The sequence below is a fragment of the Thamnophis elegans genome, chromosome 4 (genome assembly GCF_009769535.1).
Source record: "Thamnophis elegans isolate rThaEle1 chromosome 4, rThaEle1.pri, whole genome shotgun sequence".
Lineage (NCBI taxonomy): Eukaryota > Metazoa > Chordata > Lepidosauria > Squamata > Colubridae > Thamnophis > Thamnophis elegans.
In genome coordinates, this window is record NC_045544.1 from 62,016,282 (window position 1) to 62,160,460 (window position 144,179).

Genomic DNA, 144,179 nt, shown 5'->3' on the forward strand with positions numbered 1-144,179 from the left:
AAAAGCATGATTTAATTGGTTAATATGAAAGAATGATGAGGTGATGAGAGCTTCTGAATGAGGTGCAGACCTTTTATATGGGGGTTGTTTTTATGTATAGAATCAAATGTGCATCTTGAGAAAGGAATGATGTGGGAAAGATGCTGCACTTGACATAAAAAAGAGACCAATTGACATCTCAATAATTAAAAATGATATACAAATAACCAACCAGGAGAGTTGTGGATAATTTTCGGTAGTATATTTACAAAAGAAGCCTGTTTAAAGCTCTGATTAATTTGTAAGGAGGGAGAAAGAAAATAAAATGAAAGAAAATCAAATTCTAGTGCAGGGCTGTCAAAATCATGGCCCACGGGCTGGACACATCACGCACTGGTCACACCCATGCCCAGTTTAGAAAAGGGGGGGAAGTCCTGATATATGATGCTGCCATGATGACGTGAGTTCGACACCCCTGTTCTAGAGCATTATTTGAAGGGACCTAAAGATCAAGATTGATAAACTAAAAGAACAAATATAAAATTGATCCAGGGTAAAATAAATATATTGTTATCTCTTGTAACCCTTACTGGATTTTTGCTGACCAGGGCTGTACAATGAAGCTTTAAGGATTTGTTTAGATAAGAGATTATGGGAAGAAGAAGAGACCATTTGTAGCATTTTAAGAAAGATGTTAAGTTACTAAAACTGTTTTTACTTGTTGCAAGAAAAGGGAAAGTTACTTTTTTATATAATTCTTTTCTTTTCGTTATTATATTTTATATTTCTCCTTTTTCTCCTTTCTTTCTACATATTCTATTTTTCTTTTATTGGGTTATTTTTAGTTTGTATTCATTTTTTACCATTGTAAATGAATCATTCCATAGTGCTTTACAACACTCTCTGAGTAGTTTTTACAAATGTCAACATTGCCCCCAACCATCTGAGTACTCATTTTATCAACCTCATCCTACTGACCTGGACATTTGGAAGGCTGAGTCAGGATTGAACTCCAGGTGGTGGCAAGAATTAGCTTGAAATACTGCATTCTAGCCACTGCGCCACCAGGTTCCTACTGCACAACTACAAAATCTGCTCACCGGCTATTTAAACAACCCCACTGAATTTGATATAGCTTAAGAAGGAAAAGTTGTCCCATGCATTTCACAGCTGGAAAGTGATAAAGTTTATTTATTTCTAAGAAGATTGTTACAAGTGTGTAACTGGTAGCGAATCTCTTGGAACAACAAATTAGGCACATTTCTTGACTGCAAAAATAATATTATGTGATATGTAAAGATCTTAGAAGGACCTATTTTGAAAAAATCAATTTCAAAATTCTGGCTGCTCATTTTCCCAATAGCATATAAATATTCCACTTTACACAACTCACTCTTCATTCTTGCTAAAGCCAATTTGCTTTTCTGCACAAGGTCCTGTATTGTCTGTCTGCTCTCTTCTATTTCATGAGTCATCACCATTCTTTTCTTCATGCCTTTGACTTGCTCTTGCAAGGTCTATTTTGTTACACCCCCCCCCCCACAAAAAAAGAAAGAAACCAAATGAAACATTTAAATCATAAAGAAAGATAATACCTATAGCAAAGCTAGCTTATGCATTTTTCTTCTTTCTTGGACATCTTGCAAATCTGTATTTCCCACCAAGTATTAAGATTTAGTTTACAACCAGGTTGGGGAATCTATAGATTAACACTATAGATAATGCTGATGTTCAGTCCTTACCTTTAGCCTGTAAAGTCAATAAGGAAGAATCCTGGGATTTACCCCTCAAGGACATCTTGATTACTACTTCCCAACACCATAGTACCACTATCTTTCATTTTGATGTAAGAATGTAAATCAATAATATTAGGTACAATGGTTATACAAAGCTATCATGTTAAAAACATATCAAAAACATATTCCAAGATATGCCCATTATCATGCATCTCCTAACACTCAGACATAAGTTCTAATCATTTGATGTGGAAAACAATATTGTTTACATATATTTTCACACAGGTAGAATAGGTTCTTATTTGTTGTACATCATTTGAGTGCTGAATATACTTCACTACAAAATAAATGAAAAATAACGAATTGAAAAATATAATGTCTGCAATGATGTGTGATGATTTGAAAGGACTCTCAAGTCTGAATTAAGGAGCATTTCCCCCTTATATGGAAACTTGCACATAGTCATGACACAAAGCATCAAGAGGGGTTTTCTTAACAGAAGGTGTAGAAGGTGTACAAGAGCCTTCAAGAAAGATAGTCTTATACCTGTGATTATTTATAGAGACAAAAACATTAGGTGTGCAGGGGGTGGGCTTCAAAAATTTTAGCAAGGGGTTCTCTGCCCGGTTGCTGGGTGGTCATGGCCATGGTGGGCATGGCCTAGTTGGCCTCCTGCACCATGGTAGGGGGTGTTTTTGCCTTCCCCAGGCTCTGGAGGCCAGAAACAGTCCCATTTCCGGCCTTCCTGAACTTCCGGCAGGCCAGTTTTTCGCCTTTCCTGAGCCTCCATGCGCGCCCTGCACTTGCCTGCATCCAAAACGGGCCGTGTGGTGACTTCTGGGAGGGGCAGGATGGGGTGGGCGGAGCCAGCCAGGAGTGGGATTTGGGAGTTCTCCAAGTGCACAGAATCTTAGCTAGAGGTTCTCAGAACCCCTGCAAACACCCAGCAGCCCACCACTGTAGCTGTGTTGTGTTTGTGTCTGGTGCATGAGGAGGGAGGGAGAGAGAGAGAGAGAGAGAAAGATGCTGCACATTTTTCAAGATGAGTTACAAATTCAGACCACCTTGAAATTCAACACAGGAAGATATAGACTAAACTGAAAGATGAAGCAGATGAGAGGAGTGTTTCCTTATGCAGTGAGGAGGAATGTTTTAGTGTTCTCCACTTTAGTGATTTTCCAGGAAGAAGTCTAAAGAATTAGCCTGTTGTGTTATATTTGCATTTAGGTGTCCATCTAAAGAGAGGAGTTCCAAAAAACTGATTCCCTCACTAATGATAGTCTAAATTTGTGCAAACTGTTCAGCCCCTTCAGTTGGACACTGTAAGACAAATGTACTAAACAGTGCATTCCATTAACAATGCTTTCTATTAGAGATAGAAAGAAATCCCAGATCAAGATGAAAATAAAATAAGAAATACTTGGGTGATATGGTCTCGGAAGCCAGGGACATCGAGAACATGATTGCAACAATAAGGTATCCATTACATATCACCACAAAATAATAAAAACAAAAGAGTTCTGGCAGTAGGCATTAATTTAGATCAAAAGAAATAGTGTTACTCTGTATTGCATTGCAGGCAAAGAATCCAGCAGGATCACCATGTAGAGCTCATATTCATTCTGTAGAAAGAGCCAAAAAAAAAAGAACAAGTCGGAAAGAGTTTGCCAGACAGTTAAACAAAATCCAAGTTTAGTGTAAGACACACTGGAAACAAACTGTGATTAAATTATCACTATTCTAAATAAATTTGCCCACTGAATTGTTTAAACATTGTATATTTCTGCCTTTAAATTAACTGATGATAAATTAATTGATTGGAACTTATGCATGTTTTACAGAAGTAACTACTACTGTATAAACTCCTTTCAGTATTTACAGGATTTTTGCTTCATTTTTGTAATTATTTGTGTATTAGCAAAATAGTTTGTCAGAAATTATGATACTATTTAACCATGGTACATTAAGGATAAAATCTCATCTGTTTAGACACAGGTTCCTTCCAGACTGCAATAACATGCCAAAATCTGCAATAACATACCAAAAGCAAATTACATTCCAACAGTATTTCAAAAGATCTATGGTGGAAATACATACATTCACACCTCTTCCATCATCTGTCTAATGCAGGGGTGTCAAACACAAGGCCCGCAGCTTAAATCTGGCCTACAGGGCCACCCTGGAAACAATGAAGAACTGGCTCATGTTACTTCTGCATGCAGCCCTCCCGAGCTCCATTTTCACGGGCAGAGGGTTGCAGGAGTCCAGTGCAACTGAAATTGGAGCCTGTTTTCACTGGCGGAGTGCTTGGGCCACCACAAGTGTCCCAGACATGAATGATGTCAAGCTGGCCACGCCCACCCTGCCATACCCACTGTGGGCACCCTGAGGTCAAACACAACCCTGATGTGGCCCTCAATGAAATCAAGTTTGACAACCCCTGGTCTAATGCATTCCAAGCTACAAATCAGACCCTAAATATGTCAAGAAGCTGTAAAGACTTTCTCCTTTCTCCTTCTTTTCTTCCCATTGAAGAACATCTAATTTCAGTCCTGACATTGCAGAACTTTTCCTCTCTCCGCCCTGCATCCATCCATCCATCCATCCATCTATCTATTTATCTATCTATCATCCCTATCCATGTCTATCATTTCTGTATCTATCATCTCTATCTATTCTGGTGTTATTATTTGTATAAATAAAACAGCAAACATGCCTAATATTCCTCCCTTTTCCTCCTTTACCCACAACAATTGTATAAGGTGAGTTGGGCTGAGAAAGATTGAGTTACTCAAGTTACTCAGCGGCCTAAGGCAAGACCAGAATTCATAGTCCCCCTGGTTTCTCACCCAGTGCCTTAACCAGTAGAGCCAATTAGGCCTTTTATAGAACATTTTATATTTTTAGAAATGTTATAGAATATTGTTTTATAGAAGATAACCTTTTATTAATCTTTGCATCGAGTTGGCTGAGTTACCTAAGACATTTTAAAACACTAGGCACAACACCTACTTTCACTTCCTTCAATATGTCACCAAATATCAAGGAACTATTACAGATATCTTCAAACACTTGACCAATAGCCTGTAATCGATAGAAATGTGGACGTCTGCAATCACAGATATTCTGAAGTGCCTGAAAGACAATCCATTTACAGGTTTACTTTCGTTGTTTTGGCTTGATTCTACATGCAGTCTATGAAGCAAATCAAAAAATTATTATGACCAATTATTTATCAGCACAAATATAACATATAACATAAATATAAATATAACACACACACACACACACACACACACACACACACACACACACACACACACACATATATATATATATATATATATATATATATATATATATATATATATATATATATATAGTCTTCTTCAGCTGGAATTTCACTCCTTATGATTTCCAATATACATCAGCAATGTTTCTTGGCAACAGTTCAGAACAGTTTGTCATTGTGGTACATTTTGTTTGATTGCAGTCTAGAAACCAGGTGACTTTCTGGTGCTATCCCCATGTGGTATTGAGATGTATACAATACAATACAATAGCAGAGTTGGAAGGGACCTTGGAGGTCTTCTAGTCCAACCCCCTGCCTAGGCAGGAAACCCTATACCATTTCAGACAAATGGCTATCCAACATCTTCTTAAAGACTTCCAGCATTGGGGCATTCACAACTTCTGGAGGCAAGCTGTTCCACTGATTAATTGTTCTAACTAACTATTAATTGTTCTATCTATTGGCCTCACAAAAATTGTCTTGGGAGATCCCACAAGATTTCATTCTCTCCTTTTTTTACTATCCATAGAAAGTCTTTGGGAAGGATCCTACCTGGATTTGAAGTCACTTTCTAACTTTTCTTATCCTTGCTGGAAGCTCAGAGCTGAAGATTGCAAGATGTTTTGCCTAACTGCACATTGTAAAATGTGGTAGACATGGGAGGCAGGTTTGACTTCTAAGATCTGGAACCTCCTGGCAACTGACCCATCAAGAGCAATTAGGGATTTCCATTCATTTAGGTGGGAGGATCATTTAAGGTCAGAGGGATAGATGTTTTCTTTTATCACTTTTTAGTAATTACACACACACAAAGAAGGAACAATTTGCATCTATGTTTGAACACAGACATAATTTGTCTTTAAAATTTAGTCCACTTTTAAAATATTTAACGGAACACCGAAGGCCAATAAGAATGATTTTGAGCCATCAACTCTACTTACTGATGCTGAAAATTACACTTCATGCATTTGGACTGAACTCAGCATAGAAATAAAACAACTGGGATAAAGCGTGGCTTATTGTGACTTTTCACATGTCAATGCACAAACATTATCATTCCGTTGGACCCACTGACTTACCTGAGCCAACTTTTTTCATGGTGCTCTGTTGACTTGCTCCCAATGAAATCATTCTCCAACAAATCTTGCTTGGCAATATACTCCTTCTCAACTTGCATGAACTTGTTATATTGGTCCTTTTTAGTCACACCAGCCAGATAGGAAGGTAAGAACAGGTATTCGTCTTTAAACTCCTTGTGACACAAAGCCTGCTGTTCTTGAGTCGTCTGCATTTCAACAATCTCATTTCTGGAATGTCCAGCTCCTCTCGTATAAGTTGCCTTGGAAATGTGCTGGCTTCCTCTTCAGGTTTCTCAGGAGCCTCTTTCTTCTGTTGTTTGAAAGCAGTGATATTGAGTGACATGCTTACTGGTGCTCTAAAGCTGGCTGGGTGGACTGGGGACTGATAACCCAATGGGAAAGCAGATTTGGCACGGATAGGCACTGGAGGAGCATCTTTGCTGGCTGCTAATTTTTTCCAGCATTCCATAGGGTCCTCCTAGGGCATCCTCTTTGGCAGACAGTAAGGTGGGTTTTTTGGAACTCACCCAATAGTTGTATTTTGCAGATTTATGGGGCTTGAAGAGCTTATTATGGTTTAGGTGGCCTGACACATAGAGCCGAATGTCAGATTGTGAGCCTTTTCCACATCATCTAAAAGCTCAGTCAGATGGGATTTTTGCTTGCTTTCTGCCATATGAAATGTTAGTTTCTGTACACACAAAGAAAATCATCAGCAAGCACCAAAAGGAAAAACGCATTTCAACATCTTTCATTTTCACCTAGACCAGTGATGGTGAACCTTTTGGACACCGAGTGCCCAAACTGCATGTGCACGCATGGCCAAACTAAAAGGTGGTGCGTGCATGCAACGAGCATGCATGAACGTGTGCTTGCATGAATGTGTGCAGTGCAGATATGCATGGTCATGCAAGGACATGCACAGACATGCGCGCATGCACAGCAGAGACCCAAACACCAGCTGGCAGGTGGCAACCAAGGCATCTCAACACCAGCAAGAGGTAAGATTTTTTTCTTTTTGTGAGCTTCTGTTTCGTCATTTGCAGGTTATAATAAGTACACATCATAATAAAATTATATATGGATTCAAGTGTTCATTTGAGGAGATATAATTATATTCTTAGAAAATATTCTCCATTCATAGTGGGAATTTTAAGCTCCCTACTTTAAAAAAAATTAACGTGAATTTAATTTTTCAAAACTAACAACCCTCTGCCACTACAAAACCATTATTCTATTGTATGAGGCTTCTATCAGCTAATCACATTCATTTTGTCAGCATGAATAACCCTTGCTGTTTTGGGTAATGTGTGTCCTAAAAGTTGTTATATGTCTCTGTAGGCATATCTTCAATTTTGAAATCCTAGATGAATATGCCATCAGACTTTCAAGAGTATGTTCTTTTTCCCAAAAGAGACTCTTCAAGATTTCCTGGGATAATAGCAGTTTTGAGTAATTGGGGGGGGGGGGAGCTCAAGAGCTCCTTTGAAACCTGTGATCAGAACTTAAGTCCCTTTATCATCTACAAACATATCTGGAAATCAAGAAAAAAATATTCTGCAGAGACTTGCCAATGGACTTACCTTAATCTGCAGGGATAGGTAGTGTATATTCATAAGCATTTATATCACTTTCCTTGATATTAAGCAACTAAACGAACCACCAGAAATGCTTTTTTTGAAGTAAATGTTGATGTGGACTTCTGAGTGGCATGTACCACCTGCATTCTAAAAGTGAACAGGACCAGGATTTAAATTAATTTGAGTTTGGTTAATATGATAATCTGGTTTATTCTGTATTTAGCTTTGCTTTCCTGTTCTGTCACATTAGATTACTGTTCACAGCAATTTCCGAAGTCTCTCTGGGATTCATACCCAAGACTTTGGAGTAGGTGATGCATGTGATTCTGAAATCACAGATTATATAGTTTTATGGTAAGTCCTTCTAAGAGCCTACTATTCTGCTTGCTGCAATTCTCTAGGCAACCAACTTTAAAAACACTGACTTGGAATAACCAGAATTCTTCAGTTGCTGCTAAATCAGCTTGTAGTTGTAAGCAGAGGAATTGACTGAATGAGATCAGCTCATTCAGTCATTGAAATATCCAGACACCTTGACAAGAAGCAGCCATCTAAAAATGTCCCTGCTGGTTTAATATTTATGTCATTTTCAAATTATCTCCATCATCCTTGACTATTAACCACCCTGGTTGATGCTCATGGGATTTGGATGCCATGGTTATATACAGGCTTCCTAGTGCTGCTTCAATCAACTTGTCAACAGTTTCCGCATGCTTTTAGGCATGTCACTTCATAAAAAGTGTATGTGTATGTGTGTGGTGTATGTGTGTGTGTGTTAGCAGCCCAGGTTGAATCCCAGCAAGGCTAGTTGATGAGAGCTAAATAGCTTGAAATAGATCTATACTAGTCTCCCTTCATTTCTTTATCAGAAATACACACACATACACACACAATATGCATGCATACACACACACACACACACACACATAAATGAAGAGACAGACATTGCAATATCTTGAACTTAAAATATATTACCCACTTAGCTTTTGTTAGCCTCTGCTAACATCGTCAGAGTGTAAACACACACACACACACACACACGGAGGGAGGAGAGAATATCATCAGTGTTCAACTACTACAATAAATAACAATGTACAACACTGAGAGGTGGGGGTTGCTTTATTTGTGAATGTGTAGAAATAAGGTTTAAAAAAGTTGCATGCCTCATCAAGCCTTGACACAATATAGCTTATTTTTTCCTAAACATGATTTCCAAAATGAAACAATATGATTTAGAAGAGTACTTCCCAGAATCTAGGAAACCTGTCTCAACGGAATTTTTGGTTTGGATTATTGGTTTTTCCATTGTATCAGTCATTGCTCTAAGCAGCTAGGTAAAATCTCAAAAATAAAGCGAAGCAAAGCAATGTGAAGAGAGATGGGCCAACCCCATCATGAATGGGAACGATAGAGCCTTAACACAACAATCATATCATTTCTTTATTAACATTTAGAAAACGATAAATATGAAAACATGTCTATATATTTAATTTCTCTGTTTTATATAAATTCTAGAGCTGGGCCAAAAAACTGAATTTGGTTTTCAACCACTACAATTCACTTCAAAATAACAAATTCAATTCTTGCTAACAGTTTTAGTTACAAGGAAACAGTAAAATTACAGTTGTTTTGTAGCTTCAGCTTTCATGCATTGATCCTACTGGTCCTGAAAAAATACTCATCCATTCCCTCCCCTCAAGATAATCTACAAAAACTACATAAATTAACACTGAGATTCATTTAAACTGAGCCCTAACTTACATTTCACAAGCTCCATAAAGTCTCTGGCATATCTGTTGTTAGCTTGGTATGTAGGCAAGGAAACCAGTCAAACATTCCGAGTTCTGCTTTGTGGCTGTTAAGCAATAGTGCAGGACAGAAACATCTGATTAAATAAACAAAGCTTTCCTAAATATCATGTTTCTGCATGGTAACTTTTCTTCCTAGAGGCATTGCATTTGAAAAATGCAACTTATTTTGTTGCTTGATCATATGACTAAAACAAATTACTTCACTCAACATGTGATGATGTGTGCATCAGGCAAGGTGAATGACATAAAGAACCAGCCATAGAAATGATTTTAAAAGCAATGATAAAATTGAAGCCTATAGAAACCCCCAAGTTATCTACTACATCACTTGGTTAGCAAAAAAATAACCAACAAAGCATTTGTGAGACATCAAAAATACTTGTTGCTATTATTGATCCAGAGTACAATTTTCTATTTTGGCAAAAATGGATAAATGTGAGTTCTCCTATGACAGTACCTGATCCCAAGAAAATGTAACAAAATATAAAACTTGTGTAGGCATACTCAGCACATAATTACTTCACACATATTATCATAAATGGAGAGGATTATATAAATGGAGAGATTATACACATTTTAGTATCGTTTCCCAAGCTGTATAATGTGTAAACTCAACTTCCAGAATTAACCAACTAGTGTGCATCAGTTTAAAGAAATCTGCACTTGTGTGCACAGGTGTGAAAACCTTACAAATGTGCATTTTACTGTATGTTTTATACATTCTGTGAAAGTGTTTCTGATAGAAAGTTTAGAACGCTTGTATTCACACATCTTCCTCTGTTTATCAGGTTACTATAGGGTAGTTTTCATATAACATTTTGAAAACCTTGGTTAGTGATAACATCTTGACTGATCTTGTAAGCTAAGCAGTCTGGGTAAGTATTTGCATGGAGAACTATCTGGGAATTAAAAATACTAGGTTAAAAAAAAAACAATCCCAAAGCAAAACATTAGCAAGCCATTTCTGTACTTATGATAAAACTTCATGGACTCAGTGAATGAATAATATTTGTAAAGGGTAGGTTAAAGATTTAATGCAATGAGGCCACCCAGGGGAGAGGCTGTCAAACCATTGTCTGATATCCCATGTTATTTCCCACGAATGAAGGCAAATATATGTATCCTGGTCAGTCATCAGGATCCGAGTTTTTGTCTTTTAAGCTTTCAAACTTGGCTATGCTAGAGAAAAGTTCCCTGAAGATAGGCTTCAGCACGACTCCAAATGCTCAAAAGACAAAAACTCTGGTCCTGCTGACTGACCCAGATTGGATCCTGCATGTTATTTAACTTTCTACATTCTACTGATGACTATAGGATGCAGGTTCCCAAAAATCTCTGGGAAAACTACAGAGACTACAGCAGAGGCCTAACTGAAAATAAGAAGCTAGTGGCAGAGGGAGATAGAGGGACTAATAACTGAAAGACACAGAACAGAGCCAAGGTAAAAGGAGGTTTTAAAAATCCCCAAACCATTGGTAGAATCTGCACCAGGGAAATTATGTTGGAACAATTGAGATGGGAAAGGTAGCTGACCAAATTATCTAATATTCTGTGTGTTTGTTTACTACTTTGTTTTTCTTTTCCTCCTGCCCTAAACTCATAATAGGCATAATAGATGAAGACCAGCTTGGTAGCCACAATATTAGCTAAGCTCTGATCTTACTCAAACAAAAGGCATATGCTTTTCCTATTGGCCACATGTATCTGCTTCCCAAAGCTGTTCTTTTTTGCCCTGCATGTAGATCAACACACGTGCAGATTATATGTGATCATATTTGAGAGCCCAACATTTTCTCCCTTGCCCTCCCTGCAGAAGCCGATGCTTGTATTAAGCATCAGAAACAATAAATAACAATAAGGAAAACTATGAAAGGGTTTTCTTTTAAAAAAAATCTGTATTCCATAATATTCACAACATTTTATCTATATTTATATATAGATAAGTATTGAATTAAAATTATGAACAGCTCTAAGTATTTTATATATCATACATATATTTATAATTACATATCCACAGAAGATACCTTGCTGCACTACAGCCAGCTGTTAAAGCAGAAATAAATTTCATCCTTGGCTCTCCAGATATGCATATATTCTGACTGTTGGGGTTTTATTCTTTTTTTGCAAATGTATTTACAGTTTACTTAGATCATAATAAATGGTGGTATGCTCTATTATATAAACATAATAAAGATTTGGGTTTGTTTAAAATACAAAGACTGCAAATGAATACATGAAAAAATACATACCAGGTACATTATTTATAATTTATAAATGCAAAGTTAAGACCTCTTAAAATTATTGCACTTGAGTATTTCTTTTTACAGATTTCTCAGCAATCATTCGTATATGTACACTTACATCAACACACACATACACACATCCCACTCTTCCCAACTCCTTGGATATAGTGGACATTGTTGCCTTGAAGTTGAATGTTCCCTGTATAACTTGGATATACACAGATCAAATTTACCACAGACTAATTATGAATGCTTTGAGTGCATGCATTGAGTATACCCTCATATTATAACTGAGCACAGTTTTTGGTCAGCAAGCATAACATTTAGAAGAAAATTATTGTGATGTGTTTTTGTTAGATTGGACTATAAAATTATAATGCAAAATTCTACATAACAGTTAAAGGAATTCATGTTCTCTGAACAAATGTAGTCATCTTATACATGTGACACAATGTGAGAATTACATCGTAATTTCAAATTTCTGCAGAATGATGGAAACTGCATGATTTTGTGCAGGCCTGCTGCATTTTTTCAAAAGAAAAAGTCATACCTATTATTTATAGTTTTAGTGCTGGCTGAACAAACGACTCATACATACTAATACTATTCAGAAAAAAGAAATGTTTCTGGTTATCTATGTAGAATCGTTGTTCCCGAGCTCCACACCACATGCCTTGTGCCAACTGATTTGTATATTTTGCATCCCTTATTTAAAAATTATAGTAGTGTACTCTTCTAGCAGTTCTAGAGTACAAACTAGACAATAATTACAGTGGAATATTGCTGCCCACTTAAAAGTTTTAACACACCTGTGCAATTTCCACCAAGCAAAATATTTGACATGTTATGTATATTATGTTTTATAAAGGTACCACAGTCAAACATTTCTATAATATGCTTTAAGTTGCTTTACCCCCGATAAGGTAAATATGTGCAACAGTGAAATAAATGCCCAATATGGACATGTTATTTAGAACTTTATCACATTTTACTCAACTTCTGGGAATCCATTAAAATGAAATTTTGTATGATTGCACTAATCTTGGTGTTCATTTCTAGCAATAACCAAATGGTGGGAAAGTGTCTAGGTTAAACACCTTCTCCCAAACTGTGTATAGGATCTTAAGGACAAATAATTCATGAATAGTTTCTTAGAAAATTGTTCTCATTTTGCGAAAGAAATATAAAAATAGAATTCAACAATTTTTCTCTATATTCTTACTGAAAGTATCAAATTATAAGGAGTTCTGATCCAGAGAATGAAGGGAAAAAAAGAAGTTTCTTTACCAAGAAAATTGTGATAGTATTTTAAAAAATATTAAGATTTTCTTTTCTCACATCTGTTACAGCTTGTTGAAGATTGTATAGCAGAAAATAATTTATTTTGTTGTTCAACACCAACATTAATACTTGTAATTTACATAGTTGTTATATTACCTCTATAAATCATAACCAGCATATAGAACTCATTACCTGAAAAGATCCAGGTAATTTAATAAATAAAGATGCAGAAGTATCCTAAGTTGTAGTTTAAACTGAGAATATGACTTGGAACAGCAAATATATTTTCATATAACAAAGTCCCAATTAAAAAGTTATACCTAAGGGTATAACTTCACTAGATATGCAACACATTCGTAAATTTATTCCTGGCAGTATTGTATCTTTGACATACTTTCATATTTTAGTTCTGATGAAGCAGACTATGGGCTGGAGCAATAAACAAATATTAAAGATAATTGAAGCTAAAATCCTATGACCCTAGGAACTGACCCTGGGATGACAGCATTGATGGTTAAGTGTAGAAAATATCCAAAGGGGGTTAACAGGTGCTGAAGAAAATCAATATAGTAAATTAATGTTAGTTCACATTTTGAAAAACAAATATTTGTAGGGGACCGTTGCTGATTGCTTGATGGCTGGCCAGCCTTTTTTCATGATTGTTACAATATACCGCAATCACATGTGCAATGCCTGGGAATAGGGACTATACATGCTACATAACCTATAGGATATGTAGAGTGGGGTAGGCTGAATCAACCAGACCAATCTATCATATGACAAGCTAACGTCCCCAAGTTAAAACTTTTCCTTAGTGCTTTTTTAATACTCTGTTAGCTAATTCTTATATTGTGTTATCCAACAAACACACATATTGTCTATGTGCATTGTGTATTCATACACACAGTTATTCAGATGAACCAAATACATTAATATTTTGTGTATGCTTGCGTTAATACTTTCTTGGTTGTGCCACACAGTAATATCTGCACAATGATGAAAGTGAGCAAGCTTAATACCATGAAGTTTAGGCAAGAGAAAGCTTTTCCCCCCCACAAGAACCTATACCTTTCAAAATACCTGTTAGGGCACAAAAATAAAACCTACAAATTAGGCATATGCTAAAAGCCCTAGTGTTTTTGTGCAATTATATTTCTAACCAGATTGTGCATATTTATAAATAACAATATTCCGACTAACCATTCCCAACCTCCCATGCTACTAATCTCTTACTCTCATCATTCATCACCATGAGCAACCTTAGCCAGGGCAGCTGGGAGCTATTGTTCAACAAGATCTGGAAGGGTATAGGTTTTCCCATCTCTATTATATGTGCTCAGTTGTAACCCAGGTTCTTTGGATCCTCACCAATAAAATAATTAAAATGACATCGAACTGGCACAGTCTAACTTGTATAATATCATTCATAATTAATCAGCTAAAAATACAATTATATTCCAGAGAGGTAGCCATGGTAATCTTATGCATGAAAAGCAGAAAAGGAACAAACAGTTATTTGTCGACAATCCATTATAGGATCCATATCTCAGTTTATAAAATCAACTACCGTATTTTCGGACTGTAAGACGTATTGGTCTATAAGACGCACCAAGACTTTGAAGAGCTAAGTCAGAAAAAAAAAAGTTTTTGTTCTCCCCAGCCCCAGGAGCACTCTGCAGGCTTCAGCAGGGCTGTGGGAAGGGAAAAATGACCTGGGTTTTTTTGCCAAAATGGGGACATTTTTTCCATTCAGCCCAGCTGAAACCTGCAGAGTGCTTCTGGGGAGTGGGGAAAGGTAAAAATGGCTTGGTTTTTCACTAAAACGGGGTCATTTTTTTCCCTTCCCCAGCCCTGCTGAAGCCTGCAGAGTGCTTGTGGGGAGCAGAGGAAGGCAAAAATGCCCCCATTTTTCACCCGTTTTTCACCAAAATTGTATGTGGGGGTGCGGCTTTGGGAGGCCAAAAACAGCTGTATTCGGGGTATAAGACACACCAACATTTCCATGCTCTTTTAAGGGGGAAGGTGCATCTTATATTCCGAAAAATACAATATTTGCTTTCCATTTCATTTGATTCTTTCAGCATTTGATAGTTATCTTCTGACCATTGTCACATGGTGCCTGAAAGCTTATCGATCCAGTAAATATCTGCATTTGAATAGAATGTTGGAATGGGGAATACAATGGTGATGTGTTGTGTATGTATTGTATGTAAGATTTTGCCAAGAAGGCCTATATGATAGGCCCATTTAAATGCTATATCAAGTATACGAATGAAGCCTACTTCAGCAGGAAGACGCTCCTACCGAGATAGAGAGAAACAAAGAAAGGCAGAGAAAGAGATAGAGAGGGAGAGATTTCCATTCAAGTCAATAGAGGTGTTCACACTGAGGTCAGTGGTGCTAGGATTAAACCTCATGGCTTATTGTTACATTGTCTACAACTAGATTAAGGTTAACATATTTGCAAATATAGTTCTGCAAAGAGGTATAGACATTAGGACTGTACATGCTTCAAACCTAATTTGGAAGAAGTTTTTTGGGGCCTCCTAGGAACACAGCTCCTCTCTGCTATCCATTAAAATAACTTTTTTCAAGGTTTTGTGTGAGCCTGGGAGAAAAAAAGGCATTGCCCATTTAAAGGAACCAATTTCTTAACCTTAATGCAGCCACAACCTGTTTCAAGTTCCCAAGGAAACCTGAAAAGGAACTATTCTAATTAGTATCAGAGATGCTGTTGCTCATCTAAGGTTTATAACACTTTTTTTTTCAATTTCTTTCTCTCTACTTCACATTTTCAAGGTGTGTATACAGCCTAACGCATATGGAAATATATCACATAATGAAATTTTGTGCAGAATTGGGGCCAATATCAACACAGACTTCACAGTATGTAAGAGCAATGGTTTAACGTATCTGCTTTCTTGTTCCACAGGCAACAGGTTACAAGACTAGACAATTTGTTTTAAAGGTTTTTGAGTAAATGGAGATTTAAAGTGAAAGGTAGAACAGAGCCCAACTGGTGCTAATGAGCAACACAGAAGCTACTAAGAATATGTAAGTACCATTATGATTTCTGAAGATTATAACTATGTCCGGAAGGTCCTATTTTTTGTGAACTAGCTGGGATTTGAAGGCATCCATCTGTAATATTTGTTTACACAATGACTAGCTTTTCCTGACAGATTTACACTACTACATTTGAAATTCAACCCATTACTCTTACTAGGGTTGAAACGATGGGTTTTCAGGTACCTAATGTGATACTTACAACCAGAGGTAAATATTCTGTTTCCAGGGTAGAAATGGACATTTCCCCTAAATTACAAAATCACTAAAGAAACACTGATATATTTTTCCCAATGTCTAATGGGTGCAATAAAGTAGTTGCTTCATGATGCTTTAGGAGACTAGTATCTGGAAATTAAACCTCCCATTTGAAGCAAGATAAATTCAAGTACTGTAAACTCAGTGATAGTTTCTGCCCCAGAGATTTTCTTCTGGAGTTCAAAGCTCAAACAAAAACATTTACCATATCAGTGTGGAAATGTCCTATTACAGTCTAGACTTCCCCAGGTGAACCTGGTATTTAAGCCAATCACAGTATTGTGTAATAGTATGCAAAAGTGCCAGTGAAACCTCCTTACCACAAAGACACAATTTAAAACCAAGCCTAGGTTAGCCTTCCCAGCCCAATCATTTTGAAATTAAGGCCTCAGCAAAATAGCCTATTAAAAAGCCAGTCTTTTATATTTACAAGCCGACTTTTGCTTGAATAGTTGGATCTTGTGTTCACATTGTATCACCGAGGAAAAGAAATTTGCACTCAGTCTTCCCACTTTGTATTTGCAGAGTTTATCCTTTTAAAAGGCTAGAAATTGTGGAATAAAAAGCCTTAAATGTGGATCAGTCAACAATCTTCACAGGGAAAGTGTCTGAGTCAGAACTAGTAGTTTGGGAGGGTATCCATCCGTAAGCTTCTTCCCCTCGTATCACCTTTTCCCATTGTTTGAGATTTTCCCTGGAGAGAAAGGAAAAATTACTCACTTTTCACATATTTTACTGATGTATCAGTATACAAGAAACATTTATAAAAAGGGATGTCGTGATTTCATCTGATATAAGCTCCTCCTTCACAGAGACAGATTGTGACCATTGAGCTCTCATATCTGGGCTTTCAATTTGGAGAGAATGGCAACTGTATCATTAATTAAAAGCAAAGGTTCCCCTCGCACATATGTGCTAGTCATTCCTGACTCTAAGGGGCGGTGCTCATCTCCATTTCAACACCAAAGAGCCAGCGCTGTCTGAAGACATCTCCGTGGTCATGTGGCCGGCATGACTAAATGCCGAAGGTGAATGGAATGCTGTTACCTTCCCACCAAAGGTGGTTCCTATTTTTCTACTTGCATTTTTGCTAGGTGGGCAGAAGCTGGGACAAGTAACGGGAGCTCACTATCTTACATGGTGCTAGGGATTCGAACCGCCAAACTGCCAACCTTTCTGATCGACAAGCTCAGCATCTAAGCCACTGAGCCACTGTGTCCTATTCCGTAACATCTATTCAGTAATTACTGAATGCTCAATATCAAATTGAGAAAGTGTGCTTTTATTCCCCTGGTTGTAGTAATCTCATTACCATGGCCACAAAATATAATCAGCATTGCTTTGTGATTAATCTACTAATGTTGCATACATTTAAGTTTCTTTGCCTTGTGTTTCCCTTTCATGCATTAATGTCTGCAACCTCTAAACAGAACTGTGAAGGTAGATTAATGCATTCACTACCATTTTTGATTTAGAAATGGTAGAACAAGAAGAGCAATCAGGATTCCAAAGGGGCAGATGCTGGCTGAAACATAGCGATTATGGTGATTGATTGTTTGCTTGCAGACATTTTGTTACAGAATAACAAGAGTTGGAAGGGACCTTGGAGGTCTTGTAATTTGTAATTTAATTTTGTAATTTTAATAGATTTGTATGCCGCCCAATCCCGTAGTCCAACTCCCTGCTCAAGCAGGAAAGGTTATCCCATTTCAGACAAATGGCTGTCCAATCTCTTCTTAAAAACTTCCGGTGTTGGAGCACCCACAACCTCTGAAGGCAAATTGTTGATCGATTAATTGTTCTAACTGATAACTGAAATTTAAGAATTTTCAGTTGACTGTTCAAGTCAAATTTATATTTACCTGCAGGCTCGATGGAGTGGTGATGTGGGAGGGAGGATCTGTGCAAGTGTACTATAGCAGGGCAAAGCTACAGCATTATAGAACCCAATCTTGAAAAAAAATCAAAACACTATTAGTCAAATATTATTCAACTCAAAATGTGCAACAGTTCCTTTGCTAACAGATTATCATATATCCTCACTATATTTTACAAATAGCAATAGCACTAAGACTTATATACAGCTTCACAGTGCTTTACAGCCTTCTTTAAGGGGTTTACACACTCAGCATATTGCTCCCAACAATCTGGGTCTTCATTTTTACTGACCTCGGAAGGCTGGAAGGCTGAGCCAACCTTGAGCCCGATGAGAGTTGAACTGCCAAATTGCAGGCAGCCAGCAATTGGCAGAATGCAGCAGTACTGCATTCTATCCACTGCACTACCACAACTCTTACATGTTTGTTAAATCCTTTTTTCCCCCTTTCGGTTACAAATCTGAAAGAAGCTAATAAGCTATCAATGTTCTTTTTTTATAGCTCTGGATTTGTGGAATGAATATTATTCACTGCCAAATCAATAACCAACGTTGCATTTTACAAGGGATCATATTAGAATTCCAGATATGCCTAGTTGTTCATAATTAATAAATATAGGCTTTTCTTTTACTTTCACTATTTTTAAGGATCAGTAATTTGGATCATTTAATTGTTTAATAGTATCACCAAATCAACAGATTAATGCTGAAAAAGTGTTGCCTTATTGGGGAGATAGGTGGCATAAAAATTAATAAATAAAATGATGTTTAGTCTATTGAGAATTATGAAGTTTATTACATTATTCTGGTTGTTTTTTTTAAAAAAAGAATGAAAATCAGTCAAAAAGCAAACATAGCAATATTTAAGTAATGGCTACATATACCCAAATTAAATCTATTCAAAACCTATTTTAGACTTACCTGACCCTGAGGAACTTCATCTTTTTTCTCTCTGTCCATCATAGGTATAGGTTGAATACCTAACTTCTTCATTTCATCACCCTGAAAGAAAAATAAATTCATTTATTTCTTAATTATTCAGCTCCCAATAATAAAAATTAAAGATATTAAATATATAATGGAGGAAAAAAGGCAGAACATTAAGTTCTTATGAGAGACACTTGGTGTCTATGAACTGTTTCTTAATTTTTTTTATTGTTCCTACTTTTAAAATACAAGCTGCTCAGAGTTGTTTGGAGCCAGGTGGCCTCTTAATTACAAACAAACTAATACACAAATAACATCAATAGTTCCAATAATCCAATCAATCTTAATTTTCTGTTCAAGTGTCTACTGATAGATATGGAAATGAATGATGAAATGCACAAACCTCAGCCCAAAACTCTGCGTAGATATCATTGGCTGTGAGTCTGGTAACATGCCATAATTTTGTCACAGAACACAAGTCGCAAGATGTCATCATCAAGCCAATCACACGATCCCTGGAATATAACAACTTGTGTAGCTGAAACAATTATTTGCCTTTTCAAATATATCCTATAAGTAATAATTGATATTGGAAAAAATCTTGATTCAAAGGTAAAACAGATCAGTTCAAGTAAAAACACAAAAAATAAACAATAGCATACTCAGTGCTAAGGATAATCAATACTATTAAAACCATCCAAGAACCTAACATTTCACAAAATAAAAGCATCTGGGAAATGTAGTTTAAGTGACCGTGCATTATTGGAATTCAACATTATGCAAACACAAGTAGTAGAACAAAGTGAAAGTAGAGTCTTGGACTTTAAGAGAGCTAATTTCAATAACTTAGAAGAGCTTGGGAAAAATTCCATGGATGAGAATTCTCAAGGCGAAAACAACTCAAGAAGCTTGGGAAATTTTGAAAAATGAGATTACAAAAGCCCAGTCTAGCACAATACCAATGAAGAAGAAAAGTAACAGCTCCCAAAAGAAACCAGCATGACTACATAAAGAACTCTCTGACAAATTGAAACACAAAAAAGATAAGTAATTAAAGTGGAAAGGAGGGAACATAACAAATAGCCCGAGCGTGTAAAGATGAAGTGAGGAAAGCTAAGGCTCACAATGAAGAAAGGCTTGCCACAAAAGTAAAAAATAACAAAAAAAAGCTTCTTCCAACATATTCAAGACAAGAAAAAAGTTAAGGAAACAATTGGTCCATTGCTGGGAGAAAGTGGCAAGAAGGTGACAAGCAACAGGGAGAAAGCAGAACTATTTAACTCATGTTTTGCATCTGTCTTTACACAAAGGGATAAAACAGTCCAACCACAAACAGTACCACAAAAATCAGATTAGGAACACAAGTTGAAACAGGGAAGAAAATGGTAAGTGAGCATCTGTCTACCCTAGATGAGTTCAAATCACTAGGACCAGATGGATTACACCCCAGGATTCTGAAGGAACTGGCAGATGAGATCTCAGAACCATTGAACTATATCTTTCAGAGATCCTGGAGAACCGGGCAACTGCCAGGGGACTGGAAAAGAGATAATGTGGTTCCCATCTTCAAAAAGGGAGAGAAAACAGATCCAGGAAACTACAGACCTATCAGCCTGACCTCAATACCAGGAAAGATTCTGGAAAAGAAAATCAAGCAACGAATTAGTGAACACCTAGAAGTAAACAAAGAAATAGCCAAAAGCCAACATGGGTTTGTCAAAAACAGATCATGCCAGACTAATTTTATTGCATTCTCTGATAATGTGACAAAATTAGTGGACCGGAGAAATGCCATCAATATAGTTTACTTGGACTTCAGTAGGCATTTGATAAGGTAGACCATAAGCTACTACTAGATGAAGTAGAAGAATGTGGGTTAGACAGCATCACCACCAGATGGATTTGTAACTGGCTGACCAATCACACTCAACGTGTCATCCTCAATGGAACTGCATCTTCATGGAGGGAAGTATGCAGTGGCGTATCCCAAGGCTCTGTTTTGGGCCCAGTACTCTTCAACATCTTCATCAATGATTTGGATGAGGGTATAAATGGGGAACTCATCAAATTTGCAGATGACACCAAGCTGGCAGAAATAGCCAACACTCCAGAAGATAGACTAAAGATACAGAAGGATCTTGACAAACTTGAACATTGGACACTATTTAATAAAATGAAATTTAATGGTGAAAAGAGTAAGGTTCTACATTTAGGCAACAAAAATGAAATGCACAGGTACAGTATAGGTGGTACCTTGCTCAACAGTAGTAACTGTGAAAGGGATATTGGAGTCCTAGTGGACAACCATTTAAATATGAGCCAGCAGTGTGCAGCAGCTGCCAAAAAAGCCAACACAGTTCTAGGCTGCATAAACAGAGGGATAGAATCAAGATCACGTGAAGTGTTAATACCACTTTATAATGCCTTGGTAAGGCCGCACTTGGAATACTGCATTCAGTTTCGGTCACCACGGTTTAGAAAAGATGTGGAGACTCTAGAAAGAGTACAGAAAAGAGCAACAAAGATGATTAGAGGACTGGAGACTAAAACATATGAAGAACGGTTGCAGGAACTGGGTATGTCTAGTTTAATAGAAAGAAGGACTAGGAGAGACATGATAGGAGTGTTCCAATATCTCAGGGGTTGCCACAAAGAAGAGGGAGTCGAACTATTCTCCAAAGCAGCTGAGGGTAGAACAAGAAGCAATGGGTGGAAATTAATCAAGGAGAGAAGCAACTTAGAACTGAGGAGAAATTTCCTGACAGTTAGAACAATTAATCACTGGAACAGCTTGTCCCCAGAAGTTTGAATGCCCCAACACTGGAAGTCTTTAAGAAGATGTTGGATAGCCATTTGTCTGAAACGGTATAGGGTTTCCTGCCTAGGCAGGGGGTTGGACTAGAAGACCGCCAAGGTCCCTTCCAACTCTGCTATTGTATTGTATTGTATTATAGTTTGGAAAAAATACAGCCACAAAGGAATACATTCCACCAAAAAGACTCTAGTCATTAGCTGCTGACAGGGAAGATAAAAATGCAACAAAATTGGTTACTGCAGCTTCATACCAACTCAAATATATTATAGCATAACATTGCCCAAGCAGTACGAAACAGTGTTAAATAAGAGAAAAATGATTGTGTGATAAAACGTCCTTGAATCTTGGATTCATATTCACCTCTACGGTGTTTTATTGACATTGACAGATTTTTGTTAATCTGATGTTGTATAGCTATAGATCTCTGTAGATCTTAAAAATTGCATTCTTATTGTAGATTTAATTTATTATGCAAAATACTTTATTATATTAATAGTCTCTAAAAATAATTTCCCATAAAATCCATGTTATATGCGAAGCAAAGGGTCTAGGGTTCAATTTTATATAAAATTTGATCTTAAATCTTACACACATCTCAGCACTGTAAATAGCAATAGCACTTAGATATTTTACAGTGCTTTACAGCCCTCTCTAAGCGGTTTACAGAGTCAGCCTATTGCCCCCAACAATCTGGGCCCTCATTTTACTGACCTTGGAAGGATGGAAGGCTGAGTCAACCTTGAGCCAGTCAGGATCGAACTCCTGGCAGTGGAATGCAGAATTAGCCACAAAATTGCATTCTAACCATAGCACAACCATACTCCAAATTCAAAATTATCAGAACGTTCCAGAATGCACTTCTCAATAGATACCAACAGTAAAATAACTCTTGATTGATTCCTTTACGAGGGTTTAGGACACATTCCTCAGAACGTTTTATATAATAGACTAGTTGTATAGCCAAATACAGGAAGCTAAATATTTAGCCTTCAAAACAAGGAAATATGATTGAGATTTCAAACCATAAATATTCATTTGTATTTTACCTATGTGGCTGGATTTTAAGATTCAGTGATCTTGTTTGTTGTAACTCTTCCAATTGCTTTCGGTTTCCAAAATACAGAGCAAGGTCTGTAGCAATAATGGCTTTGCGGATAATTTCCAAGACCTGTTCATATTCATTGGAGTTCAAATTAGAGAAAATATTGTGGCCTTCCAGCTAGAAAAAAGTAAAGCATATAAGAATATTGCTGTGAATAATTTAAACCTTGTTTTAAGTCTATATTGGGCCCGGTAGCTCTTAAAACAAGACATTGGATTTATCTATATGCATTCAAAGAAACAATTACCATATACTTATTAACCTTTAAAGACCTAGGACATTTTAAAGTGGTAAACAGATTTGGAATTTGGTCTGTTGTAAGTTTTGAGTGTAAGCCAAAAACCCAAAACAACAGTTCCTACTTATTTGTATTATTATCACAATAAAATGAAGATAGAAGGTAAATCAACACTTCCCATTGGGTATAGTTTATCATCTCTGGTAGACTTGTGACAAAGTGAAAAAATATTGGGACAGATTTTGGTCTCAATTTAGAAGATTATTAAATCAAATATAAAATTGAAAACTGATATTTTCCTTTAAGGACTGTTTGATAAAGAATTTGAAAGAAAATCTTGAACTTTGTTATTATACGTATATGCACAAAAATGGAAAGATTCCCACCATAGAAGAAAGGATGAAAAATGTAATGGAGTGGGCAGAGATGACAAAATTAATTGGAGAAGCAAAGTTGACAGAGATGGCAAAATTAACTGAAGAGAGGACCTTATTCAGAAGACCTTGTTTCCACCTGAAAATTACTTTTGGACTTTGTTCCCCCCAAAAAATGATCTTAGGTTTTGATGACTAGAGTAACTGTTGCTATAGAAATGGTTTGTATCCAATAGGAGGCTAAAGCAAAATGTTGAGTGGCAACTAACTGTATTTTGTATTCTACTGCATCAAGAGACAGAAGTCACTCTTTTTTTCTTTTACTCCTTTCCCCTTTCATTTCTGATTTGCATTTAACACAATAAACCTGAAGAAAAGCTTTAAAATGTTTTCTACCAAATTGTTTTTTCTGTTTTTAGCTTCAATTATCTCAGTTCATTTTAAGGCCTGTTATCTTTCAGTCTAAGATCACTTTCTGGGGAATATTCTAAATCAACATCTTCAACAGCTGCCAAATGTGCAGATAGGGAATATGCCCTCAGCTGCTTTGCTAGCAACTGAGTTCCTTAATAAATTTTCCTTTCTGTTTTTACTCTTCCTGACAACATAACTGATCTCTCCTTCTCCATAATTTATTTTTCTTGTATCAATCCTGGGCCACTATCTGGAATTTGGTGTGGAAATAAGCTACCCAGTCACTTTGAGCTTCTCTTTCCCCTCAGTCTGGTAACCTAGGGATTCCCATTCATCCCTGTATTTCTGTTCCTTCTTTTGCAGGTGGTAATTTACTACCATTGGGTTGAATCTGTGCATACAAACTAGTCGCCTTGGGGTCATGAGCCAACCTTAACCCTGCGGCAAATTTCACCAATGGATAAAAATATACCTGTGCTCAGGTTTCTACTAGAGGGATGTTCTACTTTTAGCTATGCAATTTGGGATAAACACCCTTTGAATGGTGTGGGAATGGATTTCCAGAGGGGGGGAAATGCAGACTACAGGAACTAGGAGCACTACTCAGGTGACCCCAAGGACACAGATAAACCTCCAAGTGCTTCAACAGACTCTAAAAGGATGCAGATTATCAGCTGCCTGCAAGGAATCCTTCCATTCCCCACTATCCTATCAGAGCTGAAGAAGCTTCTTGGATGAGAAGCAAAAATCTTCAAAGAAAAAACAAGAAAGTCCAGTTGCCTCCAGAAAAAGAAACTTTGGGACTACTAGGAAGTTGTTATCATTTGTCACACTCTTGTTTGCCATTAGTTCCTAGATGCTCCCAACAGGATCATTCTTGGGGTAAACTGGTGATCAGCAGGCTCTGACTTTAATTATTCCCTGACTCCGATAGGAGTAATAGGTGTTCTCCAGCTGAATCTTCTAGTCAATCCCAGCTGGAGTCTGGTAATTCTCCAGGTGGAACCTCTCTGGGACTCTGGACCAAGCTAATCAGATGTTTCTATCATCAAATCCATTATTCAACAGCACAATAATAAATTTGGTACTACCAGTCAATTCTAATCTTTACAAAATTTTGTGACATTTTACCTTTACTCTAGATTTTTTATTAGATGGCACATAATTAATTGCTTCTTCCAATCATTCAATTTTGTCCTCAACTCATATTGGGATCATTTGAAACCAACAACTAAACCTTGATAAAATATTCATTTTTGCTGTGGTGTTTCTTCCAATCTAGGAAAATTTCAACTTTTTCCATCTAATGCTGTCTACTTACTACACTTTTTCATTTTATACAAGCTTGAAAGGAAAATGAAGGCAAACTTTCTTTTCTACTGAAGAAAGGCAAACTTTCTTTTCTACCAATCTTCGGAAGACGAAGAAAAAATCTTCGTCTTCTGAAGATTGCTTTACAAATTTAATAAATCACATATTCAATTCAATAAATCTTGACCCTTAAATGGACATTTTTCTCTGTGTTTCAAACTTTGATTTCTGCACTTTTACTTATTTTAGAAAAAACATATCCTACTCTTAATTGTGAAATAAATAGACTATTTTAAAAGCAGAACAGATATGCCATATTAAAAAAGGAAATGTCCACATAGAGAATCTAAACAAACTTCCTGCAGTTAAATTTGCTACTTCTAGTTTTCTAAATCTTAGCCATAAAAAATGGAGTGAAATGAATTACCTGCAGTATAGACACTGTCTGAGAAAAATGATGCTGTTCCATGGTTGAAGTGGAATAAAGTGCTGCCAATGGATGATCAAATTTCTGAAGATAGCTGTTGCTATAACCCCTGTGATCCAAGTCATGGCATAAACAGGCAACGAGAAGACCCTTTCGCTAGAAAAATAAGTAGACAGGAAGTTAATCTTCAAGTCAAATTTATACCACTAGATGTCACTCTCTACTAGGCCAGACACTTTATGAGTTCCATTAATACATAAAATACATGATTCAGAAATGCGTTTGCTGTACCTGGAATGATTGACGGTGCTAGAATTATGAATAATCAGTATTGATAAAAAATATGTTTAGGTTTTCTTATTATTCTTTTTTCCCCTAAAGATTATATTTTCTGATTTGGTACCATATTATTCTATTTTCTTTTTGTTTGTGAGCAACTGGAGACAGGATGACTTCAAAACCTACATAATAAATATCAATAATTCCCAGCCATTACCCTTAAGTGTTACATTCTGCCACTAAATATGTTGAGTTCATAAGAGATAGTTTATTCTATTTTATATTAAGATAAAAACTTTTAATAAAATATATTTTAAATTTTTTTAAAAAAATAGGAGGTAGTTTATTATACTCAGCCAGATCATCAGTTGCATCAGACAAAATAATATACAAGATAATGATTTAATTCATATAGCCCCCCCCCCCCATGTCACCAGAAGTAATTATGGGGACTGCACAACAATGAGATAAAACATGATGGTGATGATGACGATTCCCAATTCAGGAAGTTCTTGAAAGCCCTCAAAATAATTCCCAGGTTAGCTACTGGGAGAAGTCATGGACTAACGATGTAATGTTCTGTTTATTTTGCAAGTACTCTAAAACTAAGGTCCAGACCTTCACCAGGTGTTTAAAGCTATATTTGTATCTTAGTTTAATAATACAAGGAACACATGACTATTTCCCTGCCAGCATTTTATCCGTCATTGAACACCTGGATCTTCCCTTGAGCCAAGGGTCTGGAGGTTAAGTGAGCCTGTCACTAGGATTTCATGCATTTTATTACTGGAGTTGGCTTGTCTTTGGTCATTATTTCATCATGTTTATGTTTTAGCTTGGTTTTAATCCAATGTGCGCTGCTCCAATTTTGCAATTGTGAGAGCGCTGTAAAGGTAAAGGTAAACAATTGTTTAACCATGATAACTGGGACTAGAATTTCCATTCCTAAACAATGCAGTCAAAAAGCATCGCTTAGCAATGGCAATCCTGGCAGTCCCCATTTGCCATCATTAAGTGAGGATCACAGGCAGCTGCCAGTTTGCACCAGTTCACGTGAACAGGTAGTTAAGATTCTGCACAGTTTGGTGAATCAGCAAATTCCACCATTGGCTGGCGCTGCCCCCACTCATTTTGGGGGCTGTTTTCTGGGCCATTTTGCCCCCCAAAACAGCCCAGAAAATGGCCTTAAAACAGCAAAAAAAATGGCCTGAAAACAGCAAAAAAAATGCCCCCAAAACAGGCTGAAAAAAGGGTGCGGGTGAAGCTAGCCAGTGGGATTAGCCCTAACCAGGTGACTCCTACCTCTGCCTTTCAATCGAGTGGCTAGGAGGCAGGCCTGGGTGTGATATATGACATCACTCACCCAGTCACATGATCAACGAGTCATGCCTACCCAGCCAGAGAACCAGTTGTTAAGTTATTCAAGTCCCACCATTGATCACAGGTCATTAAGTGAGAACCTCCTCACAACTCCTCCTGGCTTGGGGTAGACCTCCAGAGGGTCTTCAGAGCCTGGCGGGGGGAGTTTTCACCCTCCCAGAGGCTTGAGGGAAGCCTCCAAAGCCTGAAGAAGGTGAAAATGCCCCTCCCCCACTGCAGTGGAGGCCGACTAGGCCATGCCCACCATGGCTACACCCATCCAGCAACAGGGCAGAGAACCCATTGCTGAAATTTTTGAAGCCCACCCCTGTGTTAACCTCAGTTCTCCATTTCAACAGCAACTATAAACTAAAGTTCATTGGATACTTTGAGGATTAGCACTGATATGCCAGAAAGGAATGAGCAAAAACTGCATGAATGCAGTTTCCTGTGCTCCATCTCAAATAACTGGCTGTTGCTGAGAACAAAAGATCTTCTAATGGGACAAGTGAAGTCCTGTAATATAATCTGCAATTCTACTCTGAGAACTGTGCTAATTCAGTGTAGTACTAAAACATAACATTTAATTATTATTATTTCTTCTGAAGGTAGCTGAATTATTTCCTTTTCATTAAAGCCATTTAGTCGGTCTCTCGGGTGAATAAAATAGAGTAGCTGTCCAATGAAGCATGTCCTTCACCAGCACCAGGTTTTTTTTTTCTGAAAAGACAAATGAAGCACTCCAATCCCTGAAAATCTGGCATTGGCTGCTGGGATTCTTAAATCAACCAACCCATTTTCTCTATGCAATCCAGAGAAAATGTGTGGGGAAAAACAGACTACAAATGTAAATATTGCAAAAACAAAGCATATTTCCAAAAACACAGAATATAGGAAAAACTCATAACATTTTGTCAAGGAGAAGAGACAGAGAATGATTATAAGAGAAAGTAGGCACAAGATTCTGACCTATGGCAAACAACCTGGTATCCTGAATAAATAATAAACAAAGTCTACTTTCACTTTGCACAAAGATTAGGGAGGAAAAAATATAATGAATTATGTCTAGGTCTAGGAAATATGATGTATAATATCCTTCATCAGATGCATGAAATTCTTAACAATATCTCCCACTACAAACACTCTTACATCATTATCTATTTCATATAAGTTTCTCCCGGTGGATGAATACAGAAGTGCAGTTAATATTCTAAGATTGACATCTGAAACTAGGAGAGTTTATACTTCATATGATTTCCTCCATTTCCAAAGGATACTACTTCAAAACTGTTAGGGTATTTTCCATATTGTTTTGAAATATAATTAGAAACAAGGCCATACCCTGTCTTTCTTGGTTAATAGTCACACTTCATTAATACTGATGATGTTACCTAGTTTGGTAATGAAATGCCTGCAAGAAAGCCACCAAGCATAGAGAGCACCAAGGACCCCACAATTATATATCAGTCTTTTATAGAACTGAGTTCATTTTTAAAATTCAATTTTATAATTGTTACTCTTGTAAAAAAAAAAAAAAGGTTGGTTTCAACTGTTAATCTTAATTTTGTGCTGCTATTCTTTATTATCCCAAGTCATTCTTTCTACACATTTCTTAATCATTTATCTATTTGAGTGTATATACTGTATATATGATATTTATTTGTTACAAAGATATCCAAACATCTGGACTCTTTTTTCTATTTCACTATAGCAATAGTATTTAGACTTATATACCACCCCATAATGTGTTACAGCGCTCTCTAAGTGGTTTACAGAGTCACCATATTGTTTCCAATGATCTGGGTCTTAATATTACTGACCTCAGAAGAATGGAAGACTGAGTCAACCTTGAGCCAGTCAGAATCGAATCCTGGCTGTGGGCAGAGCACTGCAATTCTAATCACTGCGCCACCACGGCTCAGTCTCATTTATATCTGAAATGTGTCAACATTTCTATAAAGCCCAGATGAAATGGGTTGCTTTGGAGTATTACAGTGTTACTCTGAAACAAAATAGACTAATCTGTAAAACAGATCTGGTTTATAAGGACAATTGTCTGACTTGGACAATTGTCACAGAAGAAAAAATGAAAGCCACACTGCCCCAAAAGCAAGTCTGCAGATTGCCCTACATGAGGAAACATTGCCCTAAAAGGCCTTGATGGGTAAACTATTTCTGTTTATTTGCATAGTGGGGGGAAAGCTGCACTCCAAGAGCAAAAAAAAATTTTTTTGGAGAAATTGTGATGGGGATTCTTCTACAGCAAGATTGTGTAAAAAGCAGATGTGGCCTGAAACAAAACTGTCCTGTTTTCAGAGTAGTTAATGCATCCCTTACTTCTGCTTTGTATTTGATATGGGATGGGGGGGGGGTTTCTACACTTACTTCTAAGTCTGTGAAAGTCCTGTGGTTGTGCTGAAGAATAACATACATGCAATGTGCAACTGTGATGGCGTGTTTCCAGTTGTGATAGGGCACTCGACGGTAGTTCTTCTTTACAGACATCGTGAAACGACATAGTTTTTCCATATCAAAACTTGAAAGAAAAAAAAAGGAATCTGATAAAGCATTCAGAAAGAAAAGAATAGTTCCAATCAAAATTCTACTTACTTCATTAAAAATATATTTCAGTATAACTTTACAAAAAAATGATTTTTAATGGATTTATTTTCTCAGCAGTTGAACCAATTAAGTTCCATTGTATTGCAAGCACAAGGCAAGAAGTTATACTGAAAGAAGTAGAGGCATATTCAAGCATAAATTCAGAAGTTTCCACCCAAACCACAGTAATAAATATACAGATAAATTTTCTTGTATTCTTCATTTGGCTGAAAACAATTATGGCAGATTTCTCTTAAAATGCCACTATTTATAGCAGAGATTAGGCCATGCTGAGTAATGCCTAACTAGCAAGCAAATCATAAGGAGACATTGGAAGCTATATTTTAAAAAAGGCAAGGAAATAAACTTGCACCTCCGTTATTTTGTTTGTCTAATGATAATAGGCTGGTTGTTATACCTTTGTAGGAGATGGACCAGTGAAAGACAACGGAAGTTTTGAGAACGTATGCTTTACTTTGCCATCTGTATCTACTAGAAATGTTCCTGTGTATGCTTGCTCTAGTTTTCCAAAGAAGCAAACATATACTTTTTACTGGCAAATAATTTCAGTGCACATGTGTGAGAGATGTGGAAATAAAGACAAACCAGTTTTTTTTTCTTGTTACACGAAATAATATTTTGCACATGCCACTGAAATATTTTGAGAATGGAGCAGCAGAACTGCATGCCCATGTCAGAGTCCCACAGAGCTTTCAATTATAACCCTGGAATTTGAACCCTGGAAAAGAAAGTAACTCCAAGTAATAATGCTAGATTGAGCCCTACTTTTCAAGAATTTGGTTCCTACAGCCAATCTTATTTTCACATCCCCCCCACATCCAGCCACCCACAGACACATGTATACACACATACTGTATCTCTTCAAAGCTGTGTCCAGGCTAAAAGCTCTAATTACCCTTCCTCCATAATATCAGATTCCATATAAAGGCTCAATGCTGACATCATAGCACTGCCATCTTCTCTCTTGTTAGCCTTTCGACTTCTGTTCATCCTGCATGTGCAAAATGGGGCAGACTTACATCGCAGGAAAGAGAACTGCCTTGCCACTATGCTTATAATTCAAACTAAGAATTAAACTGTTGAACACACTTTAAAAATCAAAGCTAAACTATGTTTGGTTAATCTTTTCAAATAATTTTAAGTGTGTGGTAATGTTACTGCTATTTATATAGCTAATGCCTCAATTAAATGCATTTAGACAACTTCTGATGTCACTGGAATTTATTTCCAAGGATTCATTTCTTACATTAACTAACAGAGGTTACTTTAATGTTCAATTAAATCAAAGCTTAAATTTTTAACCAAATCAGAGTAAGCAAAAATTAGAATTATACCTTTGAATCTATAGCCCTTTGGTCAAATTATAGGTCTTTCTGACAGTAAAAGTCACATTGTTTTTAAAAATGTATACTGATTTAAAGTACAGAAAATTAAAGTGCAGAAACTAAATGCCTGCATTAAAAAAAGCAAAATTCCCACATAAATGTCATTAAATATTTACATAAATGTATTCAAGGAGAAAGTGAGCTTTTACTATGGATATATAGGCTAAAATGATAATCCTCTGAGTATCTGTCTTTTCAAAAGGGGTTATTTATCAATTCATTCTAATATGGTATATTGAAAAAACATCTGAATATTTTCAATGAAGTTAATTTCTTTGAAGACATTCATAAGTAGAGCCCTGCGGCTTGCCAAAATAAACAAGAAAAGGATTTCAAGTGTGTGATTATTTCCTGATAGACAGTTTTACTGATGGTAATAATTTCAAAAATTAGACGGATTGGGGTAGTATAATACCTCCTCTTCCAGTTCAGAAATTCATAGACCATCGCTAAAGCTTTCAAAATCAGGGGACTTCAATGGGGGATCCCAGCTTTCTCAAAACAAGATGTGAATTAATCATTTCATCAGTTCTTATATAAGTATAGGTTTCCTAAAGTTTCTACAGAAAACTTTAAAAAAAAAAAACTAACTGCATGATCAAGTGATACAGATCAGAATTCTATTTCAAATATTGTTTGTTCTTGGATAGCAAATTAGGGGGTGAAAGTTTGTGTAATGTGGCTACAGGAACAAATCTGGGCTACAGAAGAATCTTTTTCTCTCTGCATCTCCGTATATTTGGTAAACTACTGTAGTTGGTTCTTAACATTTCTTTTAAAGTCCCATACGTATGTATAATAGGTTCCTGCCCTATTGAGACATTAATTCTCAATATCCTCAGTTTAATTAAAAATGCTAATGCAAAAACATTTCTACTTGCAGAAATAATTTAATCTATGCAACCTATTTATAGATTCTGTCCCAATGGGCTCTATTTAGACAGAAACCCTTGATAATTACATGCCTCTCAGAGACTACATCAGGTTTCTGTCAGGTAAAGTAAGATTTATGCAAAAAAATCACCCCTTATATTTTTCTGATTATAAGCACTGAAGAGATATTAATAGAAGTTTATATGTGTATAGCCATACTATCAAAAAAAATATATGGGGGAGCTGAAGACCCTTTAAAATAACTCTCTCAATCAAAAGCTCTGCAGGGCTCTGAAGCACACATGGAGATCTGCACAAGCTGGAATTGTTCCATTCACTTCATTTCTCCTGATTCTGAATAAATGGAGCAGTTCTTGCTCATACTAGAGATATGAAAGTCTGGGGGAAAACATGGAGGGGTGGGGAGGGCAGAATATTCTTGACTTCTTTTTTTCCCCATTTTCCTATTTTAAAAAAATGGAAATTTGGAGATTTTTTTTACAAATATTTTCAATATAAAAGCCCATTTTAAGGCAATATTTTAGCATTTTGTTTTAAATTTGGTTATTCCTTTAAAGGGCCTTTGAAATTTAAGTCACTATTTAAGAATATCTAGTATTTATTAATAAGCATTGCATATATGTGAATGTGTAATTAATATATATGATAGGTAGGTAGAGGTAGAGATGATAGAGATAGAGACAGATATAGATATATAGATATAGATACAATCTCCTTCAGGCTCTGCTATTTCTCCAGCTTCTCATACTCTTTCCTGTAGTTGCTGTTACTTGGCACAATTACCTCAATCAATATCATTATCCCCTGGTCTTTATCTACTACTAAAATGTCTGATTGATTAGCCTATCCCTCTGCCTGTCCCTCTGAATCTGTCAAGTTCCACAGAATCTTAGTCCTATTATTCTCCATGACTTTTTGTGGAATCTCCCATCAGGATTTCGGAGGGTCTAGCCTCACTGACACACTGTGCAGATGTTCCTGTGCACAATGCTGGCTACTTTATTGTGTCATTTAATATGTATTCATCTTACACCCTACCACTATTCACTGCATTGTTGCTGAGGCCTCTCTGTAAAGTCTACACCTTAGGTCAGGGGTGTCAAACCCGATTGCATCGTGGCCGTATCGTGACATATCAGGATTGTTTTTGTACTTGCAGAGTTGGGATGGGTGTGACCTATGCGGGCCATATCCAGCCCATGGGCCACATATTTGACAACCCTGCCTTAGGCCCTACCCAGTATGAAAAACACCTGCTTTATCCTGGGCTTAGTGCCTTTTCTTGTGCTGTTATAACTGGTGCTTCAATGCTGTCTTGAACTAAGTTCCAGTGTTGTCTTCTATGGTCCCACTAAGTTCTTGAGGAAAGTTCTTAGTATCCTATTGATTTTGCATAGTATATGGCATAGTATGTGTGGCATTGAATCATAGACTTTCTTGTAGTGAATTCAAACTGTGCTTAGATTAGTCTATGTAGATCTTGAGTATTGAGCAACTGTTCTATCTATGAGCTATTGGTGTTCTTCACCAATGTGTGATACAGGTCACATGTTTAGTAGTTGGATTTGAAGCAGGAAAAATTCTTTGGATCTGATGTGGGCACATGATCAGCAACACATGATACCAATACAGTAACAGAGATCCAGCACTGGGTCAAGAACATAAAGGTTCTCACCTGAACTGGCTAACAAAAGGAAGGACAGTATTGAGCATAACCCCCGCTCCCCAAATAAAGAGCACAGTTCAACCGCAAGCCAATAAGCAGCATCTCCATAACATGGAAAGTCCTATCAAGCATCCTAACTGACAAGCTACAGATCCCTATGAACCAATATGTGAGCACAGCTCATAGGATGGAGAGTTACCATGTGGAACCAAGAAAATATGGTTGTTTTTTTTTAAAGGTGCCACTGACAAGTACTGTGAATGTGTACACACCAGATCCAATGTACCTTTCTCTCCTGGGATCAGAATGCCTGCACATCATGCTTACCAGAGATGGGGTAGGCATGAAGTAGAAATGGAAGCACAGATCAACCATAGGCAACATCTGATTTGTTTGGAAAATCCAGGTAAGAAAATTATACGTAAAACAATATCTTGGCTAAGGTGAACACCTGCATGTTATTACATACAATTCTACTTTATCTTTTTGGGGAGAAAAAGATCACTTTATAATAAGCTATAGTGATCATTAAAAACATTTATAATAAAAAGATAAAGTCAAAGCAGAAAGAATTGGCTCCACAGCGAATATGCTAGCGTTCAAACCGAACAGAATCTCTGATCAAAAATATGGTGTTTTCTTTTATTTTTCTTTGCTTTGTTTTTTCTTTAATTTTATATAGTTTTTACTTTGTAAAATACCTCTTTAATAAAAATAATAATTTTAAAAAAAGAAATATGTTAGTCCGCATTCAAAATGAAGTTTTGAATTTAAAAAATGTTGTTTTCAATTCTATTTGAATTTGAAAATGTTGTTTTCAATTCTAAGAACACATTCCCCATTCAAGACTGGGAAGCTTCATTGATATAGCAATGGAACTCAAAAGGAACTGGTAAACAACAGTAAATCCTATGGACATGCATTGTGTGAAAACATCTCTCTGGGCATATGAAAACAGAGCTCAGCTCCAGGATGTCATGGATATCTGTGTAGGAATAGGACATCTGGAAATGTTATGTACAGAAATAGTGAAGAAGAACCAGCTGTAAACTTATGTTTTCAGAAGAGTTTTTGACCCAGGAAGTGCCTTCATTAATTGAAGAGAAAGGGAATATAGTAATTTCAGCTGGTTTCTTCTTTCTCCATTGACCCCTGTGCTACATTAGAATCTGCTTCAACAGATTGGGAGAACATTCAGATCATCATGGAATAAAGACAATTGGGGATCTGAATGGAGAAGGTCTAATCTATGAAAAACGCTTTCGTTCTACTAACAACGATATCTACCAGGTTGAAAATGCTTCTGCAAGAAGAAAGTCAATTTTTAATTCATGAAAAGATATCACTTCATACGCCCACTGCTTTGGGCTATAGAAATATGTATCTTTAAATGTCAGATACAATAAAATGATGGTTTAATGTGCTAATATAGACAAATGCATTTCATTTCTTAGAGAAATAAACTTAGAATATAATTAATAGATCTTCAAAGATTTCTGTTTTTCTCCAAATCATCAGGGGGAAATGTAACTTTTCTCTGCAGCCTCTTCAAACACTTTAGAAGCATTTTTACACCTCTAGTTCAGAAATCCATCCATGTGTGTATCAGAGTTCCCATACATGATCTTGAACTGCTGGATCATCTCTAATGTGTTTAAATGTAGAACATTTAGGGTAAAGTTGATTGCATGCTTTGCAATCTATTAATTGGCTCTTATGTATATAAAATCACTATGACAAGTTATTTTTATAGTGACATTTCAGTGCTGCAGCTTTACTGCTCTGCCTATAAATACCCAATACTTTGAACATACACAGCATCTATTGGGAAAATCAAGCATGAGCCCAACCCTATCACTAAGAGTCCAACTGAATATCTCTGAATTTGTAAGTGCATTTTTTCTGACCTTGACGTTTGTCTTTATTTTTCCAACTTTGAGAAAAATAGAGAAAAGATAGTTTCCTCCACTTTCAATATAACGTATCATTGAGAACCTCAGCAGTAGAACTGTTTTCCTTTTTTCAAAAGGCCCTAGTTTTATTATTTATTAGCCTCTAGAGCCCATAGGCTACTTTTCTCACTCATGTTTGTCAATCCAAAGAAGTGTCTCCTTGTTAAACTTAATTATTCTTCATCCATGTTCTAGATGACAGAATTCTGACCATAAACCTTCCAGTTGCCAATGTCGGTAGCACAATGGGACACACAAGAACAGAGACATTCTGCAGCCCAAGGGGGGAAGTTAATCAAAACTTCCAACATATTTACATCCCAGTTGACTTTGCTACACTACCTGACTTTCCCAAAATTAAGTCTTTCAGAGGTTTTGAACCAGAGATTTCATCAGCCAAAAACACCATGGCCATCAGCTTGGCAATTAAAGACATGTAGTGATGGAATGCACAAGCAATGTAGTCCCCCCCCCCCAAAAAAAAGTAATTCAAACTAATTTAATCCTTCAACTACACAAGAAGCTATACATAACTCAAGTAATCTTATCTAATATAATTTAGTCATTGCCTCTACATGAAAATAATTATTAATTAAGTCACTCCTGTGAACTAAAAATGATACAAGATTTTTTCAGAACTGAAGATAACTGTTTTCTGAGAGAAAAACCGAATTCACTCTTTTATAGAATAGGAATGATAAAGTGCAACTGGAAAAAGGATTTTCTGATCCCTTATGCCCAAATCAAATAACATTAGAACTCCAAAAGTTAATACAAATATTTCTATTAAAATATTTTAAAAGTGTAAGTTTAAAAAAGTGATCATACCAGCCTGCTCCACAACTTTGATGAATCATATAGATAAAAATTGCTGGCCAAAACTCTTCATAAGGACTAATGTCAAAATGGAATCTGTTAAAATAAGAAATATAAAATTAGGAGAAATAAAATTACTTGTATATTTGTGAAAAGTATAAATATACAAAGGTGATTTCATTGATCAGAGTTTCTTCTTTTCAACATTAAAAAAGTCCCTTCTTTCAAGTGGAAATAATGAATATTTGATTCATACTGGCTTCTAACAGAAATATACCAAAATATGTTAACATCTCATGCATTAATGAATTTAGTTCTTTATAAAACAAAACAAAAATGGATTGCTAGAACTTAATGAATGAGACTATTTGTGTGGGAAAAGAAAATATTGGCATTTCAAAGAGGGGCCCTTCCATAGCATCTATCCCCAATCTCCCAAATAATTTATGTACTATTTTCATACTATGAATGGAAGGGATGAAGAAGTCCACTTCCATCAGGCACATTATCAATGTGTCTTGGGTCCAATTAAATATATGTAAGTGCCCTGTTTATTGAAAGACTGATTCAAAAATAAAGCCTATTTAAACATATTTCTAAATTCTTTGGCTGAATAGAGAAGAATGTATTCTTTACAACACATAAAGAATTAAAGAACCATCTACTAGGTAAAGGTTCCCCTTGCACATATGTGCTAGTCGTTCCTGACTCTAAGGGCAGTAGTCATCTCCATTTAAAAGCCAAAGAGACAGTGGCGTCCAAAGGTGTCTCCTCATGTGGCCGGCATGACTAAATGCCAAAGGCACTGGAATGCTGTTACCTTCCCACCAAAGGTGGTTCCTATTTTTCTATTTGCATTTTTACATGCTTTCAAACTGCTAAGTTGGCAGAAGCTGGGACAAGAAGCTCACTCCATTACGTGGCGCTAAGGATTCGAACCGCTGAACTGCCAACCTTTCTAATCGACAAGCTCAGCATCTTAGCCACTGAGCCACCGTGTCCCTCTATCTACTACCCACAAGGAAAACTCATTATGGAGTATCCCAACAAAAAATTGTAAAGCAAGTTTTGAAAAACAAAAACAAAAACTACATTAAAGTATGATGAATAAATATCAGAATTAAATCAGAATATTTAATTAGAATAAATTATGGTAATAATAATGAATAATTATAATAAATCATTATCTTGATTATAATGAATAATCAAGAAAACAATTATCAAGCAAGTTAATCCAGAGTTTTCAGTTAAAGTGCAAATACTTTTTTCCTTTGAAGAAGTCTTTTACATGGGAAAGGTGGGAAAAAAAAGAAAATGAACTCAGTTACAGTAGTAATGTGTGCGTTGTCTGAAATCCAGAAGGACAAAGTTGGAGACAGATCATCCTGGACAATGTCTATCTAGATGGTCACTAAGGATTGACACTGACTTAATTATTCATAATCAATTATAATAAAATATATTTTTGATTATATCAAATGTGTACCATATTTAGGGGCAACAAATAGTAAATATGTCATAAACAATGTAAAATGAAATAATATAATCCAAACATTCCACATTAAATTTTATCTTGCTATTGAGTTACATTTTGTAATCTCAATATCCATAACCTCACATTAAGGATCAGCACGATAGAGCTGCCAAGTGTGTGGATACTGTTTATCCCTGCATTGTTCTTGTGTACAGCAGATGTTCTATTCCCATTGCCTGAAATTAATAATAATACCCGGGTGTATTGGAAACATAATAATGTGCAGCAGAGATCTAAAATCAGCTGTTCTGTTTACACAAATGATTAACATACCACGGTTATTATGGAACCATGGGATACTCCCAGCATACCTGAGCATCTGCATATTTATCAGGACATACACTTGAGGCATTATCTGCCAATCATAACAATAATCAACAAAGTACTTATCAACAGTTTCCTTGCCATTAATTTCCTAGTGAGATACAGACTTAAAGGAAATTTCAATACTGAAAAAGAAGCTAGACAGATGAAACTGATATTTATAGAATATTTCAACCCATTTTAAATAATAATAGGACAATTGTGTGTCTGTGTTGTCTGTGTGTTCATGTGTGAGAAGGAATAGTCCTTAGGAAAAAATTTGAGGAAAGGATTAAATTGCCCCACAATGATCCAATCTCCTTCCCTAATTGATTGCAGCTATCTATTGCAAGACATCCACATTAAAATATTTGGGCCTTTAACAATAACATCTACTACATTCACAACTTTTATCAAGGTTTACTTCAATATCAATAATATACTATAAAAACATACAGTTCAATCTCTCTGCAGAGTTGTGATGGCAGTTTACAATCCATTAGATTTTTCCACTCTTCTGCTGTACAAACACTGTGATATGAAAGCTTCTCCATTGTTACCCGATATATACATTCTGAATGGTGAATTCTGTGATACATCTGCAATAATGGTTTAATGAAAGTAATTTGTATTTTCCCCTTATTTGAACAAAATTCCTTAAGGGTTTCAAACTAAAAAAGTTATTCTTGTTAGTTACACCTATCCAAACATGCAATTTCTGAAAAGCAATCAGACATAATTTAACAGAAAATAATTTGTTCTATTCTTTCTTCCCTTTCACAGCCTCCTGGGCTGCTTCATCATGACTAAATGATCCCAGGAGTATCTACCAAAAGGATATAATTCCAGCATGGTCAACCAAGGTGTTAAGATCTTTCCAGCTGCCCAATATAGGAAGATGTTGGAAGTGGATGATCACTTAATGAGAATTGCCAAGGGACCATTTCATACCACATAGGAAAAGGCATTGTAAACCACTCCATTATTCTCCAAATAAAGTCACATGATTAGAAAATATAAAGTGACTGAAGATGTAGTGTTAGTAGATAGACCTCTCTGGTTGGATAATATTCAACTTGTTACTGAGAAAGAGCTGAGAATATTGCATGATTATGACATGGCTAGATTAAAGCATTTGGGAGCCTAGTACTTGATGTTACCATGAAGGAAAATAAAAACTGAAATTGTAAAGTAAATTTATAATGGATTCATGGAATGCAACAAGCATAAACAATGGAAAAGGTCAACACAGTGAAAGATTAAATGAATCAACAACTCCTTGACATACTGAAGTGGACATAAATTGGATCCATTCAGTCAGAAGATCATACTGTTCATCATTCAATAGACAATATCAAAGAAGGAATGGCACTGCTTTTATAGTCAGGAAAGATGTAGCATAAAAAGGGCGTAGCATAGGAAGGACACATTAGGAATAATACTTGGCTATAATACAATCAATGACCAAATAATATTAATTAGACTTTTTAGGCAGTTAATATAATTATTATCCAAGTTTATGCTCCAACCACTAATGCAAAAGAAGAAAAGGTTGACTTTTTTACAGTTAAAAGTCAATCTGAAGCCAATAGAATATGAAATGTGTTCTTTGTGATTGAAGACTGCAGCATCAAAGTTGGAAATATTGCAGAGAAAATTATGGCCTAGAAACATGAAATGAAGTAGGGTATGATTTACCAATTTCTGTTAATCCAATGATTTCTTAATTTCTAGTTGTAACAACATAGTCTTCCAGCAACCAAAACATTACCAGAATGGAGAACACAGAAATCAAATTGACTGTATTATTGGTACAAGGAGATGGGAGAGCTCAATTATTGCAAAGAAATGGCTAAGGGATGATTGTGGAACAGATTATGTGCAAAGTGCAAGCCAAACTAAAGCAGAGGAACAAAGCCAAACAGTTTTTGCAATATGATCTTGACTATCAACCCCCCATTTGCACGAAGAAATCAGGAATTAGTGTGAAGTCCTGGATCTCATTTATAGGAATGTACTAGTGGAATGAAATCAAAATGTTGCTAAAAACCAAGAAAGCTGAATGTCAGATCAAATGATGGAAATTGCGAAGAAGAAATCATAGCCAAGGAAGGCAAACATCTGAGAAAGGAACTTTACAAAGAGATTACAACATTAATTGATATACAAAAAGATGTAAATGTGCAGATAGTAACTAAAGAAGATCAGACAAAGATGAAAGGTGCATCCTGACATTAAGTTGAAATCCAAGAAAGTACTGAAGATATTCCCAAATTATAAGAATCTGTAAAACTAGAAGATAGCATTAGATCAGCATTTTGTCATTACCAGGCTGAATCGATACAATACTTGCAGAAATATGGCAAGACTAAAAGGAAAATCTGAAAACTTCTAACCAAAGTATATCAGTGAATCTGACCAGCAGATGGGAAGACATGAGTTTACTTAGGAGGTTTAACAGAGTGTGCGAAGTATCATAAAATATTATTAATTTTCCATGACTGTAAAATAATGCTTAGGATCATCATCCAATTCAGACTGCCTTTTAGGACCAACTATTAACAGTAAATGAAGTAATGGTTAAGAAAGAAATATGCTGTAGTCTATGCTGGAGGTTAAATATATTTGAAAAGTGGTTGCAGGAATTGGATGTGTCTAGTTTAATGAAAAGAAGGGCTTGGGGTGATAGCAATGTTGCAAAATCTAAGGGGCTGCTGCAAAGAAGAAGGGGTCAACTGATTCTCCAAAACTCCAGAAGGTAAGATGAGACAAAATGGATGGAAACTGATAAAGGAGAAAGGAAAATTTCCTGATAGTTAGAAGAATTAATAGTGGAATGACTTGCTTCCAGAAGTTGTGGGTTTCCAACACTAGAGATTTTTAAGAAGAGATTGGGCCCCTATTTGTCTGAAATAGTATAGGATATCCTGCTAGAGCAGAAGCTTGGACTAGAAGACCTCCAAAGTCCCTTCTGTAATTCTATTATTCTGTACAGATAGTCCTTGACTAACAACTTTGTTTTGTGACCATTAGAAATTACAACGCACTGAAAAAAGTGACATGACCATTTTTCACACTTACAATTGTTGCAACATTTCCAAGATCATGTGATAAAAATTGAGATGCTTGGCAATTGACTCATATTTATGATGATTGCAGTGTCCTGGGGTCATGTGGTCACCTTTTGCAATCTTCTGACAAAGTCAATGGGGAAGCTAGATTCATTTAACTGTGTTACTAACTTAACTGCAGTGATTCCCTCAACTGTGGCAAGAAAAGTCATAAAATGGGGCAAAACTCACTTAACAACTGTTTCACTTATCAACATAAATTTTGGGGTCAATTGTGTCGTAAGTCGAGGACTTTCTGTACACCCTTAGTAGGATAGTTATGAAGGCCTTGGAAAAGATATTAAGATGCGGGAATGTCTTCATCTACAAAGATCAGAATTGGGCTTTTCCCTGTGACACTCTATGAAGTTGGACTTTGGAGAATGTAGGAGGCTTGCTGTTTTTGAACTTTGGTTTGGAGAAGACTCCTGAGAAAACTATGGATAATCAAAAATAGACAAACAAATGGGTAATTGAAAAAATCAACCCAGAGTTCCCACTTGAGGCACAAATAATCAAAATCCAATTATCATACTTTGTGTAGTTTATGTGAAAACCTAACTCCCCATAGAAGTCTATAATGGTTAAGAGATGGAAGGAAAGAGAAGAGAATGATAATCAGCAAGATGGAAGGACTCTATTAAAGCAATGATGGGTGCAGTGTTGGAAGACCTAAAGGTTTGAGGTAAATCATCCTGAAAAAAAAAGATTGATAACTAAGAGTCAACACTATCTCATTGGCACATCATCATTATCCTCATCAAAGAAATAAAATTGTTTAAATATTTTAAATCAAGAACTTAATACAAACAATTTCACAATATCAGAATCAGTTTAGTGCTTGTAATCACTCAATGTAATAATTAATAGTGGTCCATATATTATATTCAAAATAATATTATTTTGGTTCACCTTGTTATTTTTCTAGAACAAAACTTACATTAGCACAGTGTAATGCCAAAGCACAAAAGACCGCAAACATTTTAAAATTGTTCTCATCGGTTTTAGAAAAGGCACTTCCAGTTAGTTTGTTCACCATCTGCACAACACCTATGACACTTCCTCGACTCACAATAGGCATGCATAAAATGTTCCTTGTTGTATAGCCTGTGTAGAGATCTACCTCCCTAGAAAATAAAAAGGGAGGAAAGAATAAGAAAAGGAACCAGTCATTCATTTCATAGTAAGGCATTCATTTTATTATCAATAGTACTGAACATTTTTTTAGTGAGTAATCCAATGTCCCCTTGGGAAGTCACATAGATGTGTATGTGCAGTCAACCTTCCTTCACAAAAGGAAGGTTGACCTTAGAGGCCAGCATAAATCTTTATCACCAGTTGCTACTCCAGTGGATCTAACACCCCACTCCTTACTTTTCACCATAATATCTCTTTTCAAAAGTCAGTTTCAAGGTTTATTGTCATTTGTATGCCGCCCACTCCCTAGGGACTCTGGGCAAAGTAAAGGAGGCTGGCCCTGGTAGCAGTATTTTCTCAGTTGCAGGAAAACAAAGAGAATTGAAAAAAACATGTGAAGCAAACAAAAAAACCCACCATTTCATAACTCATGTTTGTTAGGATTACTCTGTTCCTATTCAAACTACTTTATATACAGTATATCACAGAAGTGAGTACACTCCCTCACATTTTGTAAATATTTAAGTATATCTTTTCATGTGACAACACTGAAGAAGTGGCACTTGGCTACAATGTAAAGTAGTGAGTATACAGCTTATATAATTGTAAATGTGCTGTGCCCTGAAAATAACGCAACACATAGCCATTAATGTCTAAACTGCTGGCAACAAAAATGTGAGGAGGTGTACTCACTTCTTGATTTGTTAAAATACACACAACAATCTTGCAAAGTCACAACACTTGTTTCTGTCCTTCAAACAGGGGTTAAAGTGGGAGACAATATCTAAAGTCACTCTGACTTTATTACCAGCTTTGATTTGATCCAAAAATATTCTAATGTATACTCACCACAGAAATTTTCCATTATAAATAATTCCAATAGTGTATGAGTTATACATATTAAGTTGTCTCTGGTGCTTAGGGATGCAGTTGACTTGAAGAAGTTTTTGGGAAAAATAATAATATAACTCATTAAGTCAAAGCAGAGGTGTAAATAAGTGGTTTATCCTAATGAGAAACTGCATTCTGTGCAATTTTATGAATCTATTAGACGTGTAACATGCATATGACAAATTGACAAGCTTAAGCAGATATTAATTGTAGTATACCTCAAGATTTCAAAGCCTATGATTTAACCATCTCATTAACTGTATATTTTGAATATGTTTTTCTTTTACAAATGTATGAGCTTTTAAAAAAAAAACCAATTAATTAGCATTCATTCTTCTGATAAACAATACTTTAAAGGGACAATATAATTCCCATATTAATTCATAAAGAAAACAGTCTTCAGCAAACATATATCAGTTTTAATGCAAAATGATAAATATATTTTATTTTTAATTGGTAGCTGGAGATTATTTACATTAAAGGAAACAGCTGTTTCTTTTAAACAATCTATGTCTTAAAATGATATTTATGAACACTTCCTGTTCTTAGGTAAATATGCTCTCTAACTTTGACCAGGATTCCAATTTTATATCCAGTGTTGGAAAAAAGAAATTCTTACCTGGAAATGTTGCTCTTGTGGGAGGGCATTTAGTTCAGAAAAAGTCCAGCCTCTGATGCTGAATAGGCAAGGCTAGGAAGCATTTCCTAAGGAGGTAGGACTTCTTTAGCTCTCCAAGTTAATGCCAAGGTAGGAGATTATAATAGGCAAATCAACAAAAAAAATTTTTTTAAGTTGCTTGCTAAAATAGAAGAACTGACCACCTCGATCAATATTATCAATGGTTGGAGAAGATCAGAATTGTCTCACAGTGGGCAAAATGATTTCCTTCCTATGAAAAGAACTGAGGTTCAGTACATAAGAATTTCTTTTTCTCCCCTTATAGGCATGAGGACATTCACCTCAGGGATGTCAAAAAAAACCAACAAGATAATACAGCACATGTTTAATTACTTTCAAGATGTCTGAAGGAATAAGCCATGATTTCCTTTAGAAGTTGATGAAATATTGTGTATTCTAATTCCCAAAGAACTATGACTATGGTTTATTTGTTTTTCAGGGTTCCAGAGAAAAATGAGAACACTTTATTTAAAGGTTTTGTTTAGAGTTTGAGTCCCTTCTATATAGAATTCCTTTTTCGGAGTTGTTCTATGTAAAAGAAGACAAGACTACTGTTGATGAACTGATGGAAAACAAGTGGCAGATCACTGAAAGGTAAGTTTCTGTCAAGCTATGCATCACATTATTGACGTTCATCCGAGATCTGTATTATTGACTTTCTTCAATATGTAAAGGTTTCTGCAAACTGTGTTCTTCACATGTTGATGAAATAGATAAAAGCTTAAGAGTTGAAATTTGCCACCAATTGTCATCAGAATTTAGGTGAGGAATTTCTTCATAGCATTATGACAAGCTAACAAAACATTGTCTTATTGTTATGACTCAGAAATGAAGGATTGGTCCATGAAATATCATCACAAAGTTTCATTTTCAAAAATTCAAAACTCAGATTTGGTAAGTAAAAATCTATGGATATAGTTTTTGGGACATAGATGTGTTATTCACATAGATATTTTGAACCTGGCATTGCTATCAGTGCTACACTTGCAATGCTCAAAACTTTGACACAATGATTAAGCACAGTTCAGAAGCATGAAGGGCATTTTGCTGCAGAATGATTAAGACTTGGTGTCTAGTTCTTAAGTCTCTAGAAATAACAGAATATTGATTTTGAAGAAAAATAATACAATAACCAGATAAAGAGGAATTCTGTGGAAAAAAACCTATGGCTTTTTTCTTTCTATTATTCCTTAATGCTGAGGTGGGTAAAAAGAATGTTCTCCTGCCTTCTAGATCATTATCAAATGCTGCTCCATGTGTCTACAATCTCAATTGTTGCTATGAATGAACTCTTCATTAAATATTAAAGAAGGATTCTGTTCAAGAAATGCTTCCTCTGACACAAAAACCACATGATTTTTACTTGTGTGGGCCTCCAAACAAGGACAGAGAAGATGAAATGGTTTGTAGGAACTTAAGTCTCTTGGCCAGTTGGAATTCAAATCCAGCATTTCCCAACATTAGGGAGAGATGAAATGGGCCAAATCAATAATGCTCCACAGCATGAAAAATGGAATGGAAATTATGGTGGTTAAACATGAATGTTAAAATGTTTCTCTCCACTTACTTTTATTTTTACTTCTGGTTTGTACGCATGTTCTTTCTTTAATATATTTCCCTCAGCTTCTTTCAAGAGCTCCAAACTTTCTTCTCTTGATTAAAGAAGGAAAGCTCAGGGTGTCTAGAAATAAAGCTTGCTTCCAAATGTAGCCCTTGTTAGCCTTTTCCATCTAATCCTATAAAGGGACTTTTCAGAACTGAATGCGCTCACACTTATGAGGGGAGAAAGCTATAAACATTGCTATCAGACGGGGGGGGTGGGGGGGGACCTAACCTTCCAGCATGAAAAACAGAATTGTTAGTCCTTGGTTTGAGCCACATTTCTTCGGAAACTGGATACACTGGAAATAGTGGAAACATTCTTACCATAAATTTTTGTTCTGTATAGAAGACATTCTTAACCTTGGGATGGTTTAAAAAAAAAGTTTCTCTAGATAAATGGCTGATTTGTTCTCCTAGAGCAAACATCCCTTTAGCCCTGGCCTGAAACAGAACAAAACTACATATCTATGCCACAGAGTCCCAAAAGTGCTTTCAAAAGACAACTGGATTGCCTTGGGTTTTTTTTTTCTTGAAAACATTTCACTTCTCTTTTTTTTTTAAAAAAAACAACTTTATTTTGTTTATACAAACTTCACATCTTTGCAACACATTACACTTCTTTTACATATCTGTTGTGATTCTTTTATCTGTACAAATGAGTCTTTTATAACTATAACTTTATATATATATATGTGTGTGTGCTTTATATTATTCATACATCTTTTTTCTTCATTCTATATATAACATTCTATATATTCTATATAACAACCTTTATTACATTTGAGTCATTTTGTATCCATTTCCTATTATTTATTTGCTACAGTCTATTTCATATTTATATCTTTTAATCATTTTCCAGTTTGTAGTTGTTTATTAATTTGTTGATCTTTCTTCCTTTTTTGCTTTCCTGTTTTTTTCCCCCTTTCCTCTAGCCAATTATACCTTAAATCCCATATGAGTAATATTGGATTCTTCTTTCTCTTTAAATCTTCCGTGAGCCTATCCATCTCTGCAAATTCCATATTTTTTATTACATTTATTAAATAATTACTCACCAACAGAAGAAAATGTTTTAAAAAAAACATTTCACTTCTCATTCAAGAAATTTCTTTGCTTCTGAGAATGAAGAACTAAAGAAGCTTCTTGGATGAGAAGCAAAATATTTTCAAAACCAAGAAGATCCACTTGCCTTTTGAAAAGCCCCATTGGGACAATCATGACCTGGATGATTGAGAATCTCCATAGACATTTATGCCATTGAGACTAACATATGTAAACATGAGCATGTCAGAGCATGTTTAACTTGACTTACCATCCCAAAACTAAGAAATGCCTCTGAGAGACAATTTGTCTTACTTAAAGAACTAAAAAAGTTAATGGCATAAAAATGCATCAAACATATCAAACGTGTGCTGAAAGCCAATGAATTCCTCCTACCTGTTAAAACGTGGATCTGCATAGGCATCAGGTATGTTGAGGACTTCACAGTTCTTGCTACCTGACCAGCTATTCCTTTTTCAATGAAAATCTGCATAGATTTAAAGAGATGTGTCCTATTAAAGCAATATGCTGATATGAAACAGTAACACTTGTAACTGATAAATGTCATTCATCACTAGATAGTATCTCACCAGCTGGGACAAAAGGCAAAGTTAGAGCTATTTCCTAAGAGGTGAAGTATCCTATACACAATTAATAAAGTCAAGAGCTAAGCAATAATATCATTAATATCTCCCTGTAACAGGATCTGCTCCAGAGTATTTTTATAGTAATGAAGATATTTTAAGAATACTGTTTTCCCTGAGTCAGGTGCCCTCATGAGTCACCTCATTCCTGAAAGATTTCCTGGAAAATATTCCTGCACAATGTAATATCATTGATGTTATGCTAAATTGTGACGCCTTGTGAAATGACCAAATACTCACATGGGAACCAATAGGTTTTTGTCCTCCCTGAAGTGATTCCACAGATTATATTTAGATTAAAAATCAGTATTTTGTTAAAATAGTAGGTAGGGATATCACTTTTCCCTAGACCCTGGAGTGGAAAGCCTTAAATAAGTCCCTAGGTTTCCTAAGAGGATTGACACGGTCAATGCACATTTTCCGTGTAGAATTTAAGGGGGGGGTCTCAAAAATATAACATTAATTTGATCCCCCAGGAAAATACAAAGGGTTTGCTCTTAAATTGAACTGAGTCTTAAACAAGAGGAAATTCAAAAAGTAATACCAAGCTTTTCAAGAGAGACTTTGGAATAACTTAAATAAAATTTGGTGGAAGATGATGCCACGTTATGAAATTAAGGAAGCAGTTATGAAAAATGCATTGCTTATTCAGAGAATGGGAGAAATTGTTTTCTACACCACCAGTAACATTACAGTACACAATTGCCTTTTCAATCACACAGAACCAATCTCTCTTACCAAACAACTGTTTCCCATCTCCATCTAAATTCCTAAAGTCTCTGGAAATGCTTTAAATTTATTCGTTAAATTGACAGAACATAGAATCATAGGACTGGAAGGCACCTTAGACGTCTTCTAGTCCAATCCCTTGCTCAAGACAAGAAAGCTTATACCATCCCAGTCAAATCATTGCCCATTTTTGAAAAACTCCAATGATGGACTACCCACAACTCTGGGGGGGGGGGGACTATTTCAGTGATTAATTGTTTTCATTGTCAGAACATTTCTTGGTCAACCAATTGTGAATTCACTGGTGGTGGTACTATCTATCCCACCTTTTTTATCTTAGCAAGAAGTCTGATGTGGTCTACTTTGTCAAATTCCTTACTGAAATCCAAGTATACTGTGCCCATAGCATTTCTCTGGTCTTTATCAAAGAAGGCAACATATTGTCTGATATGATATGTTTTAATAAATCCATGCTGGCTTCTAGTAATCACCTTGTTCATTTCTAGGTGCTTACAAATCCTCCACTAACTTCAATGAGAACAAAATCATAAAATGATAAAAACTGTCACAGTATCTGTAAATACAGACGGAAGTTGAATTAAAGTATGAAACTTGTAAAAACAAACTCCTCCTCCTACCTTATTTCTTTGGTCTTCCTGAAGACAGGCTTCCCTTCATGTACTTCTCCAATATCAAACAAGTCTGAATACAACTCATTGTTCTTCTGATCTACCTGGAAGAGTGCACAGCGATCTGCATTCACCAGGTTTTTTGCATATATCTACAAAGAGCAAAGCTGGATTAACCAAAGTGAGTATGGGACAGGGCCAGAATTGTGTTATACTAATATACTAAGAGTAATTAACCTCAAAACATATACAATTTCTGTCTTGTTTATGGAGCTAGGTAGATGGTTATATACTGTAGACATGTTCTACTTATCTGTGATTTCATGTTGAGAGACCCACTATTAAACTATTTTCTCCAAGATCAGGCTTCACCAGTCTGCAATCATGGAAGATGAGGTTCTAAAGAAACCCAATCTTCACAAATATGGTACATAAAAACTTCAGAGGTTGTGAATTTTAATCTAACTAAAATGTTTGATGATTGATGATTCAAATGGCAAATGCAAACTATTTTTTCCTCATGATAATGTTTAAGTCACTGCATTATAGTAAATAATAGTAAACTAAATAGTACACTAATAAATAATATAACAATTTGAATTAAAAGGATCTTTAAACAACATCTGTATATTTATATATAATACAGACTACAATACTGATAATCTTTTTGCCAAAAGCATGGTGCAGATAAAAACACATGTTTAGTTCCAATTAGATTTCTTTCCCAATAATGAAAAATTTATTTATATAATGAAAAAGCAAGCTGAAAGAAAGTAATTTATCACCGTATTTATATAATGTACTTAAGGAAATAGTCAAGCAAGTTACTATTAAGAGAATAAATAAAAGGTTCAGTTCAACATGTAACTTTGAGTCTCTACCATTTAAGCATTTAAAGATCTCTAGAGACACATTTCTATTGGTAGACTTTTAATTATTGAATTTAATACTAATTTTACATTACATATTGAAGTTTTGTATTTTGCTTCTTTTTAATATTGTCCCCTGCTGAGAGTTTATTTAAGTAAATGGAAGGATATAAATATTATAAACATTTAATAATCAAAAGCTCTTCTTCATGTTTTGTTAATTCTCCTTTTCTCCTAGGCCATATCTGTGAAGTTCTAAAGAGACCTCCAACTCACTAGAGTTTATCTGCTGATGGGACAAGGGTTTTACTAAGGAAATAAAGAATTTGCACAAAAACTTTTTTTCTGAGGCAGGAAGAATTCATGAACATATAGGGCTGCTCAAATAGCTACTGTTGGCAAGTACTTGTTGCTATAGAGTAAGTTATTCCAAAGTGTGTCAGATTCGTTTTGAAGCATATAAAATAATTTTAGGGACAAATGTTATTTTACTTTGAATCTCACCATGCTCTCGCTACCACTATTTATAGCACTGTCATCATTTTTTCAGGTCACATCAAAAGTTAGATATCAGTTCCACAATCACATTGTTAAAAAGCACCAAGCTGCTCTTCCCACCTTGAATTAGTTAAAACATTTTAAAGTTTTTATTATAAATATTCAAAACAGCTTGCAAAGGACATACATGTAAAAACCTAGCATTAATATATGAAAATAACATAGTGAAATTTTAGGAATTTGCCTGTGTTACTACTTGGGATTAACCTTTCAGATGGTTCTTACTGGTTTCAGAAAAATTCTAGAACCCAATACTAATCACCAAACCCTGGTTTGCATAGAATTGCAGCACTGTGGACTTTCACTGTGCCTGACAGCTATTGAGGTCTGGATTGGGGATAACAGGCTTTAGCTGAACCTTGGTACAATTCAGTGGCTATGGGTGCAAGGAACCTCAGGATCCAGTTGTTTATCATTTTCAGTTCTGGATGGGGATGCACTGGTTCTGAGGGTTCTCCTAAATCCATGACTTTTGCTCAAAGGGCAGGTGACGGTCATGGCTAGGAAGGCCTTAGTGCAATTTCATGTTGTGCACCAGTTGCACCTTAACTGGATCAGGAGGCTTTGCATACAGGCAGTCATGCCTTGGTCATCTTTCAGTTGGATTACTGTAGTGGGATCTATACCCTTTAAGAGTATTCTGTACCTACAGTTGGTGCAGAACACAATAGTGGGGACAATTCTGGAGGCTCCTAGAGTGGTGCACATAACATCACTGTTGTGCAAGCTGAATTGATTACCAGTCTGCTTTCATGTCCAATTCAAGGTGTTGGTCATTACCTTTAAAACATTTTAGAATGTGGGTACAGGGTATATGAGAAGCTAATTCACCTGAATTGGATTTGCCCATCCTATTTGATCCAGCAGAAAGGAATTGTAACAGACCTAATCTGTTAAGGAATTTCACTTGGTGGGACCAAGGAGAAGACCCTTTTCCACTATGACCCTTCCTTTACGGAACATTCTATCACCAGAGGTGAGATCCGAACCAACCTTCCTGACCTTCCAAAAGGGTTAGGGTTAATGGAGGCATTCTTTGTTGGAAGTGGTTGATGGGGTAAGAAGACGACTTCAACCCCATGCTGCTCATCCTCTTGGTTCTATTTTTAAAACAATTTTATTATTAAAGGCTCTTCTCCTACCTTTGCTCACCAGAATTCCTTAGCGGATGGGGTCCATAGCAGGCCACTTCCACTGGTGTGAGTGGGATGGACTAGTCCAATTGGGATGAGACGGTTCCTCAAATACCCTGGACTCATGCCATATAGGGCTTTAAAAATAATGATCAACACAAACGGTAACCAACTAGATCCCACAACAGTAGTGTTATATATGCCACTCTAAGGGTTCCCACAACTGCCCATACTACTGTATCCTGCAAAACCTGTACATATGTTTTATATTGTTTGTTAAAACTTTAAATTCTGAAATAATAATTACTGTATGAAGGAGAGATGTATTTAGGTCAGAAATAACCACATTTCAAAGATTCTGTGGCCTGAATGATACTAAAATTTAAGTAAAAGTTATCTTACCATTATATTTTCAAGTAGAGAATCTATTGCAACTATGTTATCAAAGTAGGTTCTGTAGAAGAAGAAAAAAACCAAATTTCTTATTGTAATGAAATTCTTTTTACACTTCAGCATGATCAGTTCATTTTAAATTTACCAATTTAAAAGATATTTTTACCTATTTCAGAAAGCTTACATTATAAGTTTTCTTACTGAAATAATTTTATAGGTACTGGGTTCCAAAAGTTATGTCTAACAATGAAAGGAGTTATGAGTCTATAAGATTGGTACATCAAAGGCAACTACTAATCCCTATGAGTTTCCAGTGGGAATTTTGGATTTCTCCCAAGGATCTGATCAAAGTTCCATCATCTTGACAGCACTTGTCCAACTTTGAGAGCAATTTTATCAGCAGATGCCTAGAATATTCCTTATAGAGGTTATCTGGGTGATCCGGCTTGTGGGAATGGCTTGTGGGAATGACCTTGGGAGACCGGGAAAGAGATGCTGCCTAGGGAACAATCAGTTAAGAGGGAGTACAGTCCATAGCTGCATAGTTGACAGAACAAGAGGCTCAGGAGAGACCATCCCTAAATTATCAATTTATTTCCTAGTCAAGAAAATTGGGCAGGTTTTAAATCAGTATCTGATATAATTAATAACTGGATGCAGGAAAAAAAAACTAAATAAAACAAATGTAGATCTGTCAATCCAAATACAGATTAAGGAAAAAAATAAATGCATAAACTTTCTTCAGTTCTTGAATCTAGAGTACCTGGTTTGGAATGGTGTCTGTGTCACTGGTTCTCTGTTAAACCAGAGTTGGGTTTCTTTCGGTATGGTACACCAGGAGAGGTAATGAAAAGATTCTGGCGTACCTGATAGGACCGGTAGCAATGGTGGCCTGGCGACACCCCCGTACCGGCAAAAGAAACAGACGAGGAAGGAAGAGGAGCAGATGCCTCGGCTGTTGGAAGAAGCGCCCACGCTTCATTCTCTTTGAGAGCTGCCTAGCTTGTCGTGGGAAGAAATCAGGGGGAGAGAGAGAGGAGAAAGCCGAGCTTCTGGAGGAGGACTGGAGGAGGAATTCTGGGAGTTGAAGTCCACAAGTCTTAAAGCTGTTAAGTTTGAACTCCCCTGGGGGGAGGGTTTATAAAGGGTTAGGGTGCAAGGTTCTTGTAACTTGACAGCTTTAAGACTTGCACACTTCAAATGCCAGAGTTTCTGAGGCAACATTTTGGTTGCTAAGCAAGAGAATTGTTAAGTGAGTTTCACCACATTTTACAAGTTGGCCTTGACCACCTGGTCATATGACCACCAAGCCATGCCCACAAAATAGGCCACGCCCACTGAATAGGTAGGGGAAAAAATGAAACCCACCCCTGTATTAAACCATACCAAATTAGATTAACCCAGACTCAAGAGAGACACAAAGCACTGAACCCTGGACCAAGTGGTTTCTTTATATCTCCCTATTAGGGGTGGGGATGGAGTGGACTTTTTATTTTGAAAAATAACATATTCTATAAAGGTGATGTTCAGATTTTGTGTGCGTTCGCACATGTGCATGCATGGACCATTTCCTCTAATCCCTATCCTATACTTTTACAATTAATATTACAATATTTCCTCTACATTATACTATTACAGTAACTATTACTATGCCCTATAGTATTGACTATGCAATTGACTATATATCAAAGTTTTCTTCTTACAAAACCTGTCCAGTCTTTTTTCTTCTCTGCAATCCTATCTATTTCTTTCCTCCCTCTGTTAATGGCCCATTTGTAGAAGACTTGAACCTTTTCTGGTTGTGTTTCAGCTTGCTGGGACTTTATACTTGATTCTTATCTGGACTGTCCATTTCCTCTGAAGGAAAAGCATCTTCTTTCTTTTGGCTGCTGCATCTTGCAATTTACTGGTGGCTGCAGAACTCCAAAGAGAAATGTGATATTGTGTCGCACCCTAACCCTCTATTCCCATCCTGTACTGTCCCCTCTCCTCCCTCACCTGTGTCAAGGTTCCAACTTTATTGCAGACTGTATTATAAAATAGTATTTTAGTGGAGACTGCCTATTATAAAATAATGATCATATGGACCTGTTCCTAGTTATAATTTATGAGTATATAGGTGGTCCTCATTTAGTGACCATAATTAAGATGGGCAACTTGATCATTAACCAAAGCTATGGGAAACCATGGCCATGTTTATGACCTTATTTTAGCTTTATTTTGCTTTACAGGGATGCAAAGGTTGGAAATGTGGGGACTGGTTGCAAAATTACTTTTTCAACATCATCATAACTATAAACAATCACTATATGAGGCAGCCACTAAATGAGGACTACCTGTAATAACCTCTCATTATTCATATCGTACGAAACTGCACAACTGAACCAATTTTCAGAGCAATGAATAACCTACAATAAATATATCTATATTAATTATTTAAAAATATTCATAATATGACTGTAGAGACTCACTTTCAGGTCACTTACTTTGATACATCAAGCAGGAAGTCATTCAGTTCAGTCTGTTTGGCCAAACCCCTGGATACCTGATGCAAATGTAGGGAACACTATTGCTTATTTAAGCAGAAGAACAGAATCAGAATGAACTTACAAACATAGCTATTACCTGTCCAGAATTTGCTAAGAAGAAATAAAGCAAGGAAATACATATATAAAATTCAAGCTTCATATATGTCGTACTTTAATTTGAGGTTAATTGTTGACATATGTATGCTAATAACTCTAATCATACATTGAAAAATGGCACTGACCTTAAATAGCAATAACACTTAGACTTATAGCACTTAGACTTATATATTGCTTCATAGTGCGTTTATAGTCCCCTCTAAGCGGTTTACAAAGTCAGCATTTTGCTGTCAAACAATCTGGGTCCTCATTTTACTGACCTCTGAAGGATAGAAGGCTGAGTCGACCTTGAGCTGGTGAGATTTGAACTACTGAACTCAGTGGTGGATTGCTAACCAGTTTACTACCGGTTAGCTCATGGTTGCGTGCATGCACGCAACATTTCTACGCATGCACAGAAGTGTCTGGGCTGGTGGCTGGACCCACCCACCACTGCCACCACCAATTCGGCCAAACCGTGCCAAATCGGGAGCAACTCACCTCTGGCTGAACTGCAGCTACCAGTCAGCTGAAGTAGCCTGCAGTACTGCACTCTCACCACTCCGCCACCTCAGCTTTTTAAAACTACACCCTACCTTCTCTTTTCAGAAAAGTGGAGTGTTAGCTCAAAATGCAAACCCAGTCTGGACTGATCCCAAATTAGAAGGAATTATTAGAAATACACAAATGATTAAAAAAAGGCCTTCAGCTTAATGTCCATTTTTTGCAATATCCAAATATTACAGAACAAACTAATAATATTTTATATCCTTAGAATTAAGTTATTATTCTTAGGAAAATTAACATTTAATCCAGAGATTTACCTCTACTTGATGCATTGCTATTGAGACCCACGAAAGGTTTGCTACTGCAACCTGGAAGAAAACCACAAACTTTTGTTTATTTGGAAGACAACGAAATTTGTCTTGTTTTGAAAATTCTAGCAACGTTTACCCATATTTGGGTTATGTAAAATAATGAAAGGTATGCATCTAGTAAAAAGGTTTATCAGTTTAAATGACATCTAGGTAATTGGGTTACATTATTTATGCTATTTATTTTTCCATTAAATATTACATTTTTATTATCTATTTGATAAATACACTACTCAAGTTATCTAGCAGAAAATTAAAATAAGAACATGAATTAAAGCAATAATGTTAAAATATCATTATATAAAAGACTATAGAAGTATGCAAAATCTTTGGGAGTCATCTTGTCTGAAATATCCCCTACAACAGGGATGGGCAACTATGGCCCCTTTACAACCCATGGCTGACTCAGGAATTCTGGGAGTTGAAGTCCACAGATCGTAAAGAGACCATAGTTTCCCACTCCTGCCTTACCACCTTTCTGAAAGTGTTCTGATTCTCTTCTACTTATATCAAAAATGTTCCAGATTCAAAACAGGCAATGCCTGTAGTAGGGTTGGAAATGTAAATGAAATGCTTTCATTGAATATAGTTGATTTCATTTAATACAATATAATAGCTGCTCCCACCCCCAGTCTTCATATCTTTGTGTAAAGATAGCAGTACTTAATCATAATGTCCATGGAGAGCTCAGGGAAACTGTCTCTAAAATGCCAAGTTAACCAAAGTCAAGAGTAAAAAATGATATGGAAACAAAAAGAAAAAAAACTTGGTTTAACCCTATCCTACTTTATTTGAAATGCAACTCAGATGCTACCACCACAATATCCCAAAAAAGATCTACAGTGTTATCTATGCCTATAACTAGTTATGAGTCCAAGACACTCATCACCAAACTCTGACTATTTGGAATATTACAAATAAATGTTTTGCAATAGATTCTATGCAACCTTCCATTATTAATATGAGAAGTAGGATAGAAGGGAGTGAGATATTGGATAGAAGGAAGGGAGATACTGGATAAAGAAGTTCTCCCTAAGGAATCCCATCTTGTTCTGTGCCTTGCTACAATGTAGCTTGTATTATACACCTATGTATCTGGCAAAGACATCTACAAGTAAAATGGCAAAGAGGATATAAACAGGATACTTAAAGTCAGTTTGGTGTAATGACTAAGAATTAGTTTTCATGATGGAATGTAGTCCAGATTCCCAGGAGGGAGAGAATACATTCTAGAGAAGTAAGAGACAACTCAGTTCATATAGTTGGTGTGTGGGAGAAAAGAGGTGAATACAGCTCCTCCCTAACTGTTCCCAGAGTATATTCATCACTTGCTTTGGTTTGGCAAGATTCTGTCCATAGATGTGCAACCATTAAAAAAAATCTGCTTCAAAGAGTCAAGTATCTTTCTTGCTTTTGTAGCCTGACATCAGGATAGAAACCAGGAAACCATGAGATCTAGTCTTGCCTTAGGCATAAAGCTGGCTGGCAGACTTAGGGCTAGTTATTCTCTCTCAGCTCAACCCAATTCATAGGATTGTTGTTCTGAGGAAAATAGAAAGAGGTAGGAATATTAGGCATGTTTGTTGCCTTAAGTTCTTTACAAAAAAATAATGAAGGTAGGATTTAAAAAATCAAATAAATAAATAGAAGAAGGACAAAAGGGCAGTGCCCTGATATTAGTCTTGTGCTCCTTCTTCAGACTGAATCCAGAAGTGTACCAAATGTATCACTCCAATTCCCTTATGGAATATTGTGGGGCTGCCAGTCATCCTGTACAGAACACATAGTCCCAAAGTCTCTGCGCTGGGCATAAGAGGTTTCCTCTGGTTTTTTCATGTATTAAACATACACCTGACAGTGAAATGGGCAGTCATCCACTTCTAAAGAGAAAACAAGGTTGGCCATTGATAAAATCTGCCCAGAGGAAGAAATATAACCAAACAGAACAATGTTAACACTCATTGCCATGTGTAAGATTTTGCCACATTAGGACATTATTTGAGGCAAGGAGACAACTGGATCTCAATTGGTGATGGTTCAAGTCAGCATCACTGGCATTATCTGACCCTTTGCTTCTATTTAATAACCTTGGCATGGCCATCAGGAAAACTGTTTCTTCTGATTGCAACACTGACACAACTGCTAAAGCCAATTAGAATGATTGTGCAAAAAGTGCTAAGGTCAATATCAACTGTGTGGCCAAATGAAGGATGTTTAAACTATTACCCTAGGCTCATCATGCCACTGTATAAAACTTTACTTCTCATCTAATGTATCTTGGTAGTCTCATTTAGCAATTGAATATCCTCAATATAATTTCCAGCCACAGAACTACATGTTAGCTGCATGGAATTATATATGAATATGCTCACTGCTACATTTAAGATTTACCTCTTGGTGACTGAGATGGAAAGTTTCATTACCCCATTTTCGATAAAGCTCCAGGATACCAATTAGATCTCCAAGTACGGTCACAATTGGCAAACAAAGTACAGACTTGATACGAGTCCCTGATTCCAGCCCAGTTCCTTTGGGAAACCGTTCATCCTGGAAAGGCAAGTGCTGTTTTATATTAATGATATAATATTTAGTTCATTTATAATGGAACAGTTTTATTAATAACTAGGATAGCTATATATTTAAGCAAAAATCCACGGATTCTCTCACAGAGATTCTGTCCAATGCTGAAAAGCAGAACTTAGAATAACTTTACTGTCACTTTAAATGTGCACTAATCGGCATACATTAAAATTAAATTTTGTTGCATACAGTTCTCCCAAGGGTCACCACTTCAAATGTACACTACATAAACATGATAACAAATAAAAAAAATATGCATGCAATCTAAATAATTATAATTATTATAATTTAATGTAAAAACATGTGATACTAAATTGTGGCTTTAATGGCTTGATAAGATGCGTAGAGAAGTATATGGACCTTTCCTGTTCTATTATTTATCTATTAAATTAAATTATCTGCATTGAACAGTGATTTTTCTTCAGCACTTTTCTTATGCATAAATAAGAATGAGGAAAATTCTACGTTTATCTAAATTTGTATTTATTTATCACATTTTCTAAATCACCCTAAGTGACCATGTTTGCAATGGACTTGATTGGTTATAGTGAATTTATCTTCTTTCATAGTCTGACAGTAGCCCTTAGTTTTTACATCTATGTAATTTTATTTACTGAATGATACTCTTGAATATGCAGCATACATATTTATCAGATAATGCTTGCACTTTAGTCCCATGCTGATAAAACAGCAATTTGCTACCAAACTTTCAGTAAAGTTATGAAAAGGGGAGTTGCAGCATAAATGCAAAGGAAATGTTTCTGGAATTTAGGTACTGTAACTGATATTACTAAATTGTTTTTCTAAAACATCGTATCTTGAAGGTAATAATTCTTGACCTGCAAATGTTTTGAATTCCTGACATCTCCATACAGCTTAGAAAATACATTTCTTTATGAATCCCTGGCTGAGCATATACAACCATTGTATTTTTCTACTAGTGAGTTGCACCTAAGAAAAATTAAAGGCACAGAGATTGAGAATGCAAATGTAAACTGAGGAATTTAAATACAGGTAGCCATTGTTAAGTTATTGCATTATTTAGTGACCATTTGCAATTATGACAACGATGAAAAAGTAACTTTGTGATCAATTCTCACCTGTAAAACCTTCACAGCTCTGTAAAGCAAAGAAAAGCCTATATAGATCATAAGCACAGTTGCTGTTTCACTTAGCAACTGATTCACTAACAACTGAATTACCAGACCTAATTGCAGTTGTTAAATGAGGACTACTTGAATAGGCAAACTGAAATAGGTAAATTGATTCTGGGCATATTTAGAATTTTGAGAACATAATCTCACAAAATAGTTGCTGTGGTGGGATCACCCAAATTCTGCAGAAGAATTCAAGAAGCTTCTTCTGCAGAACTGGAGAAGCTTCTTGGCTGAGAAGCAAAACATCTTCAAGGAAAAACAAAGTCCAGTAGCCTTTTGAAAAAAACATCTTTGGGATGACTGACAATCTCCATAGACATTGTGCACAGATCAGTTTTTAGACATCCATTAGCCAAAAATTAATAATTCTAGTTTGAAGCCCTTGATTTTCTGAAGACATATTTAGAACCTTCATAGTAGACGTGTTTCTCCTCCCATTCCCAACATTCGCCTTCAAAAGTTTCTTTGAAAAGTTCCTTTCTACCAATACCAAAAGTCACTTCATCTGACTCCAATATTATTTTTAAGGAAGATAACTATTTACCCCCAAAATATCTTCTATTAACAGTGTTTTCTTAGATTTGGCTACATGAGCAGATATTGTGGTGCCGTATTTAACTGGTCCTACAGGAACAAGTACTGGTTGTCCATCCTTCACTCTTGGTGGTGTGAACATGCAAAGACTCTGAATAACAAAATGGGGGGGGGGAGGGAGAAAGTCCAATTAAATTCTTTGCACAATAAATCATTAAACATACATGAAATCAAAATCTAACAGCTCACATTCAATGTTTGTGCTGCTAGAAATATGACAAAAATTATTGTTTTGTTTCAAGTAGATCTCATGCAGCCCGATCAACAATAACAGATTGCCTATGTGAGTCAATCCATTATTACATAGATTTCAATTCATAATTAATATTCTATGTGCCATAACAATCATCTGAAAGCTCACAGCTTGTACCTACCTCATCATCAAACTCATTACAATATCATTTGAATTTAAATATGAAACTATGGAGAAGAAAGTAAAAAAGAACATAAAATATAAATAAGCTACACTGCATAGAATACATAGAAAATTAACAGCAGAAAAAAGATCCAGTGGTCCACCCAGTCTGTCCTTTAAAGTTTTTAATTTTATTTTCTATTTATGTATTTATTTATTTAAAAAATTATTTTTTTTGGCAGATGATAGACAAGTGTTTATCCCAAGCATGTTTAAACTCAGTTGCTGATGGAAGTTGGTTCCAAGCTTTCACTACTCCTTCTACAAAGTAATACTTTCTAATTCCATTGCCATCTATCAGTTCCCTTCCCTGCACTAGGATGCCTTGTAGAATTCTGTACACTCAAAAATAATTCCAGTTACCTCTGGGACAAATTGTCTCTATGACTTCTGCTTGACAATGTCACAGCAAATCACTATAACTTTGTGGGACCTTCTCAAATAATAGCATCTGCTCTTATGCAACTGCATGCCCTGAGATTCATCTGATCCTGATCTTTTAGAGCTTCCATAACTCCCTTTTTCGTAATCCCTTAATTTTGGATAGAGTCAGGGTGACTGGATGGAGCTGAGCATTTACCAGCCAAATGCTCTTCCTGATGCCAAACAGAGTTCTCAGTAGATATTTGAAGAGCCGAGGTGGCGCAGTGGTTAGAGTGCAGTACTGCAGCCACTTCAGCTGACTGTTAGCTGCAGTTCAGCGGTTCAAATCTCACCAGGCTCAAGGTTGACTCAGCCTTCCATCCTTCCGAGGTGGGTGAAATGAGGACCCAGACTGTGTGGGCGATATGCTGACTCTGTAAACCACTTAGAGAGGGCTGAAAGCCCTATGAAGCGGTATATAAGTCTAACTGCTATTGCTATTGCTATTGCTATTTTTTTCTTTGCACCTTAGGAGAGAATCATCTGCTGTTACCTAGGCTTGAGTGGTCAATCTTCTGAGTGGGAGGCGAGCATCTTCAACACTAGGCCACCATGCCGCTTACTTTTAAACCTTCCATAATAAAAACTCTAGGATAGGAAAAATTGGCTTGCTCCACATTAGTAATCTAGTGGAAAATATGTTTGTACAGATAGTCCTAGACTTATGGGATCAGAACCTCCATTGCTACACAAAGCAGCTGCCACACTTGATTTTAAAAGATTTTTGCCTTGGCTGTTAAGTGAATCAGTGTAATTATTAAGTGAATCATGCAGTTCTTAAGCAAATCCAGTGTCCCCCATTGGTTTTGCTTATAAGAGATTGATTGGGAACATCACAAGCAATGATCTCATGACCCCAGAACACTGTAACCATTGTAAATGGCACATACCATTTGCCAAGTGCCAAGATTTGGAAGATGTGATCATGGGGATGGTGCAATGGTAGTAAGTGCAACGACCAGTCATAACTCACTTTTTTTCCAGTGCCATTATAACTTCAAATAAATGCTAAACAAATGGTTGTAAGTCAAGGACTACCTGAACTCTTATTCTCTCCCCACCTCCCCCTGTGTAGGCCAATGTATTCTTTAAGTGACTATTCGTTTGGTGTTCATGTTTTTTACTTGGTATTTTGTAAACTACCTACTCTATAAACTACCAAACTACTTCGTGATTGAAGTGGCCCACAATCAACAAAGACAATAAAGAAATGAAATATGAAAGTGCATGTGTCTAAATGTCTTACAGTGCTCTTATAATTAAGAAGCCTGGCTTGTTGCTTGTTTATAATCACTTTGCCTGAATGATCTTGATTTTTACAAAGTTACAAAACACTGCAATAGTAGCAGTATTTTTTGAGTTACTAGCAGTGATAATTCTTTAAGCCTCATATGAAAGGAGGGGGAGGGGAAAATCTCAAATATTTATATTCATTTATATCATCACAGACATTGTAAATAAGATCTTTCTCTACAATATTGAGGATCAACACCTGAACACTAGCAAATATGCTTTGGGTGATTAATACTTGTGTCGATCAATTTCAAAGCCTCACTGTTGAGTATTCAATTAATACCTGTAGGAAGATCAGTATTCATAATCTCTTATTCCCTTTATATCCTTCACTACTTCTCTCAGCATTTCATCTTGAGCAAACAAATCAAGCATGCAATTCAGATTTATATTATTTCTTTATCATGTATATGCACTGGTAGACTGACGAACCTAGTGTAAAAAAACCAGACTTTTTTCTAAGCAGATACTGAACAGTCGCTATTATGATTCAATTTTAACACATTTTTTCTGTACTTTTCCTTCTCATTTTCTACCATTCCAGTCTCATTACTTCCATTCATCATTGTCATCTAACTGAATATTTTTCCTGAATCATATTTATATTTATACATTTCTTCAGAATAGGAATAGGAATAGGAAAGTTTATTTATAGGCTGCCCTTTTCCCTGGGGGGACTCAGGGCGGCTTACAATCCATGGGGGGGGGGGAACACAAACAGTAAAAGATATAACAATACATAATTAAAAATAAAACACAACATTCATTCATTCGGGTGGGGACGGATTACAATCTAACCCCAGGCCTGACGGGATAGCCAGATCTTAAGGGCTGTGCGGAAGGTCAGGAGGGTGGTGAGGGTACGGATCTCCACGGGGAGATCGTTCCACAGGGTCGGAGCTACTACAGAGAAGGCTCTCCTCCGCGTAGTCGCCAGTCGACACTGACTGGCAGATGGGATTCGGAGGAGGCCTAATCTGTGTGATCGAATTGGTCGCGAGGAGGTAATTGGCAGGAGGCGGTCTCTCAAGTACCCAGATCCACTACCATGAAGGGCTTTATGGGTGGTAAGTAGCACCTTGAAGCGCACCCGGAGATCAACAGGTAGCCAGCGCAGCTCGCGGAGGATAGGTGTTATGTGGGTGAACCGAGGTGCACCCACAATCGCTCGCGCGGCTGCATTCTGGACTAGCTGAAGTCGCCGGATGCTCTTCAAGGGCAGCCCCATGTAGAGCACATTGCAGTATTCCAGCCTTGAGGTCACAAGGGCACGAGTGACTGTTGTGAGGGCCTCCCGGTTCAGGTAGGGTCGCAACTGGTGCACCAGGCGAACCTGGGCAAATGCCCCCCTGGTCACAGCCGACAGGTGGTGATCAAAGGTCAGCTGTGGGTCCAGGAGGACTCCCAAGTTGCGAACCCTGTCTGAGGGGTATAGTGTTTGACCCCCCAGCCTGAGTGATGGAACACCTGCCAAATTATTGGGAGGGAAACACAACAGCCACTCGGTCTTGTCCAGGTTGAGTACCAGTTTGTTAGCCCTCATCCAGTCCCTAACGGCTTCAAGGCCCCGGCTCATCACGTCCACTGCTTCATTGAGTTGGCACGGGGCGGACAGATACAACTGGGTATCGTCCGCGTATTGGTGGTATCTTATCCCGTGCCTCCGAATGATCTCGCCCAGCGGTTTCATGTAGATGTTGAATAGTAGGGGGGATAAGACCGAACCCTGCGGCACCCCATATGTTAGGGGATGTAGAATGTACATTTTCCCCAGAACTTATTTCTGATTTCTCCATTTCCTGAGCTTCAATATGCAACTACATACCAACCGATGGATTCCTACTTCACGAACCTACTCTAGGTTTTATTCCTACTTAATTCCATTCTACACTTATTCAGTCTACCAAATTCCATTCTACAAGCATTTATTCCATTTATAAATCAATTTTATGTTGTACAACTGAAGGCAGTTGTAAAGTACTGGCCTAATATTTGAAATAGGAAAAATAGATCTTGCTTGTAAGTCCTAATTATGAGTTTGGGTCACAGCCTAATGGCCAAGAGTAGTCTTCATGGTAGCATCACCCAATATGGAGTATTCTCTCAGAAAAGCATGCTGCCTCACTCCCTTTGTCACCAATACTCTTAGTTTAAGTAACAAAACATTTCAAAGATTCAAGTCTAAGGAGATAGGTTAAACACATATGCACAATTAATTCACAGTGTTTTATAATTTATGTAATTCTATATTTACTAGGCTTGTCTATAAGAATAATTGAAAAGAGGTTTCATTGCCAATGCATAAAAGTATTAAACAGAAGTAGGCTGACAGTTCCAAATAATTCAATATAAGTAAAATAGTTCTAGTGAAATGAAAAGTAATTAATCATGTCAGGAAAGTGATACTTTAATGCAGTATTGATTATGAATGAAGGCAAATATGTGTGCCAGAATGTGTGGTGAGAGAGAAGTTCCTGGAGGATGGGCTCTAGCACAACACCTAAATCAGAAAGCCAAACCTCTGGTCCTGGTAACCAACCTTGATAAGATCCTGCAATATTGATTACCATGAGATTATGTAGGGAAAGCCTAGCTGAACTTCTGAGGTGAAAAGTAGAAGTCTCCAACTTCTCTACTCAAAGTCTTCTGTGTCTACACAATAGGGATCTGCTTTAGGGAAACTGTTTGATACTTCCTCTACCTATCTTTGTCTTACTCCACATCTTCTCCCTGATTCTGCTGTATGTGAGAGATACTCTCCCACTTTCTTCTCAAAGTCAAAGCTAGATGCTCTACAAAAATTGGGGGAGAAATGCATAATGCAACCTTCTGGTTATATAACATAGATCTATGTGACTGCAACATTCAGGTCCTCCTGGCCTTTGATAGAGAATAAACATCATCTCCTTTCCTTAATTTTGGCATACAACTTCTGCTTTTTCTAAAAGGTTCAGAACTTCTCTGTATCCAGCAAAAAGAAAGAGCTTATGGAAAAGCTGAATCTTTATATGACCCAACACATGTATCTCTTTTTCTCAAAAAGATGTAGATTGTATGCCTGAGATAAGAACGAACTACCCCCAGAGATCCGGACCTTGCCCACTCTCATGGCCTTCCGAAAAGCTGTTAAAACCTGGCTATTCCGGCAGGCCTGGGGCTGTTGACCTCATTTCTGAGGTCCAGCCCCAATCAGATTGGGTGCATGGGAGATGTTTTTTTAAATTGTTCTTTTTTATTTTTTATTAATTATCCTTCTTGTTTTGTAAGCCGCCCGGAGTCCTCCATGATTGGGCGGCCTATAAATAAATAAATAAATAATGTATGAGCCCAGCCTGATAGTCTATGTATTATCATGAATAGAACATCATAACAGTTTAATATTAAGCTTGTATATTGGCAATATCTGTTAATAAGGCTTATGAGAAAGTTTGCACTGTACGTAAATGCTTATGTGTCTTGAAGTAAGAAACAGTGAATTTTAGTTCACCTAAAACAAATGATATGTTTAACTGATACCAAGCAAGCTCTAGCAGACAAACAACAGATTCTAACTTGATCCAAAGATGATTTGCATCGACAAACTGGGTTCATTAAACCCAATCTCAAGGAATTTGGAACTTTCTCCCTCACATGGGAACCATCAAACAAAATTCTAAAGATGGCCTTGACTCTGTGAAGAGATTTTTTAGGGGTAAATGGGGGATCTATTTGAAAGAAGATGCCCAAAAGGAACATTGGCCCTATGAAATTCCACTTAGTTCTTTTGATTTTATTCACCAGAAATATTAACAATTTGCAATTCTATCCTATAAATGCTGAAAATCTCTAGATGGCACTGTCTTGTGCAAAAAGTCAACTAATATTTACCCATGTATATACACAAAGCATGAAGATGTATTTGTGCTTCCTTATTATCTATTATCTATTTCAGAATAAAGATCTTGTGTCAACTAAATACGAGGTATGGATTTATATAGTCTTCTTTCTTATTTTCAGCTTTTTTAAAGAAATATGAACACAATGACATTTTGCCCATCTCTCTCAGAGAGGACTCTGGCTGGTATACAATAACGTTTAAAAGGAACAAAAGCAATAAAGACGATTAGGAGTTGTGGTGAATGATACAATCCATTCCTTCTAAATTTCCCCATCTTATGTGAATTAAAGGGTTAGTGGCCTCAATAATCCTTCTTGGTGGCTGCCCCCATAACTTGCCTTATTTCTTGGGATACCTCATCATCTTTAAGAAGGTATTAAGATGTCTGGGGTATCTGAATGCTATGAGTATAACATATGGGTGCTAATGGTGTTAGGACTTCCATATGATAAATATGTGTATATTTTTGACTATATGTTTCTGGTTTGACAGTGAAATATGGTAATGAAATAGATAGCATAGCTATTTTTGTTTCAATAAATTAAAAAAACTAAAAGACTGCCTTTTAAAGGATAGAATCCATCTCTATTGCTCCAGTGCAGAGGACAGAGAATTTGAGAAGAATTAAATTTAGAGGAAGGCAGATTTCAAGTAAATATTAAATACAACTTCAGAACAGCAACAACAGTTTGGCAACGGAGCCAATTACTCAGTCAAACAGAGGAGAGGTCTCCAACCTTGGCAATTTTAAGACTTGTGGACTTCAATTGCTGGCTGAGGAACTCTGGGAATTGAAGTCCACAAGTCTTAAAGTTGCCAAGACTGGAGACCCCTGAAACAGAGCATGTCCTTCCCGAGATACATGCCTGCAGAAGCTAAAAAAAAAAAAAAAAACATGAGATGGAGATACTTTAGTTGGATTCCTCATTGAGCAGGGAGTGATTTAGCCCAAGTCTTGCATAACAGAATTGGAATTGGAAGAGATAAAAGAGGCCACACTATTTGTTAGACTACAAACTATAACCTATCAGTACTGAATCTCAGTGCTTACAATGCATACGCTGCTTTTAGATCCAGGGCTAGAAGTAAGTTTCCAACAAGGTGCATCTGCAATAAAGATTGATTTAATATGACAATTTGGTAAATTTTAAAAAGAAATCATTGCAGAGGATGTTTGAAAAGTGTACAAAGAAGAAAACTGTTTCAATAGTTTGATTCATCAACTACATTTACGAAACTAAGTGGCCTAGAATAGTTATCCTCTGTGAAACTTCATGCAATACATTACACAAAACACCCTGGAAAGTTTATTTCTATAAATTACAGTTTTCCAAATTTATACTTACATTATTGCATTCTCCCAGGAAATACAGTGCAAATCCATCAGCCTTTGTAGCTGCCAAAACAATCATTTCAAAAAATTAAAAATGATGTATGTTCTGTTTTGGAACAGAGGGCTTTCCTATTAGCACAAGTATATGTTTTAAATATTAAGCCACTACGTAAAGCATTATACACAAAGAACTGAGTAACAAAAAAAAAAGAATCCTGCATTCATATATTCCATGAAATTTGAATATCAATATCAATGCTTAAATAAAATAAGTTGTTGATGGAATTGCACAAAAAGTTTGTTAAAGAGAAACAGTTACTGTTATAAACAAAATAAATGTTCAAAGCTATGTAAGCTAAAATATTGACATATTTTACTAATTAAATAATTTATTCACTAAAACTGAAAAATACAAGTCATATATTCTGTACTACACAAAAGAGGTAGAGCAACTTAAGAAAAATGTTTTCCAATCAGATTTGTTGCTCCCAGACATGTTTACCCAATTACTTCCTGTTAATAACTTGCAGCTCATTTCCTGCTTTGAATTCCAGCTTCATTGGATCCAGAAGTCATTGCTACCTCATTAGTATAATCAATAATGAAATCTTAATTCTGATGTAATCGCTCAGGAAACAGATGCAGTGAATAAATGCACAACATCCATTTCTTAACAACAGTATCTAATAACCAATACTGCACTGAAAGGTGTCTAAAATGGAAAGATAAGGGAAAAAAGGAAATATTCATCTAAAACCATCTGATTCCTACATATAAAGGATAAATACAAACTAACTATTGATTATGTCAAAAATTAAATTTATATTTTCACAAATATACTTTTTTTCAGTACAGTTTAATAAAACTGAATGCATTGAACTTTGTACACAATTCTTTGCCCCAATTCATTTATGTACTGTAATTATATAATTACACAAATTATATAAATTGATGCAAATAATTTAATATAACATAATATGTGGCATTTATTAAATGTCATCCCTGCACCAATCAGGCAAATTATCATTATTATGTGATTCTGTATGTAACTGAATCCTATTCCTCCAATTAGTCTATTAAATTGTATAGCAGCTTGTACCAAATTAAGAAAATAAAAATGATTTTATGATTATACAATATAATAAGATGCAGTATCTTTAATTCCTTTTAACTTTTTTATTCATTGAAATGATTCATAAACTTGTATGTCATCAATTCCATTCATCCCATGATGGCTTTAAGTATTAAAATCATTCTTGATTCATATAACACTATAAATAATAAAACATCCACAATAAATATAAAACATTACACAAGTAGTCCTCAACTTATGACCATAATTGAGCCCAAAATTTATATTGCTAAGTGGGACATTTGTTAAGTGAGTTTTGCCCCTATTTTATGATCTTTCTTGCTATAGTGCTATAGTTGTTAAGTTACTTAACATGGTTGTTAAGTGAATCTGAGTTTCCCATTGAATTTGCTTGTCACGAGATGGCAAACGGTGATCACATGACCCTGGGATACTACAGATGTCATAAAGATGAGTCCGTTGCCAAGTGTCTCAATTTGACCATAGGGAAGCTGCAATGGTCGTATGTGTGAAAACAGTCCTAAGTCACCTTTTTCAGTGCCACTGTAACTTTAAATAGTCACTAAATGAACTGATGTAGGTCGAGAACTACCTGTATTATTCTGAGAAAATGATTACCGATTAAAACATCCACAGTAACCAGTAAAGTTTGGCTCGGGGTCCTGGAGTGTTGTTTGAAGGAGGGCTTGAGTGCAGTGCTGGGATGGAGAAATTGCTCAAATGGAGGTGGCAAATCTGCTACAGAGGCACCAGAACTTAGGCAGAGTCTTTATGTCTAAATTGGTTAGGATAGATGTTGGTGAGGAGAAATGGTACAGGAGGACATGGTGATGGTGGTGGGCATAGGTAAATATAGCTGGAGACTGGGGAGAGTCATTCTCGAAGAAGGGAACTCCAATTTTATACCAGTACCACATTCAGGCCACCTGTTATTAACTCCAGGAACTGGTTTCCAAAGTTTAGTTGGATCTGTTTTCTAGCTGCTACTGCTTAATGCCAGGGTGATCTATAATAAAGCTCACCTCATCTACAATTTGTTAGTGGGTGAGACAGCTGACCTGGTTTGTATCCTGAATCTGGCATTAACCACAACGCCAGGGCAGAGATAGGTGTATGACTGTTTTTTGTTTTTTTTTACTCATGAGCTCCTGATGGGCCTCCAAGGGCCCTGTCCCAGATATCACCAGCCAGGAGACCTCTTTGTGAGGCTGGGCCTTAGGGATCAGTGTGGATTGCTGCTGACTTACCTCCTCCCTGCAGTGTAGCTGCATCCCTGCCTGTGTTCCTGGACGCTGTATCTGAGTTCCCCAGGCTTAAACTGCCATCTCTGAGAGAGCAGGCTGAACCAGAGTAGGCCTCAAGCCTGAACCAAATTAGGGTCTCATGATATTACGCTTTAGCTGTTCATATATAGAAATTGCAAATGTTCGCTTTTAGGAAGTCTGCACATAAAAGCTGCTATAGCAAAAGGCTCTATTTTAATATATCTGCTGGCTTGACTGTAAAAACTGTCTGAAAGGACACAACTTACTTCCTCAAATGTATGCTATGTTGGCTGTTAGCTGACTATGCATTATTACCTCCATCTTGGGGGTATATCCAAAATCTATCAGGTGGCTTAGCTAAAAGCTAAGGACTATAAAAAGGAATTTCCTGATGTCATTTGGGGTTCAGCCTTTGTCTCTGGACCTGCGCAATAAACTATTCCTTCCCTGAAGAGCTGGCTTGCGTGTCCTATATTTTTCTACAACATCTCTGGGCTTGGGATCTGAGTCAGACAGCTGTTTATGTACACCACAATAGCCATGGACCTGGTCCAACTTATTCATGGCCCAACTCACACAAGGGTCACACAATATATCTGGTGTTTGCCTTGGGGCAGTAACATCATGATCTGGAGTGGGGGCAGTGGCGAAATTAATTTTTTTTACTACCAGTTCTGTGGGTGTGGCTTGGTGGCATGGTGTGACTTGGTAGGTGTGGTTTGTTGGGTGTGGCAGGGGAAGGATACTGCAAAATCTCCATTCCCTCCCCCCTCTGGGACCAGCCAGAGGTGGCATTTGCCAGTTCGCCGAGCTACTCAAAACTTCTGCTACCAGTTCTTTGAACTATTCAAAATTTCCACTACCAGTTTTCCAGAACCTGCTGGATTTCACTCCTGAGTGGGGGGGACATTAACGTCAGTCCCTGCCATGGAAAGATCATTTCCTGTTGGCCCTAGAGTTCTCTACAGCGGCTCTCACCACAGGGAACCTCAGAATGGGGGATGCTGCAATGGTCCTTGGTCTCATGGATCTCTTAGTAATTTTCAGTACCATTGACCATGGTACCCTCTAGGCCTATTAATAGTTTTCCCCATAGGTGAAACTTTGTGATGATATTCTATGAACTGACACTTCCTCAAACTGATGCATAGATTCTCGTTCCAAATATAAAACATATTTTCCTACCTATTTGAATGATGGTGCTCAATTCATACAAGAGCAGTTGATTGTTCCCTGTTACATCCATCCGTTTCTCTAAATGGCTGTTCAGGTCGTACACCATTCCTTCCATATCGGGATTTTGGTACTATTGGAAATAAGGATACATTTCAAAATATCTTATGAATAAATAATTATGTGGCATTTATGAGAAAAAGTTATTTTATAAATGAAAAGTTTCCCTGAGAAAACATTGAATGCTTAGACCAAGGGTGTCAAACTCAATTTCATTGAGGGTCACATCAGGATTGTGCTTGACCTCGGGGAAGCAGAGTAGGCATCGCCAGGGTGGGCATGGACAGTTTGACATCACTTATGTCAGGGGCACCTGTGGTGGCCTGAGCGCTCTGCCAGAGAAAATGGATTCCTGAGCTCCGTTTTCAGCTGCAACAGCCTTCTGCAACCCTCTGCCAGTCACTGGCAGAGGCACTGCGGGCCAGTCCTTTGCTGTTTCCAGGGCAGCCCCGGGGGCCAGATTTAAGCACCCCATAGGCTGGATCCAACCCCTTGAGTTTGACACCCCTGGCTTAGACAAAACAGAAAAATGAATCACGAGACCCTATTTTTCAGTTTATCAATATCAGTTTATCAATATCAATTTCCTATGGATTAGATCCAGGTTAAATCATTTTTTTTTCATACTGAAATCAACTGTACAAGTTAGTCATAGTTGAATGTGCTGCATACAAATTGTTCCAGATTCAATTCTCAGTATCAGAGAGCAAAGCAAGGCAATATAATTTTCTAACAAAGTTATGCCAATTGAGTAAATAATGCTGTACTGAACTCACTGAAATGTTTATTTGATTTAAGGCAACTTCCTATATTTCTAAAAATATATAATTATTATATTTTGGAAATGTTGATAGGTTAATGTAGTGATTCCTACTTTATTCCATAGAAAATAAAAAGGAAATGATAATCACAAATGAAAACAAATATACATGTCCCCAGACAATGCTGCAGGATCCAATCTGGGTTGGTTAGTGGCGTCAGAGGTTTTCTCTTCCAAGCTTTCAGATTTGAGCTGAGCCCATCTTCAGAAAACATATCTCTAAGCTAGAGAGAAGTTCCCTGAAGATGGGCTCCAGCATGAGTCCAAAAGTTTGGAAGGAAAATCTCTGGTTACAGTGACCAACCCAGGTTGGATCCTGAAACTGATCATGTTGGATACATCATCTCTATCCAACAAGTTGTTTTCTTCCTAGTACAGAATTGAGAAAGGGCCACCTGGCTGTCTACTTTCCATCTCTATTCTGCTACTGTTCTGCACATAAAATGGTAAGAGACGAATAGCCCAAAGCCAATCCTTTTAGCACCATAATTGCTTCCAGGAGCTTTGGAAAGTTGTGTGCCTTTAGCTATTGAACGAGATCATGTAATCAGTAATTTCCAAACATGGGTAAATTATGCAAAATTGGGTAAAAGTATTTTTTTGTTTGGGAATGATATGCAAACCATTATCAAGTACAACAAAGACATTTAAATTGACTTAAAGGTTTCCACATGTATGGGCAGTTCTCAGCTAACAATCAGTCACTTAATGAGAACTGAGGCATAATGCTATAATACTTACCCTGCTTACATGCTTAGGAACTGAAATATCTGTTGGAAAAGGAAGAAAATAAATGGATACTCTTAATACATTTCAAATCCTTTCAGAAAATAGGAAAAGAACCAGTTTCTATTTTAAAAAAAAATCATAGTTGCGCAATTATTCTGACACTTCCCATATTTAACAAAAATTGAAACAGAAGATTTTCAGCTTCTATTTTAATTGCACTTGTTCCTTTACATTATAACATTAACTAAAGAATAAAAATCTATTCAATTAATTGTTAAATCTAATTTATTATGCAGCATACTCATTCACATATGTCAAGTAGCTGTCAGATCCTTAAAATATCCAGTCTGAACCAGTTTAACATGACTAAAGATACTTAGAAACTATTGTAACTGCACATCCTACTGAGTTGTTCTCTTAGCATTCTAATAAAAATATCAGCATTTCTTTTGAAGAGAAGAGACAGTAGTTTATTAATAGTGTTTGAAAGTAAGTTTAAAGAAAGATTATCATTTAAATGTTGATCATAATTAGTACACATGATATGCTGACTATAAGAAGCAGAGGCAGAAGCATATGAAACAGTTGCAACGCTTCATCACGCCACTTTACCAGACAAGTAATCACACATATATATAAAATTTGCATTCCTATTTGTCTCAGGTTGTGGTGCTATCTGATTCAATGTCCACTAGACTACAGACAAAACCATATAAAAGCTACAAACGGAAGTCACATTTGTATTGTGTAGTGCACTAAAGATGTATTTTCTCATAAATTCACGCTTCTCTCTTTCGGTCTCTCTTTTGAACCATATTGGAATGAATCATTTGATCCAGACTATGACAATAGATTCAATAAGATTCAGAAAATTGAAATGAAGTCCATATAAGAGCGAGAAATTGATAGTAACTCATTCTTCTATTTGGGATCATAATGTTCAATATATTCTGGGGAAATCTGCACTTCCTTTAAGAAATAGAGCTTTTAGTTTGTCCTTTATGGCTTTTTTTTGGTGATAAAGAACACTTGTAATTGGTTTTAACTAGGAAACCTTGATTAGAGAAATCCTGCCTTCAGAACTGTAAGTTTTGCAAGTTTGTATTTAAATTAATGCAATGTGCTGTAAATGAACTGCCTGTATTAATTGATACAGAACATTTCTGTCCCCAGTAATCTAAAACTCATAGGGTTATCAGTGCATGTAACATAGATGTTTGTGCAGGTAAGATTATCAGTCCTTCTGTCAAGCAAAACCAAACATTTAATAGTGAGTGCCATACCATATGCATGAATCATACAAGTGGCAAGAAAATAGGGGCAGTCAGGCATAACACAGGTTATATAGACAGTAAACACAAGGTCAATCAAAATGGACTCAAATGTCTATACACCAATGCACAGGGTATGAGGAATAAACAGGGTGAATTAGAAATTCAAGTAAATGAGGGCAGATATGATGTTGTCATTACAGAAACTTGGTGGGATGAAACCCACAAATGGAACATACAGCTAGAAGGATTTAAATTATTAAAAAAATAGACCAAATAAAAGAAGAGATGGGGTTGCACTCTATATAAGAAATAACTACGTCTTTACAGAAATAGACCACAACAACAATGAAAACTATCTTGAATGCATTTGGGTCATTATTAAATGGGGGGGGGGGATGACATTGCCATAGGCTACCCAACCAAACAGAGGAAGTAGATGAACTTTTTGCTAGTCAGCTAACTAAGGTATGTAGGAAGCACACCACAATAGTAATGGGAGATTTTAACTACCCTTACATCAACTGGGAAACAAACACTGCACCAAGTGGAAGATCCATCAGGTTCTTAACAAACCTAGCAGACAACTTGTTTCCCAAAAAGCAGAGAAGGGAACAAGGGGATCAGCCATATAGGACTTAATTCTCACTAACAGAGAGGAAATGATAGAAGGGGTTGAAGCTACAGGAACCTTGGGGGCAAGTAATCATGCAATATTGGAATTCAACATTATGCAAACACAAGTAAGTATAACAAAGTCAAACTAGAGTCTTGGGCTTTTAGGGAGCTAATTTCAATAAACTTAGAGAGGACTTGAGAAAGATTCAATGGATGAGAATCCTCAAGGGGAAAATAACTCAAGAAGCTTGGGAAATTTTCAAAAATGAGATTATAAAAGCCCAGTCTAGCACAATACCAATGAAGAAGAAAAATAACAGCTCCCAAAAGAAAAGAAATCAGCATGGCTGCATAAATAACTCTCTAACAAATTGAAAGACAAAAAGGATAAGTATAAAAGGTGGAAAGAGGGGGACGTAACTAAAGAAAAATATCAGTAAATAGCCCAAGCCTGTAAAGATAAAGTGAGGAAAGCTAAGGCTCACAATGAAGAAGGCTTGTGACAAAAGTAAAAAATAATACAAAAAAAATTCTTCCGACATGTTAAAAACAAGAAAAAGTCAAGGAAACAATTGGTCTATTGCTGGGAGAAAATAGCAAGAATGTGACAAGCAACAGGGAGAAAGCAGACCTATTTAACTCATTTTTTGCATCAGTCTTTACACAAAGGGAAAAAAGCAGTTCAACCTATCAAATACAGCACTACAAAAATCAGATTAGGGACACAAGTTGAAATAGGGAAGAAAATGGTAAGTGAGCACCTGTCTACCCTAGATGAGTTCAAATCACCAGGATTACACCCCAGGGTTCTGAAGTAACTGGCAGACGAGATCTCAGAACCACAGAACTATATCTTTCAGAGATCCTGGAGCACCGGGAAACTGTCAGAGGACTGGAAAAGAGCTGAGGTGTTCCCATCTTCAAAAAAGGGGAAAAAATAGATCCAGGAAACTACAGACTTATCAGCCTGACCTCAATACCAGGGAAAATTCTGGAAAAGATAACTAAGCAACAAATTAGTGAACACTTAGAAGTAAACAAAGTAATAGACAAAAGCCAACATGGGTTTGTCAAAAACAGATCATGCCAGACTAATATTATTGCATTCTTTAACAAAGTGACAAAATTAGTGGACCAGAGGAATGCCGTTGATATAATTTACTTGGACTTAAGTAAGGCATTTGATAAAATAGACCATAACCTACTACCAGATAAAGTAGAAAAATGTGGGTTAGACAGCATCACCACTAGATGGATTTGTAACTGGCTGACCAACCGCACTCCAGTGTAGTCCTCAATGGAACTGCATCTTCATGGTGAGAAGTATGCAGTGGAGTACCCCAAGGCTCTGTTTTGGGCCCAGTACTCTTCAACATCTTCATCAATGATTTGGATGAGGGAATAAATGGGGAACTCATCGCATTTGCAGATGACACCAAGCTGGCAGGAATAGCCAACACTCCAGAAGATAGGCTTAAGATACAGAAGGATCTTGACAAACTTGCACATTGGGCACTATCTAACAAAATGAAATTCAATGGTGAAAAAAGTAAGGTACTACATTTAAGCAAGAAAAACAAAATGCACAGGTACAGTGTAAGTGGTACCTTGCTCAATAGTAGTAACTATGAGAGGGATCTTGGAATCCTAGTGGACAACCATTTAAATATGAGCCAGCAGTGTGGGTGGAAACTAATCAAGGAGAGAAGCAACTTAGAACTGAGGAGAAATTTCCTGACAGTTAGATCAATAAGTGGAACAGCTTGCCTCCAGAAGTTGTGAAAGCCCCAACACTGGAACTCTTTAAGATGTTGGATAACCATCTGTCTGAAATGGTATTTCTGAAGGAGTTTCCTGCCGAGGCAGGGGGTTGGACTAGAAGACAAGGTCCCTTCCAACTCTGCTATTGTAATTGTAATTGGATAGCCATCTGTCTGTGAATATGGGTTAACGACATCTTTGCTGCACAGGATGTGTATACTTAAAGAAACAAGGAATTGCAATTATACCGTATTACAATACTATTATGTGTCTCAAATCTCTTCCTGATCCATTTCAAAATCCTGATTCTAACCTATAAAGCACTACAAGAAATTAGAGACACAGCAGCTGAAGGGCTACCTATACCAAATATTGCTAGCTGTATAGCAATATTGTGAACTGAGACTCTTATTTCCTTCGAAAAGTATTAATATGGAATAAAATAAATAAAACTTTTCTTCCTGGCATTACACTAATAAGGAATGCTGAACCAAATTGGATGAGCAGTCAGTTCTGCTCATGTTTCTTTCATGGTCGTTAAAACATTTGTTTCTCAATTGTCTGTCCAATTTTTCAATCCACTTTTTTAGTTCCATTGACTATTTTATAGCTCTAGTTTAAAGTAATTCTGATCCTTTTGAAAACATTTGAGAAATTTCATGATTTCATTTGGATTCAATATAGCAGAATATTCAGATGAAAAGAAGTTTTAACATTACAATTCACCTTCCTCTTTTCTGAGTGCAGTAATCACAAAGTGAATATTAATTGCACATCATGTATAGAATTTAGAGATTTATTTGAACAGTAATAATTGCTACCAACATTCTAACAATTTAGAGTATAATATAATCAACCTATCAGCTCATATTTCTCTTCAAGTAATGTCCAGACTTGACAAATGTAAGATATTTGAGTGAGGTACACAAGATAATTTTCTTCTGGATATTGGTAGAAAAAGTCAAATTCATACCATAAGCTCACTAAGAAGTTTGTGGATTTTCAATTATTCACTATGATAGACTCTATGACTGTCTAAGATAAACAAAAGAAATTTTGTTTTGCTTTTCATGCATATATCTGTAACCAAGGATTAAAAACTGGATTATATATTCCAGGAAATAACACAGTTTTTTGCATAAATATACTCTGAATTCTTATAATAATATTTCATAATGTCTAGTATATCTAGAATAAAAAATACCAAGAATGTGAAAAACTAAAGAGTTCATGGGTTGTAATGTGTACTGAATGTGTTGTGTTTTCCTATTTCAGGCAGACAGCAAATGCAAAATTCTGCACTGTGTATGCATTACAGATAATGTTGTCATGCTGTTGAGACTGGTTGCCAAGTCCGTAGGTTATGTTGCTTTCTTTGTCTTTTGAGTTTTATAGGAAAACAGCCAAATGAAAATACTTGCACTGTTTCTGTGCATTAGAAAGAGGTTTGTGGTATATATAAAATGAAAAGGGTGTTTTTTTCCTACAAACACAACAAATACATTGTGACTCAGAGGTTTGCCCACATAGTGCTTAATTGAAATGCAGTACACTAAACAAGAAACCCAGTCCCTAATTTTTTTTCTATACTGTTTTCTGACTTAACTCTCACATTTCCACTGCTTCATTTCATTGTCCTCATGCAAACTCTACACACAGATCAAAATGCTGCAGATACAATATTGTAAAACAGATTGGTTCCACCTCAATAAAGTGTCACAAAGCATATAATATATGCAAGAGACAAAGCACAGTGTATATTATTGAAAGCTGGGCTAAAAGACAATGAGCAAGAACTTAAAACTGAAGGAACATCAATAATCTGTACTATATTGGTGACATTACTGTCTTCTAATCATTAAACATACAAATAAAATGATTGTAGCCAAGAAGCACAGTAAAAACATGGGACCACGTGACTATGAAGATGCTAAAGTGGTAAGATCCTTCTGCTTTTTAGGAATTCCAGCAATCAAGCTACATGCCACAGGTTAGCACTTGATAGAGATGAAGATCTTGAAAAGATATTCAGATGTTCTGATATGTCTATACCTATAAAATCAGAATTGTACAATTCTGTGTACAATTATTTGTGATATTCTATGGAAGCAAATGAATAGACTAAATTACAGTGGCAATAGATCCATCATTGGGAGATCAAGTTGGAGATGGATCATTCTGGGGAAAAAATGTGGTCACTAAATGTTGATACCAACTTGATAGTATATAATCAGTCAAATTTTGTTTGATAATAGTTTTGATCTGAAATACATAAAATATCAATTCCCAATACTTTTAAGAGTTTCTTAAACTCTTTTTCAACTCTTTGCTTGGGAATTTTAGCTGCAACTGATATATACCGGTAAGTATATTTTGCCTTTCACCTTCTTTAAGTAAACAGTATATGATAACATTAGGAATGTTAGATTTCACTAACTGTTCCTAAAATTCCTTCCTCAAAATGTGATATTATGCTATTCACATATCTTCTTCTCTAGCACAGTGTGTAACCTATATATTATACTCAGTCAAATTTTTCTCTAATTAACAAAATTCATAGTGGAAAAGACACAGGAATATTGGCAAAAATTGGTATATCAAAGGCAACTGCTCAATATCCATCTCTGAAATAATGATAGAAGATTTTAAGAACAGCCTTGTTGGCTCACATCAAAATCCATATTATCCCAGAGTTTTATTTCTCACGAATAGCCCCCAGAAGCCTGTGAGATGTTCACCAACAGGGTGAGGAAATACCCCTTTCCCATGATTATTCCTTTGCAACTTCTTTAGTTGGTCAGAATGCAGTATTGCAGGCTAATTCTGCCGACTGTCAGCAGTTCAATCCCCACCAGCTCAAGGTTAACTCAGACTTCCATCCTTCTAAGGTTGGCAAAATGAGGGCCCAGACTGTTTGGGTCAATATGCTGACTCAGTAAACCACTTAGAGAGCGCTATAAAGCAGTGTGAAGCTTTATAAATCTAAGTGATATTGTTATTGCTAATTAGACCAGCTTCTATACCGAAGGAAGGATCAAAACTGACAGCATTCCAGTTTTTAGAGCAGGATCTTTAACCTTTACATCACATTGGCTCTTGAATGCACAGTTACTGCTTGATGTATGACACAATTGGGACTGGAATTTTCATTGCTAAGCAATACGGTTGTATTAAGTGAGTCACGTCCAGTTTTACTACTTTTTTGCCATGGTTATTAAGTGAAGCACATGGTCATTAAATGAATCCAGCTTACCTCATTGAGTTTGCTTGCCAGAAGCCAGCTGGGAAGGTAGCAAATTGTGATCATATGACCCCAAGATGCTGAAACTGTTATAAATACATGTCTGCAAACTTTGATTATGTGGCCAGTGGATGCTGTAATGGTTGTAAGTGTGTCATAATTCACTTTTTTCAAGTGTCGTAACTTCGAATGGTCACCAAATGAATGGTCATAAGTAGAGTACTACTGAATAAATACAGCTATGTTTATATGAATGAATATATAGCATGTATAGAGAGAATTTTATGTGCATACATATACAGACACATCATTCTTTGTGCGTATTACACATTACACAATTATGCATTGTAGAATGAAATTAGGCTTCAGGGGCTAGAATAACACTGATGGGAGTTTCAAATTACTGAGAACTAGTGCTTCACAGGCCAGCTGAGCTCTAAGGATTTGGCTCAGTAACATAAGAACAAATTGTAACAATCTCTATGTCTGTTTTCACTATATTGTAAAAAAAGAAAATTGGAATAGTTTCAAACTGAAGGCAAACTGCTGCTTTTTTGTTTGCCCTGTAAGTTTTGTGTGCCTGTGTGCACGCGCACACATACTTTTTACCTGTAAATATTCAGGTTTTCTTTTTGTTGTTGTTTTTGCAAACTGCCCAAATAAAAAGCACAGACCTGATTTATAAACCAGCAAATGAAGAACAATTAAAGTAGACCCCTGTGAATTTTCTATTTGCACCATTAATCTTTCATAGAACACACATTGTTTTACGGGATTTCTTTCTTGTTTCCGTGCTCTTCAACTACCCTGAAAACAAATAGACTTTTGCTGAACTCTGTAGTGCAATCCTTAACATCTGTAGTGAAGTCAAGACTGAATAGTTGCCTCTCATTTCAGAACAGCTGAGAACAGAAACAAAAGAAACCACCCCTTGGGAATTGTCTGCTAACGTCAATAAGGGTAAGGGGATCATTAGCAGTAGAAATGATATGTTACCACATGGGAGACAGCAGTGATCCAACATGGAGCAGATTTACGTCAAGGGAACTTTTCATTCTCTCTGAAGGAACCCTACTGGTAACTACAACATGCATACATTTGTACTAAAGTCATATTTTATTTATTGTACTCTAGGGACTAAAAGCATTGCACTGAAAAGAAAAAAACCTTCAAGTGTCTTCAAGACAAATGTGAACATAAGAAAACTTACAAAAACATGTTTCTTTCTCTTTTCTAGGAATCTGTTGGTAATTATATTCTTTCTACTAATAAAGGTTTGTGCTATCTATAAAACTATGGAAAACTCGGAAGACTGCAAGTCATCCAGGACCCTATAAAAATTCATAATGAGGCAGACTGTCTGCATGATAAATACCTTGTCTGGAAGTACCTAAAATCTCCCGCTACTCAAGCCACACAACATAAACCATTTTTCATACAATCTTTAAAAAAAATGAATGCATGGAAGAGGAATTCACTTTGCTTGCTGCATATTCACACCATCTTGCACTGTTTCAAAGATTGTTTGCACTGTCGATGATATATGAACAGGCTCGGGGTTTATGATGAAAACACTACAAAAAGTAATGCTTCCATAGAATGAGCTACACGGTTATTGAAAGCTTGTTTTGCAAGTCCAGCAATACTGTCACCCAATGTAAATCAGGTAATGCATCTCCAACTTCCAACATCATAAACCATTTAGATAGGACTAATGTGAGTTACAATTTAACTACTTTCAGAGGGACATTCATTGCTTATATTTTCCCTAAAAGTTATGTAGTTTGTGGTTTCTTTCACCATCACCATCATGCATGCGCTGACAATTTCTAATTTAAAATATTTTGAAAATCACCATAATATGAAATTTCACAGGACTCAACAGTCTTAAGTAAATTGCATGTGAAACTGGGCAGAAAGCTGGGTGGACACATAGAGGATGTTTATGGGCTACACCTATTCTCTGCATATAATCTTATGGTACCTCAATGCATACCTATAGTAAAAATGCTTACTGAGGGGAAAGAAAGATAAGGATGAATCCATTAAGGCTTGTGATTGCTTCTACTCCCCCAATATTTTTAGGACTGGTAAACAAATAACTTTCATCATTACTTTGACCATAAAGGAAAATCTGACTTTTGTGCCCTTTATTCTTCCACCAGTTCTCAAGTTAGCTGGTCTTTAAGTATTTCTTAATTAATAGGCAAAACTTTCACCTTTAATACCAGAAGGGGAGGAAGCTCTTCTTAATTTTTAGTTGAGTTCAGAATTCAGAAGAAACCATCTTAACTCTAGCAACTTTTAAAATTAAAGTACTCAAGAAAAGCTTCCGTATTATAAGTAGTTGAAATACCAAAGCTAAATGCTGATTTCTTCAGATTCCAATTAACGCATACACTAAAGTCTATTGTTTTCTATTTCTACCTTTGACTACTAGTCTAATTGCTGACGTTCTTTTCTCATTCTTTCAAAATACGAGTAAAAAATTCTGTAGCAGAACCCTTGGGTTCTTATGCTTGTCTTTTACATTTTTATATGATTCCAAATAACATAACCTTTACTTGGAGATATGAGAATATTTCAGTCTCAAGGTAGAATTATGTTCTTATGCATTACATATAACATTTTAAATTTCTAAAATGTTATATGTAATGCATAAGGACATAAGAACTACCCCTTCACCAAAAGCCAATGTATTATTGCAAATAATGTCTAGTAATTGGGTTAAAAAATGTATTTTTTCAAGTCTCCTTCAAAGATAAACACTGTAAATGAATAAGTGTAGTTTCAGAGTAGTACTTCAATCCAAAAGCAAGTTGTTTAAATTACAAGAGAAGAAAACATTTCCTGGTGAACAATAATGCTCTTCAGTATGAAATAAAATGGGATTAATAAGCCTACTTATTAAGGCTTTCTAACAAGATCTTCAATTTTTAGAATTCCTTTTTTTAATCAATTTTTTATTTTATTTTTATTCTTTATACATCTCAATGTGTGAATGGTGCTGTATCTGGGTATCATACATTTCAGTACACATCTTATTCTGCCTAAATATTACATATCATTTCCATTATTTCATATTATTTAAACATGCCTTTTATTATCACCCTTCATTTCTAAACCTACTTGCTGTCATTCTTCCCTTGTTCAGTATCTCTATATACAGTTTTAGTACCAATCACAATCATTTATATATCATTCTTATATATTATACATAATATTTTAATATTATTAGATATGAAGAATTGGAAAATTAGATTTTGAATGATGGTACTACTAAATATAAGTATATAAATTTAAGTATAAAATATAAGTATAAAAATTTGAATAGCAGTGAAATGTTAGAATTAAACATAGGGTGATTAGGTAAATATATTGTTGTTGTTGCTAAAAATGGGAGGAAGAATGAGTGTTATGTATAGTTGCTGCCTTGAGTTATTTATAAAAATGATCAAGGCGGGATAATAAAAATAAATATAAAGATAAAGATAAATAAATGACTTAAAATGCAATGAAGATTAATATATTCACTGTGAGGCATTTATGTTGATGGACTTCCATTTATTTTTAAATTTTAACAAATAGTTCAGCTTTTCAAATTATATTTAATCAGCCACAATAATCTCCTATTCTGATGACCATTTGCAGATCCTACAGAGGAATAACTGTACAGGGTGGCCTATTTTTCTATGTAGCTATGTATGTTATTTGAAAAGGGGAAAATACCATGACAATTTTTGAGCTTTATTTCTTTTCTTTTATAAGGAATAATTAGACATATAGAAACAATTCTGCCCAAATGGATAGAGACCAGAGATGAATTGCAAAAGCTTAGAGTAGAAGTAGGCTAACCTGAGGTTTCAGATGAATCCCTCAGTTGCTGAAAATTGGTAGCGTGACTTCCTATCATTCTCAAATGGAACAGCACATAAACCAATTTTAAATTAGGCTTAACTAGTTAAAATAGTTTCTTTCCTCAAATCTCTGTACATCAGAATGAGACAACTTTACCCATTGCAGCCTTCATTCACTCAAATCTATTAAGGATAGTCCTTAACCAGCAAAAAATTGTCTCCTACATCCTAGAACCTTAATTTTTTCCCTTTTTGGCTATGGCTGCCTCTTCTGAATACAAGATTGTTTTTAGAAGAAAGACAACATGATGGAAGAAGAAGATGAGGAAGGACAATGATGACAGCAGACGAGAGAATTCTATGACTATCTTATAGGGATCTCTACAATGATTGGTTAGAATAGGGGTGTCAAGCTCGTGGTCCGTGGCCCAGATATGTCACACACTGGCCACCCCCACCCCCATTTTAATGAAGGGGAAAAAAGTCACAATACATCATGTGATGACATGATGCCACAAGTTTGACACTCAAGAGGTTACAACATGCAGTGCAATGGTTCTCAGATAGGTGTGATGTCATTCTATAAATTAAGCAAGAATTCTTTACAGTTTCAATCCTGAGAACAGAAAGTGTCTGAAAGAAGAATATGGCCTTCAGAGAAATTATTCATTGTAGGGGACCATCATACTCAGCAAAATCATTTTCATGGATTGTTCAAATGAATATTTGAATTTTTCACCTTGGGTCTTGTTTTAATGGAGTATGGAGAGAAATATGGTGATATACAGATGGAATAAATACATATGGACAGTTTTCATTCACTTGGGTCTAACTTTTAAAGATTTTAACTTAGATTTAGAAAAAATGAAAAAGAAAAGGAATACACAATAAATTCTAAGAAAAATTGTTTCCTATAGTATGAAACTCTAAAACTCTTAAACTTTCAGCTTTGTAGTGTTTTTTAAATACCTCCCCTCCCACATACACACATATGGGGACAATCATATCTCTAGCAAAGACACTCTCTGAAATATTCATTATGAATAACTAAATGCAAAAGCCACGTAGGGGTTTGTAGCAAATCCTCTCCTATGAGATCCAGCATACAACTAGACTTGCCACTGTGAAATATAGTAGGAAACTATGAGTCAGCTAAAAGTCAGTTGCTCAGATTGCTTGTTGTCTGCCAAAATGATCAGTTCTCTTGCTAGAGAGAAGAGGGGTTGTTAACAGTAGGAAATGCTCCCTAATTTCAATTCAATAAAGATTTTTATTCCCAGTGATGTCCAACCACTTCCTTTATGAATAACTTCCTGATCTGAGACCAAGCCTTTCTGAGGAAAAGATAAGATTTATTTTAAGTGGTTTTGTTTTGGTGCCTTTATAAACATTTGTCTCTTCTGTTAGATATGTCTAAATGAATAGAAATACTTATCATCATGTGTTGGATAAAGTTCTGAAAGCAGACGACTGTAAATAAATAAAAACCAAGTGAAATACAAAATAGTGTTTAAAAAATTAAAGTAAGAAAACACTCAAAGCAGCTACTCAGACAGCTTTTAAAAACGAGGGAGTTTGAAAGTTACACCACCTATTAAAAATAATATTTTTTAAAGAAAATAGGGGTTTATGGAAAGGGGCCAAAACATTTTTATGTCAGTGAATTCCAACAGGTATCTTAAATATCAGAATAAAGAAGTTAATTCTGTTCATATTCCAGTGATAAGCAGACCGCTCCTTTCTTCAATTTTTACTTCTGAATTCACCCATAGTACTGTGAACATATTCTTAATAGCCTTACTACCACTATTTTGTTCTTCCTGCCTACTAGACATATACCTTACAAAAGAAAAGGGAACTGCTTAGTCAGAGTAACACATACAGAGTAGTATTTCTTATACATGCTTTCTCTGTTTAGCCAAAACACTGAAGGGAAAAAATTGGCTGGAATAATATAAATAATATTTTTGAAATTAGAATGAATAGAAAACTGGAAAAAGTATCACAGAATTCTGGTGCCATTATTTGCTTATTTAATAGTATTTCTAAATCTTCCCCATGTTAAAGGCCAGTGGAAAGAAGCAGGCCAAGAAATTAGAGGAAGAATGCTGGCATTCAAACCACCATCAAGGAGAGGGACTGCTATATCTTGCTTCCCAGACAAGGCTGTGAGGAAAGTAAGAGTTTTGTATAAACAACCAGCACGTTACCTTGCGTGGCACAAGAAGGGACAAAGTGATGCATACTGGTTAATGTGCTGGACTGGACAAGGGGATCTCAGGTTCAAGTCTACTCACAGCCGTAAAAACGTGTTTTGAGGAAAAAATATATGTTACCTTCAGCTTCTAAATGAATTGGGGTGGAGAGAGGGTGCCAAGAGTGACAGTCCTCTCTAACCTCTTTTGAATCAATCTAACCATTTGTGTGTATTATATGGAATAAAGAGAAAAATGTTTGTTATTGTTTGGTGTCATCTTGCTTAGGAATGGGTGCATGCAGTAATCATGCATGGTTTGAGAACTTACTTGAAAGGATGGCCCTTTCTCTTATGAATGAAAAAAAGTCACTGAATAGAATTCAAATGGAATCATGGCATCAGATAACAAACCTTGCCAAACTATCTAATGCTTTCTATTAAGGAAGAAGATCTGGCTTGGCCTAAGATTTGAGGGAAAGCTTTTCCTCTCTGTGGTTTTTTTTTTTTCAGGTTCAAAAGTTTTATTTCTTTTAAAACAAACATTTCATCATTCCTCAATCAGTAAGACATCGAAGTACAATTTTTTGTATGTCAAAATAGTTCTAGTTTACCACCAGATTCTTGTCTAGCCTAATGTATACCCCTCCCTCCCTCCACCCTCCCCCCAACCCCCCTCCTCCTTCCCCCCCGACTTCCCAGAACCCGTACACGATATGGATTTTTAACAAACACAGTCTAAAATCTATTGAGAAAAAAGAAATAAAGAAATTAATGACATTCTACATTGACCTTAGCTTCTTCTTGCTGAACTAACTTTAAACAATTTAAATCATTTCTGATCTTAAGCATAGGCTAACTGGAATTTCTTGGTCCCGTATTTATTTTGTATATAGTCAATCCATTTTTTCCAGTCTCGTTTATATCTCTCATTTGAGTGATCTTTAAGATATGCCGATATTTTAGCCATCTCGGCTAAGTTTGTAACTTTCAATGTCCATTCTTGAGTTGTAGGCAAGTCTTCCTTCTTCCAGTATTGGGCCACCAACAGTCTTGCTGCCGTTATTAGGTGCAGAATCAAGTTAGTCTCTACCACTGTAAAGTCAGTACATATACCTAGTAAGAATAACTGAGGAGTAAACTTTATCCTTCTTTTAAAGATATTTTGCATAATCCACCATATTTTTATCCAAAATGCCTTAACCTTTTGGCAGGTCCACCATATATGAAAATATGTAGCATCGAGAGAGCCACATCTCCAACATTTAGGCTGTAAGTTCGGATACATAGAAGCCAGCTTTTTAGGATCTAAATGCCATCTATAGAACATCTTATAAAAATTTTCTCTCAGGTTTTGAGCTTGTGTAAATTTCACATTTCTTACCCAGATTCTTTCCCATGTATCCAGCATTATTGGTTCTTCAATGTTTTGAGCCCACTTTATCATACAATCTTTAACTAATTCTGTTTCTGAATCCATCTGTATTAATACATTATATATCCTCTTTATATGCATTAAGCTTTGATCTCTTATTTGTTTAAACAGATTATCCTCAACTTGAATAAAACCAATTTTTTGATCTATTTTCCACCTAGCCTGTAATTGCCCATACTGGAACCATGTTTGAACTACCTTCTCCTCTTTTAATACCCCTAAGGATTTTAATTGTAGTACCCCCCTTTCCAAGATAAGAAGCTGTCTGTAGGTAATTCTATCCTGTTTTTGTGCTATATTCATATTTTCAATTGCGTGTCTAGGAATTGCCCACATGGGTATCTTGTCATTTAATTTATATTGGTATTTTTTCCAGACCCGCAGTAAAGCATTTCTTAATATATGACTTTTAAAATTCTTGTCCAATTTTTTGTTGAATAACAGGTAAGCATGCCACCCATATACCAGATCGTGTCCCTCAATATTCAATATTCTATCATTAGTTAAATGAGTCCAATCACTAATTACAGATAGTGCCACTGCGTCATAATATAGTTTTAAGTTAGGTAGTTTCAAGCCTCCTCTCTCACGTACATCTTGCATTATTTTCATCTTTACCCTCAGCTTCTTTCCTGCCCATACAAATTTGTTGATACCCTTCTGCCATTCTAAAAGATTCGCATCTTTTTTAAGTATAGGTAACATTTGGAAGAGAAATAAAATTTTTGGTAAGATGTTCATTTTCACTGCCGCTATCCTACCCAACAAAGATAAGTGCAATTTCTCCCATTTTTTCATCTCTGTCTGTATACTATGCCAAAGTGGTTCATAATTATGCTTATATAGTTTCCCATTTGAAGTTAAGATGTTAACTCCAAGATATTTGACTTTTTTAACTACCTCACATCCTAGCATCACTCCTAGTTCTTCCTTTTGTTTAGTATTCATATTTATAGCTAATATTTTTGTTTTTCCTAAATTTATTTTAAAACCAGACACTTGACCATATTGATTAATCGTATTCATTAAAACCATACTAGATTCCTGCGGTTGTTCCAATATTATGACCAAATCATCTGCAAAAGCGCGCACTCTGTATTCTTGCTGCCTAATCTTGATCCCTTTTAGACCATCCAAGCCCCGTATTTTATTCAACAATACTTCCAAAGTTATAATAAACAATAATGGGGACAAAGGACAGCCCTGTCTTGTACCTTTTCCAATTTGAAAAGAGTCTGTTAAACTTCCATTGACTATGATTTGTGCTGTTTGCTGTTGATATATTGCTTTAATTGACTGTAAAAAATTATCTCCTATCTGCATTTTTTGCAATATCTTCAACAGAAATTGCCAATTAACTCGATCAAAGGCCTTCTCAGCATCCAAGAATATAAAAGCAGCAGGGATCTAATTGTTCTTTCCCAAATATTCTAATGCATTAATAATTAATCTGACATTACTTTTCATCTGTCTCCCCTGTATAAAACCTGTTTGGTCAGTGTGTATCAATTGTTGAATAACCAGCATTAACCTATTTGCTAGTATTTTAGTAAAATTTTTATAATCTACATTAAGTAATGAGATAGGTCTATAATTTTTTGGTTGGGTAGTATCTTGATCTTCTTTGGGTATCAAAGATATAAACGCTGTCTTCCAAGATGGAGGCACTTTACCTTCCGTTTGAATCATATTAAATAATTCTCTAAGAGGTTCTACCATTTCTAACTGTAAATTTTTATAGTAAACCGCTGTCAAACCGTCTGTACCTGGTGCTTTCCCTAACTTTAATTGCTTAATTACCTGCAAGATTTCCCCCGAGGTCATTGGTTGATTCAATTTTTGCCTGTGCTCTTCTCTAACTGAAGGTATTTTCTCTTTATCTAAATATTTGTCTATATCTAGACCATTAATTTTATCCCCTTTATACAATTCTATAAAAAATTCCCGAAATGCCTTTTGAATCTCTTCCTGTTGAAACACCTCCTTCCCTCTGTAAATCAGTTTAGATATATTTCGAGTTTTCCCTTTTTTCCTAATCTGATAAGCTAACCATCTGCCAGGTTTGTTTGCATTACAAAAGGTATTGTGTTTTGCATATAATAAATTAGTGGCTACCTGTTCAGAGATCAACATGTCAAATTGAGATTTTAATATGGTGATAGCTTCCTTAACCTTTGTATCGCCTGGATTCATTGTTAACTCCAACTCTTTTCTCTTAATTTCCTCTTCTAATTCTGTTCGTTTTAACCCTTGTTTATATCTATGTGTTTTATTTATATTCATCAGCACTCCTCTCATATACGCTTTGCTTGCATTCCTCTGTGTTGTTATTGTTGAAAATTTATCAAAAGACAACACTTCACACAACTATGTTCTCGCCAGTAATCACTGGAAAAACAGAACTCTTCTGATTCATTAAATACGATAGGCAAGCAAACTATTGTATGTATAACAGGCTGGACTTTAAGGCTTTGATTAATTAAAATGGAATGTTAATCAATCAGCATACTGAAAGAACCACAATGCATTTAGGAAACATGAAGGAAGCAACGACAGTTTTCTAACGTATGTCATGCTCATTTCATCTGGATGAACAATTCACAGTTCAGATAGGTACCACTGAGTCTATATGCTTCATTCAACTTCATTTTTATTTGGAATGTATATGAACTAAAATGCAACTGTGAACACATTTCCAAACTTTGCATTTTGGATTAAAATTCATATATTTATTGATATTTAAAAAATGGCACATTAGAAAGAACTGATATGTGCATAAAAACTCAATACAATTATATGAACATTTTTAAAAACTACAATTTCATACCAAAATGGAATAAAGCTAACTTTGAAACTCATGGAAAATTGAGAAACTGGTGAAATTGATTTAAGCTAATTTGTCTATCTGTCTTCTCATCCTGTGCCTTTTTCTATTACTAATGTACATATTATCTTGTATTAACAATATAATGTAAGAATTGCTGTATTATATTAAAAGAGAAAATATACTTTTGCAAATAAAAACTAAATGTATAATGAATTTATTTTCATAATGAAAGCTGAAATAATAAAATAATTAATACTGCTATGTTTAATATGTTGTATATAAAATGCTATTTCTTGCTTTACAAAAAGGTCTGGCAAACTATTATTCTGATGATAGTTGAAAACAACTAGAATTTAAAATATGAAGGTCAATTTAATTTTGTTTTTCTTTTGTTCTGCTTTGTTTAGGACAAAGAATTGTCTGAACCCCAACATTACACATGGCTTTTAAAAGTCCTGGAGCTTTCTAAATATTGTTATTTAAACTGACATTTTGGATACATTTTTGGAGAACAATCATACTAACTACATTTAATATTAATTCATTGTGTGTACATTTGCAAATACAAATTTGGCTTTACCCTGAGCCTACACCCACAAAAGAGAAAGATAAATTAATTTTGCACTAGTTTAGCAGGAAAAAGAGAGTAATAGCAAGCTTCAGAGGACAAGAGAGAGTTGCTACAGCTCCTAAAAACCTTTAAATATATTTGTAATCTGGAGAACTTGTGTAGTTTATAATGAAAGAATAATAAAAGCAACATGTCTCCAGGTCAGCATTGCTCCTACTCTGCTACAGCTCTAAAGAAGGATCCAGGAGCTATAGCTGGCTCTTTACAATTACTATCTCAAATAGTAATTGTCTGTCTGTCTGTCTCTGTGTGTGTGTGTGTGTGACTGCATGTGTGCATGCCAGAGGTGGGTTGCTGCCAGTTCGGCCCCGATAGGGCGAACCGGTAGTACCGGCAGTGGGAGGCTCCACCCACTCACCTGGATGCTTCTATGCATGTGCAGAAGCATCTTGCGTGCACACAGGAGCACACCCAAACCAGTAGTAAAAAAATTAGCAACCCACCTCTGCTGCTTTCGTGAATGAATGTTTAGAGGCTGGCTGGGGTTTACAAGCTTTCATTTTTAAATGATGTGCATTTTTAAAACTAAAATCATAAACAAACAGTTGTCCAGAGGTTCTCAAAGTTAATAAGAATGTACCTTCCTCTTTATTTTGTTTCCTTTGAAGCCATTTTTCCACTGTTTCAGCACCAACGCTCTCTAACACAAATTCATCCAGTACCTGGGGGTGAAGAGAAAGATAGGCCTTCACTTTTTCATCTGTCAAACCTGCAAAAGAGAACATTATTGTTTATACTATTACTATTTCAAGGGAAAAAGCAACAAGAAAAAAAACCTCAAGATCCTCATTCAGAAATTAGTGTTATTGTGCTAGGAACATCTCAAGAAAGGCTTTACAATGCTTAATTCAAAGAGGATAAAGAGATGAAATAAGAAACAGACTCAGCAAACAGACTGTCACATGAAAGATTACTAAGTGATAATTATGAATGAGAAATGTCTATGGAGAGTCTCAATCATCCAGGTCTTGGTTGTCTTTTCCAAAGGTGCTTTTTCCAAAAGACAGCTGGACATTCTAATATTTTGCTTCTTTCTCATCCAAGAAGATTCTTCAGATTAGTTATTCAAAAAGACACAGACACCCCAAAAAAACCCCAAGAAAGTCCATTTTACTTTTGGAAAACACACCTTTGGAATATGAGTGAGAAACCTAAAGTTAAAGCAACCTGACTCTGATCCTGTTTCATACATATGATGGCATAGAGAGAGCCAAGGATTTGAAGGATTTGTGTTTACTAGACAAGCAAAAGATTTTCATATAGCAAAAAATAAGTGGAAATCTAAATTGAAATATCAACAAACTCAATATTAGAAAATACAATATGTTAAATAAGAAACAGGCACAGTGAAATATTATACTGTAAAGTCATCTGTTATTGATTTCTGACATATATGCATCTTTGACAAAGTGACAAAATTAGTGGGCCAAAGGAATGCTGTCAATATAGTTTACTTGGACTTCAGTAAGGTATTTGATAAGGTAGACCATAACCTACTACTAGACAAAGTAGAAGAATGTGGGTTAGACAGCATCACCACCAGATGGATTCGTAACTGGCTGGCCAACTGCAACGTGTAGTCCTCAATGGAACTTCAGCTACATGGAGGGAAGTTTGCAGTGGAGTACCCCAAGGCTCTGTTTTAGGCCCAGTACTCTTCAACATCTTCATCAATGATTTGGATGAGGGGATAAAGGGGGAACTCATCAAATTTGCAGATAGCCAACACTCCAGAAGACAGGCTTAAGATACAGAAGGATCTTGACAAACTTGAACATTGGGCACTATCTAATAAAATGAAATTCAATGTGAAAAGAGTAAGGTGCTACATTTAGGCAAGAAAAACGAAATGCATAGGTACAGTATAGGAGGTAAATTGCTCAATAGTAGTAACTGTGATAGGGATCTTGGAGTCCTAGTGGACAACCATTTAAATATGAGCCAGCAGTGTGCAGCAGCTGCCAAAAAAGCCAACACAGTTCTAGGCTACATAAACAGAGGGATTGAATCAAGATCACGTGAAGTGTTAATACCACTTTATAATGCCTTGGTAAGGCCACACTTGGAATACTGCATTCAGTTTTGGTCGCCACAATGTAGAAAAGATGTGGAGACTCTAGAAAGAGTGCAGAGAAGAGCAACAAAGATGATTAGGGGACTGGAGACTAAAACATATGAAGAACGGTTGCAGGTACTGGGCATGTCTAGTTTAATGAAAAGAAGGACTAGGGGAGACATGAGAGCAGTGTTCCAATATCTCAAGGGTTGCCACAAAGAAGAGGGAGTCAAACTATTCTCCAAGGCACCTGAGGGTAGAACAAGAAGCAATGGGTGGAAACTAATCAAGGAGAGAAGCAACTTAGAACTGGGGAGAAATTTCCTAACAGTTAGAACAATTAATCAATGGAACAACTTGCCTCCAGAAGTTGTGAATGCTCCAACACTGGAAGTCTATAAGAAGATGTTAGATAATCATTTGTCTGAAATGGTATACGGTTTCCTGCCTAGGCAGGAGGTTGGACTAGAAGACCTCCAAGGTCCCTTCCAACTCTCCTATTGTATTGTATTAAATAAATTTTAAATACATATATGAAAAGAGAAATAACAGAAAAATAAAAAGCTAAGTATTAGAGTGCCATATTTTCACCCCCACCCATTTTACAACATATACAACATTGTTGTCTGTTCATACAGACTGAAGACCTGAAAATACACACAAATGGGTTAAAAGAACTTCTGATTCTGAGAGGCAACTAAAGCTGAGAAAAAAGAGTTTACAATCACAACAAAATAGTGTGCAGCAGCAGTCCATGGAGATACATGTATATCATTGTGTAAAGTGAAGCTTTGATTGTCAGAGGGACCATTCTACCCTTAAGCAAAACAGTGCAAAAATGTTTCCACTACAAGAAAAACCCAAAACAGTAAGATAAGGACACAGAAAGTCCTCACCTTATGACCACAATTGAGCCCAAAACGTCTGTTGCTAAGTGAGGCAGTGTGTTGAGTTTTATCCCATTTTACAATTTTTCTTGCCACAATTGTTAAGTGAATCATTGCAGTTATTAAGTTAGTAATGTGACTGTTAAGTGAATCTCGCTTCCCCATTGATTTTGCTTGTAAAGCCACAAAAGATGATCATATAAATATAAGCCAGTTGCCAAGCATCCAAATTTTGATCACTTGACCATGGGGATGCCTCATTGGTTTTAAGTGTGAAAAATGTTCATAAGTCACTTTTTTCAGTGTGTCATAACTTCGAATGATCATTAAATGAATAGTTATAAATCAAGGAATATCTGTAGCAAACATTAATTAGAAGACTAAGTTCGAAAAGAAAAATTGAGACATGATTTGTGCTACACCACAAAATTGCATTTATTGAAAAGAAAGAATTGTAAAGATAATTGCTTTAATGATTAAGGATAAGGAAAGCAGTAATATAAGAATGATAACATAAAAAACCCTCCAGTTTTTACAAAATAAAACAAAATTTTAAGTTAAAAAAATGCCAGGTTCCACTGAAGTATTTCCAGATTCAGTCAGGGAGACAATGTCACAATTAGTGATAGCATACAAAGCTGTAAAGTGATAATCAAATGGCCAAATTGCAGCTTTTGTAAAAAATAATAATAATAAAATTTATATTCCACCTGACTTCCAAAGACTCTGAACGTTTGTTGATCCCCAAACAGTTTAAATGTAGTTTTGCAGTTCAAAAGCGGAAAGAGATCAATATACAACTGTATCATATTCTGCAAGCATAAAATTTTGCTATAGATTTGTGCAGCATGGCTAATATTGCTTTGAGTGAGTGAGTGAGTGAGTGAATGAATGAATGAATGAATGAATGAATGAATGAATGGAGGTTATTTTGTCAACAAAAAAAAAACCATCTGCCACTCCCTTTTTCTGAGATAGTTTTTGCTTCCCCATGTACTCAACAGATATACTGTGGTCCCCTGTTATAAATATTAACTGGGTTTGATCCCACTGATCCTCACTGATATCAGCCCAGACAGTTGTGTACTGCCCCCTTGCGTGATATCATCCATAGGAAATAGGATCAAAAACAATTCCTAACAGATTTCAGAAAATTAGGCAAGAGTTTCACATGTAATTTCAAAAACTTCCAAAAGCTTATCTACTTTTTTTTCTACGTGCCAAGATTGATCCTTGCTCATTCATACGTGAAATGAATTCCATCTTCAGCAAAAAACAAAAACAAAAAAACCACCTCCATTTATAACTTTAAAAATACAGTTAACTGTAAGGAAAAGTTGCAAGGAAGACGACAATGGAACCAAAATAATGCCCACATTTAGAGACAACCATACTAGGAACTATTGCCTGAATGTAACCCCCAGAAATTATATAGGAAGATTTTTACTGCAAAAATCAGAACAAATAGCTAGAAAACAAACCAGTTTTGTTAAGTAACATTGCACATAATTGAACACCTCTTTAAAACAAGCTGAGCACTGACATTTATGTTCTCCTCTTGGTAAAAAACTGAGACAATACATTTGCATTCTGCAGGATAAATGTGACTTGTTATAAAGAATCATTTTTCTTTCAGTAAAATGCTGGCTCTCCTCCTAAAACTGTAATTCCTATGCCAAAATGCAAAGCCTGAGAAAATTCAGTAAAGTGATTTTTTTACAGACTGATTTTTAGTGGAATGTTCATTAATTATCCCATGTCAAAAACTAATTTATACATTTTATCAGGGATTGTGTCTACCAAAGACAAAAACTTGCTAGAATATACCTGCATTTTGCATAGTATAAAACTTAAACCTATCTCTTTAAAACAGTAAAGAAACCATAAACAAAGGAAGCCATGTGCAAGTACTAATTTGATCAAACAGATAAATAAAAGCAATAATTATAACATACTTAAGCAGAAAATGTTTAACATATACAATAGAATTTCTTTTTTGATGACGTCTTTCTTACCCTTAGTTATATCCAACTGATGTCCATGTACTTCGTTATTCATAATAATACAGGATCACAACCACTAAGTTTAAATCAAGTAGTATTATCAAAACACTACAAAGTAGCAGTTTGCATTTCACTTAAAACTTTATGAGCTTCGATACACAATATTTTTTCTTAAATGTATTTCACTACAAAAATATTCCTACCTTTGTTACTGGTATGTTACAAATATTTTTCAAAGACGTATCGGAAACAAGTGCATCAAATTGCCTAGAGGGAGTAAGTTACATGTTTTACAAACAAAAAACACTCTGAATATAAAAGTGTTAATTAGTTCTGCTGGGGACCGCAATGACATCTTAACTGTAATAATGCCTTAACTACTGCTTCTCAATGAGAGTATATGGGAGATAAACATTTTTTTTTACATTAGCAGTGTGAACAGTGTTCATTACCATCATCACTGGGGTTCCAAACTATTGAAAGGATTTCATATTTATTAGATATTTTGCAGCAACCATATACAGTAAATTATGATTAGTTTGCTTACTTATAGATATACTGTATAATCTTACTTAAAACTACCATGGAAAAGGAACCTGATGGGATTTGAATGAGGACTTCCTCAATTCACAGACTCAGTTTTTTATTCCATACTAGTGAGTGATTATACATGTATGCAGGTGTGTATTTGTGATGCAAGCTCGCACATTTTCACCTCACATTACAGCAGCATCTGGATACTGGAGGTTAGTACAAGGATACAGATTGTCCTCACTTAATGGTTGCTCATTTTACAACTGGCCACAGAATGGATGTTTTGTAGCCCAAAAATGATCTGGCTGCTCCAATGGTTAAATGACTGCATGTGGGTCAGTTTTACGCCATTTTGTGGTCAATGACCGCAATTTAAATGAATGGGTTTGCTTAACAACCACTGCAAAAAAGGCTGGAAAATTACTTCTGGTCATGTATGCCTACCAGGCACAAAATATGAGGTTCACACATGAAGGTTTAAATTAACGGATTAATTGCTAAAAGCCTATGCACAGAAATCTCCTCAGACCAATGGTCAGCACCTGACAGAATTGGAAAAAACACTAGTGGCTTTCAAAGGAGGTTGGACTTCATTATTTTGTGATTACATCACAATTCTAAACTGATGCCTTGTTTAACTCCTCTCCTTCTCTCTGCCAGGCTCTCTCCTACAGTGCCTCAGCTTACCACAGCAATGATTTACAACCATAATTCCGGGCTCAATTACAGTTGTAAATTGGGGACTACTTATATTGCTGTAATCGTAGGTTTTGCACAGTCCTCACAATATTCACTATTCAAGAGGGTGAATGATAGCAGAATCATTTCGTACCTATCACCAAAACAACATTCCATCAATGTATTTGTATAATAATTTTTGAAGGCACACAGATATTTGCTTGCCTTGTGTTGCATGCATTAGATACTAATAGCATTAAATGGATTCTTCCTTTGTTCAAAAATTAGAATTCAAACCACAACAATTTTGTAATATTCTTTTCAAGTCATTTTTGTTGCCATTGTTGTTACTCATTTAAGTAATATAGGAATATGAACTGTGTGAAATATTGCTAGAGGATTAGAGTTAACCCTAACCCAAACTAAATAGCATGACATCATGTTTAGGTAATGAAACATCTGCAAAATAGGGGGCGGGAACCAACCAAGATCAGAGAGTACCAAGGACCCCTCATCTCAACCCTAAGCTACAAATATTCTCTCTTATCTGTGCAGTATCTTAGCACAACTTTCTTCTAGACCACTGATGGCAAAGCTTTTAGACACCAAGTACGAGAGAGAGAGAGAGAGAGAGGGGGGGGAGGGAGGGAGGGAGGGAGAGGGGGAGAGGGAGAGGGGGAGAGGGAGAGAGAGGGAGAAAGAAAGAGAGCTAAGTTAGCTTCAATGTTGTCAAATTAACAAGGTGTATGCTAGATTTGGGGGAATTAGGACAATTTGATGATAAGGGAGCTATCATATAGGATAACAATAATAACAAAGATTAAAAAAATCTATGTCAATCATTAATAACTAGAGTTATGCAAAGTGTTTAAAAGAGTTTTGCGAAATCTGTTTTGTATTCTCTACCTTTTTTTAATCTGTAATATTTTTCATTTTAACTTGTTCTTGGCTCTATTTTAACTTGAGGGGGTTTGTTTGTGTTTTTGCACTATTTTTTAATGTTTTTATTGTAAACTGTTAGTAGTAATCACTTATGTGTGATGGGTAATGTATAAATGTTGTAGGTAAGTAAGTAAATAAATACATACATTCATACATACATACATATTTTTAAATCACATTCCAGTTCACTTTGAGAATGGCCTTAAAATGTCGCTATCTCTAACAATGACAGAGTTATTCTGAGGAGAGCGCTGAATGAATTTCTTAACCATACACCTTCTGAGTGTATAGGAAGATAGAAAAAATATAAATTTTAAAATAAAATATAAATTTATGGATCAGGAACAAAATAAACAATAACAATAATGTGCTCCACTTAAGGATTTGTTTCAGACCCAATTCAGCAGTTGATCAAAGTAATCTGCTTTACTATGATGTGGATCTGATTTGGTATTTGGAAATATGAGTCTCTCACTGACTCATTGGAAACAGTATATGTCCTCATCAAAATGGTGGATTCTAAAAAAAAATATTACTGGTTTGATGGGCATGGCTGGGGGGGGGCATGTGACTGAGTGGGTGTGGCCAACTTGACCTCACTCATGCACACATTTTTGCTAGTTTGATTGGCGTGGCTAGGTGGCATTCACATGCCCCCCACCGAGCCACACCCACCAAACTGGCAAAAATTTCTGTTTTGCCAACTGGGAGGCTGGCAAAGAAGCCTCATTTTCCTTGCCGTGGTGGTTGCTTCTACCTCAACATTGAATGGTCCGTGCCCTCCCCCTACGGACTGATGCCGCAGGAGGACAGGAAAGAAGCCAGTCTTGGGAGAGACCTTCCCTCCTCCTCCTCCAGGAAGCCCATGCGGGGAGAGAGAGGGCAAGCTGGTTTGAACATTGGTGGGTGGTTTGTGGCCGGCACCTCTTTTGCTCATTGGGGTGAGCACAGCATGTTATAGCAGCACCTGCACTGCCTGCCTGGTTGAAGACAGCGCATGGGTGTGTGACTTTTTTGCAGGGGTTAAGCAGAGACAAGAGGATGCCCAGAGGAGTGCTCCCCTTCGCCCTTGGCAGCGGGGGCTGCTTTATCGAATGCCTCCATTCTTTATCCTTTCAGAGAGGGGCTGGAAAAAGAAAGATGAAGAGATGAAAGGTGAATGAGGATCCCGCTCAGTATTTTTTCCTGCCAGTTGAAAAAGTACTGAGAGCTCACCCCTGCTGCCCTGCCAGCCACGGGGGGGGGGGGGGGCTGCAATGCTGGTGGGTTCAAGAGATGCTGGCCAGTGGGAAGGGGAGGGCTAGGCTAGCGCAAATGCTTACCTATGTGTAGGCAGGAGCAGGCAGTTCTGTGGATGCACATGGTAAAGGCGAGGCAGAGCAGGCATTGGAGCAGGCCAGTTCGAGGGCGTGGCCAGCCAGATATCACTAACGGTTCGGCAACCCTGGCTCAATTGCCACTACCAGTTCACCCAAATTGGTCCAAACTGGGAGTAACCCACCTCCTCTCCAAAATCCCTTTATTATATCAGGACTAACATTGTTATTATATAGAGTATATTGATTGTCCCGACAAAAACCCCTTTTATTAATTTACTGTGAATTCTACTCATTCACAGCTGACAAACTCTTTCAAAGGAAGATTTATGGTCACCCACCTTATCTGGCTTGGAGAGCTGACAGGCCGATATCTACAGAACTTGGCAAGGATTCTTGGAAAGTCACTAACCAATTAAGTGAACTAATTGTCTCCTGCAAACTCCACTCCCCTTTTGCTCCTCTTTTAGTTCCTCTGGGTGGGGCCATTCATCGTCTAGCCTTAATCCCAAGTCAACCCCTGCTCTTTAGTTGTTCCCTTTATCTGGCAACTCTGTACATGCGCACACTGGGAATAGGCTCCAGCTGTTCGTCTGCCTCACTGATGTCTGACTCGGAAGGCATCTTATAGCTGGTATACAGCTCTGGCCCTCTCTCTCCCTCCTTCCCCAGGCCATAACACCTTGACCCAATAGTATTCATTTCAAGAACACTATTAACAGCCCTAGCAACTTACTATCATTTCAAACTATGTGATACTTCAGATGGATGGCAGAAAGATGCTTCAAAGTACAGGAAATGCAAACATACCACTCATCTTGAACACTTTAAACCTAGTGCATCTTTTCCAAGGACTACACAGAGGCTGTGATACCAAGCATCTAATTTTCAGCTTCAAAACCAAAACATTTCACAGTTCTATTATAAAACTTTGAGAGTTTTCTTTCTTTCCAATAATTTTCAAATAAGTGATTGATTTTCAATGCGTTTCAAATTATTATTTTTAAATAATATAGGTAGTCCTTGACAACCTTACAACAGTTCTCTTAGTGACCATTCAAAGTTACAACAGCACTGAAAAAGTGACCATTTTTCACATCATTGCAGCATCCCCATGGTCATGTGATCAAAATTCAGATGCTTGACAACCAACTCATATTTATGATAGTCGCAGTTCCCAGGGTCACGTCATGACCTTTTGCAACCTTCTGACAAGCAAAGTCAATGGGGAAACCAGTCACTTAACAATGATGTTACTAATTTAACAACTGCAATGATTCATTTAACAACTGTGGTAAGAAAAGTCATAAAATAGGGGGAAACTCACTTAACAAATTTCTCATTTAGCAACATAAATTTTGGGCTCAATTGTGGTCATAAGTTGAGGACTATCTGTAATGGCAGCTAATACTCTTTCACTTGCTGAGGTTGTACAAAACTATAAAATGAGAATTTACTTTTTTCTTTTCTCTCATTTCTGTCTGTGCAACCAAGAATCTGACAGTGGGAAAAGTACTTTTAGTAAGGAAAAAAATCCTGCCAAATCATATTCTGATAAATCAAATTCTTGGCTAGACCAGCTAAGTCTCAATGGCTTCATTTTTAATATATAATGTTTAAGTAGATAATATTTACCTAATGAGAAGGAAGGACTCACTGGAGAAGAGCCTAATGCTGGGAAAGATTGAGGGCAAAAGAAGAAGAGGATGACAGAGAATGAGGTAGCTGGATGGAGTCACCAAAGCAGTCGACGTGAGCTTAAATGGACTTGAGAGGATGGTCGAGGAGGATGAATGTTGTCCATGGGATCACAATGGGTCAGACATGACTTGGCAACTAACAACAACAACAACAACAACAACAACAAAGTAGATAAGAAGCTATTGAGCAGAAATATCGCTAGCTCCACCAAAGAGACCCATCTGATGCCATCACTTTGCAATGGGTTTGATTCAGCGTAAGCGTTATCCTTTAGTCAGTCAAGGGTCTCTCTTAACAGCACAAGAACTGAGTTATGAAAACAGAAGCAGAGATAGCAAAGATCTATGTGATATTTGTTGAACTTTGCTTTGAACTTTTAGAAGCTCTTTCAAGGCTTCTAAAATCCAAGCAATCATCTCTCTGTGAAGTAGACTAAACTAAAAGAAAGTTCTGGCCTGAAGACAGAAAGTGAGATTCATGGTCAAGTAGACATTTTAATCTGGGGTTTCCCAGTCTAACACTATACCATCTTGCCTGATGTGTTGCTAGACAATATCTTCTGAAATAGCGTTATAACATACTTGATAACAATATGCTAGATGGCCTAATATTTTCAGAATGTAGATATTATTGACAAGGGTGTCAGACATGATGATCAGGATCACACATAACTTCTAGTTCAGAAGAGTTATTGCTCAAGCCTATATATAAGAATTTAGTCAACTAACTAACGTACAATATTAAATTGGTACCTGATAAAGTCAAAAGAATTCAAGAAGGTTCTGACTTGAACCGTTTGTGGGAAATAACGATTCTAGGCTAATGACTTGCTTAATTCCACCTCCTTGCTCTGCCTGCCCTTCTCCTACAAACGATTGATGTGAAATATTTAATAGATTATATTGAATCTGTGGAGGATTCAAAAATTTTATGAAAATTTAAAAATAAAGATAGAAAATATTAAAGGTAAGAGAAAAATTGAAAAGTGTAAAGAAAAAAGGGGGAAGAGAAAAAAGGTATAAGAAAAAGATATATAAAGAAATTACTTTCCCTTCATCAAGACAAATGCAAATATTTTAGTAACTTATCACTTTCCCTAATATTTCAAAGATCTCTTCCTGTACCTCATTTCTTATCTATAAATAAAGAATAAAGACTCATCATTCAAACTTAATAAGCAAAAGTCCATTAAGAATTACCAGAAATAGCAGCATTTGTCAATCAAATTAATCAAATTAATCAGTTTCATATTCATTTACTTGAGTTTTAACCCATTAATTTTTCATTTTCTCTAAAAACACAACAATCCCCCCCCCTAACTTATATTACCTGAATCTGCAAAGATGAAGTCAGGAAAGCCAAGGTTCAGAATGAACTAAGACTTGCAACAAATGTCAAAAACAATTTTAAAAAGTTTATTTCAACGTGTAAAAAAGAAAAAGAGAAAGAAAGTCGAGGAAATGATCTCTCCACTAATGGGAAAAGATGGCAAGGAGGTGACAGGCAGCAGAGAGAAAGCAGAACTGCTTAATTCATTCTTTGCATCTGTCTTTACGCAAAAGGAAAAAATAGCCTAACTTATCAAAATCAGTACCGCAAAAGACAGATTAGGAATTCAAGTCAAAATATGCAAGATGATTAAAGAGATATTCACTGTCCTGGCAACATGGCCACAGGAAAGGAAAGATAGACTTTTGTAAACAAAAACGTATTATGAAGAGGATTAACCAAGCTAAATTATCATTATTTTCTCAGCTTGTCCCTAGAAGAGTCTGATAGCTTTTTTTCTCCTGCAATTAGGCCTTACAATGTAGTAGTAAATGTCAGATCTGTTCAGTCGTGCGCTCTTGATGCATGCTGTGCACACATGGGCAGTGCGATTAAAATTGTTTTGCACATGCCCAGAACCAAAAAACAAGATGGCGGTGCCTATGGCGCCGCCTCAGGTACATGGCAGAACCAGCAGTGACCCAGGCCACCAAACTACTACTGGTTCAGCCGAACTGGGACGAACTGGTAGGAACCCACCACTGACTGAGATTGGAAAGAAATGTACGATACCCATCTGGAAATACAATTTTATTTTGTATCATCTCAGCACACACTTCAGGTTTAAAAGAAGTTGTTTTAACGTTACAGAGATTCCTTCTGCCTCAAGAGTTCCCATCCATCATAGTAATAATATCCAGTATGTGCATTTGGTGATAAAAGACCAGTTAACTTTGTAGCTCAGAACATTTGGATGGGAAACAAGGGGAAAAAAGAATAAAAAGCTAGATGGGACACTAAAAACATCATGGGAAATGAAGTGGGAAATCCTTTTCATGTTGTTGCCAAGAAAAGATGATGGACATGGGTGAAGGATTCAAGTATGAGAACACAATTTTATTGTATGGTGAACACTAAGGATGTTGGGAAATCTACTAATTTATCACTGGGTACTGTTACCCAGTGGTAATATTGCCAAGCCAGAGAATGTGGCCTCAGTTATGATCCCAAGAGATCTGCTTGGGTTGCCTAACCTCTTCTTTACAACTGCAGTGCCCAAAACTTCTGGATTTGAGAAACATGCCTGTGGAAACTCTAGTATGGATTGATGATAAACCGAGTAGACCTGGCTCCCCGCCCCCCCTTAGCTTCTGCTGCATGAAATTAGGAAAGCAACTTAGAGTCAATGAGATCACCTGAGTGCAAGCAAAGTAAGAGGGTAGGTTGTTTGAATTCAAATACACAATTTCAATAAATGCAGTTAGAATTAACCAACCAGTTCTTCTACCCTCTAATGTTACTGCAAAAAATATATGCATTATTTTATTAAGTAAATAAACTGCAGGTTGTTAACCACAGAGAACTTCGGAGAAACGTTTTGGAATTCATGGTCAGTGCTGGTTTTTGCCACACAGGATAATACGGTGTTTTTTATAAGCTTGATTACCTGAAGACTAACTAGCTTCAAGGACTTTTTTAAAAATAAAATTTAAACATCATCCAATTCTAGTCAGTGTTTGTGGAGAGAGAGGGGAGAGATTCAGCCCAAAGCCTCTACTTTCTGCAGAGCTCAACTCTTTTCCTTCCTGTCTCCCCTATCTGGAGATTGGACATACTTTAATCTGTTTGGGGTGAGAATGAGTAGATGGCAACTGGAACCAGGAAGGCTTTTGCACAAATATATTTGGTGTACCCTTTCCTAGATCAGAGGGCATTGCTCATAGTTATTCATAGTCTCAGGTCTCCCAATTGGATTACTGTAGTATCAGGGGTGGGTTCCTCCCGGTTCACACCGGTTCGTGCGAACCGGTTCATCAGTGAACCCGGAAGTAATTAACTTCCGGGTTCCTAGCTCCTAGCCCCTGTCGCTGGGTGCCTGCAGGGTTTTTCTTTTTAAAAAAAACGCCTCTCCGGATGATCTTGAAAACCTGCAAGGTTGCTTTGGAAGGGGACATATGGGCAGCATTTCCCCCTGCCCCTCTCCCCGGGAGCCTGCAGTTTTAAAGCAAGCCTTTGCACAGTAAAGAAAATCTCACAAGCGAGAGAAGTTCTTAATTTCTTTTACTGTGAAGTTGCGGAAGCTTCCGAGGCTGCAGGCAACCAGAGATGGGGTGGGGGAATGCCTCGCAGGTTTTCAAGATCGTCTGCAGAGAGGTGTTTTTTTTAAAAAAATCCTGAAAAGGATTTGGAGAGATGGGCAACTGGTCTTTTGGGGGGGAATCCCCAGAACCAGGAGCACAGCCCATTCCCCCTCCCAAGAAGACCGTTTTCTTTTTAAAAACGCCTCTGCAGAAGCTTCTTTGTGGAAGCTTCCAAAGCTACAGGCAACCAGAAATGGGGTGGGGGAATGCCTCACAGGTTTTCAAGATCGTCTGCAGAGAGGCGTTTTTAAAAAGAAAATCCTGAAAAGGATTTGGAGAGATGGGCAACTGGTCTTTTTTGGGGGGGGAAATCCCCAGAACCAGGAGCACAGCCCATTCCCCCTCCCAAGAAGACCGTTTTCTTTTTAAAAACGCCTCTGCAGAAGCTTCTCTGTGGAAGCTTCCAAGGCTACAGGCAACCAGAAATGGGGTGGGGGAATGCCTCACAGGTTTTCAAGATCGTCTGCAGAGAGGCGTTTTTAAAAAGAAAATCCTGAAAAGGATTTGGAGAGATGGGCAACTGGTCTTTTTTGGGGGGGGAATCCCCAGAACCAGGAGCGCAGCCCATTCCCCCTCCCAAGAAGACCGTTTTCTTTTTAAAAACGCATCTGCAGAAGCTTCTCTGTGGAAGCTTCCAAGGCTACAGGCAACCAGGAATGGGGTGGGAGAATGCCTCGCAGGTTTTCAAGATCGTCTGCAGAGACGTTTTTAAAAAGAAAACGGTCTTCTTGGGAGGGGGAATGGGCTACACTCAGAGGAGCCCTGAAACAACGCATCCCCACCGCCTCGTTCTACTCAGCAAGCGGGGACATCCCGTCTGTGCCCACTTCTGCTGCCACCACCTCTGCTCCCAAACGCAACTGTCAGCTGCGAGCAGGTGACTGAAGCTGCTGCTTGCAGTCATTTACGGCTGCAGATAGATTGTGCCTGTAGCGGGAAGCTCTTCGCCCTGTGAGAGCTCCTCTCCAGCACTCCTAGTTTGGTAACATCATCAGTGCTAGAAGGGAGTGGGGTTGGGGGGGGGAGGAGAAAGTTAGGACAAAAAAGAAAAAGATAAGGAGGGAGAGGACTGTGGGGTCCTTTGGTGTTCTCTGAACGTGGTAGTTTTTAATTAGTTTAGGGAATTTTTATTTATTTATTGTTTATAGAATGTTTATTACAAGAAATGTTATTCCTTTTTGCAAATGTTTTATTTGTGATGCAATATGTTGCTTTTAAGTGTTTAGACCAGGTTTATGTGTCTCAAAGTGGCTGCTTTTCTATGGGCAGGCCAGGTTTGTTGCAAGGCAGTGTGTTTCACCCTCCTTGTTTAGGTAATTCTGAGGTGGTTGATGGTTCTGTGAGTGCCTGTCCTTTATAATTTTCCACATTGCCTTGATGGTTTTTATTCCAGTGACTTTGTCTTTCCTGTTCTTAGGCTTAGGAAAAAAAAACTGGTTTCATTGGCAGTCTTTTTTTTGGGGGGGGGGGATTTTATTTTTTGGGTGTTTTCCTAGCACTGTCATAGTTTGTGGGTGTGGGTGTGGGTGGGTGTGTAATGTCCCGCAGTTATCTATGCATTAATAATGATCTAGTAATATTAATAATATCTAGTAATTAGTAATATCTAGTAATAACATCGTCTTGGCCACTCCCACCAGGTCACATGGGTGACAGGCCACTCCCATCCAGTCACATAGGTGGCAAGCCACTCCCATCCGGTCACATGGGCAGCAAGCCACTCCCACAAAGGAGGCCACACCCACAGAGTAGGTTCGAACAATTTTTGAAACCCACCCCTGTGTAGTATGCTCTATATGGGGCTTCCCTTGAAGAGCATCCAGAAGCTGCAGTTGCTCCAGGCTGCAGAAGCATGGGCAATAGAGGTACACTTCAGCATGTTCATTTAGCACCACCACTGTATGAATTATATTGGCTTTCTGTAAGCTTCCAGGTACAATTCAAGATGCTGGTTATCACCTTTAAAATCCTTACATGGGATTGGGCCAGGATATCTGCAGGACCACCTATCATCAAGGGTTTCTGTCCAACTTACTAGATCTGGCAGGATGGACATACTCCAGGTCCCCTTGGTGATTCGGGGTTGCCCGATAGGGTCTCGAAGGCATCCCTTTTCTGTCAGGGTGCCTTCCTTATAGGAACAGACTCCCTCAAGCCCCAAACCTGTTAGCCTTTAGGAAAGTGGGTTTTGCCCTCAGGCACTAGGCTCTGAATGTTGACACAGCTGGCAGGAGATGATTGTAGATATATGAGTTTGCATCAGGCCCCAGTGTTTAAAAAAAAGGTTCATATCGTTTTAAATGTCTGGTTTATTGAGTTGTGTTTTTATTCTGTTTGTTGCCCAATGTTTTTTTTTATATGTGAGCGGCTACATAAATTTGTTTAATAAAATAAATAAATAATAGGGATAATTCTTGCTTTAAATTAAATATTTGTATTTAATTTTACTGACTTGACTTTACGATTTTAAAATTAAAAAACAAAGCTATCCATCCTCCTTTTATAAGTAGACGACTTACGAAATTATGTTCTTTTGAAGCACTTCCCAATGTATTCCAAAAGAATACGTTTGTTTATGTGTGTAAAATAAAAGAATATGATCTAATCTATGAATTAAAGACTACACAGGGTGTAGTCTTAGGCCTAATTGGTCAAAATTCCAAATTTTGGAGTATTTAATTGTAAAAACTCCATTAAACTTCTGCATTCTACTCCAGTGCAGATGAAGGAAGTAGATAAAAGAAGCAATGCTTTTAGATTTATATTTTATGTTTTGTTAATTCTTCTGATTAATATGGATCCCACTAACACTTAGATTTGGTTCTTATCTTATATAACAAAGTTTTATCTATCTCACTAGCCATTATGAAAGTCATAGAAACAACTAAAAATCATTATCTAACTGCCTTAATATTTTTGCTTAGACTTGGTTCCTGTTTCAGTTACATTGGTTATTTTTCCAGCATTAAAAGCCTCAAGGCATATAATAATGTTGGGAACAAGATTCAAATTTGATTCTAGCTCGTCTTAAGAAACTGACATTATAGAATAATCCTAGCCTGAAAATTGCTGGTAAATCCTTTTACTGGTATTCAAGGGGCAGAAAAAAAGGCCATTGTTTTGGATAAGCTTGTCAACCTCTTTTAATGTTTTGTAAAAAGAACTTGGATCACCTAAAACTGCTGAATGGCAATATATACATTTCTTTTTCTGATTTCACAAGTTAGAACTCATTCAGCAAGATCATTTGAAACCCCTAAACTATTATAATTACTGTAAAAAAAATTGGATGCTTCCAAATCTATAGTTACTTTTTATCTCAGTGGAAAAGTTGAATAATATAAGCATTGGAAATTTAAAAAGCTTGCTTGCTTTCTAACTCAGTTAGAATTTTATCTTGTTAAATTAACATTGAATGATCTTAAGATGTAATTAATTCAAAATATTATTTTCTATGTTTATTGGAAACAAGAAGCAACCATAGTAAGACTTGGAGTTTGCACTTTCACTATGTTACATATTTGCACTGTTTTGGTTTAATACTCACAAGTGGATAACAGGGTATTGAAAGACATGTCACAGTTATACGTGTGAATGTGATACCAAATTGTAATTGGGAAATTTGGAATCTATCAAACTCTGAAAAAAATTGGACTTACCACAGATGGGTTGAAGCTAAGAAGATTGCTTTAAAAAAACTGTAGTACACTTGATTTAAAACGCAGAATGAAACCTATATATTCACTTTCTGCACATGAACTAGCTTCTTTTAATGTTACAGAAAGTCCAATCAATATTACAACAAATGGTCAAGGCTGTATTTGTTGCTTTTGAACTTCCATTGTATAAATATTAAAGGTAAAGATTCCCCTCACACATATGTGCTAGTCGTTCCTGACTCTAGGGGGCAGTGCTCATCTCCATTTCAAAGCTGAAGAACTAACACTGTCCAAAGACATCTCTGTGGTCATGTGGCCAGCATCACTAAATGCCGAAGACACTCAGAATGCTGTTACTGTTTTTCTACTTGCATTTTTATATGTTTTCGAACTGCTAGGTTGGCAGAAACTGGGACAAGTAATGGGAGCTCACTCCGTTACACAGCACTAGGGATTCGAACCACCGAACTGCTGACCTTTCGATAGACAAGCTCAGCATCTTAGACAGTGAGCCACCGTGTCTCTTGTATAAATATTAGTACTTTCTTATTTTACATTTCATTGGGAGTTTTTTTGCTTTATCTTCAATTTTTTTTTTTGTTTCTTTGTATTTACAATACATTGTAATTATGGCCTTTTTAAAACTGTTTGTGGACCAAAAGCAAGAAAACATTATCTAACAACAGGTATCATTTAATATAATATGAAAAGCTGAGACTGAAACTTTAAGAATCATTTGATCAGACTTAAAGAACTAAAAAATATGAATGAACAATATTGACATATCTAATCATATGCAGATTTGCTATAGCTAAAACTCAACAGTTGGGTCACACTAACTGAAGAATTATGCACAGATGGTTCAGAGGCTTGGGAAAAGAAGAAATAGAACATAATGAACATCTGATAATTTGTTGCAATGTACAGTAACAGCAAGCATCATGATTGCCAAAATGACTAAAATTTTAAATGCAGACTAAAGGGTAGAAATATTGCCATTTTCTTCATCTTGATAGAATTTTCAATGAGGTTTCTACTTTTATATTCTATTTATAAGATAGAATTTACACATGTGAACATATGAAAATGTCGATTAAAATGCAAGTAGATAATTACAGAATTAATAAAAGTGAAAAGAAAATAGCAACAAAAATGGTTTGAATATACTTCCTATTAGAGGAGAAACGTTGGAATAATACATGCAGTATACAAAATTATTCTACATTTTTGGCCATGATTTATTCTTCATTGTGCAGCACTTTGAGTTCTGGAAATCTGCTCTAGAAAGAAAAAATATATCTTCCTGAACTGAATCGCTGGAAGGAAAGAGAATGTACACTGCATCTTTCTCTATTCTTACTTGCTCACACTAAGGGAAGTCTCAATGAGATTACTGATTCTTCCATAAACAGAAGGAGCCCTTTCATTATTAGATAATGCATTCATGCTTTAAACCTAGTATTTTGTGAGACAAAACTTTAAATAAATGTATATTTTTCTTTAACTATTGAGACTCATTCTGTTTTACAAACACGGCGTACTGCATTCTGTATCTAATTCCAGGAGCATAATGAAATAAAGGTAATAGCCCATGAATTAAATACTTTTCTAGTGGACAATTTACTGTTGCCAAGTAATTTAGAAATAATGTTAAATAGTTTGAGCAGACAGAAATCTGGCTCCGATTCAAGAAAAGCAATAAGATGTTTTTTAAAAATGCCACAACGGAGCTGCCTTTTTCAGACAAAAGACCTTTCTTCCTCTCTGGCACACAGGTTTAGGAATAAAGCCAAGGTGCTACTTATCAGCTGTTTGACATCAGGAGAAAACTGTGTGCGTCACAAAGCCCAGTGGGGATTCCTGGCTTATGGCAAAAAAAACCATGTGGTTCTTATCAGTTTACAGAGTCTGGTACTTCAGCTATTACAGTATGAAAAGGGGAAAGGAAGGGGCAGAGAATGAGGGACATTAAATGAAAATGAACATTTAAAGGCTTGCAAGCTACTGCTTAAGCATGTTTTACAGAGAAACAGACCAGTGTTTCTCAACCTCAGCAACTTAAAGACAAGTGGACTTCAACTCCCAGATTTCCCCAGCCAATTGTGAGTGTTGAAAGTTAACACCCACCCCGCTCCTAGAAGAATGAAATATTTTGAGAAATATTAAAAAGGCAGAATATTATATTTCCCTGGATGAAAAATGGAGAAACATGCTCTTGGGGGAAAGTGGCCCCCATCTTTCTTAATAGCCCTCAGCAGATGTCAGCCCTTAAGAGACAAAGAGATAGCTAGCTCTATTCGTAAGCAAATACCCTCACCCAAGATCCAACAAAGGTGGGATTAGCCCTCAGCCACAATAGGAATTGCCCAAAGCCCCTTCATTGCATCATCTCAGTTGCACCACCCCCAGCAAAATTCAACCAAACGTAGCTCAGACAAACTCCTAGGATTTGTACATGACCCCATGTGAGTCTGTCAACAACCAATAGAATACATGTTCTTGCACAAGAACAGGAAGTTCAAGTGCAAAGCCCAGGATAAATACCCCACATTTTCAACTCCATGTGGTCAGCTGCCCAGAACCTGTGTGGTTCTGCTTCATCATTAACCCATCTTTCCAATCAGCCTCCATGTTTCCAGTGTCTTTCTCCCAGCTTGGAACTAAACCAGGTGGATACTTCTTCCAACATCTATCTTTGAATTGCTGAGGTAGAGAAACACTGGTTATATAGACAGTCGCTCTCTGTTCCCTTTAATTTTTCCTCATTCCACTTCTTCCTCACTGGAGCAATTTCACAAACATAAATAATTTTCAAAGGCGATAACTATGGCAGGAGCCATTTGTTTTAAATTCGGAATCTGCAATCCTAATGGGTTAAGAACAGAGTATGTTATTTACTTTGTCTTGCACAGAGAGTGTAGCTGCCTAGATTTGCATGGAGTAATATTTGCAGATAGTATCATATTTCATCTCATCTTGCAGCAGCGATACATGGCTTATGTAGCTTATCATTGCTTCTGATAGTATAACCAGATATAATTATAATTCCAAAAGTAACAAAATATATATAACAACCATTCCCACTTTAAGAAGAGTTGAATCAATATGTAGAAGACAAACAGACAGCAATATTGTCTTACAGAAATAGAAGAGAAATTTCAATAATCTTTGCAATGCAAAAATTACTTCCTGAAATGTTTGGTGTTCTGCAAACTGATATAAATGTAAAAAGAAACCTTAATAATGCTCTATTATCTGCATTTACTTAAATGTCAGTAAACCTATAAAAATTTACTCACTTTCTTAAAATTTGCTTTAAAATTTGCTTTAAGCAGAATGTACACCATTCCAGTCACATGCAATTTATGGTAAGTAGAGTTTTTAAAAACCATTTTAATTCATACAGATTGTTAATTCAGATAACTCTGTACAATTTTAGAAAGCATTTAATAGGGAGTTTTTTGCTTCCCATATTTTTGCTATTTGAAAAACAATTTCACCTCTACACTAAAGCTAAGCAATTGTTCATTCAGTTACAACTGCCAATCTTTTAATCTATTTGTCTCAACAACCAAACACAAAATTAACAAAACAACCCAAGCCCATTCCTAAATAAAACAGCTAAAAATATCATGCTTGAACCATTCTAAATGTTCATTGCTCTAATAAATTGGATTAAATGTCTTCCTCTATGGCTGAAGTGTCTAAACTTTTGATGAAGATCGGAACATTTAGGAAAGTAAAAGTGTCCAGTGAAAACAACTCATTTTACATTGTCACACTAATGAAATTACAAGAGAGTAACTTGACCAAACGTATTTAAAACATAATCCTTTTTTCTCTATTCTTTGGGATAATCTGCTCCACAATTCTCTTGTACCATATTCCTAACTAATAAGGTCCATTCATCATAGATGAAAATCTCTGTTTTGAGATTAACATTCATACATGTATTAATAATCTCTCCAGCATATTGTACATGCAAAACTATGTGCATAAAAATGCATTTCTGTGTCCTCACCCTTTAAATTTGCCTATCAACCATTTAATCCTTCTTGTCATTTTTTGATACCATCACTATCTCAACCCACATCTCCCAATTCCAAATTCCAAATCTCAACCAACAAATGTTCTGTCTTACACATTGGCAGAATACAAAATACAAGCTAGATGGATATGACCTCAAAGACGACCCCCAAACTGTCAAGGACCTTGAAGTACTCATCTCAAATGATCTAAGTGCCAGAGCTCATTGTAACAGGATTGCCAAAAAGGCATTTTGTTAACCTAATCTTCTGTAGCTTCTTCTCCGGTAATATTGAACTGCAAACTAGGGCATACAAAACTTTTGCTAGATCAATTCTTGAATACAGCTCATCTGTCTGGAACCTGCACTTTATATCAGACATAAATACAATCGAATGAGTCCAGAGATATTTCATGAGAAGAGTCCTCTACTCCTTTGCTCACAACAGAATACGTAATGCCATCAGACTTGAAATTTTGGACTTAGACAATTTAGAACTCCGCAGTCTTCGATCCGACCTAAGCGTAGTACATAAAATTATCTGCTACAATGTCCTACCTGTCAATAAATACTTCATCTTCAACCACAACAAACACGAGCTAACAATAGATACAAACTTATGGTAAACTGCTCCAAACTTGATTGCAGAAAATACGACTTCAGTAACAGAGTTGTCAATGCGTGGAATGCACTACCTGACACTGTGGTTTCTGCCCCAAACCACCAAAACTTTAACCTTAGACCAGTGGTGGGATTCAAATAATTTAACAACCGGTTCTCTGCTCTAATGACCAGCTGGGTAGGCGTGGCTCGGTGGTCATTTGATTGGGTTGGCATGGCCAATTCAATGTCACTCAGGTCGATGGGTGCTTCGCCTTAGCTGTTACAATGTAATAAGGGTTAACTGGAGAGGCAGTTTCTGTAAGCAGGGCAATAAAGATTAGGCTAGAAGCAACACCAGAATGTTTCCTTCCTGCCGTCCTTACAGGATTAGCCCTGTAAAGTGGGGAAAAACAAAAGGAGATTTCTTCCAACAACCGGTTCTCCGAACTGCTTAGAATGTTAACCGCCGGTTCTCTCGAATAAGTGCGAACTGGCTGAATCCCACCACTGCCTTAGACTGTCTACTGGCGACCTCACCAGATTCCTAAAAGGTCTTTAAGGGGCGTGCATAAGTGCACCAGCGTGCCTACCATCCCTGTCCTAATATTCCCTTGTATTCGTCTTCATTTCATGTATTCATAATCATGTCTGTACTTATATCTGTTATCTAATTCCTACTTGATGAAATAAACAAACAAATAAATAAATAAACAAATAAATAAATTTCATTCTGGGATTGGCATTTTCTCCTTACACTACATTACACTATAAAATGTTTTAATTCCTAGTTTTACTGTACATTGTCCAGAGTCACATTGGGTGAGATGGGAAGACTTATAAATTTGATTAAAGAAATATTGCAGCTATTGTAGTTATCTCTGATTCATGTCCCCAAATGTATTGCTGTCATCTCCAAATTTCCCTGCAATCAACAGCAATTTACTTTGTTTCTTCCTTTCACCTTTAAAATGGCTAGAAGTATTTCACAGCCACTATGCTAATTTATAAGAATGTTTTAGTGCCCATTTGGAAGAATAAAGCAGACAAGCAGCTAAGATTCAATATTTTTCAGTGAAGCTTTTTTAGTGTGATGGAGTACAGAAATGGTGTTAAAAAGAGATTCAATAGTCATTATTTAAATACCAGCTTAGCCTTGAAACAGAGGAGAGAGTGACAAAGAAACCTAAGATGGTCCCGCCTTGATTCTCATTGGTATAAGTAGAAGCAGGGGTGAGTTGCTGCTGGAATTACTGCTGGTTCAGTGCGCATGCAAATTTGGTGCTCTGCGCACATGCACATTTGCACATAAATATGTCTGTGCATGTGCAAAATGTTAAAAAATGAAAAATATTAAATTTGTGCAATGAAAATTGTTCTGTGCATGCACAGAACCGAAAATCAAGATGGTGGTACCATAGGAGAACTGGTTCAGGGGCATGGCAGCCTGGGTTGCTGCTGGTTCCAGTGACTCAGGCCACCAAACTACTACCGGTTCGTCCAAACCAGTCCAAACCAGTACTAACCCACACTGAGTAGAGGGAAGAAGAATTTCTGTCAGGCTTTCAAAATGTTATTATTACATCCTTTACTAATAAAATATTATAACATTTGTGAGGAAGACACATCGGACCCAGATACCAAACCTTCATCTGAGGTGTGGCTGATAGAAAACAAAATGAATACATTAAAGTCAAAATCATTGAAATTCAAAATCATTGAAATTCAGTTTATAGTAAATAAGACAATGCATCTAAGGAACCTTAAAGAATCATACTGTAAGAGACAGGGAATTCCAGTTCCAATTCACTCAGGTTCCTTTCTGAAGATTACAGATAATACTCCAAAAAAGATTGGAATGGAAGATGATGTGATTGAAGTTTATGACGGAGGGACAGAACGCCGTTCAATAATTTAGAATGTTTGCTTTTTCCATTTTCCCTTTATCCTTTTTTATTTTTAAATAGTAGTTCTTTCTTGTAATATGATGTATAACGCTATATTCAATACCCCATTCCTGTATTTGAAACATTTTGAAACAACAGTGTATACATTGTTCTACATTGCAGAGTCACTTCTGGTGAGATGGACAGTTATGTAAATTTGATAAACAAATTTGATCAATAAATACATAAACTAGAGTTCTAATAGTTTTGTGGCATTTGTTCCTGGCTTGGCCTGTCTCAAAGAGCTGAAAGACAACCCCCGCCCCCCCCCCCCCAGGATAACTAAAGTACAAAATCATAACTTCAAGTAGAGCTGCTGATGAATGTAGAGTGAATTGTCACAACAATGGTAATAACCACAGTCACAATATTACTTACTATTTATCTATATATTTTTTCTGTTCTGGAGGAGGTCCTTCATAACCGGATGTTTTCCTTAATGATCTCATTTCAGTACAGTTTTTGAGAAGATAAGATCTAGCAGATGTCCTATCCATAGACAGACAGAGAATCCTATTTCTTTTATCTTAATAATTCAGACAAATGAGAGAAAGGGAAGTACATCTAGGGTGAAACAAACAGGCAGTCCCCGGGTTATGAAGATCTGTTCTTAAGTCTCTCTTTAAGTGGAATTTGTAGATAAGTTGTAACAGGTATGCCAATGGTTCTTATTAGTTGGCAAATATATCTTATTCTTATCAGTTGGCAAATATTTACCATGAAGTAAGCATCAAGGGAGGTTTGTACAGAGTTCCCCCTCACCTTTTTTTTCATCATAAAAGGCCTTGTAATGGTTGAGGCCCTACGTAACCATACAGTAAACTTTGGCGAACCTGTCTACATTAGACTGTTGCTCCTCTAAGTTTGCCACCCCCCCCCCCCCGTTTCAATAAGACAAAAAGCTTCAAAAAATTTTGTCAAAAACTTCTTTTGTTTAGGAATTTTAGGTCCCAGTCTTCTTCCCCAAATGCTATCATCTGCAGTTTTGATCATTTTATTATTCCACTTTATTATTATTATATGTGGTTAATCTTTGGTAAGATTCATAGCCTTTGGGGCTGGTTGGTAGCTCAACAGCTCGAGTCCTAACCAAGGACCTAGGAACTGTTAAGGTAACGTCGGAGGATATAAGGTGTTCCAAGTACGATGGCTTTTTGTAGAATCAGAATGTTCAAGTCTGATAAATTTAAAATTTCAAAATAGCGAAGTAGCCCTTTAGGTATTGCTCCAAGGGCTCCAATTACAATCGGGACAACACATGATTTCTTTTTTCACAGTTGCTCAACTTCAATTTGCAGGTCCCGGTACTTTGTGATTTTTTCTTGCTGTTCATCTTCAATTCGTGCATCTCCAGGTATTGCAATGTCAATGAACCATACTTTTTTTCTTTTCAACTATTGTTATGTTAGGTGTGTTGTGGGCCAAGTGCCTGTCAATCTGAATTCTGAAGTCCCACAAGATCTTGATTATTATTACACAATTGTATCACAGCGGCCAGTTGTTTCGCCGGATTTGGCATTGGTTACTAGTCGGGCCCCGCCCAGGGGCCTAGGACGTCGTAACGTATTTTTGTAATATGCGTGCAGATCCAAGCAGTGCGGCTTTTTGCATTTGACTGATGGTGATTTTGTCAATTTTTAACTTATTATTAACTGATTATTATTATTATTATACAATTGTATCACAGCGGCCAGTTGTTTCGCCGGATTTGGCATTGGTTACTAGTCGGGCCCCACCCAGGGGCCTAGGACGTCGTAACGTATTTTCGTAATATGCGTGCAGATCCAAGCAGTGCGGCTTTTTGCATTTGACTGATGGTGATTTTGTCAATTTTTAACTGTTTTAAATGTAATTCCAGTGCTTTTGGAATAGCACCCAGTGTGCCAATTACCACTGGAATTACCACTGCTGGTTTGTTGTTGTTGTTGTTGTTGTTGTTGTTGTTGTTGTTATTATTATTATTATTATTATTATTATTATTATTATTATACAATTGTATCACAGCGGCCAGTTGTTTCGCCGGATTTGGCATTGGTTACTAGTCGGGCCCCACCCAGGGGCCTAGGACGTCGTAACGTATTTTCGTAATATGTGTGCAGATCCAAGCAGTGCGGCTTTTTGCATTTGACTGATGGTGATTTTGTCAATTTTTAACTGTTTTAAATGTAATTCCAGTGCTTTTGGAATAGCACCCAGTGTGCCAATTACCACTGGAATTACCACTGCTGGTTTGTGCCATAGTCGTTGAATTTCGATTTTTAAGTCCTGGTAACTTGCGATTTTTTCATGTTCCTTCTCGGCGACCCTGCTATCACCTGGTATTGCGATGTCTATGATTGTGACCTTATTTTTCTCAACCAGTGTGATGTCTGGTGTATTATGCGCCAGTATTTTGTCAGTTTGTATACGGAAATCCCACAAGATCTTGACCATCTGATTTTCGGTGACTTTTTCAGGCTGATGTTCCCACCAGTTTGTTGCTGTTTTAATATTATAATTTTTGCACAAATTCCAATGGATCATTTGTGCTACTGAATTGTGCCGCAATTTATAATCAGTCTGCGCAATTTTTTTACAGCAGCTGAGTATGTGATCAACAGTTTCTTTGCAAAGTCTGCATTTGGCATCATCAGAGGATTTTTCGATTTTGGCCTTGATGGCATTTGTGTGGATAGCTTGTTCTTGCGCAGCCAGGATTAGTGACTCTGTTTCTTTCTTTAATGTACCTGTTGTTAACCATAACCAAGTTTGTTCACTGTCCACTTTATCTTTTATTTTTTCCAGAAATTGGCCATGCAGTGCTTTGTTCTGCCAACTCTCCATTCTTGATTTTATCACTTCTTTTCTGTATTCTTGTTTCATCTGTTGGGCCTTCAGTAGATTTTTGTTCTTTACTTCGATTAATAGATGTTCTTGACTTTCTTTTAAATAATCAGCCAGTGCATGTTTTTCTTCTTCAACTGTTTGCTTCACTTGTAATAATCCTCTGCCACCTGATTTTCGTGGCAGGCATAGTCTATCAGTATCACCACGTGGATGTAAACTGTAGTGCATTGTCATTAGTTTCCTGATTTTTCGGTCCAAAAGGTCCAAATCAGCTTGTGTCCAGTTAACTATACCAGCTTATTATTATTATTATTATTATTATTATTATTATTATTATTATTATTATTATTATTGCTACATCAACAGCACTTACTTCAGAGGCATAGTTATGGCAATGTGATTTAACTTAAAATGGCAGGTACTCTTCTCCTTCCTTGAGCCAGTGATGCACTGAAGATATGCAATGTTTTCATGAGCATCATAATGTAGTATGTGCATTTGTAATTATAAACCATGGTATTTAATTCAAATTTTAATATAATAGACTTTAGACAGTCTGTTCATAAGTCCAAGTTGTCCATAAAATGGACTTTTAGACTAACAATTAGAAAGGGACCTTGGTGGTCTTCCAATCCAACCCCTATTTAGGCAGGAAACCCTACACCACTTCAGAGAAATGGTTATCTAATCTCTTCTTAAAAACTTCCAATGTTATAGCATTCACAACTTCTGGAGGCAAGTTGTTCCACTGATTAATTGTTCTGTCAGGAAATTCCTCCTCAGTTCTAAGTTGCTTCTCTCCTTGATTAGTTTCCACCCATTAACTCAGGGACTGCCTGTATTAGAAACCCAGATTAATCACTAGCATTTCAGTTGAACTAACCTCAGGAAGTTTTTAAAAGTTATTACTGATCTGTAAGTTAAAGGACAGAATTGTCTGGACTATAATACCATATGATTTGAAGCCTCTCTGAGAACACAATTTAGATATCATGATTGCATGCATTAAACTTTATCGCATCAACAAACCCATTCTATAGATTCCCAAATGTTCCCAATCCAATTATTTAACATTGCTTTAGATGAACCAGTACACATTAAAAAAACAAGAGGCATCTTTATTGCAATGCACAGTATAGTTACTACTATACTATAGTAGAACAAATGTTTATGTTTAGTAGAAGAGAAGGTAAATCACCCACAATAAGTGCAGAACAGCTTTTCAGGAATGTTATTCTAAATGTAAATTTAGAAATTTAGAAAGGAGGTTCATACACAGCTAAAACTATTTTACACAGCATGGAACTATAAAATATGATGTAAATGTAGTCTTCTCTCAAAATGAATTTCCTTTTAAATTTAATACAGCCCAGCAGGAGTACCAAGATTCATTTAAATATGTAAGTTGAATCATATAAAAATAATTATTTCGTACAAACGTAATGAAGGAGCTACTTAAAATGCAGATGAAGGCCACATACACTGTACATTTTATTAACATACGACAAATACAATATAGATTTATGGAATAAATGCCTAATTTTTGGCAAGTGTGTGTAATCTAAAAAGTACTTTCTGAAACTTATTACAAAAACATGTTGCATAATTGTGGAACCCCATGGTGAGATATTTTTAACAGCACAGATTATGCTTAGCTAAATAAAGCTATTTTACATTACAAAGATTTAGCACTATCAATTTACTCTCCAAGTATCTTGTAAAATAATATAAAATTCTGCAAGATTTCTCCAAAAATGTAAAGGGTAATTATCAGGTTTATATTAAATCATATAAGGTGTTTAAAACATATTTTCCCTCCCTCCCGCCCTCTGTTTGCTTTATTATTATCAGCAGATAATATCCCATTCATTTAGCTTTGATAGATAATAACTATATCCATGGAATGGGATCAATGACAACATTCTACATTTTCTTGACACTTCTCTATTATTGTTTAATAGAAAAAAATGAGTATTATCTTCATAACAACAATAAAAATACTTTTTTCAGATATGTTCCAAATAAAACATAATAGTGGTGGTGAGAATCTATATACTATTATTTAATGAACATGGCAAAATGCCAATCCATAATAAAGACAAAGCAGAACTACTCAACTATTTTGGCTCAGTCCCCTCCAAAAAGAGGGAATGCATTCCGGGACTCAATTATGAAGGCCATGATGAAAGAAAAAAAATGAGATTAATGGAAAGATAGACAGGGAGTACCAGTGTCAATATGTTTCTCTCTGGGTGTGTTTAAATTTTCAGCACTAGGATGCTGAATGAAGTAGCTGATTCTATCTTTGAAAAATCCAGACTACAAGTGAAATCTCAAACAATTACAGGAGATCAAATCTTCTACAGGAAACTAGACATTCCTTGAACCACAGACTGATATAAATATCTAGAAAGAGTCTACATCACATTATAAATCAGTCTGATGTGGTAGTTAAGATATTAGCCTAGAAACCAGGAGACTGTGAGTTCTAGACCTTCCTTAAGCATGAAATTTGGCTGGGTGATTTTGGGACAACCACTCTCTCTCTCAACCCAACCTACCTCACAGAGTTGTTTTTGTGGGGAAAATAGGAGGCAGCTAGTAATAATAATAAACTTATTAATGTGCTGAAAGAGGGTGAGTGGATATGTTCAGCTGTGGGGTCTGGTTTGTGTCAAAGCCACAGCCCAAACAAAACCCAGAGAATCTAGCAGTACATTATTAGTAAGATGGCACTCAAACATGAGCTCCTGAGAGAACCCCTAGGGTAGCAGCAAATATGGCAGGAGAATCAAACAAATGACAAGATCCTGCATGGGATACATTGGTGGGTTACGAGCGGTACGCCCCGGTACAGGCATACCAGTGCCTGCCGGGAGTACCGGGTACCGTTCTGGTACGGTGCTCTGGAGGGCCCACCCTCACTCCTTACCAGTATTTGAACTCTTCGGGGCGTCTGCGTCCGGCGCGTACAGTGCCTGCACAATGCTCCATTGAGCAGCTGAAGAATCGCGGAGGCATTGCGGAGCATCGCAGGCGGTAAATATACATGCACACGCTGCGCATTCATGTGGTGGACACCAGCCCCCATTGCACTATACCTGTTGCAAACAGGATCTGGAACCCACCACTGATGGGATGTACCATCAACAAATAGCTGAAGTGACAGGCATTGGGAAATCCTGGAAAGGACTGGCCTAAAAGACAACATTGAGGCACTGACAATACAGCACAAGAATAAGCACTAAGCAACAGAACCATAGAAGAAGGAGTCTCCCACACTAGACAGGACCCAAGGTACAGATTATGCAGCAGCCTCAGAGACAATTCAACACATAGCAGCAGGGTTTAAGATGCAGGTAGGAACAACGTATACTAAATGGTACAACTAAAAAGCTGGCATTGTGTATATTTGCATAGTATATGGGCTAGCTAGATCTTCTGAGGTTCCGATGGGAGATCCTACAGAAGATTGTGGAGAATAAGAGGGCTAAGATCCTGTGGGACTTCCAAATCCAGATGGACAAACAGGTGCTAGCCAATCAACCCAATACTGTGGTGGAAGACCAGATCCAGAAGACAGTATAATGATAGATAATGCATAGCAATGCTAAGTGATAGTGACAGGAGTATGAGAAACCAGAGAAATATCAGGGCTTGAAGAAAGGATTAGTGTGGATGTGAAAATAAAGGCCAAAGTGGTCCCAAAGGTGGTAGGAGCACCTGGGCCTGTAACTCCTAAACTGGGACAGTGTTTCCAACAGATCCAAGGAAGTACATCAGAGAGCTGTCTGTCCAAAAGAGTACAGTGTTAGGAGCAGTTAAGATACCAATTCCCAGGCCTCTGGTAGAGGACCCAAGATTGAGGAAGTCACATACCACCCGTAGGAGTAAGAAGGAATTTTTAATATGTACAATTAATAATAATAATAACTCTTCCTCAAACAACCTTGAAAAGCAGTGATTGCTAAAAGTCAGCATGAATTTGTCAAAAATGGTCTTGGCTCAATTAATCTTAGCTGAGTTTTTGATCAGTAACTTTCTTAGCCAATCATAGAAATGTTTTAGACATAGTTTGATTTCAGCAAACGAACTGATTGAGTTGCACATGACCTTCTAATTAGCAAGTTAAGTGGAAACCGAATGGTATTAAGTGGATGCATAGCAGGCTTAATAATTGTAGTCAAAGAATGCTCATCATTGATTCTGCAGCAGTGTGAAGAACGTACAAACACAGGATGTAAATTCTTCACTTTGATCAGATCTCAGTTGAAATTTACATCCTATTTTAGCATCTAACATTTAAGAGACATTCAGACATAATGGAATAGTTTCCAAACAAGGGCAGTAAGGATATTTTGATGCTGGAAACTATATCTTAGGAAGAGAAGGAGAAGGACCTAAGAATGTTAAACCATGAGATGAGAAGACAAATTGGAAAGATGACATCACTGTTCATATAGTTAAAGGGCTATTACACAAAGGCCAAGAAGAAGGGCAAAGACATACAATAATACATTACATTAAGGAATATAGATTCAAATTGAATATTAGAGGGGGAAAATGTGTAACAGTGGAGTTAATTGCTCACTAAGCTGGTGCACTCTCTATCATCTGAAGCGTTTAACTAATGACTATGGTGAATATTTAATTTGGACTCCTTGACTGAGCAAAGCAGAGGGATCCAAACTGAAGTAACAGTTCTTCTGTTTCTCTGTGCACAGGCTGAGAAGATTTTTGCAATCAAGTAAAATATCACACTAAAATTCACATAAAGTGAAGAATATAGTAATATGAAATGTGAAATGTGAAAACCTCCAATCTTATTTAGTATAATTGCAAAGGAAGACATTTATTCTGTTGAAATTGTATCAAAAAAGCTGGAGTAAATCCTTATTCTCACAGGAGACAGCAAAGATATTTTAAGGGAATAAAACATCCTAGGAATCTTTCATCCTTAGAAAGCACAGGAAATAGGTTTTATCCAGCCTGTATGTCACTTGTATGTCATTATATATTTGTAGGACTGACAAAAACAGGCTAACTCTAAAAACTCCACAGTTGCTTTTGCTATCTATAGGTCCTAAATTAGATTTAGATTTAGATCCAACCGGTAAGGTACAATGGGCATGGCGTCCACCACATGAACGTGCACAGCACGAGCATGCGTACTTACCTCTTGTGACGCCTCCACGAGCTTCTGTGACGCTCCAGCTGCTCGGCAGAGGGTCGCACAGGTGCCGTGTGCTCCGTGCACGGAAGTGCCAAAGAGCTCAAATACAGGTAAGGAGCGCGGGCAGGCGGGTGGGCCTTCTGGAGCACCATACCAGAACGGTACCCAGTGCTTCTGGCAAGCACCGGTATGCCCATACTGGGGCGTACTTCCTGCAACCCACCACTGGACTGAACCTTGTTTGAGGACTAAACTAAATCCCTTGTTGGATATGTTGAGCAAGCAAAACTCCAGTCTGTTTCCTTGACAGTTTTTACCCATCCTTAGAGCCATATCAAGGATGGAAAGTTTACCAAAAGGAGAATAATGTGTCTCCAGTTTGTCCAAGATAATACTAGCTCCAAACATATTCCTGCAGGTTTCCTCTCCTCCAGAGAAGAGAAATGGACAGGAAGTAGATAGAGAAATGATATTCTTCTTTATATCAAATAGAAGCAAAACAGCTCATCCCAGGAAAGATCTAGCCATCCTGTTTCTGGGCTACATCTACTAGCTGGGAGAAGAGACAGCAAGCAAATGTTCAGGCAAATGGAATCATAGAAAATGTATAAAACTGAAATAGTTAAGAGAGCTCCAGAGTCTTTCGTTGTAGCAAATAGATATTTATAACAGAAGTGGACATGGCTTTAATTCTGTGAGTGCAATAACATGTATTTTCTTTCAGGTAAACAATTGCAGATGCCTAACCAACATCTTCACCATTGTGCATGCAGGGTGAGTAAATTTAACCTTCCAGCTCCCAGCAAATCTTCCCAAATACGCTAATAGCCTTTAGAAAGATGTTTCCATTTAAAAAGCCATTAAAAAGGAGATTCGCTTAAACTTTTCTTCCACAATTTTAAAACTTTAAGATTATCTGAATAATTTAGCAAATTCCGTCTATCACGTTCAGATCAAAATTTGGAAGCCTAAGTAAAAGAAAACAATTGCTTTGAATAATCATGTTCCTTTTGAATGAACAAACGCCAACTTGGATATGCTGATTTGTTTAGCACTGATACAAGAAGCATTAGGGTGGAAGCTGGCAAAGCTGGAAGTAAACTGAGATATCTGCAAGACCTAACTATCTAAGCCTAAAAAAATGGGGAGCTGCCAGCCCTCTTGAGAAAGTCCAAGCAAGAAGCATGAGTAGCTTGTAAAGTTATAGTAAGATAATCTTGCAAATGTGAAAGCAGTTCTCCCCTGTTTTACTTTCCAGAAAACAAGACAGAATATTTATGAGATGTTTTTCACAACCCTGTTGGAGACCCCTGTTTTAATGAGACTTCACTGAGCTGCAGCTCATCTTCTTGTTTCCCTAGGTCCGTAATGGCAAACCTATGGCATGCGTGAAACAGGTGGCACATAGAGCTCTCTCTGTGGGCATGCAAGCCATTGGCCCAGCTCAGGTCCACTGCACATGTGTGCGCACCTCTCGCCAGCCAGCTGATTTTTGGGTCTGCTGTGCATGGGCAGGGGGTGAGATGCATGTGGGTGATGCATATGCATGTTGGGGGGTGGAGGGTTCATGGGCACATGTGGGGGGAGTGCTGGGTGTGGGGGGCCCCCCCGCAGCCCATTTTTGGTCACAGGAGGCTTCAGGGTGGACTACTAGGCCCAAAACAGAGTGTAGAGCGGTTGCATATGCATGCATGGGGGGACGGCGGAGCACAGGGGGTCGCATGTGCATTGCATTATGGGTGCAGGCAGGCGTGTGCACTGTTGCAGGTGTGCAGTTTCAACATGTAATGACAAAAACGTTAGCCATCACTGCCCTAGGTCATTTCCACAGACCATTACGTCAGCAAAAACACTTGCTATCACATACATCTAGAAGAGAAAGACACTGTTTAAATTGTAGAACTGGTTGGTTGGTTGGTTGGTTGGTTGGTTGGTTGGTTGGTTGGTTGGTTGGTTGGTTGGTTGGTTGGTCGGTCTGTCTGTCTGTCTGTCTGTCATCTAGCTATTCACACAGAGAGAGGTAGTCCTTGTTTAATAACCTTAAATGAAACCAGCAACTCCACCAATTAAGTGAAGCAATCCCTAAGAGGGAAATCATGTGACCACAACTGTACTTTCTGGCTGGAAAGAGACAAAACTATTCAGATTCACACCTTCAGTTTTTCTTTGCCTTCTAGCCACACCCCTGACTGTTTGGAATGCTGGAGTGCCTGCTTATTGTCTCCTACACGTCAAAAGTAATGCAATCATGCCGCAGCTTGGACCTCAGACCCACAAACACATTATGCAAATAGCTTAGGGTATTCTCCTGAAATCTCTCCTTCTCCGATCTCTCAGGACAATTCATAGTGACTTAATGGCTATCATCTGACCAAGGGATGCAGCAAAAGTCAAGGGATGTGGCAAAAGTTGTAAATAAGCTTAAGTGGGTTGTAAAGTTATTCTTTTCAGCATTGTCGTAACTTTGAATGATTGCTAAATGAAGGAAAATGAGGAGTACCTATAGTAAAACTTCTAGATTTGCAGTGACTGATCATAATACTGAATATTTTTCCATCTGCAATAAAAATAAGCTTATTCCCATTGTCTGAGATTTTATTGCCATGCCCAGAATGAAATTCTGATATTTTTCTGAAGTATTTTTCTTGTTGTGCCCTATCTTTCTTCTTAGTGCTAAAAGATACATGAGTTACCACTCTCTGACCAATTTTTCTGCAGTAATTATCCACATTTTGATAATCTATAGCTTAGATTATTAAGTGAATGTGCTGCTGACTGAAGTTGACTCAGAAACTTTGTTAGCAAACTGATAAACTAGAGACTGCAAGATATTACATGATTGGGACTTTCCATCATATTTTGTAATGTGAATCAAACCACTGCCTTTATTGAAAGGAGATTACAAAGTACTGGATGAGTCCTCAATTCTAACCTGCTTTATATTTGCTTACAAAACGACCCTGTCCCTGAAACATAGGCAACAAAGATTGTTTGAAGCACCTAAAGGCCAAACAAGGAATAATGGATGGAAACTGAACAAGGAGAGATTCAACCTGGAAATAAGGATGAATTTTCTGACACTGAGAGCAATCAACCAATATAACAGCTTGCCTTCAGAGGTTGTGGGAGCTCTATCACTGGAAGCTTTCAAGAAGATACTAGACTGGCATCTATCAGAAACAGTGTACAATCTCTTGCTTGAGGGGGGCGGGTTGCACTAGATCAGTGTTTCTCAACCTTGGCAACTTGAAGATGTCCGCACTTCAACTCCCAGAATTCCCCAGCCAGCATTCGCTGGCTGGGAAATTCTGGGAGTTAAAGTCCGGACATCTTCAAGTTGCCAAGGTTGAGAAACACTGCACTAGATGATCTACAAGACCCTCCCAACTCTGTTAATGAGAATCCTGGGAAAATGAGGGCCACAGCATATATTTAAACAGTTCCCAGTCTTTTATTTATATGGACCATCATAGCTTTTACAAAATAGATGTAATCATATTGACAATGTGAGAGCTGTAGACCTTCTGGTGTATATAACTCTCCCAATTGCATCTACAGATCTCTTTTCCAGTCTGGTTTAGGACAGGGAAAGCTCAAGTTTAAGACTCCAATCAACTATGGAAGCACATTAGGTGACCTTGAGTGAGTCACTCTCTTTTAGCCCAACCCACCTCAAAGAGAAAAAGCTGGAGCAAGGAATACCATGTACTAGGCCATCTTCAACTTCTGGGATAAAAGAGGGATGCAATTATGACAAATGAATCAAATTAAATGTAACAGTTTTTTTTTAAATAAAATAAAATAAATGCCCTATATTTCATAACATTAATAAAACTTATGAACTGACAAAACTGGCAGGTTTAGATCTCATGAGATTTGAGGCCTTAAAAAATAATTTATTTAGAGATCAGTGGACCATCCTATAGTTGACCACTTTGCAGAGCATGGGCAAGATTTGAGGGACTGTGTTAAACATAATCAGTTTTCTTGAATTTCATCTAGAAGCAAATTGATAAACCCTCCAATGTCACAGAACAAATAATAGTTGAAGCCTCTGAGTAATTTTTAACGATAATTTGCACAATGCTTGTTAATAAAAATGTAAATATATAATTTTCTGATCTGCTCAGAAAAGGGAAAAATCCTTCTAAGAAGCCAATGATGGAAAGAAGCAAATGTGGTAATTAGTTCGAGATAATTCCAATTAAAGATTCAACTTTAGAAGAGGTATTTATACAACACCTGCATGTTGGTTACAATATCAGGTTAGAACCAAAGTAAGTCATATACAAATTCCAACTGAATCATAAAACTTAAATCTGACTAATCTATCAAACAAGATTGTTATGATTATTAAAACAAATGGAGAAAATTGTGCGCTGTTATGATTCTTTTAGGAAAAAGATGTGAGTTTTAAGGATAATAATTGTCACCTGAAAATTGCTCACCCAATTTTCTCTCTGCCAGCCCATAAGACTTTGCAAGTTTAACCGTGAAGTTGCTTCTACTCTGGCTCGGTAATATATCTTGTATTTTGGATGTATTCCTTCTAGATGGTGATTTGGTTGTTCCTTTAGAAATTTCATTCATTTTCTCATAATATACACTCTGAACATCAAAGATAAGGAAGAGCCTTAAATACCTTGATTAAAATACCGGCTCAATATAGACAGAAATTGCTGAAGTAAAAGAAATTATGTTACTGCATGACTGACACAGCCTTGCCTTTAACTGACAAACCAATTCTTCTTAGAACCTTTCATTCTCTATGACATCACTTTAAAAGTACACATGTTCATCTTTTATGAATACCAGACTATTCTAAAGTAGTCTTGCAAGTTTCTAAACTGTATTATCCCCCCACACACATACAAATATTTGTAATAACAAAAAGTAGAAATCTTAAAATTGTACAAGTAAAATGTCTGTCTCCAAAAAACAAGCAACTGAAAAGAAAAAAAAAACATTAAATTCAGGAACACTAAAAAAATTCAAAAGAAATTGAGGATGAACTTCATAGAATTTTAATCTCTTTATTACTTTATAAGTTGTTCAAGACAGCAAGCATGGTTAATAAGCCTTCCTCCTACTATTTTCTCACAACCACCACTCTGAGAGATGAGTCGCCCTGAGAAAGAATGGCTGGCTTAAAGTCACACAGTTGTTCATGTCTAAGGCAGGACTAGAATGCACAGTCTCCAGATTTTTAAGCCAGCATCTTAACCATTAGTAAATTCATATATTCAACTCAAAGATAATGTTGAATTCATCCATTTTCATTTTTCATCTTTTCTGATGATCTAACTTTCACAACTTTCACAGTACCACACGGTACTGATGGGGAAAAAAAGATCATAGGAATAAGATACTCAGAATTTGCAAGTATGCTTGTGAAATGCAGTCAATGTCATTTAATATTTTGTCTAGATTTATCATAGTTTCTAAAGTACCTTGGGTCTCTTTACTTCATACCTACAGTCACTGTCCTCCTTCACAGGGTTGTTGGGGGGAATCAGGAGATAGCATTATGTTCTTGAGCTCTTGAATGATAGGGAGGCTCTAAAGCAGGGGTGTCAAATTCACATGGTCATGGAAATATCATGTGACATATTGTGATTTCCCCCCTTTGCTAAACTGGGCGTGGGTGTGGCCAGTGTGTGGCACATCCAGCCGGGGGGGGGGTGTAATTTGACAGCCCTGATCTAAACTAATAAATCAATAAATTAAGAAAGTAAGCTGAGCCTAGAATAATAAAATCTGTCACCGCTTCACTTTCTTTTCCACTTATTTGCACTGGATTTTGTCACTGACACAACCTTGATTTGTGTTTCTTTTCACTACAGAGCATCAGTCTGGCTTTTGTACCTTCTTGTCTTGTCTTTAGCAAGAGATTCCTTAAATCTTTCTTGCTTCTAGCTATCAATGTGGTATCCTCAGCACATGTCACAAGTTGACATTTTCCCCAAGCAATTTTATTCCAGTTTCTATGTCTTCCTCTTCTGGAACTTCTTGTGTTATATGCTGCATATAGGTTAAAGTAATAAGGTAAAAAATAAAGATAGTTGGCACACTCCTTTTCCCATTTTTGAAATATTTAGAAGTTCCATATTTTGTCCTGATGCTTTTTAGTCATTATGCAAATGATATGCCCTATGCAGCCATGTTTTTAAAGGTTATCTACAATTTGTTCTGCTCTAAATAGAGACTTTTTTATAATTAATAAAGCAAAACTAGACACCTTCTAGAAACTCCAGTTTCTTTACCTTTATACATCAGATACAGCAATATGGTCTCAGGTGGCTCTACTTCTTCTAAATCCAAATTGTACATCAAGCAGCTCATTCATACAACTGCAAAATGTTTGATAATCTTTAGCATTGCTCTTTCTTTTCTTTTCTTTTTTGATACTGGGAATATAAATTCTTTGACTACTGTTGTGTCTTTCATATTTGCTTCCACCCTGCATTTAGTGCTTTATCTACATCTGCCTATAAAGTTTTAGAATTCTGCTGGTATATTATCAATTATAACTTTGCTATCAACAGTACTTTCTAGAGCCTATTTCATTTCACTTTCTATAACGTTGACATTTTTAAATCTTACTTCAGAAGATCTTTGCCTTTGACTTTTGCCTCTGTCTTTATGTCTAGCCCTTGATTTCTACAATGAATAAAGGGGGGAATTCCTTTGTCCTCCCCATTTAATTGTTACCCTTGCATTGCATTGTTTTTTAAAATATAACTCTCTTTTTTTTTTTTGCTTTTCTCTGGAACTCAGTTATTAATTTTTTCTATGTTCTTTTTTGTTTTCCACCTTTATTCACATGAATTTATATTCAGATTTCATTTTTTTTCTCTATTTTGTTGATGTCAAAATATCTTTTTTGTCACGATTGCATCCAAAAAATGCAACATTTTCCAAGTGACATAACTTTAAAAAAAATTATCATTGCAGACTTGTTGCTTTTATGTTATGCAATACAATACAATACAATACAATACAATACAATACAATACAATACAATACAATACAATACAATACAGACCCAGGCCTGCCATGCCCCTGAACCAGTTCTCCGGGCGATGTGTAGGTACCGCCATCTTTGTTTTTTTCTTCTGTGCATGTGCAGCGCAATTTTACTGCACTGCGCATGTGCGCCCTGCACACCAATGAGCAAACCAGCAGTAGTGACTACTGGAATCCATCCCTGGTATCAATGTTAATGACATAATCAAAATCAAAAGTAAAAAACATAAATCAAAATGTAAGCCTATATAAACTGGCAATCTAAACATTCAAAAGCAATAGAACTAACTCATCAAGCAAAGAAACAAGTCATAACACTCTATGGTTTGGTGAAAGAAACAAATCTTTAGTTTTGTTAAAAATGTGTCCCCCAATTTTAACTTTAACTGAAGGCTGATTTGGTGTCAGTTTTTGAACTGTGAGCAGAATTGTTTAATTCTACTTTAGTGTTTATCCAACATTTTCTAGTAAATTGAGTGGATTCTTGAAAGAATACTTTTTATTGTTTTTTGTGATATTTAATTTCATCTTGAACTAAGAATGATACTTAAAAAGGGTGTGAGGTAATGGCAAAAGGTCAGAAATAAATAGATGCTAAATGAACATGGACGAATGGTGTACAGTATGTTCAGGTGGTTGGCTCTTACATAGAGAATGAATTGGGAATAAATTATTAAATTATGAAGGAGGAGTGAAGGGATTAAGACAAGTGAGAAGAATAAACATTGTTCTTGGATGGAATTCCTCAAGATAGAAAAGATGAAAAACTTAAAGGCCAAAAGACAATTTTATTTAATTTATTTATAAAGTTTATTGGCCACCCGTATTACCACAGGGTAATTCTGTACATTTGTGTACAGAAGTAGCAGAAAGAAAAAAGTTTGCAAGCAGAGAAAGACACGAAAATATTTTGTATGCTAAATGGCATTAGATTTTTGTTATATTTCTCTCTTTTATATCAAGTCTTTGATCTTTTTTCATTTCTATTTACCTGTTTCTTGCCCTTTGTATAACATTGTTTAAAGAACACATTTTTAAACTATTATACAGACAATAAAAAGACCTTGAAAAATCTATTCAGGGCATCAAAACATAGTTTTTTGCCAAAAACCTATTAAAAGCTTAAATATTATGGATCAATTTTAAGACTAATTGGACAACTTAGCTAGATTAATGGATGTCTATCTATGTCTGAAAATGAAAATGTGACTTGTAATTAAATATTGAAGAAATTGTCATTTGTTGTTTGATTATGTATTGAACTACAAAGAACTCAAAGGAGCAATTTTTGTAAACTAGAAGTTTAATATATGTTGAAAATTAAAAATATCAAAATAAACTAAAAGTTTGCATCTATGTCTAGTTTTATTTTATTTGTACTTTTTATATGCTACTTTGCTAGTTAAATTAGTTATTCAGAGTAATTACTTTGTAATCATTGTTAGTAAAATAAAACACAGATTTACTTAACAGTTTCCATTTATACATCTTACTGATCCATACTGTGCTTTGTTTTTGACTTTGCTTTATACTGAACTGAGTCCGTGTATGAACTCTAGCTTGTTTAGAGCAATGAATATTTTTAATACTAGTTGTGATAGCCTAATTTATGATGAGAATTATTGATTGTTTATGCTTTTCTATTTCATATCTGATTTGATTTTGTGGTCCATCCTAGTCTTTAACTAGCTTACTGAAGTAGGAAAGGAAAAGAGGACAAATCAGAAAGAGATAAAACAAACCACGATTATTTGTTCATCTGACTGTTCATCTGGGTGTATTAACTTCAGTAAACCAAGTTTTTAATTGTGGTACATTGAAGTTATATTGGGTTGACTCTTAATAGATTCAAGCATAGTTTTAAATCAAAAGTCAGGCATTATGGTTTAGCATTCATTATGAAGCCAGGTACTGCTGTCTCTGGCTTGCTTAACAAACCATAACTCAAAGTGATGTTGGATTGCATCTTAAGAGTTTGTACTGCCAGCATGGTAGCCTAATCTGGCTTGAGCACATTTTCATCTGGTAGTATTTACAAAGGACTTAAACATGAAGCAAATTTACTAGGGATAGAGTTAATGATTAATAAAATAGATTCTCAATGATAAGCCCTAACATATATCTTAATTATTCAGCTCTAAAAAATATGTAAGCATTAGTTGCATAAGCATTAGTCATCCAGCACTTTTCTGTTATTAGTTTTTTTTCTGTCTTATGCAATATACACAATGTTATGTTAATTCTATGTGAGGATCTACATGGAAAACAACAGGTTTAGACTCAATCCTAGCAAAACCAAAAGGCTGGGGGTTGCCTTAATCTGGAGAATTTCCATACTTAGTTCTAGATGGGATGGCACTATCCCAGACAAACTACTTTACAAACTGCACTGGTTACTGGGAGCTTCCTGCAGCAATTCAAAGCACTAGTTATCATCTATAAATCACTTGATGACACAAGGCCAGGTAATTTCAGAAACTCTGCTTGTCTGATAAGCCATTGCAAAGTTGGCTTGTTGTGGATTGTTTCTCTTGTGCAACTTCATCTGGTGGGACTCAAGAAATATGTCTTCCCTGTCTACCAACATACCTCTGAGATCCAGATGACCTGTTTTCTGAAGGAATTGAAGATCTGGCTTTTCCTCCAGTCAGGCTTGATTTGCCTAATTGAGGTCTTAGTCCTTTCACCTAGGACCGAAGTGGGGAACTATGGCCCCTCTTGACTTGTGGACTTCAACTCCCAGAATTCAAATCCTAAAAAGACCATAGTTCCCCAGCTCTGACCTAGGACATCTCCTTTCAGCCAAGCTGTATGAAATTACAAAAGAAAAGTTGCTTGATATTTTTTTTTTGCCCAAATCAGGCAATGTAGACTTTAACAAAACTTGTGCCAGTCGTGAAGCAACAGTATGATCTTCCAAGTGGGAAAGTTTTAATGAGATTTTAATGAGAAATTCCCTTTATGAATCATTGAAGTTAATTTCTGTGTGATAAAAATGAGTGTATGGGGAGAGTGAGCAAATATTGAAAAAACATTAATAATAGGCAACAATCACATACAGAGAATTGCAAATCAAATCTATTTATTCAGCCAGGCTACTTATTTATCACTGGCTTACAAGTAGCCCTATAATGAGATAGGCAACAATTAAATTTAAAAAAATAAAATAAATAAATACTCAACATAGTATGATAATTTACCCAAATTATGTCTCTATTAAAAATGTTAATAGCAGAGAGGCTTATGAGAAGTTGAGGAAAATGAATTCCCTCTATTCAGACCTCTAAGCATTGGGTTAATACAACTAAAGCTTCGGAACCAGAGATGGTATTCTACCGGTTCGGATAGGTTCACCAGAACCGGTAGCAGAAATTGTGGGTGGCTCCACCTACCTGCCCCGGCTCTATGGCATCCCATTTAGGCCTTTTTTCCTCCAAAAGAGCATGCGTGGAAGACTGTTTGCATGTGCGGAGGCGCATACTCATATTTGTGAACCGGTAGGGAAGGTAATTGTGTATCACCTCTGTTCAGAACAAATACGGGAATAGAGTATATAAATGCAAGACAGAAATAGAAAGATGAGATATAAGGCTGACCTCCCATCTTCTCAAAAGTTCCAAAAATCAACAAATATTACTACAAGCTGAAAAAAAGTTTCTTTAAATGCTACATCCCAATTTCAAATGCAGCATTTTCATGTCTACGGAGATTCTCAGTCATTCAGGTCATGGTTGTCCTGAAAGTGCTTTTTCAAAAGTCAACTGGATTTGGTTTTTCCTTGAAGACATTTCACTTCTCATCCAAGGAGCTTCTTCAATTTTCACTCAATGGTGGATAGAAGGATTTACATTTATATGACTGCAAGGAATATAAATCACCCACCAACAAAAGTACCTATAGTCAAGGCTATGGTTTTCCCAGTTGCAATGTATGGCTGTGAAAGTTGGACTATAAGGAAGGCTGAATATCAAAGAATTGAGGCCTTTGAACTATGGTGCTGGAGAAAACTCCTGCAAGTCCCTTGGACTGCAAGATGATCTAACCAGTCAGTCCTACAGGAAATCAACCCTGACTGCTCTTTAGAAGGCCAGATCCTGAAGATGAAACTCAAATACTTTGGCTACCTAATGAGAAGGAAGGACTCACTGGAGAAGAGCCTAATGCTGGGAAAAGTTGAGGGCAAAAGAAGGGGGGGATGACAGAGAATCAGGTGGCTGGATGGAGTCACCAAAGCAGTAGGTGTGAGCTTAAATGGACTCCGGGGGATGGTAGAGGACAGGAAGACCTGGAGGAACATTGTCCATAGGGTCGCAATGGGTCAGACACGACTTTGCAACTAAAAACAAGAAGGGACATAAATCCTTCCATTCTCCACCATTGCAGTCAGAACTGAAGAAGCTTCTTGGATCAGAAGGGAAAAATCTTCAAGGAAAAACAAAGTTCAGTTGCCTTTTGAAAAATGCACCTTTGGGACAAAACTCTCATATTTCCAAAATGCATCATGCTGCTGCAGAAATCTTATATTGTTTCCTCTCAAGAAATAAATGATTCTAATGCTTATTTGGGACAAAACCTTCAAACACATTAAAGGGCTTTGGCTTAAAAGACATCCAGTCTACCGAACGCGCACTATCTTCCAAGAATCTGAAGTCCAGATCAAGAAACACCAGAAGCAAACACTCTGCAGAGAGTTTCCACAGATGGATTATATTTTAGAGAGATGCATTCTTTAAACAGATTAAATATTTATTCTATTTATCAGATTGGAACAGGGTGTGCTTTGGAAAGAATATCCTTCCTCAATCATTTACCCTACTGATCAGCAGCCTGCAAAACAAAAAGTTTTCATTATTGAAAATCTATTTGCCTTGTTTAGCAAATCAGTGAAATCAAAAGACAAATATCTTATTTGTCATTCTAGTTAGTGTCGTGGCTGAAAATAAGAGTAACACATCTAATACACGTAACAAGCTCCATTTAGGGGTTGTAACAAGCCTAGCAGACAGAGAACTAGTTGGCCCTATTACCTCCAATATATCTTTGCTCTTCTCTTAACACAGGTTCTGCAAAGGAAAGTTGTTCTGCATGTATAATAATCTTTCTCTGCTCTTCATGTTTGTGACCTCAATGGTATAGTGCAGAGGTACCACAGGAGCTTCTCTGTTGCAAAATCCCAAGAACATCATTGACAGGGCAGGAGGTGACTATTTTCCATACCATAATTCTACATATTATATAGTTAGTATATAAATGCCCCAAATTGTTCTTTTTCCAGAGTGGGTTTGCAGGATGGTCCAGAGATGGTATTATCACAGCCAATTGGCCTCGAGACTGGGTTGAAGCTGAAGCCACGCCTCTGGGCTCCTCTCCTCTGACTCCAGTTTCAATCCAGGCTGGCCAAAGAGAGGTTGTAAATTCTTGATTCCTGATCTGATTCAATTTTTCTGGACCATCCTCAACTCAACTTGCTTCCTTCTCACAAGGAGACCCTTCCTTCACTTCCCAGTAAGTCCCTGCTATTAGCTGGGGTTTTTCCAGCTACGCGAGTGTTAACTCTCAGGGCTTGGAGGCTCCGGTGGCTGGGTCACTGTCCCGGTGGCCATTTTGCCTGGTGACCACATGGAGCCCTGAGAGGGAAGATCAGCGCCGGTGGGAGCTAAAGGGCTCTGGTTTCCAGCCCGACAGCTCAGAAGCCTAAAAGGAGAGTGTGCCTCACTGCAGCAGCATTAAAAGAGGGCGCAGAAGAGTGTGTGGGCCGCACGAAGGCCGCGGCAGCCCCAGGAGTGGCAGAGGTGGCTGGGAAGCAGTGCGGCGGCAGCAGACTCCCTGAGAAGCCGCAGCAACCCCGAAACGCGCCTCGGTGGTGTTTTAAAATTTGGGGCACGCGATGAAAGGAGTCAGAACCTTGCCATTCTAGCTGCGGAAGTGGGGGTGAGGAGCGAATCGCAGGAAGCATGAGGAGTGGTCGTAAGTAGTTGTGTGATGGCGAGTAGATCCCCTTTCCCCCCATGTCTCCTGGGGAGGGGACTTCCACCAGGCAGTGTCCCACTGCCTCTTCCAGGAGGCTTTAAGCCTCGGCTGACACTCGCCCTTCCCGTGCCAGCCAAAGAGACAAAGCTAGAAGGCATAGGACCTTGGTGAGAACTTTCTCCAGGGCAGAAAGGTTGAGGGCTCTGCAGGGCAGGATCAGTCCCTCCCCCTCCAGGTTCAGGTCACCCCTAGGGGGCCCTTCCAGGCAGGATTCTCCCCCTAGGTCACCAGATTCCTTGAGGGAATGCAGTGGGGGGTTGCCCATTCGCCTCCCCTTTCCTTGGAGGATTTTGACCAGGTAGATAACCACCCTGGGTTTCTGTCCCTAGAGACTCAGCTGGGAGGTAGAGATCCATCCAGGCCAACCCTGGCACCTACCCCCGGCCATAGTCAGGTGCCTGGGGCATCCAGCTGGGACTCCTTGGATATGGAGGACCTGCCTGTGAGTCTTCGGAACCTCATTGAAAGAGCCATTGCATCTGGTGTGGCTGCAAGCATGCAACACCAGGGGCCTCGCTCTGCCTCTCAGGGCAAGGTCATGGTGCCCAGCTCTTCATCAGCCTGGCAAGTGAGGGCTCTATCCTGGGGGACAAGGCGTAGCATGACCCAGATCTCTCTGAGGGCGAGGAGGAACTGGAGCCTGAATCTCCAGCCTTCACGGGATTGTTCCCTCCTAACTTGTTCCGGTCCTTCCTACGCAAGGCAATTACCACTGCTCAGCTGGGAGGGGGTGAGGGGGCCAAGGCAGGTGAGCCAGCAAGGAAGCCCCAGGGCACGGTCTATTCCAAGCCCAAAGAGGTTAAGGAGGAGATTCCTGCTCCCAACCTTTTCCTGGAAGTAGTTAAGAGACAGTGGGAGACACCCGGGGCTTTCCCCACCCCAGGCAGCAATGACAGATGGTTCTATAACATCGAACCAGATTTCTCCCAAGCATTGCAGATGCCCTTTGTGGATCCGCTGGTGGTGGCCTTGGCTGCCCCAGCATTGCTGGTACCCAATGATGTGGCAGACAACCTGAAGGCAGAGGACAGGAAGGCGGAGATGATCCTCAGGAAGACCTTCCAGTCGTCGGCTTGGGCCATTAAGGGAGTGGTCTCCACCTCATTTTTCGACCGTACGGCCATCATATTCAGGTGCGCATTCCACCAGAGGACGTACGCCTACCCCAGGACATCAACAAGTTAGCGGGTTTTTTTTTCCGTATTTCGTGGCCTCAGTACAGGACCACCAAATATGGTAGAATGTGCCATCCTTTCTTCCACATTTCCAACACAATGGAGATAACCCAGGGAACATCTTGGCTAACCTCGTTGGGGAAAAGTGCCACCTATAAACCATCTTGTATATGTTTTCTTTGAATGCTGTAGATATTGTAAGTTTAATGGTCTTACTCCATAGATCCCACCATTTGCCCATTTCAATTTCATAGCCAAAGCTTCTCTCCCATGCTATTAGAAGGCTTTTGTCCATCTCTTCATTAGCATCTTGGCAGGTCAAAAATTGGTAAATCTTCGATAACATTTTCTTGTCTCCACCAAACAAAATCTTATCTAACCCCTGAGGGTTTGGGTAGATCCCAAAACGTACCTTATCACTTTTAAACCTGTTTCTAACCTGTAAATATTCCCACCATTCCAGATTCCTGCCCTGCTGCTCTAATTCCATCTTTGTTTTCATGTTGCCATCTTCTGTCATGATGTCTTTATATGTTATGTTTCTTGTCCAATTAAATACACTGGGATGCGTTAAGGCCTCTAATGGTGCCAACCAGCACGGAACCCTAAGATAGTATTTTTTCCTCATCTTTTCCCAGACCCCCATCAAAATCTTCCGAATATAATGTCCCATGAAGTACCTATGGGGGGTGTCTCTTTCTTGCCAGAGGGAGGCATGCCATCCCTATAGCCAATAGGCGCCTTCTACTCAACATCACCCAATCCTTCACCCATGTCATAATTGCTGCATTATAGTATGCTTCCCAGTTGGGTACTCCGAAGCCTCCCAGTTCTCTACGTTTTTGCAATATTTGGGCTTTAATTTGTGCTTTCTTGCCTTGTCATATAAATCGAGCCACTATTGTCTCCAAAGATGCCGTTTGAAACAGAAACAAAAATTTTGGTAATACATATGTCTTGATTGTCGCAATCCTGCCCATCAGAGACAGTTGTTTACCACTCCAATTAGTCATATCTTTAGATACCTGCTGTAGCAATTTCATATAGTTATCTACCCTGATAGAGGAACATCTCTCCGTGAGCCAAATTCCCAAGTATTGTATTTTATGGGCCATGTTAATCCCTAACAGGCTTTTTACTTCCCTTTTCTGGTTCAGAGTCATATTCTTAATTAACAGTTTTGTCTTCTCTTTGTTTATACCTAGCCCCGCTATCCTACCGTACTCCTCTATTTTACGTAAAAGTTGTATCCCAGAAGCCATAGGATCCTCCAGGATAAAAACAAGGTCATCGGCGAAAGCCTGGACCTTAAATTCCTGAGCTTTAGCTCATAACCCTTTAATTTGTGTGTCACTCCTCACTATTCTAAGAAGGGGTTCTAATGTGAGGATAAACAGTAGGGGGGATAATGGGCATCCTTGTCTTGTGCCTTTACCAATCTCAATATCACCCGCCTCTTCTCCATTTACCAATAATGTTGCGGTTTGTCGTACATAAATTGCCCGAATTGCATTTAAGAAGTTTTCTCCAAACTTCATATGTTCTAGTTGTGACAACATAAAGTTCCAATTTACCCGATCAAAAGCCTTTTGTGCGTCAAGAAACATAAAGGCCACTTGTTTATCCGGCCGAGCTTCATAATATTCTAAGGCATCCAAAATAATTCTAACATTATCTTTCAAATGCCTTGACGGCAGGAAGCCGTTCTGATCAGGGTGTATAAATTTATTAAGGAAGAATTTAAGTCTATCTGCCAGTATAGCTGCAAAGATTTTATAATCCACATTCAAAAGTGAAATGGGCCTATAGTTTTTAATTTGGGTGCGGTCAGCTCCAGCTTTAGGCAAAAGGGTTATACAGGCCTCAGCCCATGATTTCGGTGCGATAGAATCCGTCAAGACAGCATTAAATATTACTATCATCTCTTGTCCTAAGATTTCCAAAAAAGATTTATAGATTTCAACTGGCAAACCATCCATGCCAGGAGTTTTGTTGTTTTCCATTTTTTTGACTGCCTTTTCTAATTCATCTATTGTTATCTTTTGGTTCAGTACCCCTTTTGCTTCATTTGAGATCTTGGGTAGATTTGCATTGTCTAAAAATTCCTTAATTCGGTCCTCAGAAATTTCTTCCCTACTATATAGTTGCTGAAAAAAACCTTGGATAATTTCCTGTTTCTCCCCCTTGGTTTCTACTAATTCCCCTTTACTATTCTGCAGTTGAGCTATATGTCTGCTCTCTCTTTCTTTTTGAAGTCTATAAGAGAGCCAACGACCCAGTTTGTTAGCATGCTCAAAAAAGTTTTGCTTAATCCCCCTAAGTTTCCGAGCAACATCCTCCTGGTCTAGAAGAGAGATCCCGTGCTTAATTCTAGCCATTTCTTCTTTTTTCCTATCATCTAGTGGGTTCTCTTGCAAGGCTTTTTCTACCACCTCCAGTTTAGCTACCCATTTTGCCCTCTCTTCTAATTTTTTCCTGTGTGTGCCTGTTGTATATTTAATAGCTAGGCCTCTCATATAAGCCTTGGCCGTATCCCTTAAACGCCATGAAGTTTGCTTCCAGGGCTATGGCATCATCCGTCGCACCGCGTCACCTCCGGTGGCTCCGTGGCTGGCAGGCAGACAACAAGGCAAAGTGGCAACTAGTGACAGCTGCCTACATGGGGGGCTCCCTCTTCGGGACTTCCCTTGACCCCATCCTAGTGGAGAACAAGAAGGTGCTTCTAACATCAACCAAGAAGGCGGAGCAGAGGTCCACGCCCTATTATCGCAGGTCAGCACAGCGACCACAGGAACAGGACACCCACCAGAGCAGGTACCCAGGGGGGGTGCAGGGTTGATAGGCCATCTGACAGGGGATTCAATAGGGACAGACCCCACTTCCAGCCTCAGGGCAAATGGCCCTTTCAAGGAGGGGGTGGTCGCCCCTTCTGCCGGGGCAAGTAGGTCGCCACGACCCCACCCATTGGTGGCCACCTAGCTCTGTTCGCAGACACCTAGGCAGAGATATCCACGGATGCCTGGGTCCTCAGTACAGTGACACATGGTCTCCACCTGGAATTCCTTTTCCTTCCCCCCAATTGTTTCCAGGTGTTCCACCCAGCCAGGAACTTTGACAAGCGCCAGCAGATGTGGCAGGCCATAGAGAAAGACCCTGAGGACCAGGTGGGCAAGGGGTTTTATTCAAACCTGTTCCTAGTGCCAAAATCGTCGGAGGGATGGAGAGCCATTTTAGACCTAAAGCTCTTAAACCAATTCTTAGTGTATAGACGTTTTAAGATGGCCCTCCCTCAAGTCCATTCTGGCAGGGATCTGGCAGGGATCTGGGAGGGGGACTACATGGCATCCATTGATCTCATGGAGGCCTACCTGCACATCCCCATCCTCTCCTAGCATAGATGCTTTCTCCGTTTCTCCTTCTCAGGGTTTCACTACCAGTATAGGGCTCTACCGTTTGGGTTGGCTTCAGCCCCCAGGACCTTTACCAAGGTGTTAGCGGTAGCAGCCGCCCATCTGAGGGATATTCCCATCAGGCTTTTCTACTACCTGGATGACATCCTTGTCCAGGGGGCATCTCCTGCTCAGATTAGGTCAGACCTTCAGCATGTCATTGACACCCTCCAGGGCTTAGGGTTCTCGATTAATTTTGAGAAGCGTACTCTCTCCCCATTCACCCGAATCCTACACCTGGGGGCAGTGATTAATTCCCAATTGGGTCGAGTGTTTCTTTCCCCAGACCACAGTTCCAGTTTGTTGAAGTTAATTAAACAGATCCGGAAGGATCGTTGTGTTCCGTAGCCCTTCTTTCCAGCTTGCTGGGAAAGTTCATCTTATGCATTGAAGTGGTCCTGTGGGCACAAATACATACCAGGACGCTCCAATGGAGGCTGCTGCCATATCAGAGGACTGATTCCAGCAACTCAACATTCAAGATACCAGCAATGCCGCAGGTGCTGATGTCTCTCAAGTGGTGGATGTCCCCAGCTTTGCTCAAGGGCTGCGAATTCAGCAAACAAGAGCGCCTCATACTGACAAAGGACGTCAGTGACCCTAGGCTCCCAGCTGGCATAGGGCCGGTGGTCAAAGAACAACCTTCAACACAATATAAATTGGCTGGATCTTCGGGCAGTCCACCTTGCCCTATGACAGTTCCAAACCTCAGTAGAAGGTCATCACATCCTTGTCTTAACAGACAACATTGCAGCAAAGGCACACATCAATCAACAGGGGGGCACATGATCCAGGGTGTTGCACACCGAGGCGATGTCACTGGGATACTGGGCGGAGAAACACCTGCACTCCATCCGAGCAGAACACATCACCAGCATCGACAACCATCAGGCGGACTGACAGTCAACCAACAGGATTTACGATTCCACTGGGGAGACGTTTGTCTTCTGGTGCCAGGCCACCCCCGTGGCCCCCTCCAGGGCCACAGTCCCTCAAGTCCTGGATTTCCTCCAGGAGGGTCTGGACAAGGGCCTGTCCCTAGCCACGGTTAGGAGACAGTTGGCAGCAGTAGCCACAGTGCTACCTGGGGAGGGGCCTACTCCACTACCTCGTTTGCCCTGATTAAGAGGTTCCTCAAGGGAGCAGCCAACCTTCGTCCACCACCAGTCCACAGGTTTCCTACATGGCACCTTCCCATGGTGCTACGGGCCCTTATGGCGGAGCCTTTTGAACCACTCCGGACAGTTAGCCAGAAGCTCCTCACTTGTAAGGTTGTGTTCCTGGTGGCTATCACCTTGGCTAGGTGAGTCTCAGAACTGGGGGCTCTCTCCTCCAGGGAGTATCTATGCACCTTTCACAATAATAGGGTAGTGCTATGCCTGGACCTGGCTTTCCTGCCAAAGGTAAACACGGTCTTCCACCGGGCGCAGGAGGTGGTTCTTCCAGACTTCTGCCCAGACCTAACCAGGGAGCGGGAGCACAGTTGACACCGTTTAGATATAAGAAGGGCCTTACGGATTTACCTAAGGCGGATGGTGGAGTTTCATAGGTCTGAGGCTCTGTTTGTGTCATTCCAACCCTCGTTGCTAGGGAAGAGGGTCTCCTTGTCCACCATTAGCTGGTGGATCTGTCTGGCCATTGCCCTCGCCTATGAGGCGCAGAACTTGCCAGTTCCAACTGCATCACAGCCCACTCCACTAGGAGTGCGGCCACTTTGGCGGCCTGGGCTTCCCAGGCCCCTGTAGAAGACATCTGCAGGGCAGCAACGTGGGCATCCCCATCGCCATTCATCCAGCACTACAGGCTGGATGCCTTTGCATTTTCTGACACAGCGTTTGGCCGCAGGGTCCTGCAACAGGTCCTGTCAGATCAGTGAGGTCCCACCCTTGGGACGAAACTTGGGATGTTCCATCTTTGGACCATCCTACAAATCCACGCTGGAAAATGATAGTTGGTCTTACCTGAACTGTTATTTTAAGAGGTGTTTGCAGGATGGGCCAGTTCCCACTCTAAGTTAGATAGACAGTATTGGGGGATGGAGGTATCTCCTTGTGACTTATTTTCAGGATCTTGGGAGTGCATACTGCATTGAAACTGGAGTCAGAGAAGAGGAGCCCAGAGGCGTGGCTTCAGCTTCAACCCAGTCTCGAAGCCAATTGGCTGTGATAATACCATCTCTGGCCCATCTTGCATACACCTCTTAAAATAACAGTTCAGGTAAGACCAACTGTCATTCCAAGGAAACTTCAGCTTATGCAACTCAAGAAACAACATACAAATAGTTCCCAAGTTATGACCTGTTGCTTAGCTCAAAGTTATGATGGACCTCCCTTAGAGGTACATATGACCCAATTCTGAATCTACAGTAACTGTCTGCACAGTCACACGACCACATGTTGGGTGTTCAACAACCAGCCAACATTTACAACTGTTTGCAGCACTCTGCAGTCACATGACTGTGTTTTATGATGGTTTTGCTGAAAACTGGCATTTATTTTTGGTTCCTGAGAAAACCAGCCCATTGCAAACTATTGGTTTGCTTAACAACTGCAGCATCCACTTAATGTGGTCACTTTACAGCCATAGAGTTCACTTAATAACCATTGCAAAAATAGGTCATAAAATCAAGCAGCTCACATGGGTGACTGATTTTGCGACCATCACAATTTAGGTCAGTGATGAGCAGACTTCATTATGGTCACAAGTCAAGAATAACACGGAATTTCATATTCTCCTTTACCTGCTATAGATCTACATGCTAGATCATACCAAAAATCTGTTAATTCTGAAGTGCAGTTTTTCAAATATTAGAAGAAACAAGAGGAAATGATTAGATATGCAGGATTTCACATTATTGTAGGTATAAACTTATTATCTCATAAAACTAATGCCGTACTCTAGAGATTTCAGACAGACTTGCATATATTCCAAATGGGACTTTTCCCTAATGTTATGTTACAAAGCCACTTCTGATTAGATAATTCTGTTCTAAGATCTATGTGAAGAATCTAACTAGCTCTCTAAAATCCTAATCAGGAACAATTATTAGCTTTTTGATGCTTAATTAAAAATAACCCTTCTCATCTGATACACTTATATATAACAGTATTGACTTGAAGGACATACCTACAAAAATATTTCTAAAATCAGTCTGAGAAAGTTCTCTAAAAGATAAGTTGTAGAGAAAAGCATGCAACTCTGATGACTAGTTTGGTTCTGTTCAGTTTTTAGCAAAACTAAGAAAATGTTTCCTTTATTCAAAATAGCTGTGACATTCTTCTAATTATACCATATCTTGTTTAATATAAACACATAATAGCCTCTGATAATAAACAAATCAAAGTGATTATTTTCTATAAAAAAGAATGTAATTTCCCAATGTTCAAATTACAAGAAGAAAAGGGGTTTTTTTTGACATTGGTCAGTTGTTTTGCTTCAGGCCAAGGCAGAGCAATAAAAGAGTGGTTCAGCAAGTTTGGAAAAAAAAAAAGTAAAACGCATTTCACATGGAGAATCACATGGAAAGTAATAATTAAATAATTTTTAACAACCAGCAGCCATCAAAAGCTGCCTTGGGCTACTTTAACTGTTCCTTACTCAATCCATTTTCAGCTACTGACACCTTTATACAGTATAAATAGTCAGCTATGCAGTTTCTCATAGTTTAACAAGTGTATAAGAGAGAATAATAAAATTGTGTTTAAATGTTAATAAATGCTGCATAAAGGACAAGGAAAAACTGTGCATAACCACTAAGCGTAAAGCTCTATAGTCTGCAAAGGAGTTGTGTGATGTTAGTGTGACTGATACATTTCATATGATACAACCTTCCCTTGAAACTACACACGAGATACAGATGCTAACAATACTCTGTGTCTGCCTCACTTGCATAAACATTTAAATCGTCTTCAACAGGACAAAGCTGTTCGTTTCCTTTAATGACAGATAAACTGCAAATGAACTCTACTGGATTCTTTAAAAAGTTTTTTTATTCTCTCATTATTGAAATGCGGATGTATTTTATCTAACAAAATATCAATTGAAATGGAATCCAACAAGAAAAAAGAAAACATCCTTCGGTCATGCTTGCAACAACTTTCAGAAACAACTTATCTGCACATTGAGTTTTTTACGAAACTGCTTGAATCATTAAGACATCGATGAGGATTAGGATTGGCATAGTTATTAACTACTTCTTATTCACCTGCCATTAATTGTTACATTTTATCATAGTCAATATCCTGACTATCAGTGGAGGGCAATTTCCAGTTCTACCACATCTTGTAGATGATCATACATTTGACAACCAAACAGGTTCTTTTTTTTCTATTGTGGTATCCAT

At 37.3% G+C, this 144,179-nt stretch overlaps 2 protein-coding genes across 2 annotated transcripts in view; both read right to left on the minus strand.

Annotated features, from left to right (window-relative positions):
• Window positions 1-6,762, minus strand: part of C4H6orf118 (chromosome 4 C6orf118 homolog) — a 14,092-nt gene extending 7,330 nt beyond the window's left edge. Inside the window, 7 exon segments of the mRNA XM_032216025.1 lie at window positions 1,366-1,496; window positions 3,278-3,337; window positions 4,728-4,850; window positions 6,083-6,264; window positions 6,267-6,528; window positions 6,530-6,699; window positions 6,702-6,762. Of these exon segments, the coding sequence (XP_032071916.1) occupies window positions 1,366-1,496; window positions 3,278-3,337; window positions 4,728-4,850; window positions 6,083-6,264; window positions 6,267-6,528; window positions 6,530-6,699; window positions 6,702-6,762 (989 nt within the window).
• Window positions 6,763-15,012: 8,250 nt separating this feature from the next.
• PDE10A (phosphodiesterase 10A) lies at window positions 15,013-90,887 on the minus strand. Its single transcript, XM_032216441.1, is given in 22 exon segments — window positions 15,013-17,019; window positions 18,188-18,276; window positions 19,123-19,203; window positions 19,532-19,643; window positions 22,990-23,162; window positions 25,810-25,965; window positions 29,833-29,983; window positions 36,795-36,878; window positions 39,076-39,218; window positions 42,670-42,856; window positions 47,476-47,524; window positions 47,527-47,565; window positions 49,089-49,233; window positions 52,044-52,095; window positions 54,521-54,579; window positions 55,483-55,533; window positions 57,925-58,080; window positions 59,815-59,955; window positions 67,219-67,268; window positions 70,749-70,869; window positions 72,358-72,386; window positions 90,761-90,887. Coding segments are annotated over 20 exon segments (2,139 nt in total). The 5' UTR covers window positions 70,855-70,869; window positions 72,358-72,386; window positions 90,761-90,887; the 3' UTR covers window positions 15,013-16,904.
• Between the last annotated feature and the right edge of the window lie 53,292 nt (window positions 90,888-144,179).